Source organism: Phyllobates terribilis, unplaced genomic scaffold (genome assembly GCF_046119375.1).
Source record: "Phyllobates terribilis strain yellow unplaced genomic scaffold, ASM4611937v1 Scaffold_5__5_contigs__length_657084704, whole genome shotgun sequence".
Classification (NCBI taxonomy): Eukaryota; Metazoa; Chordata; class Amphibia; order Anura; family Dendrobatidae; genus Phyllobates; species Phyllobates terribilis.
Genome location: NW_027362765.1, coordinates 15,220,610 through 15,364,788, shown reverse-complemented (window position 1 = coordinate 15,364,788; position 144,179 = coordinate 15,220,610). Strand labels below are relative to the sequence as shown.

The 144,179-nt window shown below is 45.7% G+C and overlaps 2 protein-coding genes across 2 annotated transcripts; both read left to right on the top strand.

The window, feature by feature from the left end:
• The first annotated feature begins 61,411 nt into the window (after positions 1-61,411).
• LOC141270595 (uncharacterized) lies at positions 61,412-114,769 on the top strand. Its single transcript, XM_073680676.1, has 9 exons — positions 61,412-61,703; positions 65,988-66,137; positions 66,267-66,443; positions 66,526-66,649; positions 66,733-66,830; positions 67,026-67,116; positions 72,710-73,625; positions 73,818-73,820; positions 113,740-114,769. The coding sequence occupies exons 1-9, from the start codon at positions 61,680-61,682 to the stop codon at positions 114,677-114,679; spliced, it is 2,523 nt and encodes an 840-aa protein (XP_073536777.1). The 5' UTR covers positions 61,412-61,679; the 3' UTR covers positions 114,680-114,769.
• LOC141270582 (uncharacterized) lies at positions 100,295-113,114 on the top strand. Its single transcript, XM_073680658.1, has 7 exons — positions 100,295-100,380; positions 108,457-108,606; positions 108,732-108,911; positions 108,986-109,109; positions 109,190-109,287; positions 109,487-109,577; positions 112,799-113,114. The coding sequence occupies exons 2-7, from the start codon at positions 108,529-108,531 to the stop codon at positions 112,909-112,911; spliced, it is 684 nt and encodes a 227-aa protein (XP_073536759.1). The 5' UTR covers positions 100,295-100,380; positions 108,457-108,528; the 3' UTR covers positions 112,912-113,114.
• Positions 114,770-144,179: the final 29,410 nt, after the last annotated feature.

Here is a 144,179-nt window from a genome sequence, read left to right as displayed (position 1 = left end):
GTATATGTTTTTAACTCCGGGTTTTAATGTATATATTTAGTATATTGATAGTGTTTTTATTGCTCCTTAGTATAGTGATGTGGACGGATGTCGTTGGATGATCTATAGACGATCCATGGACGGGTTCTGAGGCTGTGATGCTACAGTACAGAAGGGGATTCCTATCTCCATTGGGACCAGACAAAGGTTGAATTAAAAAGGACGACAACTTTTGCTGAGACTAGTGTGCCACAGAATGGATGAAGTACATCTATATATGTTTTGGTGTGCATGGATATTTATACATGCTGGACTGTATTCCTATTATTGTATAAAAAATAAATGTATCCCTTCCCCCTTTTTTTTCTCTTTCTCCTCTCTTCCTTCCCTTTTCTCTTTCCCTTTTTTTCTTCCTTTTGTTCCCCTTTTCCCCTAGAATGGCTATCTTCCCCTTCTCTGCATGGGTCCCATGGATATAAGGGCGGTCCTCTATGCTTATGTGTATATGCATATGTATGCATATATGTGTATGTATATATGTATACATATGTAATCTTTTTCTATTTTTTCCATTTCTGATGGTGGATGGAATTTGGGACATCCTTGGTATTCCCCTGCTCTATCCATACCGTGTCAGCGTGTGCCGTATGTATTGGTCTGTCCCCATGTAGCCCTGCGGGGTGGGTGCGCATGCGCAGCTGTCAGCGCTCGTTGACTTCCGGATCGGCGCATAGTGGAAGGCGATGCGTTCCACGCTTGCGTTCCAGGCGCCGGAACCGGAAGTCACTTTTTCAATTACGTAGAGCTGAACGGCGCCTCATGCGCCCGCATCACCCTTTGACATGGCGGACGGGGATTCCATTGGCTACAGGCACTATTTAAAGGAGTAGCTTTACCTGAGTAGTGAACGCCCCCTGGAAGAAGCGTGGCGAAACGGCGTCGTCGGGGTGCAGCAGCAGGAACTGTGGGCTACATTTTCTCTCTCCACTTGGCGATAGGTAATGTCCCCTTGCTTTCTATGCCTTACTGTGGTCCCGGTGTTTTGCCGTTTTTGAATCCACATGATTGTGGGCTTTCTATCAATTAGGACCTTAATGTTGGCAGTATATTTACAAAGAGGGTGGACTATACCAATAGGTAGTTCTATTCATATTGACTGGTCAGCAGGCATATGTGGTAACTTTATGTGCAATACTGTAAGTTTTGATGAATAATACTGAGCACTAGCACTTTATGTATACTGGTCCATTACTTTGGGCTGTAGAATAATATCTTACAATATCTCTGAATATATATTTTTAGTCTGCCTGTTTTATATAATTAGCCTTTGACTTGAGATCCACATATATACTGAGTACTAGCACTTTATACATACTGGTCCATCATTTGGGCTGTAGAATAATATCTTACAATATCTTTGAATATATGTCTCTAGTCTGCCTAGCTTATATAGTTAGCCTTTGGTTTGAGACCCACATATCTGTCCCTGCTTTGCTGATAATAATATTTTCCTGCTTAATTTTTAATATATATGTGTGTGAGTACAAAATAATTTTAATGAATTTAATAATAAAAATATGTCTTTTTACTTTCAATTGTGTCGTGTCTCCAGTTAATCCCTGTTTTTGGCCTTAAGGGATTATGTGTGTTATTATATGAATTGTTTGGAGTGACTATATTCATTTTGTGACAGATGTTGGTTGTTATGGAAAAAATGTTGGGAGAGTACACTGTGAAACGACGAACATTACGTTGGCCTCTGGCATTTTTCTACAATATGATTGACGTCACTGGGTTAGCATCCTACATCATCTACAGAGAACACAATCCAAGCTTCAGGACAAAGGATCAACGAAGAAAGTTCCTGAAAGATCTCGCAAATCAGATGTGTATGCCTGCAATTGAAGATCGTAGTACAAACCGAATGATGATGAGAAACCATTTTCTTCGAGGTGCAGTAGAAATGGTGCTTGGACGATGCATTCTGGTAGCATCGCAAGCAGCAGCTGGCCCTCAAATACCTCATGGTAGTCGTGGACCCTCCCCTGTTGTTGGTAGTTGCTATGTCTGCCGAGACCTGAGGCGAAAACAACGTAAGACTAGAAAGTCTTGTGTGGTTTGTGTGAAACCCATTTGCGATGAACACTCGGTAGCAAAGACAACATGCATTACTTGCGAAGAAAATCAATAAAAAAAGTTTCTTACATTTTCTTTTATAATGTAAATGAACAGTTTTTTTACTTGTTTATAATAATAAAATAGCATTATCATTAAAAAAATATTATTCTTTTTTCCTTGCATTATCTTCATTCAAAATATATGAGGGTACATTTGTACCTATGCAGCTTGTTATGGATGCAAAAATATCTCGACCCCTTATATCGGAAGGGGGTGGAGATATTTTATTGAAATTTGGCCAATATATTCTGGACCAAAACTGCAGAGATGTCACGAAATTTCAGCCCTCTACGGCTTTTCGAAAAAAGTTATTGCAATTTTAAAACGGAATAGTTACAATTGTACCTACTCAGCCGGACGAAGGTTAAGAAAGAATTCGTGGTCCAGACAGATGCTTCCGAAGTTGGCCTGGGAGCCATACTCTCTCTCTCTCAAGATAAATGTGGAAGAACATCCCATTCTCTATCTGAGCCGTAAGCTCTCGTCTTGCGAGAAAAACTGCGCTATAGTAGAAAAAAAGTGCTTAGCCAAGAAATGGGCCGTAGATACACTGAGATATTACCTACTAGGCCGGAAGTTTAAACTGGTGTCACACCATGCCCCTTTGAAGTAGTTGAGGGAAAAGAGGGGTCAAAAAGCCTGGGTAACTAGATGGTTCTTAGGTCTCCAGGACTTTTCACGTGGAGCATAGGCCTGGGAAGTTACACGGGAATTCTGATGCTCTCTCTATAATTCCTTTTCTGGTGTCTGAAGGTGCCCAAATCCCTGGCTTTGGGCAGAGGAGGGGAATATGTGACAGAGTCACTGGTGTTATATGTGAGGTGAGGTATGTGTCACTAGGGCTGCTAGCCTGTGTGAACTGAACCTACAGTACAACTTTTCCCCAGCATGTTATGTGTTGAGGGTGTAGTCACCATTGTGAAGGGAGTAGTTTTGTGTGAATGGCACAGAGATATGGTAGGAAGTCATTCACCCTACCAGGGTGTGGCTGAGCAAGGTTAAATGCTCAGTCACTATTTTTTTTTGTCTAGTCTGGTCAGGAGAGTGAAGCCTCCAGGCTGTGTGTGGTGAAGCCAGAGAGCAACACCGAAGGACAAGTGCTTGGTGGGACTTCACTGTTTCACTGTGCTACCCGGAGCGTGTGAAGCCCCACTTGCTTATGGACTCTGCTATACTTTATCTTTTGTTTTACCATTATCCCAGAGAAGACTTGTTTATTTTTGTGGAACGGTGGTGGAGTTTATGCCATATAATAAACCAGCAGGGAGTTAACCCGAGACGTGTGTCCTGTGTCTGCTTCTGTGAGAGCCGAGCAAGTTTCTTTACCACAGTGAAAAAAAGTCTAGATGCGAATGTAAGGAATGAATCTTTAAGGACATGCTACAGCCAAGATCCTTATATGTTTTGATGAGAATTTCCACCAATTTTTCATCTGCTCTTGAGTTTCCCAAAAAATTAGTTACCACTAATGCAAATGCTACTCATGCAGCCTTTTCTTTGCCCTGCAACAAATGGAGAAACTGCTCATCTTGAAGAAGCTTACGATTCTGAGATCCAAAAAAGACTCCTTATTTTATCTTTGCTTCACTCAACCTTAGGAATGTATCAATGAGATACTTTTATGCTTTTGCATTTTTATCCATTGTCTTTACAAAGTTCTTCATTGGGCCCAACTTTATTAGTAATGGTGGCAACAAAATCTTATGAAGGTCTACAAGTGCTGGATGCAGGACATTTTTACTCCCTGGCTGAAGTGAATGTTGCAGAAGCCAGTCTATTTTATTGTAGGGATCTTCTCTTGCACGACTATCCCATTCAGAAAGCAGCAGTACTTTGTGCATCCACCCTGGAGACCAACTTAAAGGGCATCCACCTTTAAGTCACCACAGAGAGGCCACAAATGTTGGTCATAGTTCAGAAACCTCAACAGCTGTTTCATATTGTCATTGTTTTTTTTAATTTGGACTGCATAACCTAATGGAATTGAAGGTAACACATTGCCATTATGCAGCAAGCTTTTAGGCTTGTTTTGGATGATCGATGAAGAGCCTCCACTGCTCTGGATTATAACTTATCTTCAGAGCTTCCATTAAACTGTTGATGTTGTTGCATGCCACAAGATCACCCTCCATGAAAAAGTATTTGACACGATCACAGTTGCGAAACAAAGAAATCCGAACATCGTCCGCAAGGAGATTCCATTGCTATAAGAAGACCAAAAAGCCAAAGGCAAAAATAGATGAATGGGGTATATCAAAAAAAACAAACAAAGAAAGCACAAAAACAACCCCTTAAAATATAACTTTTAATTTGTGTATTTAAAAGCAATCATAATGGGCGTGTGTCTAACAGCCAAGGGAGAAGGACGTGGAGTTGAGAGCTCCCTGAATCAAACCATAAAACAAACGATAAAAGACATCTTTCCTGGGCTATCCGCCATATAAACAACTCAGGAGACCCCACAGGACCGAAAAACATCCAGTGAAGGAGTTACCGGAGCTGCGGTGACGGTCTAAAAAGCTGGGCATACCAGAGCCCCTAAAGCTGTGGCCTTTCCTGCAGGTCCGTAGCACAGTCCAGGAACGCCCTGCCGGGCCCAGGTATAAGGGACGTGAGGAGGCACTGGGACGGCCTCAAAGCTCACTTGCAGTGGAGTCCGAGAGACGAGGACCGGAGGGGTGCACTGCACCAGCAGAGCTAATGCCAACTGGGATCCCCGACTAGCACAAGAAATCTCTGGAGTGGAGGTAAGAGTAGATCCTGACTCCCAGCCTTCACAACGCAGTACAGAGCACTGAGCTCATACTTATACTGCCGGAGTCTGCAGATTTCCCGTCAGCACCTGGAGGACGCGGGCTAAGCGGGAAGAAACCGTCTGAGCTGTGGGGGAAGCTGAGCTTACAGCCATAAACTTATCCTGTGGGGGGTATCGGCAGCCTGAGGGAATTTCCTGCCGTGGGAGCACCTGCCATCTTGGGGAGAATAAGAGCTGAAGGGGAATTGAGTATCAGTAGCACAAGCTCAAGTAGGGGCCACTCTAAAACCTCTTTGTGCAACCTATAATAACTGGTCACCATACAAAAGACAACGACCCCCCTTAATGATCAGTAAAAGCAATACCAAATAATATAAATCGGCTGCCGCGGAATAGCGCATGTAGCGGAATAGCGGCATGCTATTCCATACGGTTTGCGTTTAATTGGACCAACATTTATTTTTCAACAGGACAATGACCCCAAACACACCTCCAGGCTGTGTAAGGGCTATTTGACCAAGAGGTAGAGTGATGGGGAGCTACGCCAGATGACCTGGCCTCCACAGTCACCAGACCTGAACCCAATCGAGATGGTTTGGGGTGAGCTGGACCGCAGAGTGAAGGCAAAAGGGCCAACAAGTGCTAAGCATCGCTTGGAACTCCTTCAAGATTGTTGGAAGACCATTTCCGGTGACTACCTCTTGAAGCTCATCAAGAGAATGCCAAGAATGTGCAAAGCAGTCATCAAAGCAAAAGGTGGCAACTTTGAAGAACCTAGAATATAAGACAAATTTTCAGTTGTTTCACACTTTTTTGTTAAGTATATAATTCCACATGTGTTAATTCATAGTTTTGATGCCTTTAGTGTGAATGTACAATTTTCATATTCATGAAAATACAGAAAAATCTTAAAATGAGAAGGTGCGTCCAAACTTTTGGTCTGTACTGTATATATACAACCCCTGGCAAAAATTATGGAATCATCGGGCTCGGAGGATGTTCATTCAGTTGTTTAATGTTGTTGAAAAAAAGCAGATCACAGACACAAATCTAAAGTCTCAAATGGCAACTTTATGGCTTTAAGAAACACTAAAAGAAAAATAAAAAAAATGTGGTACTCAGTAAGGGTAATTTTTTCAGACCAAGCAGTGGGAAAAAATTATGGAATCACTCAATTCTGAGGAAAAATTATGGAATCATGAAAAACTAACACACAAAAGAACACTCCAATACATCACTAGTATTTAGTTGCACCACCTCTGGCTTTAATAACAGCTTGCAGTCTCTGAGGCATGGACTTATTGAGTGACAAACAGTACTCTTCATCAATCTGGCTCCAACTTTCTCTGATTACTGTTGCCAGATCAGCTTTGCAGGTTGGAGCCTTGTCATAGACCATTTACTTCAACTTCCACCAACGATTTTCAATTGGATTGAGATCCAGACTATTTGCAGGCCATGACATTGACTTTACGTGTCTTCTTTCAAGGAATATTTTCACATTTTTTGCTCTATGGCAGGTTGCATTATCATCTTGAAAAATGATGTCATCATCCCCAAACATCCTTTCAATTGATGGGATTAGAAAACTGTCCAAAATATCAATGTAAACTTGGGCATTTATTGAAGATGTTATGACAGCCATCTCCCCAGTGCCTTTACCTGACATGCAGCCCCATATCATCAATGACTGTGGAAATTTGCATGTTCTCTTCATGCAGTCATCTTTATAAATCTCATTGGAACGGCACCAAACAAAAGTTCCAGCATCATCACCTTGCCCAATGCAGATTCGCGATTCACCACTGAATATGACTTTAATCCAGTCATCCACAGTCCACAATTGCTTTCCCTTAGCCCATTGTAACCCTGTTTTTTTCTGTTTAGGTGTTAATGATGGCTTTTGTTTAGCTTTTCTGTATGTAAATCCCATTTCCTTTAGGCGGTTTCTTACAGTTCGGTCACAGACATTGACTCCAGTTTCCTCCCATTCGTTCCTCATTTGTTTTGTTGTGCATTTCCTGTTTTGGAGACATATTGCTTTAAGTTTCCGGTCTTGACGCTTTGATATCTTCCTTGGTCTACCAGTATGTTTGCCTTTAACAACCTTCCCATGTTGTTTGTATTTGGTCCAGATTTTAGACACAGCTGACTGTGAACAACCAACATCTTTTGCAACATTGCGTGGTGATTTACCTTCTTTTAAGAGTTTGATAATCCTCTCCTTTGTTTCAATTGACATCTCTCATGTTTGGAGCCATGATTCATGTCAGTCCACTTGGTGCAACAGCTCTCCAAGGTGTGATCACTCCATTTTAGATGCAGACTAACGAGCAGATCTAATTTGATGCAGGTGTTAGTTTTGGAAATTAAAATTTACAGGGTGATTCCATAATTTTTTTCCTCTGCTTGGTCTGAAAAAAAATACCCTTACTGAGTACCACATTTTTTTTCTTGATTTCTTTTAGTGTTTCTTAAAGCTATAAAGTTACCATTTCAAATGACTTTAGTTTTGTGCCATGTCTGTGATCTGCTTTTTTTCAACAACATTAAACAACTGAATGAACATCCTCTGAGCCCGGTGATTTCATAATTTTTGCCAGGGGTTGTATATCCATCTGAACTAACAATCCTTCTGAGGACTAATCCAGCTGCATATAATCAATGGTGATAGCAGGAATTAGGCAGGCAGGCAGCGTATGTGGCAGACTTCAGTGCATATAGTGCAAGAGGGTCCATTGAACATTCCTGCTGCTGCTGCTGCTGGTCTTACAGATATTTGGAGACATAGCCCCAGATATCAGAGGCCAGGGAATTTTTTTTTTATCTTAATCCTGGTTATTTGCTTAAAAAGCAATCCAGAGTACACAATTTTTCTGCTCCATTTGCTTGTTCTCACTGCAGAATAAAGCCAGATCTGTTCCATATTTCCATTCTGTTGCATTATGTCAGTCAAGCTATTCACAGTAAGTGTCTGTGAAGACGGGAGACCAGGCAGGGGGATGAAGTGGGCCATTTTAGATAAGCGGTCAGCGACCACCCAAATGACAGTACAACCGGCAGAAACAGGGAGATCTGTAATAAAGTCCATAGAAATATGTTGCCACGGAGCGGAAGGTACGGGTAGAGGCAGGAGACGGCCGGCGGGAAGATGCCTGGGAACTTTGTTACAGGCACAGGAGGAACAAGCCATGACGAAATCCGCAACATCCTTGCGTAGAGAAGGCCACCAGTAATGCCGGGCGATGAGCTGGAAGGTCTTCCTCTGGCCTGCATGGCCTGCTAGTTTGGATGAATGACCCCAGAGAAGAACCTTCTTACGATCCGGAACAGCTACAAAAGTCTTACCGGGTGGAAGACGAGACAGGTCAAACGGGGCCACAGTCATTACACTGAAGGGGTCGATGATATGCAGAGGCTCCTCCTCTTGGTCAGAGGACAGGAATGAGCGGGATAGAGCGTCGGCTTTAACGTTCTTGTCTGCAGGTAATGTAGAGTAAAGCAGAATCGGGCAAAGAACAGAGACCATCGGGCGTGACGGGGATTGAGTCTCTGGGCGTTTTGTAAATAGGCCAGGTTTTTGTGATCTGTGTAGATGATCACTGGGTGCAGAGCCCCTTCCAGCAGGTAGCGCCACTCCTCCAGCGAGAATTTGATGGCAAGCAGCTCACGATCTCCTATGGAGTAGTTGTGCTCGGATGAGGAGAAGAGCTTGGAGAAGAAGCCACAGGTTACCATTCTCCCAGATGGAGATTTCTGGGTGAGCACTGCTCCGGCTCCAGAGGAGGAAGCATCAACCTCCAGGAAGAACTGCTTGTTGCAATCCGGATGGTGCAGCACAGAGGGGAGGAGAAAGCTTGTTTTAGGGAGATGAAGGCCTAGTCCGCTTCGGAAGTCCATTCCTTGGGATTTGCTCCCTTACGGGTGAGCGCGGAGATGGGAGCGGTCCGAGAGGAGAAATGAGGGATGAAGAGGCGGTAATAATTTGCGAAGCCCAGGAATCACTAAATCGCCTTCAACCCCTTCGGTCGGGGCCATTTTAAGACGACAGAGACCTTCTCGGGGTCCATCCGAAGACCAGTCTCGGAGATAATATGTCCCAGGAATGGAAGGGAAGTCTGCTTGAAGAGACATTTCTCATATTTTGCGTTGAGATGATTCTGCCGGAGCCTTAGCAGAACCTGATGAACATTCCTTCAGTGTGTGGGCAGATCCGGAGAGAAGACCAAGATATCGTCCAGGTACACCACTACGCAAGAATACAAAAGATCACAGAAGATGTCGTTAACCAGCTCCTGAAAGACGGCTGGGGCATTACACAGACCAAAGGGCATCACACGGTATTCATAGTGACCGTCCCGGGTGTTGAATGCTGTCTTCCACTCATCTCCCTGGCGGATCCGGACCAAATTGTACGCCCCACGAAGATCGAGCTTGGTGAAGACCCTTGCGCCTGTAAGGCGGTCGAACAGCTCCGAGATGAGAGGCAGGGGGTACTTATTCTTGATGGTAATCTGGTTAAGACCCCTGTAGTCGATATATGGCCGTTGCGAGCCGTCTTTCTTTCTAGCGAAGAAGAATCCTGCTCCAGCCGGGGAAGTAGATTTCTGGATGAATCCCCTAACAAGATTCTCCTCTATGTACTCAGACATGGCCCGGGTCTCAGCCAGCGACAAGGGGTAGATACGCCCGCGGGGAGTATAAGCATCGGGTACCAGGTCGATAGGGCAATCATACGGCCTATGAGGTGGTAGTGTCTCAGCTTCCTTCTTGTCGAAGACGTCCGCATAGGACCAGTAGGGTGCCGGCAGACCAGGTAGATTAGCTGGAGTAGACGGAGGTCGAGCCGGACGACCCGGAACCAAGCAAGTCTCATGGCAATCCTGCCCTCAACGGAGCACCTCACCAGATCGCCAATTCAGGACGGGTTCATGTCTCGGTAGCCAGGGTAGACCTAGCAAAAGGGAATGAGAGAGTCCGGATAGCACATGAAAGGAGATCCTCTCCGAGTGCAGCATTCCCACCCGAAGGGTTACAGGCTCTGTGACGAGCAACATGGTCTCTGTAAGGAGTCTCCCATTCACGGAAGCGACTGCCAATGGTTCGGCCAGACGTTTGATGGAAATCTGATACTGCTCCACAAGGGCCTGAGAAATGAGATTCTCAGCGGCTCTGGAATCCAGGTGGGCGGTCTCAAAGAAGCCGGTCTCACCACTGGAAATAGAAACGGATAGAGTCAGGGACGGAGAGGATTTACTCTTGACTAGGATGACCTCTCCGAGCGGTCCTAGACACTGGAGTTTCCTGGCTTCACCGGACAGGAACAGATCAGATGCTTCTTACTGCCACAGTAGTAAGTGTTTTTTTTTTGTAGGCAGCGTGATGGGGGTTCAGATGGTGCCATACATATCAGGATGGGGGCTCAGAGGGTGCCATACATACCAGGATGGGGGCTCAGAGGGTGCCATGCATACCAGGATGGGGGTTCAGAAGGTGCCATACATACCAGGATGGGGGCTCAGAGAGTGCCATCCATACCAGGATGGGGGCTCAGAGGGGTGCCATGCATACCAGGATGGGGGCTCAGAAGGTGCCATACATACAAGCATGGGGGCTCATAGGGTGCCATGCATACCAGGATGGGGGCTCAAGGGGTGCAATGCATACCAGGATGGGGGCTCAGAGGGTGCCATGCATACAAAGATGGGTTCTCAGAGGGGTGCCATGCATACTAGGATGGGGGCTCAGAGGGGTGCCATGCATACCAGGATGGGGGCTCAGAGGGTACCATACATACCAGGATGGGGGCTCAAGGGGTGCCATGCATATCAGGATGGGGTATCAAGGGGTCCATACATACATGGATGGGGGCTCAAGGGGTGCCATGCATACAAGGATGGGGTATCAAGGGGTCCATGCATACATGGATGGGGGCTCAAGGGGTGCCGTGCATACCAGGATGGGGGCTCAAGGGGTGCCATGCATACCAGGATGGGGGCTTAGAGGGTGCCATGCATACCAGGATGGGGGCTCAAGGGGTGCCATGCATACCAGGATGGGGGATAAAGGGGTGCCATGCATAACAAGATGGGGTATAAAGGGGTGCCATGCATACCAGGATGGGGGATAAAGGGGTGGCATGCATACCAGGATGGGGGATAAAGGGGTGCCATGCATACCAGGATGGGATGGGGGCCACTTATACCAGGAAGGAGGGGCCATACATACCAGGATGAAGGATATTAACAGAATTGGGGGACATTACCCCAATACCAGTGTCAGCAGCAGACCCCCTCTCCCATAACAGGGCATCATGACCACATTTTTTGCTTAAATTTTTTTTCCTATTTTCCTCCTTTAAAACCTAGGTGCGCCTTATGGTCCGGTGTGTCTTAAAGTCCGAAAAATATGGTAACACCTATAAGAGTGTTCCAAAATCAGCCATTTCTTACATTTTCTTTTCGTTGCAGTGTGTCGGTCAAGCTATTCACACTAGGTCTCTGTGTAGAATAGTATTAGCAAATTACAGGCCTGCTATTTTAAACCTTGGTTGTCTGTCAGACATAAGACCTATAAGAGTGTTCAAAAATCAGTCATTTCTTCCATTTTCATTCCGTTGCAGTGTGTCAGTCAAGCTATTGACACTAGGTGTCTCTGAAGTATAGTATTAGCAAATTACAGGTCTGTATTTAAAACCATGGTTCTCTGTCAGACATAACACCTATAAGAGTGTTCCAAAATCAGCCATTTCTTCCATTTTCATTTTGTTGCAGTGTGTCTGTCAAGCTATTCACACTAGGTCTCTGTGTAGAATAGTATTAGTAAATTACAGGCCTGCTATTTAAAACCGTGGTTCTCTGTCAGTCATAACACCTATAAGAGTGTTCCAAAATCAGACATTTCTTCCATTTTCATTTCGATGCAGTGTGTCGATCAAGCTATTCACACTAGGTGTCTGTGAAGAATAGCAAATTACAGGCCTGCTATTTAAAATTGTGGTTCTCTGTCAGACGTATCACATAAAACTGGGTTCCAAAATCAGCCATTTCTTGTGAACGTGGAAAATATTGTCCTCCATTAAAAATGGGCAAGGTGCATGGCAAGGGACGGAGAAGTGGACATGATGGTGCATGCAGAGGCCGAGGACATGGCCGTGGGCAAGCTGAAATTGTGCCACAACAAACACCCACATCTTGTCGCTTGACCTTCCTGTCTCAATTACTAGGGGACCGCAGAACACCACTATTGAACACAGAGCAGTGTCAAAAGTTTGTTGGTTGTATAGCAGATAATGCTTCCAGTCACTTTGCCACCACCACCACCACCACCCTGTCTTCCACATGGTCAAGTCTCAGTAGCCGTGAGTCTGGACCGCATATTCTTCACCCTGATCCTCCTTCCTCCCACCATGCCGAGTGCCCGGAGACAACTGATCCCACACTTGGACACTCAGAAGAGCTGTTCACTTTTCCATTTGTAGATTCGGGGTTCTCGCAAGCGAGTCAAGAGGAGAACGCGTGTAGCGATGCCCAAATATTGGAGCAGCCACGGTCACACGAAGGCGACGGCGGGAAAGTGCAATTACTGTCGCAAGTGGTGAATGATGATGATGAGACACAATTGCCAGAAAGTCAGGAGGAGGACCAGGGTGCAGAAGTGGAAGACGAGGTGGTGGATGATATAGTAACTGACCCAACCTGGCAGGGGGACATACAGAGCGAGGACAGCAGCACACAGGTGGAGGGAGGCGTAGCACCACAACAGGCAGGAAGAGGCAGTGTGGTGGCCGCAGACATAAGGCGGGAAAGCATTGCCAGTACAACTGTTAGATCTTCCCGAGTCTGAATATTTTTTAAAGACTCTGCAGATAACCCCAAAAAGGCCATTAGCACCATCTGCCATGCCAGCCTCAGCACGGGTAGCAAAAATAGCAGCCTGACCACCATCAGCATGATCAGGCACATGGCAGCAAAGCACCCAACTAAGTGGGCCGAACCTCAGGGTCCAGCAACAGTGTCTGTGGATGACACCACTGCTTCTTCCGCTGTTGTGCGTGCATGCCAATCCCCTGTCCATGGCGCATGCCAAGATGCCTCCCGCCTTGCACCTGTCGTTGAACACTCTCAACTAGCACCTTCAGCAAGCACGTCCACGTCCTTGTCCCAGTGCAGCTTTCAGTTGTCCCTACCCCAGTCCTTGGAATGCAAGCGCAAACGCCAACGCCCCACAGACCACACTACTAAATTCACACATTTTGCGAATGTTGCCTTTTAGGCTCGTGGAGATGGAAGCTTTCCGCAACCTGATGGCGGCGGCCATCCCTCGGTACTCGTTCCCCAGCTGCCACTATTTCTCCCGCTGTGCCGTCCCCGCATTACACAAGCACGTGTCCCACAACATTAGCCATGCTCTCGACAACGCAGTTACTGGGAAAGTCCACCTAACCATGGACACGTGGACATGTGCTTGTGGGCAGGGACGGTACATCTCGCTGACAGCACACTGGGTTAATATAGTGGAAGCCGGGACCCAGTCGGACCTTGGGACAGAGCACGTCCTCCCAACGCCGAGGATTGCGGGCCCTGGGTCAATCAGGGTTGCCCCCACATTCTACAGCTTCTGCACCTCCTTCTCCTATTCAGCCTTTATCTCCAAAATGACCACATCAGTTGCAAGCTGGGAGCACTGCAGCACTGCCTCGCCCAAGCGGCAACAGGCTTTGCTGAAGCTAATATGTTTAGGTGACAAACGGCACAATGCTGAAGAGTTGTGGACAGCTCTGAAAGAGCAGGCAGATCTGTGGCTGACACAGATGATCCTACAGCCAGGCATGGTCATGTGTGACAATGACCGGAACATGGTGGTGGCTGTGAGGTGAGGCAAGCTCACACACGTACCATGCCTGGCCCATGTGCTTAACCTCATGGTTCAGCGGTTTCTCAAAACCTACCCGGATCTGTCGGATCTGCTTGTCAAAGAACGCCGCCTGTGTGCCCATTTTAGAAAGTCAGCTACAGCTTCCGTCACTCTTGCCGTGCTTCAGTAGCATTTGCAGCTTCCAGCTCACCGACTGATCTGTGATGTCCCCACGCATTGGAACTCTACATTGCAGATGTTGGGAAAAATTTGTGAGCGGTAAAGGGCAGTTGTTCACTACCAACATCAACAAGGCCATCGGTATTCAGGTCATACTCCACACATAAAACCTCAGGAGTGCACATGGATGTCAGACATATGTATCATCCTCCAAAATTTTGAGGACGCCACCAAGATGGTGAGCGGTGATGACACCATAATTAGCGTCACCATCCCACTTCTCTGTCTTCTGAAATGCTCTCTGCTCACAATTAAAGAGGATGCATTGCAGGTGGAGCACGATGAGATGGAGCAAGGAACCATACAGGGTGATTCCACACAGCCCAGCCTCATCTTATCCCAACGTGGATTGGGTGACAATGAGGAAGAGAAGGAGGAGGAGGAAGAACAGGAGATAGTTTCCTGCACTATAGATGGTAATACCTGCACAACTGTCATACCGTCTGTTCAGCGTGGATGGCCTGAGGACAGGGAGATAGAGGAGGAGGAACATGAAGAGGAGATCATGGTCAGTCCTCCTCTTGGTGAGGACACAGAAGTCTTGCCTGTTAGCAGTCTGGCACACATGGCTGAGTTTATGTTATGCTGCCTTTCCCGTGACCCTCGCGTTGTCGAAATTTTGGGTGGCAGTCATTATTGGTTGGTGACACTTCTAGACCAAGGCTACAAGGAGAACTTTCTGTCTCTTATTCCCTTGCAGGACAGGCCTAATAAAATGGTGCAGTTGTGGAATTATTAAAAAAATTCCCATCTGAAAACGCTGGTGGCAGTGGTCACAGTTCGTTGGACAACTAAGGAGTACAGGCGAGAGAGACACAAATGTAATCGAGCAGGGGCAGAGGAACACTGTAAAAGTTCTGGGACAGTTTTTTCAGATCCTCCCATCGCACAAACCAATAGGCGCATCTGCCTGTCAACTCTGAAATTGCTGACAGGCTGACTCTTATAAAAATGAACAAGGGCTGGATTGGGCCAGACTTCTCAACACCACCGAATGATAGCAACGTAACATAAACTCAAATACAGTGTCTTTTTTTTTTGAGGCCTAACGCTATTCCCATGCACCTCTGTCTTCACACCCAGACATGGGTATACGCTATCTGATTTTGTCTATTTGCTCTTGTCCTCCTCCTTCTCCGCATCGTCACCCTCCATCACCATATCGCCACCTTAAGTACTATATCAACATATCTACGTCTCTTGGATGGAACATTGGAGTTCCTCAAAATTTTTGGCAGCCGTTGCTTCACTGCATAGGCAAATAGTATGGGAGACCCACTTCCTAATAATGGGAACATTGTTTTAAGGAGGCCCTCTGACCTATACCTCTCTTGCAAGGGGCATTGGAATTCCTCTAAATTTTTGGCAGCCGTTGCTTCACTGCATAGGAAAACAGTATGGGAGACACACTTCCTAATAATGGGAACATTGTTTTCAGGAGGCCCTTCGACCTCTACGTCTCTTGCAAGGGGCATTGGAGTGCCTCCAAATTTTTGGAAGCCGTTCCTTCACTGCATAGGCAAACAGTATGGGAGACACACTTCCAAATAATGGGAACATTGTTTTCAGGAGGCCCTCCGACCTCTACATCTCTTGCAAGGGGCATTGGAGTGCCTCCAAATTTTTGACAGCCATTGCAGTCACTGCATAGGCAAACAGTATGGGAGACCCTCTCCTTTTTAATGGGAATATGTTGTTACTGAGGCCCACCTCTATGTGTCTTTAAATTGTTAGTGGTGTTTTTCCTAAATTTTGGCAGCCGTTGGACTCACTGCATACCCTATAACTGTATAACTGAATAGCAGACCCTCTCCTTTCTAATGAGAACATGTCGTTACTGTGGCCCACCTCTATGTGTCTTTAAATTGTTAGTGGTGTTTTTCCTAAATTTTGGCAGCCGTTGGACTCACTGCATACCCTATAACTGAATAGCAGACCCTCTCCTTTCTAATGGGAACATGTCGTTACTGTGGCCCACTTCTGTGTGTCTTTAAATTGTTAGTGGTGTTTTCCTACATTTTGGCAGCCGTCGGACTCACTGCATACCATATAACTGTATAGCAGACCCTCTCCGTTTTAATGGGAACATGTCATTACTGTGGCCCAGCTCTAGGTGTCTTTACATTGTTAGTGGGGTTTTTCCCAAATTTTGACAGCCCTTGCAGTCACAGCATGGGCATTACCACTATAGGAGAACTGCTCCTTTATAATGGGAATATTTTTTTTACTGAGACTCTCCTCTATGTCTCTTCAAAGGGGTATTGGATTGCGTCCAAATTTTTGGCAGCCCTTGCAGTCACTGCATACGCAATAACAGTAAAGGAGACCCACTCGTTAATAATGGGAACAACAAAGCATAGCCGGCTGATGGCTCTTTAACCATAGCGAGGGCCGACTGCTGGCCCCTTAAGAATAGTAAGGCTGTAAAAATAGTGTTTGTGACTTTCCAAGTCCCTTCTTCATAAATTAAACAGGATGAGTCTGATGATATGACACACACCACATGGCCAGATAAGGTTGTAAAATGTTAAAATGACATTTCCCGGTGAATGCATTTGTCTTGGTTGAAAGCAATGCAAAAGTACAAAAACGCATCAAAAACTCTACGTGTGAACATAGCCCAAGGTGTGGAGGAGCATTTTTGTATTTGGTTATTTATTTTGCCTTATATACAAGTCATTACCCTGGAAAGGATGTTCCTTAACATTTTTCCCAGGAAAATTCACTTTGGTTTCGTTTTTGTATGTTTCATTGTGAGTCCGTAAAAGTGGAGTAGTTTCCCATAGACTTACATTGGGCTCGTTACTCGGACCGAGGACTGGAGCGTTCCAATTTGCTCGACCCGAACAATGAGTACCCGAGCATTTTAGTGCTCGCTCATCACTAATAAAGACTACTTCTTTCTAACTACAACAGTCTCTCAGATATCAGATTTATTCTGGGAATGCAGCCCTCTGTGACATTAACCTCTCACCACTGAATTAATAACGTTACAGCTGAGCTTCTCACTTATTTTTATGTGAACTAGTGTTTACCACACAGTTCAGCGAACAGAAGCAGTCTAACATAACTATCACGCAGACTCTGGCAGCATCTAGTGGCTGAATACAGAATAACATCAAAATTCTGATTTTGCAAATCCACATGACTCTGTCCTAACAGTATTCCAATTTAATGTAACTAATTCTAGACTATTTAAATGGTGATTAAATTAAGCACTAGTTACTGACCCGCTTCTGACCACTCAAATTAAGAAGGAGCTAGATAACTTATGTTTAGTGAATAATACGGAGGGGGTCAGCCCAGGCATGATCTGGATGGCACATAAGAAATGTATCACCGGTACCTTAATTAAGATGGCATCACAAAAAAAAAAAGAAAGGTCAGAACGCCAAACTAGTCTTGAGACCAAGCTAATAAAACTAGAGGTGGCAAATCAAGCATCCTCTTCTTTATACCTGTATTAACTTATACAAGAAGTAAAACTCCAATTAGACACGGTCCTAACAACTAAAACGGAGAAAGCCCTGAGGTGGACTCAAGCCACCTTTTATAAACAGGCTAACAAACCAAGCAAATTGCTGGCTAGAAAACTTAGACAAAGGAATTCCCTAAACACGGTCTTCTCAATTAAGGACATCAATGGCCATACCACATCCCACCCAGATAAAATGTATAACACCTTCCATACAGACTACCAGAAGCTTTATTCCGCCACAAATCCTCCCTCCCCGCAGCAGATGCAAGACTTCTTTTAACACATACGCCAACCAAAAATTACTAACTCAACTGCACGACAAATCCTTGCAGAAATAATCAAGGAAGACATAACTCAAAATAAAGAGTCTGAAAAACGGAAAAGCACCAGGCCTGACTGGCTTACAGCCATCTATTATAAAAAAAATGTCTAGAGAAACTACTTCCCCATATCAAAAAATGTTTCAACTTATTTCTGCAGGGAAATCAAATGCCCCCAGAATTCTACATAGCCCATGTCAGCGTAATACCGAGAGCCAAACGGGATCCCTTACTTCCAAAAAACTCCAGACCAATATCACTTCTGAACGTAGACGTCAAACTGTTCACATCAATAATAACTCAAAGAATAAATAACTTAATTACAGCATTAATTCATCACGACCAAGTGGGGTTTATTCCATCAAGAAAAGCCCCCGATAACCTCAGGCGAAATCTAAATATCATACATGAAGCTAAAATATACAAAAAGCCACTAATGATGCTAGCGTTAGATATTGAAAAAGCTTTCGATTCAGTTTCCTGGCCCTATCTCTTCAATACCCTAGCTTTATATGGATTTCCGCCTGACCTCATGGCATCATTAAAATTACTATATGACTCTCTCACTGCATACCTAAAACTCCTCTCTACTACCCCCGCACCTATTAAAATAAGGAGAGGCACACGACAAGGTTGTCCGTTATCGCCGGCACTATTTGCGCTAGCCATAGAACCCCTGGCTGAAGCCATTATTGGCACATCTGGATATCAAGGGACATCAAGGAACAGGTTCACCTCATGATTACAAAGTTAGCCTGTTTGCGGACGACTTGATGTTAACTATTACACAACCATTAACAACTTTTCCGAATCTCTACTCGCTCCTACACAAATTTGAAATGATTTCTGGACTAAAAATAAATATCGATAAGTCTGAAGCTATGTTTATTAATACCCCTAGGCCCATTCAAGATCATATAATAACCCAGTTCGGATTCATTAAAAGAGAACATTATCTCACCTACCTAGGAATAAATTTAACTATGAATAAATCGACACTTTTTAAATGGAACTATACCCCTTTACTTCAGCAATTCCAAACTGACCTCAAAAAATGGTCATCAACATATCTATCCTGGTTAGTCTGTGTCCATTCAATAAAAATGGTAACACTACCACGTTTTCTATACCTTTTTAGATCCCTACCTATAACGATACCCAGTAAAATCTTTGCGGACATACACTCACAAATTTCTAAATTTATATGGCATGGGAAACATCCTCGCTCCCCAATTTCGCCCATTACTATAAAGCCGCACAGCTTGTGCAGCTATCATTAGTCTCTTCGCCATCTGGGAAGCCTAGATGGATAGACTTTGAAAACTCAAATATTACACCATACTCTTTCCCAGGCCTAATGTGGGCAACAGATCAACTCCCTGCTAAACTGGCTGCCCTTTCTCCATATACCTATCACTCTCTCACACTCAGGAGAAAACTCAGATTTAAATTCAAATTGCAATCCATCCCATCCCCCTACTATCGATACTCAACAATTCCATGTTCTCTCCCGGACTTGAACCAAACTCTTTTAACTGGTGGAGATTAAGAGGAGTAACCTGTTTAAATCACCTTTGGACACCCAACAGATCCATGACCTCTAGGCAAGAATTCATACAGAAATATAACCCTTCAATAAGCGAAACGATGCGCTTTAACCAAGTCCTACACTTCGCCAAAAAAATCTCTAACAGTAAAGGAGCTTCCCTACCTACAACGTTTGAACGAAAATGCATCAAGAATCCTTTTAGTCGAGGAGTTATTTCACTACTGTACTCTATACTTAACCTTCCCCCAGCAGAGGAGAAGTTGCAATGTATAGAGCAATGGGAAAATGACCTTGGTATTAATTTGTCTTTAGAAAGATGGAGTCGCTGTTACGAGGTCTTATCAAAGGGTAGCCACCAGATTTCTGTTACTGAAACTTCACTAAAACTCCTACATAGAGCTTAATACGTCCCATTAAAACTACATAAAATATACCCCAACGTCTCGGATAGATGCTTTCGAGGATGTAATGCACCAGGAGACATGAAGCATATCTGGTGGCCCTGCCCTTTGGTGACAACCTTTTGGCAAGAGGTCAAATCCCTAATTAAAGGTGTATTAGGGGGGTCTATCCAGCTTGACCCGGCAATATTATTGTTTGGAGGCCACAAGGCATATCTAATAAAACATTTAAATTACTTAATTTTATCACAATGGCTGCTCGAATCCATATTGCTACCCAATGGAAAACATCATTACTTTCACTATCTATAGTTTAAAAAAAAATAGATAATATAATGATTTATGAACGGATTGAATCTACTAAAACTGACTCACTGGATTTATTTTTTGAAGTATGGACAAGCTGGATGGACTCCCACTTGGATCCCCTTTTATCTCGCTCTCTAAGAGTATCCCCATGAATGTATGGTATAGAGAGGAGAAGATAAGGAAGAAGGTCACTGGTCTTTGATTGACGATATCCTAATAACACTTTACGAGTTATGATATACTATGTTACTACATAACGTGTATTAGCCATCTACTAACTTTTAATGCAGGTTTAAATCAACCTCAATTGAGACAAATTAAACAGTAAACAGATACGATCTATAATGATGAAGTTCCCAACTGAGATCCCCCACCCACCCACCCTCCTTTCTTCAACCCTATCCCAAATCCCTAGTTTTACCTCCCCCTAAAATTTTGCAGATTTGTTATACTATAATACTATGCTATTCGTCATAATGTAAACTGTTATGACTAGTATTTTCTCTGCGTAGATAAAATTATATTGATGAAGAAAGTTTATGTTCTAAAATGTGAAGAAATTCGTTTAATAAAACAAGTTTTGAAAGTAAAAGCAATCATAACAATATATATATCGGGATGAAAATCCATAAAAATCACATAAAGAATCCATGGGGAGGGGGGGGGGGGATTGTTATAGACGGGGCCGGCTCCAGGTACATATACAGTACAGACCAAAAGTTTGGACACACCTTCTCATTTAAAGATTTTTCTGTATTTTCATGACTATGAAAATTGTACATTCACACTGAAGGCATCAAAAGTATGAATTAACACATGTGGAATTATATACTTAACAAAAAAGTGTGAAACAACTGAAAATATGTCTTATATTCTAGGTTCTTCAAAGTAGCCACCTTTTGCTTTGATGACTGCTTTGCACACTCTTGGCATTCTCTTGACCCAGTAAAGTTAAACTTAAATGTCTTTATTTCCCCAAAACTCACAAAGGTAAATGGTATCCTCTGGATCGCAGCCGGGCCGTAACACAGTCTGTCTCCAACCCCATTGCCGTGGGCAACTGCACCGCCGTGTCGCGCTGAGGTGCACCAGGAGTTTTGCTTTCCTTGGCTCTGTGTTTGTTTAACACAGACCTACAGTATGTTGCAGAGCCTCCTGCTCTGCAGCTTGCAGACAAAACACTAACACACCCAAACCTTTGCTGCAGGCTTTTAAAATGAATCTGTGGCCACGAGCCCAGCTGGAGGGAGTGAACCACCCCACTGCCATCCTGTAGTTCACTCAAAAAAAAGCTCATGCCAAGTTTTCTTAAATCCAATTACCCAAATAGCTTGACCAAGTTCAAACTTTACTTTTATTCTGCACTGCAACCACAGCTATGTGATCGCAATGCACTCCAGCTGGATCAATATGTCTCTATGCACATCCTAGGAGACACATACCGTCCCTTGCATATCGCAATGCTTAACATATGCCATTTTCATCACACACCCTTAGTCACAATTTCTTTTCAGACATTTGGGCAAATTATTTTTCCTGCACTCATTTCATTTATCCAAACAATAAGTATAATAATATTCTTCTCCCATGGGCTCTTTTTGTTTAAAATAGTTTTACTGTTAATTCTTTCCTATTTTACATATACTTCTTCATATTACTAATCTGACACTTACAATCTAATGGTCTGCATTTTTTTAGGTATCCTTGTTTTTTACATGATTTTATCGTAATTTTTATTATGTAATTTAATAAAGTTAGAATTTTATTATAATCCTAGAGCTCTTCTTTGTCTGTGATATTTTATGTCCCAGACTTATGAACTTGTCATTTAATTGCTTCCGAGAACTAATCAATACTGGGAAATCCTGACACCCCGCGCACCGACTGACTGGACAAATCCTTTACAGCAAGCCGTTTTCCATCTAGAAAACACAGATAATTTTCATCCCTGTTGTTTTTCAGTATTCCGTCCATGTGTCGTCAATATGTCCGGTTTTATGAAAAATGTGCAAAATCTAATACGGTTTCCTATGTAAATAATTTAGATCTCATGTAAATGTTAGTTAACTTACATTCACAATTTCTTCCTCTCTAATTCCCTTAAACTTCTGGCTCTTACAGAAACCTGGATCCAGCAGTCGGACCACCGCCGCTGCTGCTCTCTCGTTTGGTGGGCTGAAATTTTCACATACCGCTAGACCTGAGAACAGACAAGGTGGAGGTGTTGGTTTGCTTCATTCATCACAATGTGCTTTCCAGGTCATCCCCCCGGTTCCCTCACTTATGTTTCTTTCCTTTGAAGTCCACACCATCAGACTCTTTAAACCGTTCTCCCTGCGAGTCATGGTTGTGTATTGCCCTCCAGGCTCCCCCCGCCAGTTCCTGGATCACTTTGCCACCTGGCTTCCTCACTTTCCATCCTGTGACATCCCCACCCTCATCATGGGAGATTTTAATATCCCCATAGATGATCCCTTCTCCCAGTCTGCCTCTCATCTACTTTCTCTAACCCCTTCATTTGGCCTCTCAGTTTACTAACTATCCTACGCATGAAGACGGGAATACTCTGCACCTGGTCTTCTCCCGTCTCTGCTCACTGCATGACTTTACTAACTCCCCTCTCCCTCTTTTGGACCACAACCTTCTTTCCTTCTCTGTCAAGAACTGTCTCCTCACCCGGGACACCCCCACTTACCACACTTTTAGGAATACACATACCATTAATACCTAGCAGCGTATGGACAATCTACACACATCTTTAGCTCCCATCTCCTCCTTTTCCTGTCCAGACTTAGCATTGTCACACTACAATAATACACTGCAGAGTGCCTTAGATGAAGCAACATCTTCTACATGCAAAAAGACCAGACACAGACAACGGCAGCCCTGGCTCACACTACAAACAAGTTTTCTTCAGCGTTGCTCAAGGTGCACTGAGCGTCAGTGGAGAAAATCACTTTTAGCAGAGGATTTCATCCACTATAAGTTCATGATCAAAACCTATAAGGCTGAGTTCACACGATGTGTTTTTCATGCGTTTCCGCGGCGTTTTTGCAGTTGCGTAAACGCCGCGGAAACGCATGAAAAACGCATGGTAGAAGGGCAGCAATGTTCCCCAATTGAAATCTGCATGTGCTGTGCCCATGATGCGGATTTTTCCGCAGCGTAAACGCTGCGGTCAAAAATCCGCAGCATGTCAATTAATTTGGCGGAAACGCTGCTCTTTTGCCGCCATTGACTTGCATTAGACCGCATGGAATCCGCATCACTGTATATGTTGATGCGCTTTTCATGCGGTCTAATGTGCGGATGGTACCCGGGTGTGGAGGAGAGGAGAGTCTCATCCAGACCCAGGTACCATTAAAAAAAAAAGAATAAAATAAAAAATATATATATTCTCACCTTCTGACGGCCCGCGCAGCACTCCTGCTTGATTCCCCGCACTTCGCGGTTGAATGAAGAAGGACCTTCGCTGACGTCAGAGTCATGTGAAGGGTCACGTGACGCTGACGTCGGAAGGTCCTAAAGTCTTCACTGCCGGCAGCCAGGACCGAGCGAAGCCGGACACCGGGGGCCATCAGAGGGTAAAGTATATATTTATTTTTTATTTTTTGACATTCACACACTATATAAATCCATGCCGGTTGCATGGATTTATATAGTGTGAAGTTGACAAGCACTTTCCAAGTGATGCTAAAATCGCTTGGGAAGCGCTTGTCAACCCGCATGCGGAAATGAAAGTGAAGACCGCTTCATTTCCGCATGTCCCTGGCAGGAAACCGCATGTACAATCCGCATGCGTTTTTTCCTGCCAGAGAGATGCAGAAACGCTCAGGAAAAAATCCTGAGCATTTCTGCATCGTGTGCACATACCCTAACTCTGCCCTTCATCTGGCCAAACAATCCTACTTCACAACCCTCATCACTTCACAAGCTAACAATCCAAACGATTTTCTGAAACCTTACACTCCCTCCTGAGCCCTAAAGCACAGGCCCCCATCACCAACCTCAGTGGTGAGGATCTGGCCACTTATTTCCTAGAAAAAATCAACCACATCCATCAGGACATTTTAGTCCAATCTCCTCAGTGCCTGGATCCCCTTCCCTTCTGCACTTCAACCTCACTTGCCATCTTTGAGCCTGTTACAAAAGAAGTTACTAAGCTCCTCGCTTCTTCTCGGCCTACAACCTGCAACACCGTTGGTCACCACTCACCTAACTAAAATATTTAACCTCTCTCTTCCTTCGGGTATCTTTCCCTCCTCATTTAAACACGCTATCATATCCTCTTTACTTAAAAAAACATCCCTCGATCAGAACTGCATTGCTAACTACAGACCTGTCTCTACTCTTCCATTCATCTCTAAACTCCTGGAACGCTTGGTTCACTCCCGTCTGATCCGCTATCTCTCAGATAACTCTCTTCTCAACCCTTTACAATCTGGTTTCCGCTCTTTACACTCTACTGAAACTGCCCTTACTAAAGTCTTTAACGATCTATTAGCCGCTAAATTCAAAGGTCACTGCTCCCTGCTGATTCTTCTGGATCACTCTACTGCATTCGACACTGTGGATCACCAGGTCCTCCTCACTATGCTCCGCTCTATCGGCCTCAAGGACACCGTTCTCTCCTGGTTCTCCTCCTACCTCTCTGACCACTCCTTCACTGTATCTTTTGCCGACTCATACTCCTACACTTATTATTGGGGTTCCACGGGGCTCAATCCTAGGCCCCCTCCTCTGCTCTTTATACACAGCCCCTATTGGACAATCAGCAGATTTGGGTTCCTGTATCATCTCTATGCTGATGACACCGAATTATACACTTCTTCCCCTGACATCACCCCTACCCTAATACAAAATACCAAGGATTGTTTGTCTGCTGTCTCTAACATCATGTCCTCCCTTTATCTTAAACTGAATCTCTTCAAAACTGAATTTCTTGTGTTTTTCCCCTCTACTAACCTAACTCTACCTGACATTCAAATTACCTTGAAGGGTTCAACGATAACTCCCAAGCAGCACGCCCGCTATCTTAGGGTCTTATTTGACACTAAACTTTCCTTTGTTCCCTATATCCGAGCACTCACCCACTCTTGTTACCTGCATCTTAAAAACATCTCCAGAATCCGACTTTTTCTCACTTTTGAAACTGCTAAAACTCTAAGGCCGGCATCACACCAGCGTATGGCATTCGATGCAAGAGCATCAGATGTGATATGCTAATGACCCTTGGCTCCTGCTCTGCTGCGAGCTGAAGCCGAGTGTCATGCTACCGTGCTGCGATCCTCTCACATGAGAGGATCACAGCATAGCTGCGGAGGATAAGGAGAAAGTAATTTCTCCATCTCCTTCATGACCTGAGTTGGCGTATATCGGACTGCACTGGGCTGACATCCGTGTGTAGTACAATGTTTCACTAGTACCCATAGACTTGTATGGGTGCGAGTGAATCGAGTCTCGCTTCAAATCGCAGCATGCTGCATTTGTTCTCTCATGCCGAATCGTTGATCTGAGCTGCACGATAGAATAACACTGGGTCGAGTGATATGCGATGTTTTAGAACTGGGCCGTGTTATATGGTAGTGTGACTCTGGCCTTACTGTCGCTCTTATTCACTCTCATCTGGACTACTGCAACTCTCTCCTGATCGGTCTCCCTCTTACCAAACTTTCTCCTCTCCAATCCGTCCTGAATGTGGCAGGTAGGGTCGTATTTCTGTCCAGCTGCTTCACCAATGCCTCCATCTTGTGCCAGTCATTACACTAGTTACCCATTCGCTACATGATCCAATATAAACTCATCGCTCTCACCCACAAAGCGCTCCACAGTTCTGCACCACCTTATATCTCCTCTCTCATCTCTGTCTATCACCCTACACGTGCCCTCTGTTCTACAAATGACCTAAGACTAACATCCCCCATAATCCGAACCTCGCACCTCCATCTCCAAGACTTCTCTCATGCTGCGCCAATTCTCTGGAATGCACTACCCCAGACGATCCGACTGATGCCTAACCCCCACGTCTTCAAGGGTGCTTTAAAAACCCATCTCTTTAAACAAGCCTACCACCTCAACTCATTAAACACAATTCCAAAGGCATATATAATACATATTGGCTGGAGATTAACTCAGTCATATCTCCCCATTTAGTGATTATGGGCAAAACTATGCAGTGGCTCAATAATCATACAACCTAAACTTGGAATAAATCCAAATACCACTTGCAAGTATTATAATAACATTCTATATTGAAAAATATTTTTTTAAAAATTCATTTTACAAAACCACAAATGAATAAAAAATTCAAGAGGAAAAGATGAATCAAAAAAATGTGGGCACACATGGACCAGGATACATCCCCGATGTTGAAATCTCATACAAATAGATTAATAATCATAAGAAGGGGGATAGAATAAGCCCCACCTCTCCACCCAGTAAGGGACTGAGGGTGTAAGCAAATAAGAAAAGCCCTTAATAGGGCTCAGCTCAGTGTAAACCTTAATGTTGGATATACCAATATAACTCCTAAAATAATATAAGTCTATGCAGACGAATTATAAGCTAATGCCCTCCCAGATAAGAGCATCGGCTTGAGCTATCGAACTTACCCATCAGGAATATAATTGTGCCCGGTCCCGCACCACAAGTAATGACCTGACGCGCGTTTCGCACACTCAGTGCTTTCTCAAGGGAAGAGTCATGCCTCGCCTCATTTATACGCATCCCCGTCCAATATCCGCCAATTAGTGCACCGCATGTAAGCGCTGTCACAGTGTCTCCGGAAGCATGAGATCCGGCATGCATCCGGGGAAATCCCCATCAGACGTCATAGGTGCATACCGGAAATGACGGAGGCCTTTGCCCGTCCATGGACAAACTGTTTCAGGGCGCATGAGTCTGCCGGCGCCATTTTACCAGAATCTCGTCCCTTCATACATTCTACTGCGGACTCAGACCAATTGCATGGCCACAGACAGAAGGCACTCCAACAGGCATCCACTCCAGGAAACACCACCACAAAGTCAACCACACAGCACCCACACAAGGGAAGGTAAGGACATTCATTCCATAGGTGAAAGCCCACAGTGAGCGCACCGCAAAAGAAAATGCAACCCACACGGCGCCCCCCCAACACAGGCCATAATACAATCCAAAGGTATTACATAAAAAAGAAAAAGAAAATGGACCTGTCTCACAATTATATATATAAGTACACATATGCGCATGAGTCACAATGACGTTTGATAAATAGCACATAAAAAACATGCTTGCTGGATGTACTGAATGTGAACGTATATGGCCAAATATATACAGACAACAGTCTAAAACAATGCATAGCAGAACAAATATTGAAAAATGTACCACATATGAATTATACAGTTGTACAGGCCACATTTCCATTCTTTCTACAGATCGAGGAGATGACAGTCCCGGACAGGGACACCAAAAAGCTGTAACAATCACACCAAGAAATGGGATGCACATCTCCAATGAGCCGGTGGATCTGGATTTCAATGAGGTGACGGGGAAGCGAAAGAATATTCTTAATAGGGTGTAAAGGCAAAATGAAAAGAAAAATAAATTAAAACAACACAAAATATAAAATCAGGGTTAAAACAGTAGAGATCACAGGAAATGTGAGAAACTAAGTTTCTCGTTTAATCCAATTGGTGACATGGTTCCCAGACTGACAATCCATTTAAGCTCAAGTTGAGGCAGAGCTTTCTTAGTGTCACCTCCCCTGATTCCACAATGAACTCTGTCAATCCCTCTTATTTTAAAACAACGGGGATCAGAGTTGTGGAAGAGCTTAATGTGGTTAGGAATAGTTTTCAAAGACACCAACTCCTCCACCTCCCTTGCAGCAATAATATCCTTAGCATGCTCTCGGGTTCAAATGCGTAGATCCCTGGATGTGAGCCCAACGTAGATTTTGTCACATCGGCAAACCACATAGGATGTGCCACAGGATATGTAGCTGGTGACCGCGAAGGTCTGAGTCCCATCAGCTGAAGTAAAGGAGCTAGCTCTGATGATGTTACCTTTTGTGCAGGCGAGGCAGTCACCGCAGGGAAAGCATCCCCACCTCTGTTTGTTGTTCCCAAAGTAATTTTTGGATTTCGCCACATAGTGGCTCTTTACAAGGAGGTCATGGAGATTTTTACTGCATCTTGCGGTCATGAGTGGGACCTCCGGAATCTCCTTTCTAAGGACTGGATCAGTAAGTAAGGTGGGCCAATGCTTATTAAGAATATTTTACATTGAGTCCCACTCACAATTATAATAAAAAAATAAATCTCACCTTTGGATTATTTGTTGATTTCTTTTTTGCGGTGGTGAGTAGCTTCTCCCGCGGCACTGCCCTGGCTCTGCTAAATTCTTTTTTGATCATTCTGTGACTATACCCTCTATAAAGAAAACGGTCCCGTAAATCACGTGCCTGCTGTTCAAAAGTTGTTGTTGTAGAGCAAGTTCTCTTAGCCCTCAAGAATTGGCCAATGGGAATGGCTCTAATAGTTGAGGGTAAGTGAGCAGATGAAGCATGTAGCACAGAGTTTACAGATGTGGTCTTACGATGGATATCAGTCTGGATCAGGCCCATATGGTCAACTTACATGGCAATGTCCGAGAAATCGATCTCCTTTTTACTGTATTGGTGTGTAAGTTTGATGTTATATTCATTCATATTTAGATCTTCAATGAAGTTGTTTAATTAAATTTCAGTTCCCTGCCATATGATCAAACGATCATCTATGTATTTGAACCAGTGCTGCACATGGTCAGCAGCACATGCCCTCTCGCCACGAAAAATCTCCCTCTCCCAGAGGCCGAGGAAGAGAGTTGCGTAGGACGAGGCACATGCTACACCCATGGCAGTACCGCGCTTCTGCAGGTAAAATCGATCCTTAAAGACAAAAAAATTATGTTTTAAAATAAATTCCAACAGATCTAATATCAAGTTGACCATGGGCCTGTCCAGACTGCTCATCTCCAGGAAGTGAGTTGCTCTAATTCCATCCCCATGATCTATACATGTATAGAGAGACTCCACGTCCGCGGTCACCAGCCACATATCCTCATCCAGTGAGATACCATCCAACCTCCCCAGGACGTCCAAAGAGTCGCTGACATAGGAGGGCAGAGTCTCAACCAGCGGTTTAAGGTAATAATCAATAAATTTACATGCTGGTTCACACAGCCCCCCCATGCCAGAGACTATTGGACGCCCCGGGGGATCCACCGGATCCTTGTGGATCTTTGGAAGTAAGTACAGGGTAGGTAACTTAGGGAATTTGACTGTTAGACGTTCCAATACTTTTTTCGAAATTATTCCTGCCTCAAATGCTATCACTAGTATTTCCTGGAGTTCACAAAGAAATTGGGATACCGGATTGTTTGGAAGGATAGAATAATTTTCTTTATTCCTGAGCTGTTTGTATACCTCTTTTTCATATTTATTGGTGGGCCAGATCACGACATTTCCTCCCTTGTCGGCCGCTTTAATAACCACATCATCTAAGCCCTTAAGCTCTTTAAGAGCTTGACTGTGGGGACCCCCAACAAAACCCAGACGCTCACCCCCCCTACCGCCCCCCTTTTCTTGACAATACAATAATGTAAGTCTTACAACTGGATGGGTGAGGATCGGTCACGGAGGATCCTGCGTACTCGTAGGCAGGACTCCAACCCCCACCCATCATCATTAATGCTTGTTCCACTCCGTCCTGGAGTCCTGACAGGAATATGTCCAGTCCAATATCCGTTAAGTGAATCCCATCGGGCTTTAGCAGGCCTGCTTTATGTCCTTCCAGTTCTCGGTGTTGTATTACTACACTGCCTCTTTCATTAACAAATTTTGGCATCCGAATATTTATCAGCGTCCTTGTCCGTTCGATGGCCGCGCTGTCTCGTGCATCTCGCCATACCGCTCTAGGCACAATCTCTGACCAAACTATAGTTAGTTTTCTAAAAATTGCTCTGAAGCATTCAGTGTCTAGCTTCATTATTGCCATTAGTTCTTGTAATGACCGAGGTAATTTCCCCTGGCGTGTATAACTAATATGACCGGACCTGTTGCTTCTCTCCCTATGTCGATTACCTCCATTAGTATCTGTGGCCATCGCAGGCTTCTAATACCTCTCCAGTTGAAATATGTGTTATGAAACTCCATATTCCTCCCACCTGGGCGGACTTTCGCCCTTTTTTCTGCCCAGTATATGTACGAGTGGCCTATCACCCACACTGTTGGCTTAGCGTCACCTGTAAAATAAACAAACCACGCTAGGATAACAAGTCCGGTCTTATGTATCTCGCAAAACACGTGGATCACCATCTCCCTATCCTCTGCACTTCCGTTTCTGACAGTCCTGCTCTTGCTGCTTCCGTGGCTACACCTATGCGGAATGAGTGTGTCCCGTAATCTTTGGGGTGGTACCCTGCTGATGTTAGGCATTTATTAAATATAGATTGGAACTGGTATCTTGATAATGGAGTTCCGTCAATGTGTGATAGGAAGAAATTACTTTGTGGCCTGATGGCTGTAGATATTTTTAATATTCTTACCGGACACAGTGTACTGTTTGTGGGTTGTAAAAGCACCCAAGTGCCCCTGCCCGCTGGGTCCGTTTTCGATTTGCGTATGCGTATTGCATTATTGGCTATGACTACGTCCTGGTGTAATAAGTCTCCGCTGGTGGTAATTTTGGATTGAGGGACTAATTTGCTTATGCGTAGCGCCCCAAAGAAGGCGATCGCAAATGCAGTAGACAGTAGTGTCGCTTCAAATTGTGAGTGGCATGTTACTGGTGTTAGGGATATGATTTGGGAAAGCAGTCTTAAAGACACGGGACGTCTACACTTCTGACTTGGCTGAGCTCTTTTCCACCCTTTTAAGGCTTGTTTAATGATTAATCTTTTTGTCACATCTCCCAATTCATTAGTTGGAAGTGAAATGCCAGTCCGGTCAGCCACCGCTGTGCCAACGCCCGATATGCCCCTCATCATTAGCTGGAGGAGAAATTCTATGGTGAGTTGTAACCTGGCTTGTTCACATTGGTCAACTCGTCTGTCTGCCTATAGTCGTGTCCACTCTTCCCATGCCTTACCGTATGCTTGCCACGTCGAAGGGGCGACTGACACTCTGATTAATGGCATCAGCTGTTTGCCACTAGATCCCATAGGGAGGGTGGGCAACTGGTGCCCCACGGGTGGACGTTGGGGAGGAGCTCTCTGAAAACCTGCCAATTGAATTGTGATAAAACTTTAGCAGCAGCGTTTGACCCCTCAGCATCGTGGCTAGGGCAGACCCATATATTGTGTTTTAGGCACAGGAATGCTAGCCGACGTAGGAGGCCTAGTACTGGGAGAGCAGATGATGCCATCTTATTAATGCAGTGCCCTAGGCTAGTGTTTCTTGTTATGAAGCGTATATTTTTGTTTGCCATGTGCGTGCCCCATATTTCTATTGCTACCACTATTGAGAAGAGTTCCAGGAGTGTCTGTTTTTTGCCAGCCCTTGTTCAGACTAATACGAAGGCCACAAGCCCGTGCACCATTGGCTATCTAGTATCGCGGCATATCCGCCCGATTCTGCCACCCCGGTGAATAATCTTAGTTCAATGTTGGACTGCTCAGCTGACATAAATAACGTGTGACCGTTGAATGATTGTAAGAAGGTTTTCCACGCCTCTAAGTCCGCCCGTGGCTGCATGGTGATTCAGATTCTATGACTTGGCTTTGATGCCCCTTTTGTTGCGAGGGACAAACGTCGAGAAAAAACCCTTTCGACTGGCATCACCCGGCTCGCAAACACGAGGAGCCCTAGTAACACTTGCATCTGTTGTAGTGTTACTTTCCGTACAGCGCAAAATCCCTCGATCAGGTGTAATGTTTTTTGCATTTTTTCCGTTGGGAAGTGGAACAACCTTGTCGTGGTGTCAATTTCGATGCCTAAGAATGACAGCTTTGTTGTGGGGCTTATGGTTTTGTTGGGCAAAATGGGACTCCAAACCGATGGGAGATGTTTGTGAATTCGTTAAGTAATGATTGGCATTGCTTTGAATCTTTGGGTCCAACGAATAGGAAGTCATCTAAGTAATGTGTGATGGACCTATTTCATACCTCAGCATACGACGCGTAGGAGACCGAGGCGTCTTCAGACGAAATACCGTCATTCACAGAATCTCCTTTTGGGGATTATTCCCAGAGGGGAAACTCTTAGGTTACTGTTGGGAAAGGGCCCGCTATTATGCCTAGGGCTACTTCTTTTTGCCTAAGTATTTGTGTGACGGACCTATTGACAGTTTCATACCTCAGCACCCATTCTAGTTAAGAACTGAATAGTTCGAAGTAATAAGATATTGAACAACCCATTGGGAGGCAAGTGTCATAGAAGTATTCATTGTCCACTTGGCATCCCAACAGGTGGTAGCAATCTGGGTGTACCGGAAGTAGGCGAAAGGCGGATTCTATGTCAGATTTAGCGAGCAGCGCTCCTGGACCCGCATCGCGTACTAACATTACTGCTCTGTCGAACATCGCGTAGGAGACCGAGGCGTCTTTAGACGAAATAACGTCATTCACAGACTCTCCTTTCTGGGAAGATAAATGATGGAGAAGCCGGAATGAGCCTGGCTCTTTTTTGGGGATTATTCCCAGAGGGGAAACTCTTAGGTTACTGAAGGGTGGTGTTGGGAAAGGGCCCGCTATTCTGCCTAGGGCTACTTCTTTTTGTAGTTTTTGCCTAAGTATTTGGGGGTGATCTCTTGCAGATTTAAGGTTATTTGCAAAGGTAGGCGATTTATTAAGTTTGAAAGGGATAAAAAAAAAGTTTGTGAAACCAAAACGTATCTGTCTCGCCGCGTCTTTCTTAGGATATTGGTCTAGCCAGGGGCCCATCGCGTTTATGCTCACCGGGGTCCTTGGATTCTGACTGTGGGAGTTTAATTGATAATTTGCTTGTGGGACGAGAACGACTCGCTGTAGGGTGGGCTCCTCCGCAGGCTGAGCATTCATGCTTGTATCTGCATAAGGCGTAAAAACGACAGTGTCACTCGTTAAACTGCCAGCATGCCCCTGGTCTACGTACGACCACTGAATTTTGGCCTGCTGTTGCCGGTTGTCCAGTAGCCGTTGTTGGAAAGGGATGGTGGTTTTGTGACAGCATTAGTCGCAACCATACGTCTGTAGCTTTTACCCCCCCCCCAGCCTAGCTGTGGTTGCAGGGCCAACCGCCTCCGGAACTCTTCATCGTAGCGCCACCATGCTGAACCTCCGTGGGCTTTGTACGAGTTATAGACCGTATCCTGGTATATGAATAGCTCTGAACAGCGTTCCGGATGCTTTTGGCCCATAACGCAACCCAGCACCGAAAATGGCTGTAACCAGTTACTCATTGTCTTTGCAACCTTTTGTCTGTTTCTGTCGAATGGTCTGTCGGCTATCCTTCTCTCTTTGTCTATAGTATGTCGGTCCGTGGATACTAGGGACCAAATGTCGATGTAGTCATTATTCCATATTTTAATTCTGGTTTCCTCATGTGTGAACCCAATGGGCTAATCCCGCAAAAGAATGCGTCCTTGTGTATGCTGGCTAATGGTGGAGTTGTTTTCGTAGAATTGTGTACCGAGCCTGGTGGCGTGGATAGCTGTTCGACTGGGGCCTTAAGGGCCGCTATTAAGTTGGTGTTATTATTTCCCATTTCAGTTATACTTATATTGCACTCACCCATTCCTGCGGCTGGAGGAGGGACTCTGATGTGTGGAGGAACTCCGGCACCAGTCTCGATCGGGGTGAGTGGCGTGCCTCTGCTCGTAGACCTGCGTGAAATTGTTGCATCGTGCAGGCTGTAAGCTCTGGAGGGTGCCATTTTATCATTTCTGTCCCCCGGAGTACGGGATCGGTGCAAGCGGCTACTGGGGCTCGACGATGCGCTCGACATCTCTGAAGTGGAGGATGGCGAGCGCCACCTTGAGGACCTTGACCTGTGACCCTTCCTGTGGGATGCCGATCTCCGCTTTATTTGTGACGACCGCTTCCTTCGCCGCTCACTTGTGTGTGATGGTGTAGATCTGTCCTCGGAGGAACTACAGCGAGTTTGCCTGGAGCGAGTACGCCTGGTGTCTCTCTGTACGTGAGGGTGTATGGGGGGTTCTGCGCCATTTACATGCGTTCCGCCGGGACATGGTGCAATTTGTGGCCAGCTGGTGGGCTTCACGGGAACATTACCTAATAAATTTTCAATCTGGTGCTGCGATGCTATAGCGGTGTCAAGCGCGTGCGTCACTGCGCTATTATAGGGGTATATGGAGGAGGCGAGGATGGGCGCTCAAGCGTTTAAGGTCCGCTTAGTGTCCATCAAAGGGTTATTGTTACTGTGAATGGGCAATAGATGGGTTGCGGTGATTACAGGGGCCGCAATGTCCCCTGGTTGTGAATGTCATGTGTTCTGTTTTGGGAACTTTTTTTTTATTTTTATTACAGGGTTTTCTGCGGGGGGGGGGGGTGTTTGGGGGGGAGGTAGAGCACAGCCCCCGGCAGAGGATTCCCGCCCGGAGCTCTGCTCTGCCACAGCCCCTGCTGTGTGTTGAGGGGGCGGGGACTGATTACTAAGTGGCCGGCAGCTTCTTCTATGTGGCTGCGGCGTACTGTGCCTAAAGCGCTCTGGAAGGCGGGAGTGCCGGCTGGACCCCCACTCTCCAGGGCGCCCATCGGCGGGATGCAGGATGGGTGTATGCCGGGAGGTGTGGGACAACGAGCTAGGTGTTGTCTCCAGCACCGGCGGCGGGCACGAGCCCTGAATCCACTCTCCACCAACACTGAAGCCCCCAGTCATTTATTATCGCAGCGGAGCCCTGCGCCCACTGTGAGCGAGGCGCAGGGCCCGCCGCATCAGTCGCAGACTCCTGCTCTGCCCCACAGCCTCCTAGGCTAGGGGCGCGGCCTGCAGGGTCACGTGTAGCGGGCACATGCGCATTGAGCACTGCCGGCTCTCCTGCCATGCCACCTGCGTGCCACTCCAGCCCCGAGGAATTGCGCGCCTACTCCCCTGCACCGGCGCACGCCCACTCCCCACGCCGGCGCGTGCCCGGCGAACAGCCGCAGCTGCCCGCTCCCCTGCTCTGGTGTGCGCCCACCGAACCAGTGCAGCAGCCCGCTCTTCTGTGCTGGCGCGTGCCCGCCGAGTCGCCGCTGCTGCCCGCTCCCCTGCTGCTGTGAGCGTGGCCTTATAAGAATCCTGCAGCTGTGTGGCTGCGGCGGCCGGGCGAGAATGGAGGACAGGGCCGGGCAGCGGTGGGAGCACAGTTCCCTGTCCCAGAGGATCCGACCGCAGCACATGGAGTGGGGGAAACCGCGTTAACAGCGAAACTTGATCCTGATGGCGAGGTTGAGTGGGCCCAAGGGGTGAGGGGACTGTGTCTGGGGAATATGATGTTTCCATAAGGGGTTGAGGACCTGGGGCAGGGTGATCTGGGGATTTAGAACTGGGGCCAGGGGGATGAGCGCTGAGCCCAGACATTAGGGCCTGTAACCAGCGCTCGCCCCCCTGTGCAAACCCAGCCTGGAGGACCTCAGCAATCTGACCTGATCCAGAATTGTCCATAGCGACGTTCGACTCCAGGACCAACAGAGAAAGGAAGGAACGTGGGATGTCCCGTTGTTTATGTACCCATGGGATGGCTGATGGCAGCCGTCCCTTCCGCTTCATTGGACCCTTCCGGTGACTTCAGAATCACTGGTCAGTAAGTGGCAGCGAAGGGGGGTCACCAATCGCCACGGCCCGGGGAGGGGCCACCACAGTCAGTGACTCCTTCCTTATTTAGTATGGAGTCTACCATTCTCTGTTGTGGATGTAAATTGTCTCTCCTAATCCCACGTGAGATTTTCCCCAAATCCCCCATAACCAATTTAGCAAAGATCTCAATTGGTGAGCAGACCGATAAAGGAGGAAATGCAGTTGATCTAGGCATGATTGCATTAGGGAAATCGATCATAGATGTTGGGCCTTGCTCTAATAGAAGATCTTCAAGAGCGCCAAGGGCTTCCAACTCTACCTCACTCACGAGACCTAATTCTTGTTTAGGCCTATGATGTAGCTTTTTTAGGGTTAATTTGCAGCAAAAGAAGTGAAGATCCTTAACCGCCGAAAAATAATCAAAATCACTAGTTGGTGAGAAAGACAGACTCAGTTTCAGGGGCTCACAATGTGTGGAAGACAATTTATGTATAGAGAGATTAATTACCTCCATATTATTATTCCTGGTTTTCTTAGTATATTGGTATGGTGGAGTGATTTTTCTTTTAGAGTAGGCTTTAGTCCTGTTGTTTCTCAATTCCCTCATGTTCCCCACAGTGGCAATGTCCTCAGGCTGGGGTCACTAGTTGTAGGACGTGCCTCATCCATGGAAGTATATGATGAGACCGAACCGGAACGGCACCTAACCATAGATCCCTTCCTAGGTCCCCTATTTCTCCTCCGGTATACAGTATTATTCTGTAGGTCTGTCATATCCCTCTGAAACTTCTTAGATTTCACAGTACAAATTTCATTCTCCCAAAACTGAGCTCCAGCTCTTTATTGATTTCTTCAAGGGCCTTATCGGAGAGCTCCTTCTTTATACTACATTGGATCTCCTTAATATCTTTTTCAACCTCTTTGGGGATTTTATCATCCAACTGTATCAAAATCTCCATGAAACCTCGGGAACATTCCCCGGCAATTTTTTCCCATCTCATTTTCAATGGCTTATCACCCACCACAAAGGATAAAGATTTGTACGCGTAAGCCACGTGGTATTAGGCCCTTGGTCACATATCTCTCTAGCCTACTAACCTATCTTTCCCCTCCTTCTAAATATTATTCAGAATCTGCTCCCTCCTATACATCTGTCTCCACACCCTCCATGCACACGATAACTGCACTTTAACATACTGGCTGATGACCGGATCATGCAGCTTTATATGAAAATCTCTATTTATTATAATTGCTAGACCTGAAATAACAAGCACTTCTCACCTATTGTATCCCCTCATTTCCTTGTAGATTGTAAGCTTGTGAGCAGGACCCTCACTCCTAATGTGACTGTTTAAACTGTCTTACCTTGTATTGAATTTATTGTCTGTACATATCCCGCTTAATTGTATTGCTGCGGAATATGTTGGCGCTATATAAATAAAAATTATTATTATAGATGTAACCATAACAAATTATGTTGGTCTGTATATATTCTGCACTATATGTATACATTTATAAAGATAAGTGATATAGTGACATACGGCTCCGTACACGAGCGGCTCTGTACACCTCGTACACACGCGGCTCTGCTCGATACACCTCGTACAAACACGCGGCTTCGCTCCGTACACTTGTACATGCGCGACTCCGCTCCATACACCTCGTACACATACTGCTCCGCTCTGCACACCTCGTACACGCGTGGGTCCGCTCCGCACACCTCGTACACGCGCGGCTTCGCTCCGTACACCTGGCTCCGCTCCGTACAGCTCGTACACACACGGCTCCACCCTGTACACCTCATACACACACGGCACCGCTCCGTACACGCGCGGTTCCGCTCCGTACATCTCGTACACACACACGGCTCCACTCCGTACACCTCGTACACTCGCGGCTCCGCTCCGTACACCTCGTACACTCGCGGCTCCGCTCCGTACACCTCGTACACTCGCGGCTCCGCTTCGTACACCTCGTACACTGGCGGCTCCACTGCGTACACACACGGCTCCATTCCATACACCTCGCACACACGCGGCTCCGCTCCGTACACCTCGTACACACGCGGCTCCGCTCCGTACACCTTGTATATACACATGGCTCCTCTCCTTACGCCTCGTACACACGGGGCTCCGTTCCATACACCTCGTACACAAGCGGCTCCGTACCGTACACCTCGTACACACGCGGCTCCGCTCCGTACAACTCGTACACACGCGGCTCCGCTCCGTACACCTCGTACACACGCGGCTCCGCTCCGTACACACACGGCTCCGCTACGTACACCTCGTACACGCGCGGCTCTGCTCCGTACACCTCGTACACGCGCAGCTCTGCTCCGTACACCTCGTACACGCGCGGCTCTGCTCCGTACACCTCGTACACGCGCGGCTCTGCTCCGTACACCTCGTACACGCGCGGCTCTGCTCCGTACACCTCGTACACGCGCGGCTCTGCTCCGTACACCTCGTACACGCGCGGCTCTGCTCCGTACACCTCGTACACGCGCGGCTCTGCTCCGTACACCTCGTACACGCGCGGCTCTGCTCCGTACACCTCGTACACGCGCGGCTCTGCTCCGTACACCTCGTACACACGCGGCTCTGCTCCGTACACCTCGCACACACGTGGCTCTGCTCCGTACACCTCGTACACGCGCGGCTCCGTACCGTACACCTCGTACACACGTGGCTCCGCTCCGTACACCTCGTATACACACGGCTCCGCTCCGTACACCTCGTACACGCGCGGCTCTGCTCCGTACACCTCGTACACACGCGGCTCTGCTACATCCACACTGTAAACCCCTCCTGACCCCACACATAAACTTCAGCTCATCCAGCTCCATGACAACCAGCACAGCAGAGTCCTGCATCCACTGAGGCCCCTGATCATGTGACCCCTGACTCCTCCCCTCCTGTGACCTCATCTCGTACACACACACACGGCTCCACTCCGTACACCTCGTACACTCGCGGCTCTGCTCCGTACACCTCGTACACTCGCGGCTCCGCTCCGTACACCTCGTACACTCGCGTCTCCGCTTCGTACACCTCGTACACTGGCGGCTCCACTCCGTACACACACGGCTCCATTCCGTACACCTCGCACACACGCGGCTCCGCTCCGTACACCTTGTATATACACATGGCTCCTCTCCTTACGCCTCGTACACACGCGGCTCCGTTCCGTACACCTCGTACACACGCGGCTCCGTACCGTACACCTCGTACACACGCGGCTCCGCACCGTACACCTCGTACACACGCGGCTCCGCACCGTACACCTCGTACACACGCGGCTCCGCTCCGTACAACTCGTACACACGCGGCTCCGCTCCGTACACCTCGTACACACGCGGCTCCGCTCCGTACACACACGGCTCCGCTACGTACACCTCGTACACGCGCGGCTCTGCTCCGTACACCTCGTACACGCGCGGCTCTGCTCCGTACACCTCGTACACGCGCGGCTCTGCTCCGTACACCTCGTACACGCGCGGCTCTGCTCCGTACACCTCGTACACGCGCGGCTCTGCTCCGTACACCTCGTACACGCGCGGCTCTGCTCCGTACACCTCGTACACGCGCGGCTCTGCTCCGTACACCTCGTACACGCGCGGCTCTGCTCCGTACACCTCGTACACGCGCGGCTCTGCTCCGTACACCTCGTACACGCGCGGCTCTGCTCCGTACACCTCGTACACACGCGGCTCCGCTCCGTACACCTCGTACACACGCGGCTCTGCTCCGTACACACGCGGCTCTGCTCCGTACACACGCGGCTCTGCTCCGTACACCTCGCACACACGTGGCTCTGCTCCGTACACCTCGTACACGCGCAGCTCCGCTCCGTACACCTCGTACACACGCGGCTCCGCTCCATACACCTCGTATACACACGGCTCCGCTCCGTACACCTCGTATACACACGGCTCTGCTCCGTACACCTCGTACACGCGCAGCTCCGCTCCGTACACCTAGTACACACACGGCTCTGCTCCGTACACCGCGTACACGCGCGGCTCTGCTCCGTACACCTCGTACACACGCGGCTCCGCTACATCCACACTGTAAACCCCTCCTGACCCCACACATAAACTTCAGCTCATCCAGCACCATGACAACCAGCACAGCAGAGTCCTGCATCCACTGAGGCCCCTGATCATGTGACCCCTGACTCCTCCCCTCCTGTGACCTCATCACAGGTCCTGTGCGCACAGAACAGCCATATATGTGGTGACGGCTCTGCAGGTGGAGGTAGGTGGAGATCCCCCATTACTGGGCGCAGGGGGCATTAACCCCTTCAGCACGGAGACTCTTTTGGGGTCTCTGTGTGGTGTGAACAGTGAGGTAACAGCTGTGGACAGAATGCGGCTTAGCTGGTTCCCGTACACATTAGATCCAGTCAGACGGCTGCAGGATGAGAGGACAGTGGAGAATCCGTCATCCGCAGCCTATAAACCATGGAGACGTAGGGCTGTACCTGAGGCCGGAGTGAATGCACCTCACACAGAGGAGGCGGGGGTTTCTCTATAAATGTCCGGTGTCAGTGCCCCCCGCGCCCCTCATAGCCCGGGAGTCAGAGCTTGGTGCTGAATGAATAATGATACAGCAGCTTATTGACTTATGAGTAACAACATAAACCTCCTGATGTGACCATGGATGAAACGCGGTGAGGTAACTGAGCACAGTTCAGGGAGCTCAGTAACAAAGAACCCTGGATAACTCCATGTGAATTCTGTAGTATAATATGGGGGGACACACTGATCACCTGGAGCTCAGCAGGAGATATCTGCATCTCAGTAATAAAGACCCCCGGATATCTCAATATGAATACTGTAGTACAATATGGGGTGACACACTGATCACCTGGAGCACAGCAGGAGATATCTGCATTAGTGATAGGTGAGCACTAAAATGCTCGGGTACTCGTTGCTCGAATGCTTGCTTGGTCCAAGTAACGAGCTCAATGTAAGTCTATGGGAAACTCGAGCAATTTTCCTGCCCCCCCCCCCCCCCTTCCCCAGGCGGTCTCCAGAGGGCCTAAAAATGGCTAAATCGATGGGAACAGTGCTCAAATTACATGGGAACAGCATGGAGAAGGCCCCTGGAAGCATTTCTGACTCCCAGGTCACTGCTGTCGACAACATTGTCAGAGGTATTACGCCACTTTTACGGACTCACAATAAAACATGCAAAAACGAAACCAAAATGGATTTTCCTGAGAAATAAGGAACATTCTTTCCAGGGTAATGACTTGTATATAGAGCAAAATAAATAACCAAAACCAAAAATGCTCCTCCACACCATGGGCTATGTTCACACGTAGCGTTTTTGATGCGTTTTGATGTCATTTTAACATTTTACAACCTTATCTGGCCATGCGGTGTGTGAGACATCATCAGACACATCTTGTTTCATTTATGAAGGAGGGACTCTGAAAGTCACAATCATTATTTTTATAGGGCCATCGGGCAGCCCTTACCATTCTTAAAAGGCCAGCAGTTAGCTATGCTTTGTTGTGCCCATTATTAAAGAGTGGGTCTCCTATACGGTTATTGAGTATCCAGTGACTGCAAGGGCTGCCAAAAATTTGTACGCACCCCAATACCCCTTTGAAGAGACATAGAGGAGGGTCTCAGTAAAAAAATGTTCCCATTATAAAGGAGCGGGTCTCCTATAGTGGTAATGCCAGTTCAGTGACTGCTGGGCCACAGTAACGACATGTTCCCATTAGAAATGAGCAGGTCTACTATACAGTTATAGGGTATGCAGTGAGTCCAACGGCTGCCAAAATTTAGGAAATACCCCAATAACAATTTAAAGACACATAGAGCTGGGCCACAGTAATGACATGTTCCCATTTTTAGGAAGTGGGTCTCCCATACTGTTTGCCTATGCAGTGAATGCAACGGCTGCCAAAAATTTGGAGGAATTCCAATGCTCCTTGCAAGAGGCATAGATATGGTGATATGGTAGATATTGTGGTGATATGGTAGTTGAGGATGAGGACAAGAGCAAATCAGGAAGCTTATACCCACGTCTAGGTGTGCAGACAGAGGTGCATGCGAATAGAGTTAGACCTCTCAAAAAAAGACACTGGATTTGAGTTTATGTTACGCTGCTATCATTCAGTGGTGTTAAGAAGTCTGGCCCAATCCAGCCCTTGTTCATTTTTATAAGGGTCAGCCTGTCAGCATTTTCAGTTGACAGGCGGATGCGCCTATCAGTTATAATTCCACCAGTGTCACTAATAACCCACCCTGACAAAACGCTAGCAGCAGGGCAGGCCAGGACCTCCAATTTGTAGAGAGCCAGTTCATGCCACGTGTCCAGCTTGGATACTCAATAATTATAAGACACAAAAGAATCACGGAGGAGGTTGGTACGATCGGCAAGGTACTCCCTCACCATCTTCCCAAACTTTTCCCTCCTTGTGAGAGTACCCCCGGCCTCAGGGCCTGTGCGATGTAAGGGTCTGAGAAAACTGTCCCAGACCTTTGACAGTGTTCCCCTGCCTCTGCTGAATTGCATTTGTGTCTCTCTTGCCTGTACTCCTTGGTTTTCCAATGAACTGTGACCTCTGCCACCAGCGTTTTCAGATGTAAATTTTTAAACTAATTCCACAACAAGGTCCTTCTGGTACGAACCCATTTTATTAGGCCTGTCCTGCGCGTGAATAAGAGACAGAAAGTTCTCTTTGTAGAGTGGGTCTAGAAGTGTCACGAACGAGTAATGACTGTCACCCAAAATTTGATTTGGACAACGCAAGGGTCACGGGAAAGGCAGCGTAACATAAACTCAGCCATGTGTGCCAGGCTGCAAAGAGGCAAGACTTCTGTGTACTCACCAAGAGGATGACTGACCATGCTCTCCTCCTCATCCTCTTCCTCCACCCTGTCCTCAGGCCATCCATGCTGAACAGACGATATGACAGTTGTGCAGTTAGTACCATCTATAGCGCAGGAAACTAGCTCCTGTTCCTCCTCCTCCTCCTCATTGTCACCTAATCCACGTTGGGATAAGATGAGGCTGGGCTGTGTGGAATCACCCTGTATGGTTCCTTGCTCCATCTCATCGTGATCGGCCTGCAATGCATCCTCTATAATTGTGAGTAGAGAGCGTTTCAGAAGACAGAGAAGCCGGATGGTGACGCTAATTATGGCATCATCGCCTCTCACCATCTTGGTGGACTCCTCAAAGTTTTGGAGTATGGTAAAGATGTCTGACATCCATGTCCACTCTTGAGGTCTTATGTGTGGAGTCTGAGCTGAATACCGACGGCCGTGTTGATGTTGGTAGTCAACAGCTGCCCTCTTCTGCTCACAAATCCTTCCCAACATCTGCAATGTAGAGTTTCAAAGTGTGGGGACGTTGCATACCAGTTGGTGAGCTAGAAGCTGCAAACGCTGCTGAACCCTCGCAAGTGCGGCGGAAGCTGTAGCTGACTTTCTAAATTGGGCACAGACGCGGCATACTTAGACAAGCAGATGCGACAGATCTGGGTAGGTTTTGAGAAACCGCTGAACCATAAGGTTAAGCACATGGGCCAGGCATAGTATGTGTGTGAGCTCTCCTTGCTTCAGAGCCCCCACCAGGTTCCAGCCATTGTCACACACGACCATGACACGAGAGCCTGTGGCCGCTTGGCTGAGGCAGTGCTGCAGTGACTCCAGCTTGTGACTTGATGTGGTCATTTTGGAGATGGAGGAAGCGGAGGAGAAGGTGCAGGAGCTGTAAAATGTGGGGTCAACGCTGATTGACCCAGGGCCCGCAATCCTCGGCGTCGGGAGGATGTGTTCCGTCCCAAGGTCCGACTGGGTCCTGGCTTCCACTATATTAACCCAGTGTGCTGTCAGCGAGATGTACCGTCTCTGCCCACAAGCACTTGTCCATGTGTCTGTGTTTAGGTGGACTTTCCCAGTAACTGCTTTGTTGAGAGCATGGCTAATGTTGTGGGGCACATGCTCGAGTAATGTGGGGACGGCACACCATGAGAAATAGTGGCAGCTGGGGACCGAGTAACAAGAGACGGCCTCCACCATCAGGTTGCGGAAAGCTTCCCTCTCCATGAGCCTAAAAGGCAACATTTCGATTGTAAGCAGTTGCAAAATGTGTGAATTTAGTAGTGTGGCCTGTGGGGCGTTGGCTGCGTATTTGCGCTTGCGTTCCAAGGACTGGGGTAGGCAAAACTAAACGCTGCGCTGGGACAAGGATGTGCTTGCTGATGGTACTAGTTGAGAGTGTGCAACGACACGTGCAGGGTGGGAGGCATCTTTGCATGCGCCATGGACGGGATTGGCATGCACGCACAACAGTGGAAGAAGCAGTGGTGTCAACCACAGACATTGTTTCTGCACCCTGAGGTTCAGCCCACTTAGTCGGGTGCTTTGCTGCCATGTGCCTGATGATTCTGGTGGTGGTAAGGCTGCTAGTTTTGCTACCCCTGCTGATGCTGGCCTGGCAGGTGGTGCAAATGGCCCTTTTGGGGTTATCTGCAGAGTCTTTAAAAAACAACCAGACTCGGGAAGACCATCATCATCATCCACCTCTTTCGACAGTAATTGCACTTTCCAACCATTGCCTTCATGTGACTGTGGCTGCTCAAATATTTGGGCATCACTACACGCGTTCTCCTCTTGACTTGCTTAAAGCTGGCCGGGCGAGAGGCCAGAATCTACAAATGGGAAAGTGAACAGCTCTTCTGAGTGTCCAAGTGTGGGATCAGTTGTCTCTGGGCACTCAGCATGGTGGGAGGAAGAAGGATCAGGGTGAGGAATATGCGGTCCAGACTCATGGCTACTGAGACTTGACCATGTGGAAGACAGGGTGGTAGTGGTGGTGACTAAGTGACTGGAAGCATTATCTGCTATCCAACCAACAACCTTTTGACTTTGCGCTGGGTTCAATAGTGGTGTGCTACGGTCCCCTAGCAATTGGGACAGGAAGGGTTTTTTTTTCATGCCATACCGTGTAGCAGGAGCTGCAGAGTCGTCAGGAGTGCAGGCGCGGGGTAGGCAGGATCGGACTCTGTTGTTCCCGGCACCTAAGGCTGTGGCCCTCGGCGGGAGATAATTTTTCCGGTATTGGCAGCGCCATGCTGCGGCTGGCATCCGCCGGGTGTCCTGGGCTGCGCACGCACCTGGTCAGGCCAGGCGACGAGTGCGCCGGACTTCCAGGGGCGGGCCTTCCGGGTCACACTGAGGACGGCACCTACCATGTGTTCTGTAGGGGGCGGCCCCGGTATCCAGTCACATAACTCGCTCCGACTTCTGGGTTTGGCTGGGGACAATCTGGAGGCATAGTTTATAAGGCAGTCACCGGAGCAGGAGCATTGCCTCAGTTGCTCCATCCAGCTTTTACCAGTGTTATCACTTCAGCAGCAGCATGAGTGGGACAGAGGCTCCCATGGAAACACAGCCTCAGAAGAGGACACACCGCAGTAGCAGCCATTCCTCCCACAAGACCTCCAGAGGAGAATTGTCTCAGGACAGAGGTCTTTCCCCGGCTCCGGTACCTCTTCACGTCTGATGGGTGAGAGAGTTCTGTGAATGTGATTTTTTTTTTTCTTACTGAATGGTGTGTCCTGTCTATTTTTTTGTTTTTTCTTCTCTTTAGACTCAGAAAAAATCAGGGAAATCCACTGCTAAAACTAAACATTTATTGTGTAGGCTTTGTGAGGATAGGCTTCTGGACTCTTGGCCTAAAAAAATATGTAAAGCCTGTATAGAGCAGACTATCACAGAAGAATCACCGGCGTTTTCCTTCTCCCTGCAGTCCTTAATTTTATCGGAAGTGGAAAACTCCCTTAGGGTTTTTTCTCAGGGAAATCAAATGGTGCCCCGATCCTCTAATATGTTTTCCCTACCTGCTGAGGACTTGGATAAATCAGAAGGAGAATGTGAGTCCTCAGGGGCTTCCTTGGTGTCTTCATTGGATAACAATTCTGCCAGTTGAGGAAGTGGGCAATTTGATTAAAGTCATCCGATCTACAATGGGGATTGAGGAGGAGAAGGCCAAGCCGTCTAGGCTAGATCTAATATTTGGGGGATTAGGGCAGAAGAAGCGTAGCCCCTTTCCTCTTGATGAAAGGATCCAGGCCCTAATAACAAGAGAATGGAGTAGGCCGGATAAGAAAGGCGCCCCCACGTCTTTCTTGAAACATAAATATCCCTTTGAAGAGGCCTTCTGCTCTTCTTGGGATAAAGCTAGATGTGGCAGTAGCAAAAGCTTCAGATAAGTATTCCCTTCCCTTTGAAGATCTGGGTTCTCTAAAAGATCTCTTGGATAAGAAAGCCGACCAGTTCCTTAAAAATACCTGGGAGTCGTCAGCAGGAGGCCTGAGACCAGGGATTGCTGCCATCTGTACGGCCAGGTCCCTTATGGTCTGGCTAGACCAACTCTCCAGTTAATTAAAAAACAGAGTCCCTATAGCCAAGATCTTAGCCTTTGTCCCAGTAATCCAGGGGGCTGCAGCATTTTTGTCAGACGCGGCTGCAGATTCCACCATTTTGACAGCAAGGTCCACAGCATCTTCCAATGCCGCCAGGAGGGTGTTATGGCTAAAAAGTTGGCCAGGGGACCTTCAAACAAAGAACAGGCTAAATTTACTCCGTTGTGAAGGGGAATTTTTATTTGGGGCCGCATTTGATGACATCTTCGAGAAGGCTGGGGATAAAAAGAAAAAGTTTCCAGATTTTTCCCTCAAAAAGCCCTTTCGGACCAGAAGATACTCAAGGAAGTATTCCCCTAAAAAAGACCAGTCAGGTTGGTCAGAGCGTAGGAAAGGAGGGAAAGGTTTTATGTTTAAAGGGTCTGCTTGAGACCCCAAAAAGACCTCCAAGTGACTCCTTCCCCCAGGTGGAAGGTCGACTTTCTCACTTCCTCCCTGCCTGGACACAAATTTCTTCAAGCAGCTGGATCCTAAGCCTCATAAGAACAGGGCTGAGACTATGGTTTCCAAGCTTTCCTCCAACCAGGTTTTTTGTCACCCCTCCTCGGTCCTCACCGTATAAACAGCAAGCTCTGGAGAACGAAATTCAGACTCTCTTAAACAAGGCTGTCTTAGTTCAGGTTCCGGCTCAGGAGGAGAGAAGAGGTTATTACTCCCCCCTCTTCCTGGTAAAAAAAAACAGACGGTTCTTTCAGAACCATTTTACACCTAAGAGACTTGAACAATTTCTTAGAGGTCCCGACTTTCAAGATGGAGTCAATTGGATCTGCTATAAAACTTCTCTTCCCAGGCTGCCACATGGCAGTTCTGGATTTAAGACGCGTATTACCATATTCCCATATACAATCAATCTCAACAATTTCTCCAGGTCACGGTTCAGATGAACTCTTAGATCAAGCACTTCCAGTACCAGGCCCTTCCGTTTGGCATAGCAATTGCTCCTCGTGTTTTCATCAAGGTTATCACAGAGGTTTCAGCGCATCTTCGAGAAAAGAAGGTGCTAATTGTGCCATATTTAGACGACTTCTTTAATAGTTGGAAAGACAGCTCAGCATTGTTTGGACCAGGTCCAACAGGTCCTCAAGATGTTACAGAACCTGGGGTGGCTCATCAATTGGGAGAAATCAAGGCTAACGCCATTAACGTCCAGGCCTTCTTAGGTCTTATTCTGGATTCAGGCAAACAGGACTGTCACCTTCCTTGGGACAAGATAATGAGGATCCAGAGCCTAGTGTCGAATGCCATAGAGTCACAAACCATGACGCTAAGGAGAGCTATGTCTCTCCTAGGATCTCTTACAGCTTGCATCCCGGGGGTATGGTGGGCAGTCTCTCCACTGGTGGCTAGACATGTCTGTTCTATCCACAGGGGTTCTCTGGTGGTCTCCAGCTACAAGGGTGGTTACAACCGATGCCAGCCCTTCAGGATGGGGGCCCTACTAGATCATCCCAAGCTTCAGGGGGGTTGGTCGGACGCTCTAAAAAACAGTTCTTCCAACGTAAAGGAACTGGTAGCAGTAGAAAAGGCTATAAAAGGGTTTCTGCCAATATTAGAAGGCCAGCATATCAAGATCCTGACCTACAATCAGGTGTCAGTAGCATATATAAACCACCAGGGAGAGACCCGGTCTAGAACCCTGATGGAGGTAGCAGAACGGATCCTTCATGTGGCAGAGGCTCATTTAGCCTCCATCTCGGCAGTTCATATAAAGGGAAAGGACAACAGCAGGGCAGATTTTCTCAGCCGAGTACATCTTCACCAGGGAGAATGGGTCCTAAATCAGGCAATATTCCACCAGATCCTTGGGTCCTTCCGGACCTCCTCTCCCAGGGGCCAGTTCATCACCCGCAGGCAGACAAATTACATCTGACTGCTTGGAATTTGAGAGGTGGCTTCTGAGAAGTAGGGGGTTCTCTGCTGAAGTGTCTTCAACACTCCTTAAATCTAGAAAGCCTGTAACTTCTCGAATGTATCATAGGACTTGGAAAAAATTCCTGTCAATGTCCGCAGCAGATCCAAAAGGGGAGGCTCCAGTTAATCTAATTTTAGAGTTTCTGCAAAAAGGGGTGCAGCTAGGACTCTCAGTAAGCACTCTCAAGGTCCAGGTATCAGCCCTTGGAGCACTTTATAACTTTAACCTAGCAGGGGATCCTTGGGTTTCTCTGTTTATAAAAGCATGTGCCAGATCTAAACCCATCCCATTTATCGGCTCAGCCCCTTGGGATCTTAACCTGGTGCACGCAGCAATAACGGAACCCCCCTTTGAACCCTTACAGGATGTCCCTATCAAGTTCCTCTCCCTTTAAAACGGTTCTCCTGGATGCATTGACCTTCGCTCGGCGAATAGGAGACATTCAGGCTCTCTCAGTAGATCCTCCTTTTATCCTGTTTCAGGAGGACAGAGTAATCTTGAGACCTGACCCGGCATACCTCCCAAAAGTAGCTTTTACGTTTCACCGCTCTCAGGAGATAGTCCTGCCCACTTTCTGCAGTAATCCCTCTAATGCTAAAGAACAGGAATTACACTCCCTAGATGTTAAACGTTGTCTAGAAAAATACCTAGAATTCACCAGTTCCTGGAGAAGGGATAGGTCCTTCTTTGTCTGCTTCCAGGGACAGATGAAGGGACGTAGAGCCTCCAAAGCCACACTAGCTAGGTGGGTTAGGGAAGCAATTAGTTTGGCCTATTCTGCTAGCGGCAAAGAAGTGGAGAAGAATCTCAAAGCCCATTCCATAAGAGCCATGGCTACTACCTGGGCTGAAAGGTCAGAAGTTTCTATTGATCAAATCTGTAGAGCGGCCACCTGGTCCTCACCCTCAACCTTCTATAAGCACTATAGGCTTGAACTTTCCGGTACTGACGTCACCTTTGGGAGTAGGGTTCTGCAGGGGGTGGACCCTCCCTAAAGTTTTCACTTCTCTGTAATTCTCTTGTTTGGGGTGCTGTCATGGACGATCCATAAACACGTAATTACTTACCGGTAATGTGTTTTTTCGGAGTCCATGGCAGCACCCTCATATTCCCTCCCATTGTTGAAGGTTCGTATCTTCACCCTCTCCTCTTGGTGTCTTGTGTATTATACACGTGGTGTTTCGGTTGTGGTGGACTAATGGTGTTCCTAAGAATAGTTCTTCCAGTCTCTGTAACCAACTGACAGGGGGAGAGGAACCGCCCCTTTTAAAGCCTGATGGTTCCCTGTCCTTGGAGGGCGGATCCCTCTCTCGTTTGGGGTGCTGTCATGGACTCTGAAAAAACACATTACCAGTAAGTAATTACGTGTATCTCAGTAATAAAGACCCCCGACTACCTCAATGTGAATATTGTAGTACAATATAGAGTGACACAGTGATCACCTGGAGCTCAGCAGGAAATATCTGTATCTCAGCAACATAAACCACCGGATACTATGGGGTGATGTAGTGATCACCTGGAGCTCAGGAGGATATATCTGCATCTCAGTAACAAAGACCCCCAGATACATCAATATGAATACTGTAGTACAATATGTGGTAACACAGTGATCACCTGGAGCTCAGCAGGAGATATCTGCATCTCCATAACATAGACCCCCGGATACCTCAATGTGAATACTGTAGTACATTATGAGGTGACGCAGTGATCACCTGGAGCTCAGTAGGAGATATCTGCATCTCAGTAACATAAACCCCCGGATACCTCAATGTGAATACTGTAGTACAATATGGAGTGATGCAGTGATCACCTGGAGCTCAGCAGGAGATATTTGCATCTCAGTAACATAGACCCCCGGATACCTCAATGTGAATACTGTAGTACAATATGGAGTGACGCAGTGATCACCTGGAGCTCAGCAGGAGATATCTGCATCTCAGTAACATAAACCCCCGGATACCTCAATGTGAATACTGTAGTACAATATGGAGTGACGCAGTGATCACCTGGAGATCAGCAGGAGATATCTGCATCTCAGTAACATAAACCCCCGGATACCTCAATGTGAATACTGTAGTACAATATGGAGTGACGCAGTGATCACCTGGAGCTCAGCAGGATATATCTGCATCTCAGTAACATAAACCCCCGGATACCTCAATGTGAATACTGTAGTACAATATGGAGTGACGCCGTGATCACCTGGAGCTCAGCAGGAGATATCTGCATCTCAGTAACATAGACCCCCGGATACCTCAATATGAATACTGTAGTACAATATGGGGTGGCGCAGTGATCACCTGGATCTCAGCAAGAGATATCTGCATCTCAGTAATAAATACCCCTGGATACCTCAATATGAATACTGTAGTCCAATTTGTGGTGATGCAGTGATCACTTGGATCTCTGCAGGAGATGTCTGTATCTCATCTCAGTAACAAAGACCCCCGGATACCTCAATGTGAATAATATAGCACAATATGGGGTGACACAGTGATCATCTGGAGCTCAGCGGGAGATATCTACATCTCATCTCAGTAACAAAGACCCCCGGATACCTTCATGTGAATACTGTAGTACAATATGGGGTGACGCAGTGATCACCTGGAGCTCAGCAGGAGATATCTGCATCTCAGTAACATAGCCCCCCTGATACCTCAATGTGAATACTGTAGTACAATATGGGGTGACGCAGTGATCACCTGGAGCTCAGCAGGAGATATCTGCATCTCAGTAACATAGCCCCCCTGATACCTCAATGTGAATACTGTAGTACAATATGGGGTGACGCAGTGATCACCAGCAGCTCAGCAGGAGATATCAGCATCTCCGTAACATAGACCCCCTGATAACTTCATGTGAATACTGTAGTACAATATGGGGGGACACACAGTGATCACCTGGAGCTCAGCAGGAGATATCTGCATCTCCGTAACATAGACCCCTGTATACCTCAATGTGAATACTGTAGTACAATATAGGGTGACGCAGTGATCACCTGGAGCTCAGCAGTAGATATCTGCATCTCAGTAATAAAGACCCCCGTATACCTCAGTGTGAATACTGTATTACAATATAGTATGTACTGTATTATGTAGTACAAAGCGACTGAGCGGGAGCTACAAGGAGAGCAGCACAACGTATCAGCCGTGTGAGGAATTGCTGTCTTAGGGCTCATACCCATATGTGTGAAAAAAAAGTTCCGATATCTGGACCGAAAAAACGGACAAATGCCACGCGATTACTATGTGATTTTTTCACCTAGCATCCATATGTATGACATCCGTATGCAATGCGATTTTAACATGGGCTTTTACATAGGAGAATTGTCTAGGGCTTTTACTCATAGTTTTCTATGGAAACTTTCTTCACTACATATATAAATATGTACTGGTGCATCTCAGGAGGAAGTTCAGAAACGCCTAAATAATATCAAAATAGACAAGTCACCAGGCCCAGATGGCATACACCCCCGGGTACTAAAAGAATTAAGTAATGTGATAGACAGACCGCTGTATCTTATATTCAAGCACTCTTTATGGACAGGGACTGTCCCACTAGACTGGCGCCAAGCAAATGTGGTACCAATATTCAAAAAGGGGTCTAAAAGTGACCCTGTGAACTATAGACCAGTAAGCTTAACGTCTGTTGTGGGTAAATTGTTTGAAGGATTTCTTAGAGATGCTATTGTAGAATATCTTAATGATAATAACTGTCTAACTCCATATCAACATGGATTCATAAGGGATCGCTCCTGCCAAACAAACCTGATCGCCTTCTACAAGGAGGTGAGCTCATAGCTGGACCGGGGAGAGTCAGTGGATGTTGTATACCTTGACTTCTCCAAAGCGTTTGATACCGTGCCACACAAAAAGTTGGTATATAAAATGAGAATGCTTGGTCTGGGGGATAATGTGTGCAAGTGGGTAAATAGCTGGCTGAGTGATAGAAAGCAGAGGGTGGTTATCAATGGAGTAAGCTCAGGGTGTGTCAGGGTTACTAGCGGGGTGCCTCAAGGGTCTGTCTTGGGCCCTATATTATTTAATATATTTATTAATGATCTAGTGGAAGGGTTGCATAGTAAAATAGCAATATTTGCAGATGATACTAAACTTTGTAAAGTAGTTAATACAGATGAGGATAGGGCACAGCTACAGGAGGATTTAGATAAATTGGGGAGTTGGGCCAAAAAATGGCAAATGGGGTTCAATGCCGATAAATGTAAGGTCATGCACATGGGAAAGAAAAACAGCAGTCACCCATACATATTAAATGGGAAACCGTTGGGGAAATCTGACATGGAAAAGGACCTGGGCGTCTTGGTTAACAGCAAATTAAATTGGAGTGCCCAGTGTCAGGCAGCAGCTGCGAAGGCAAATAGAGTCATGGCATGCATCAGAAGAGGAATAGGGGCATATGATGAGAACATTGTTCTTCCTCTGTATAAAGCGCTGGTAAGGCCGCACTTAGAATATTGTGCACAGTTCTGGGCTCCGGTGCTCAGGAAAGACATATTGGAGCTAGAGAGGGTACAAAGGAGGGCGACTAAGGTAATAAAGGGAATGGAGGGACTAGAATACCCAGAGAGGTTGTCAAAATTAGGCCTATTTACATTGGAAAAGAGAAGGCTTAGGGGAGACCTCATAAACATGTATAAATACATCAGGGGGCAGTACAGAGATCTCTCCCATGACCTGTTTATACCAAGGATGCTGACAAAGACGAGGGGGCACACTATGCGTCTGGAGGAAAGGAGGTTTCTGCACCAGCATAGAAGGGGATTCTTTACGGTCAGAGCCGTGAGACTCTGGAACTCTCTGGGAGAGGAAGTGGTGATGTCCAACTCAATGAGTTCAAGAGAGGCCTGGACGCCTTTCTTGAGAACAATACAATTACATCTTATGCTTAGTGATAGTTAATTAATCCAGGGATTTAATCTGACTGCCAGATTGGTGTAGGGAAGTGAATTTTTCCTCAATGATGTAAATTGGCCTATACCGCATGGTTTTTTTTTTTTGCCTTCCCCTGGATCAACGCTGCAGAATAGCTGCAGTGCACAAGAAATAGGCTGAACTGGATGGACGCTTGTCTTTTTTCGGCCTTATAAACTATGTAACTATCTCACTTTATTAGAATATTATCAAAAAGTTAATTTATTTCAGTTCTTCAATACAAAAAGTGAAACTCGTGTATTATATAGAGTCATTACAAACCGAGTGATCTATTTTAAGTGTTTATTTCTGTTAAAGGGGTTTTCCCACGAACAAAAGTTCATTTTAAAAATTGACTGTGCCGGACCATGTATGGAACATACCACAGCTTCTGGGCAGGGGAGGAAACAAAAGACAATACAAACATTACAGGAGGGGATCACAGAGGATTCATTTTGTGAGGAAAAATATTTCACTGCCTCTTTTTAACCCCTTTCCGACCAGGTCAGATTCCCTTTAACCCCATAGTGAATCTATGGGGTATTGTCAAGAGGAAGATGAGAGACACCAGACCCAACAATGCAGACGAGCTAAAGGCTGCTATTAAACTAACCTGGGCTTCCATACCACCTCAGCGGTGCCACAGGCTGATCGCCTCCATGCCACATTGCCGCACTGATGCAGCAATTGATGCAAAAGGAGCCCCGACCAAGTATTGAGGGCATTTACTGAACATACATTTCAGTAGGCCAACATTTCGAATTGTAAAAACATTTTTCAAGCTGTTGTTATACAGTATTCTAATTTACTTTCACATTTTGATGATATTCTAATTTAGTGAGATGCACCTGTATATAGATATGTGTGTGTGTGTGTGTGTGTGTGTGTGTGTGTGTATAATACTAGCTATTGAACCCGTTCTACGCCTGGGTGGCGAGCATTTTTATTGGTACATTTTTAGTTTTATTAATGGCGCTGGAGTCAGCACGTGTGCATACCGCGCTATCCTGCACCATTTTGTTTAATGACGTCTGTGAATTCGCATATACAGTGTCTTCAATAAAATGGCGCTGCAGTGTGGTATGCACACTTGCTGACTCCGGCGCCACCCATTCCGGCTTCGGACAGAAGGACACGTCCAGCATATATAAGATATACTGAGAATACAGGGGGTGTACTCACTTATGCTGAGCGCTGTATATATAATGTACTGAGAATACAGAGGGTGTACTCACTTACGCTGAGCGCTGTGTATATAATGTACTGAGAAAACATGGGGGTGTACTCACTTATGCTGAGCGCTGTATATATAACATACTGAGAATACAGGGGTGTAAACACGCTGAGCGCTGTCTATATAATGTACTGAGAATACAGAGGGTGTACTCACTTATGCTGAGCGCTGTGTATATAATGTACTGAGAAAACATGGGGGTGTACTCACTTATGCTGAGCGCTGTATATATAATGTCCTTAGAATACAGGGGGGTGTACTCACGCCGAACGCTGTATATATAACGTAGTGAGAATACAGGGGGGTGTACTCGCGCTGAATGCTGTATATATAATGTACTGAGAATAATGCCAGCTGACATCAAGTCCAGGTTAGTAATGGAGAGACATCTATAAGACGCCCCCAATACTATCCCCATAGTGCAAGTGAAATGTGAAATAAATACACCCACACCTTGAATAAAATATTTTACTTGCAATAAAGACACTGAATCCTTTAATATTCTACATTAAACCCTACTTACTATTACGCCCATTCCATCTGAATCCATTGTCACCTGTAATTAAAGTAAAATAATAAACCAACCTCATCCTTACCTTTCTGACGTGAAGAACATAGTCCATGTGTCATGCGACGGCTCCATCTCTGCTGGCATTATAAGCTGACGTGAACCCCAGCCCTATAACCCCACTTGCCACCACCACTGGGCAATGGGCAGAGCGAGGCTAAGTGCCAGAAATGGCAATTGGCATAGCTAGCTGTTAAAGGGAACTTGTCACATTCTAGTTGCTATGTACACTGCCCCCATAGCGTTGTTATCGATGCAATGTGCATCACTAACAAGCTGTTTTCATGAAAACTGGTGGTAGTATAATGATGTTATAACGTTTTAAGTACTTTGTCTTATCTGCTCGTATTCAGTCATAGGGGTGTGATTCTCAGATTCAGTCATGGGCGGGCGCAGCATTCAGTTAGTGCTGTCTTCGCCCATAAAATTTGAATACTGCTCCTGGCAAGCGCTAGGTTTGAGGGTCGCATGCGCATTTGCACACGTCGGACCGCTGGTCCGGCGCGTGCTCACTGAGGCTGTGTGATTATCAGCTTCAGTGCACATGCGCTGTCACGGTGGCTCCCGGAGCGTGTGCAGTCAATGTATCTTGCGGTCACCGCATTCGCAGTGATACTTCAGCAGTGACCACACGATACAATGACCGCACACGCGCCGGGAGCCACAATAAGGGATCATTGTCTGTGGTGTTTATACATGGGGAATGTTTCCATGTGACGTGAAGATGAATGTGCACGTCGGGATCGTTTCTATTTGATTAATGATTGAAGGAAGAATTGGCGTGCACTCTGCAGAGTGAGCGAGGTGCTGGTGAGGTGGGGTGCAACCACATGTTTGAACAAGTAGAGATTCACCGAACAGTCAATTTGTAGATTTCCAAAAATATGCTTTTTCACAGAGCATTTCTTTGAGAAGGTCTGGTGCAGGGGCTCTCTCGCGTCTGTATGGTGTGCATAGGTGCTCTCCTAGAGCACCATACAGGCGCAGGAGCGCCCCTGCACCAGAACTGCTCAAAGAAATGCTCTGTGAAAAAACGTATCCTGTTCTGCACCTATACAGTTCTGAAGCGATTGCACCGTTGTAGCCATAAAAGCGACTCTTTATGAATAAGACCCTGGTGGGTCGAAACATTAGAGTGTATTATAGTCGCAAGTCCTGCACCTTTTCCCACATGTGCAATCACTATTTGTGTCTAGTAAACTTTACTGCATTTGAAATCTACAAATTGAGTGTGCGGTGAATCTCTACTTCTTCTATTTGATTAGTGTGCACAAGTTGGAACGATCTCTGACTACCAATGCTCTGGGAAGGAGCTAATAAAGTGCCCCAATAAAGTACAGCAATACTCACCTATAGAATATTAATATACGGTTTATTATTTATATTATTGGTATCCAAATCTGACCCATGTATAAGGTTCAGATTGGATACACTGCATGTTAGAAACGGTGGATATATATATACACTGCTCAAAAAAATAAAGGGAACACTCAAATAACACATCCTAGATCTGAATGAATGAAATATTCTCATTGAATGCTTTGTTCTGTACCAAGTTGAATGTGCTGACAACAAAATCACACAAAAATCATCAATGGAAATCAAATTTATTAACCAATGGAGGCCTGGATTTGGAGTCACCCCCAAAATTAAAGTGGAAAAACACGCTACAGGCTGATACAACTTTGATGTAATGTCCTTAAAACAAGTCAGAATGAGGCTCAGTATTGTGTGTGGCCTCAACGTGCCTGTATGACCTCACTACAACGCATGGGCATGCTCCTGATGAGGTTGCCTATGGTCTCCTGTGGGATCTCCTCCCAGACCTGGACTAAAGCATCCGCCAACTCCTGGACAGTCTGTGGTGTTGGTGGATGGAGCGAGACATGATGTCCCAGATGTGCTCAATCGGATTCAGGTCTGTGGAACGGGCGGGCCAGTCCATAGCTTCAATGCCTTCATCTTGCAGGAACTGCTGACACACTCCAGCCACATGAGGTCTGGCATTGTCTTGCATTAGGAGGAACCCAGGGCCAACCACACCAGCATATGGTCTCACAAGGGATCTGAGGATCTCATCTCGGTACCTAATGGCTGTCAGGCTACCTCTGGCGAGCACATGGAGGGCTGTGCGGCCCTCCAAAGACATGCCACCCCACACCATTACTGACCCACTGCCAAATCGGTCATGCTGAAGGATGTTGCAGGCAGCAGATCGCTCTCCATGGCGTCTCCAGACTCTGTCACGTCTGTCACATGTACTCAGTGTGAACCTGCTTTCATCTGTGAAGAGAACAGGGTGCCACTGGCGACTTTGCCAATCCTTGTGTTCTGTGGCAAATGCAAAGCGTCCTGCACGGTGTTGGGCTGTGAGCACAACCCCCATCTGTGGACGTCGGGCCCTCATACCACCCTCATGGAGTCGGTTTCTAACCGTTTGTGCAGAGCAAATGTGGTGCCAGTATTCAAAAAGGGGACACAAACTGAACTTGGAAATTATAGGCCAGTAAGCTTAACCTCTACTGTGGGTAAAATCCTGGAGGGTTTCCTAAGAGATGCTATACTAGAGTATCTGAAGAAGAAAAACCTCATGACCCAATATCAACATGCGTTTACGAGGGACCGTTCTTGTTAAACTAATCTGATCCGTTTTTATGAGGAGGCAAATTCTGGACTGGACCAAGGAAATTCAGTGTATGTTGTGTATATGGACTTTTCAAAAGCTTTTGATACGGTTCCACACAAAAGGTTGATACATAAAATGAGAACAATGGGGATAGGGGAAAATATATGTATGTGGGTTAAGAATTGGCTCAGTGATAGGAAACAAAGGGCGGTTATTAATGGAAAACACTCAGACTGGGTCTCAGTTAACAGTGGGGTACCACAGGGGTCAGTATTGGGCCCCCTTCTTGTTAACATATTTATTAATGACCTTGTAGGGGGCATACAGAGTAATATTTCAATATTTGCAGATGACACTAAACTCTGCAGGGTAATCAATACAGAGGAGGACAATTTTATATTACAGGAGGATCTATGTAAACTAGAAGCTTGGGCTGATAAATGGCAAATGAGCTTTAATGGGGATAAATGTAAGGTAATGCACTTGGGCAGAGGAAATAAAATGTATAATTATATGCTTAATTGTAAAACACTGGGCAAAACTGTAACTGAAAAAGACCTGGGTGTATTGGTGGACGACAAGCTCACGTTTAGTAACCAGTGTCAGGCAGCTGCTGCAAAGGCAAATAAAATACTGGGATGCATTAAAAGAGGCATAGATGCTCATGAGGAGAACATAATTTTACCTCTATACAAGTCATTAGTGCGACCACACTTAGAATACTGTGTACAGTTCTGGTCTCCGGTGTATAAGAAAGACATAGCTGAACTAGAGAGGGTGCAGAGAAGAGCGACCAAAGTTATTAGAGGACAAGACAGGTTATTACACTTGGGGTTATTTACTGTGGAAAAAAGAAGGCTTAAGGCCCCGTCACACTTAGCGACGCTGCAACGATCCTGACAATGATACGACCTGTCAGGGATCGTTGCTGCGTCGCTATGTGGTCGCTGGTGAGCTGTCAAACAGGCAGGCTCACCAACGATCAGGGGAGCAGCGAAATCGTGGAAAGAATCTTTCCACGATGTCCTGCTCCTGGTTACCAGCCTGCTGAAGCAGGAGCAGGCTGGTAACCATGATAAACATCGGGTTACTAGGGGCACACGCGCACCTAGTAACCCTTTGTTTATCATGGTTACCACTCTGCTATGGTGAGCGGGAGGTTACCACTCACTTTAGCAGGCTCGTAACCATGATAAACAGCGGGTTACTAAGTGCGCGTGTGCCCCTAGTAACCCGATGTTTATCATGGTTACCAGCCTGATAGCGATGTGTGCTGACCAGCCAGAGGGCAACGACCAAAAAATGGTCCAGGACACTTTGCAGCGATCAGCGACCTCACAGCAGGGGCCTGATCGCTGCAAAGTGTCACACATAGCGACATCGCTGGTGAGGTTGCTGTTGCGTCACCAAAACCCTGACACAGCGGCGATCTTGCTATGTGAGATGGGGGCTTTAGGGGTGATCTTATTACTATGTACAAGTATATGAGGGGACAGTACAAAGACCTGTCTACTGATCTTTTTACTCTGAGGCCAGAGATGGGGACAAGGGGCATCTTCTTCGTCTGGAGGAAAGAAGGTTTAATCATAATCACAGACGGGGATTCTTTACTGTAAGAGCAGTGAGACTATGGAACTCTCTGCCGCATGATGTTGTAATGAGTGATTCACTATTAAAATGTAAGAAGGGCATGGATGCCTTTCTTGAAAAGTATAATATTACAGGTTATATATACTAGATTCCTTGATAGGGCGTTGATCCAGGGAACTAGTCTGATTGTCTTATGGAGTCGGGAAGGAATTTTTCTCCCCAATGTGGAGCTTAGTGTTTGCCACATGTTTTTTTTGCCTTCCTCTGGATCAACATGTTAGGCTATGGGTTGAACTAGATGGACTTAGTTTTTAAGGTTGAGAAAGGCTATGTTACGTGCACATTTGTGGCCTGCTGGAGGTCATTTTGCAGGGCTCTGGCAGTGCTCTTCCTGTTCCTCCTTGTACAAAGACGGAGGTAGCGGTCCTGCTGCTAGGTTGTTGCCCTCCTACGGCCCCCTCCACATCTCCTGGAGTACTGGCCTGTCTCCTGGTAGCGCCTCCAGCCTCTGGACACTACGCTGACAGACACAGCAAACCTTCTTGCCACAGCTCGCATTGATGTGCCATCCTGGATGATCTGTGCTACCTGAGCAACTTCTGTGGGTTGTAGAGTCCTTCTCATGCTACCACGAGTGTGAAAGCACAACTAACATTCAAAAGTGACCAAAACATCAGCCAGAAAGCATTGGTACTGAGATGTGGTCTGTGGTCCCCACCTGCAGAACCACTCCTTTATTGAGGGTGTCTTGATAATTGCCAATAATTTCCATCTATTGCCTATTCCATTTGCACAACAGCATGTGAAATTGATTGTCAATCAGTGTTGCTTCCTAAGTGGACAGTTTGATTTCACAGAAGTTTGATTTACTCGGAGTTATATTCTGTTGTTTAAGTGTTCCCTTTATTTTTTGAGCAGTGTGTGTGTGTGTGTGTGTGTATATTTTTTGGAGTATAGAGGTCCTCAATCAGTGAATTGTTTGATCCACCCATCAGCCTTTGTCTATGAATCTGAGATTCCATGTACAGCATGAACAATGACATCTCTACATCACACCTGTAGTACGGAGCCTCAGTACTCACACTGCGCAGACCGGAGCAGCGCACCTCGGGAATGGGGTTGGGTGAGTGGGAGACTGTGATGGACTCTAAGGGCTACCATACTGAGTGGGGGTACTAATTTTGTGCCATCATACTGCGTGGGCGGCTGGTGGAGGCCATTATACTGAGTAGGGGGCTGTGATGGACTGTAAGGGCTTCCATACTGAGTGGGGTTCCTCATTTTGTGTAGCAGGCTGTGGTGGCCATAATACTGTGTGAGGGGCTGTGGGGGCCATCATACTGTGAGGGTCATCCTGCTGTGGTGGGTCTGTGGGGGCCATCATTCTGTGTGACAGCTCTCATACTGAGCTATATTGGCACACAGGAGAACAATTTCCTGGTGATGAGTCGGATAGGAATAAATAGGTGAGAAATACAGACCTTTGATCTATCTGAAAGAAAGACCTCCAAGAAAAAGGGACGACAATGCCCAATTGAATAAAATGTGTAAACCTTTATTAATTTCAACAAAGAACAAATAGACACACTCAAATATTAAAAAGAGAAACAGATGCAGAGTATGCTAAGTTACTCATAAAAGTGATAAAGACCTTTCCTAGATGTACTCCAAGTAAAGTGCTCTGGGTAAATAAGACATTTCGATAAAAACGAGAAGGCACCATGCTGAAATACTAAAAAGTGCTTTTCAAATAATGGCCAAAAATAAATACCATAGGTAAAGTGTAGTGCAAAAAATATATATTAATAATACATGTTAACATACCATAATCAATTTATCACACAAAATCATCAGTATAGAAGGTATGGAATAAATAATACTGATCGTAAATAACGTGTCAGTAAGGCTTGGCCACGTGTGGAAACATAAGACCAAGTGGTCTGTAAGGAATATAGGAGGCACGATGTCCTTCAAGTATTAGTAGGTCACAACTATTTGCTCATATAAATAAAGTGCAATGTGGAAGCTAAAGTACAATGCAGGGAGTAGTAAATGTAAACAGTCAGAATCTAATATAACAAGTATAGTTAGAAAAAATAACCATCATAAAGTCCAGTTCAGTAATTCATAGAGCCAAATCTATCAAATGAATAAACACAACACCAAATAATGAAGTATAATAAACATAAATGAGGGAGAATCAGAGCATATAGAACCTGAGTGACGATAGCAGGGACCCCAATGTGCGTTTTGCAATAGCTTCTTTCAGGGGGATTATATGACTGTAAAGGCCCCCATACTGAGTAGGGGTCCTCTTTTGTGTAGCAGACTGTGGTGGCCATAATACTGTGTGATGGGCAGTGGGGGCCACTGTACTGTGTAGGAGCTCTAATTCTGAGCTACATGTGTACAGAGGAGAACAAATTCCTGGTGATGAGTCAGAGATAAGTAAGTGAGAAATACAGACCTTTGCTCTATCTGGTTGCAGACTTGAATTGATATAGTGCTGTGTGCCAGGAGGGAGACCTCAGATAGTACGTTCTGAAGGAAAGCAAAGATATAATGGCAGTGGGAATCCGGATTCAGGTAGGAAGCATAGCGGAGGCAAAGAGCAGGGTAAGGTACTTAGCTCAGGCCAGGAGGCCTACTTAAACGGACAGAACTTTGCCAAGGGGGAGCAGGAGGCCTAATTAATGGGATAAAAGTTCACTAAGATGAGCAGCAAGATGAGGTCCTTAGCTCAGGCCAGGAGGCCTACTTAAACTGTACAGAACTTAGCACTGGGGAGAGCAGAAGGCCTAATTAAAGGGGATTAAGTTAAGAAAGGATTCCTTATCTAAGACAAATAGAATTTAAGAAAACAATTGTTTATACTAGACAGGAAGCTACAGTGTCACCAAACTGGGACATGAGTTCTCCTATGGAGAGCTGAAGATGCAGTGCCTCAGCAAGGAGTGTGTGGCCAGGGGCGGGCTGTGCCAGGTGGCAGAGGGGCAAATGCCCCCCAGGCCAGTCCTCCAGCAGCCGTTTTGGGCTGCCCAGGCGTCAGCCATTGCCTCAATATACTGCCGCTGCCACTCTCCTCTGCATGCACCCTCACATCAGGGCGCACAGCCTGACGGGAGGGCGTGCCGCCTGACGGGAGGGTGCGCGCAGAGGAGAGTGGCCGCAGCACTAGTGAAAGGAGAATGGCCCGTGGGCCCACAAGTAAGTAGGGATCAGCCTTGGAATTGCAGAGGTGAGTATTTCTTTTTTTAATCTGGGGCCAGTATACTGTGAGGAGCACCATATGGGGCCATGTATACTGCGTACAGCACTATGCGGGGTCATGTATACTGTGTGCAGCATTATGCGGGGTCATATATATACTGTGTGCAGCACTATGCAGGGCCATGTATACTGCGTGCAGCACTATGTAGGGTCATGAATACTGTGTGCAGCACTATACGGGGTCATGTGTACTGGGTGCAGCACTTTGTGGGGTCATGTGTACTGGGTGCAGCACTTTGTGGGGTCATGTGTACTGGGTGCAGCACTTTGTGGGGTCATGTATACTGGGTGCAGCACTTTGTGGGGTCATGTATACTGCGTGCAGCACTATGCGGGGTCATGTATACTGTGTGCAGCACTATACGGGGTCATGTGTACTATGTGCAGCACGATGCGGGGTCATATATACTGTGTGCAGCACTATGCAGGGCCATGTATACTGCGTGCAGCACTATATGGGGTCATGTGTACTGTGTGCAGCACTATACGGGGTCATGTGTACTGGGTGCAGCACTTTGTGGGGTCATGTATACTGTGTGCAGCACTATGCGGGGTCATGTATACTGTGTGCAGCACTATGCGGGGTCATGTATACTGTGTGCAGCACTATGCGGGATCATGTATACTGTGTGCAGCACTATGCGGGGTCATGTATACTGCGTGCAGCACTATATGGGGTCATGTGTACTGTGTGCAGCACTATACGGGGTCATGTGTACTGGGTGCAGCACTTTGTGGGGTCATGTATACTGTGTGCAGCACTATGCGGGGTCATGTATACTGTGTGCAGCACTATGCGGGGTCATGTATACTGTGTGCAGCACTATGCGGGGTCATGTATACTGTGTGCAGCACTATGCGGGATCATGTATACTGTGTGCAGCACTATGCGGGGTCATGTATACTGTGTGGAGCACTACGCGGGGTCATGCATACTGTGTGCAGCACTACGCGGGGTCATGCATACTGTGTGAAGCACTACGCGGGGTCATGCATACTGTGTGCAGCACTATGCGGGGTCATGCATACTGTGTGCAGCACTACTCGGGGTCATGTATACTGTGTGCATCACTTTGCTGGGTCATGTATACTGTGTGCAGCACTATGCGGGGCCGTGTGTACTGTGTTCACCACTATGCAGGGCCGTGTATACAGTACGGAGCACTATGCGGGGCCGTGTATACAGTACGGAGCACTATGCGGGGCCATGTATACAGTATGGAGCACTATGCGGGGCTGTGTATACAGTACAGAGCACTATAAAAAAACAAATACTAACCCATGAATTAATGTCATAACATAATAATGTTATAATTGATGAATCACAAGACATTTTACGGACTCACTCCATTAGTTCAAAACGTCATAACTAATCATCACCAATAAGAAAAATGGCGTGTCAGGAACAGTAAAAAATATATATTTTATTGGACAAATAGTAAAAAGCACATAAAATACAAAGTAGCACAGATAATCAATAGCGAACACCATAAAAACACCACCAGGAGGCACACACAAAGCAAAAAAGGACCACTAATACATACTCTAAGTGTGAAGAAGGCACACTCCCGGAAGAAGGCATGTACGCCGAAACGCGCGTAGGGGCAGTGGCATCATCAGCTGGTGCACACATGTAAGTTGTTTTGGTACTGTATGTTTGGGAGATCCTCCATTATCTAGATGGCTGTATATATGATGGGTATTGTCTATGACATCATTATATGCAAGATGCACTTTAGGATATGTTATAGTCACTGACTACTTTACTCTGCTGATATTAGCCATTTCATATTTATTTATGATTTACATCCTGGTTACAGGTGGACCCCTTAGAGTATGCATTAGTGGTCCTTTTTTGCATTGTGTGTGCCTCCTGGTGGTGCTTTTTATGGTGTTCACTATTGATTATCTGTGCTACTTTGTATTTTATGTGCTTTTTACTATTTGGCCAATAAAATATATATTTTTTACTGTTCTTGACACTTCTTTTTTCTTATTGGTGATGAGTATGGAGCACTATGCCGGGCCGTGCATACAGTACGCAGCACTATGCGGGGCCCATTGTTCTGTACGGAGGACTTTGCGGGGCCCATTATTCTGTACGGAGCACTATGCGGGGCCCATTATTCTGTACGGAGCACTATGCGGTGTCCATTATATTGTATGGAGGACTATGCCTGGCCCATTATTCTGTATGGAGGACTGCGGAGCCCATTATACTGTATGGAGCACTGTGTGGGGCCCATTATACTGTATGGAACACTATGTGGGGCCATAATACTGTATGGAGACTATGTGGCTGAATAGCAGGATCACACTCTATGACTGAAAACGAGCAGGTGGGACAAAGTGTATATAATGTTATAAAATCATTTTACTACCACCAATTTTAATGAAAAAAGCTTGTTAGCGATGCTCAATGCATCACTAACAAAGCAATGGGGGCAGTGTAGATAGTAGATACGACATGACAGGTTCCCTTTAAAGCCAGGGATGTCAAACTCAAATACTCAGAGGCCAAAGTTCAAAGCTTGGACAAAGTCGCGGACCAATCTTGATATTTATTAAAAAAGTATCTACAATTGATGAAGGTTTTCTTTATCAAATATAACGATTAATTTAAAAATTATAGTTGAATACTATAATATGTTATGTAAAAGCAGTAAAAAGCATATGGCCCAATGGCCTAATTTAAATATGTAATTTAACAGAGGATAAAAATCCTTGAATGAAACAGATATGTATGATGCAAGCATTATATATATATATATATATATATATATATATATATATATATATATATATATATATATATATATATATATAAAATATATATATATATATATATATATATATATATATATATATATATATATATATATATATAAATTTACCTTTTGCAGTTAGGGGTTGGGGGGCCTAATTACTATCTACACCACTGTGTAGAGGATAATAGAGTATAATAAAGTTGTTATGGACGTGACTTAACTAACATTGTGCAGTGAGTAATACCATCTGGTCTGGGCCTGTCAAGTACATCGGCAGCATGCAGTCTGCAGAGTTGGGAGATATGACTCCAAAATGGCGAAACTGTGATTTTTTTTTTTTTTTCACATTAAACCATTTTTTTAAAACTTTTTTTAAACAACTCTCATCAGTACGATCATATAACATACAAGCCTCTGATTGCTCAGGTGATGCACTGTACTACTAAACTGCCTGTTAGTGTAATACTAACAGCCCCATACACATGAGATAAGTGATGGCTGAGCGGTCGTTTGCCAGACGACTATCTCTCCCGACTCCCCCATACACCTGCAGTATTGTTAATGCCGATTCCAGTGTTGGTAAATAAGATGAGAATTAGCGTTATGGAAGATGAGTCTATGAGAAATGTATTCACCTGCAGACTCTGAGGAAGAAACTGCTTGTTGTCTGTGGCCTAAAATATCTAGGTTTTATTAGTAGACATAAAGAAGAAAACTAAATACTGTAAAGTAAGAAATCTCCTCATATCTTTCCCTTATTATCTCCAGTAATTGTATTATTATTACACAGGATTTTTATGATGTCACATCTGCTCATCATCTTCTCATTCAGGTCTCTATAATATCGGATCCTCTCAGTAAGGATCTTCTATATAAGAGAATTTTCCTGATTTACCCATCGAAGATGGATATGGACAGAGACAAGATGGCGGAGAGGATATTACACCTCACCCTAGAGATCCTCTTCCAGCTTACTGGAGAGGTGAGAGATTCTGATGACGTCACATTACATCATTCTTATCTATGGGAATAACAGATGGACAGAACTGGAGAGGTGAGGACTCTGGAAATGTCTGTAGTGAGATTTATTAATGTGTCTCTCCATAACCAGGATTACACAGTAGTGAAGAAGACCTCTAGTGAGCGCTGTCAGGACCCTGTGTCTGAGGGATGGGGAAAACCCCTGAGCCCAATCACGGGGCCTCCACCTCACCCCTTTCTACATGAGGACATCAATGACCAGATCCTAGAACTCACCTACAAGATGGTTGAGCTGCTGACTGGAGAGGTGACACTGCTGGGAATGCTGGGACATTATACAGTAAAGCTATGAAGGGATCGGGAGATGACGGTATCAATATATGTGTCAGGTTCCTATAAGGTGTCATGATGTCGCCCTATATTTCTCCATGGAGGAGTGGGAGTATTTAGAAGGACACAAAGATCTATACAAGGACGTCATGATGGAGGTTCCCCAGCCCCTCACATCACCAGGTAATAAACAGGACTAAAGACACACTGCCTATGATTATCTGTATGTAAAGAATGAATTCAGTCCCTCTTTTTGTTTCCTCCAGATCTATCCAGTAAGAGGACAACACCAGAGAGATGTCACCATCCTCTTCTTCCACAGGACTGTAAACAAGAAGATCTCAATGTTCCTGATTATCATCAGGTAGGTGGATAGAAGGTGTCATGAAATCTCCCCTATGATGTCTAGACTCCTGTGATGGTCTTCTGCTCAGTCTTGTTTTATCCAGTATTATATGTTTTATACCTGTGTAATGAGAATGGTGGAGATGGCAGGATCAGAGCTGATCATAGATGTGACTTCTCCATCTGTCTGTGACTTATACAATATTTGTTTCAGGGTGAAGATCTGACCCATATTAATACTACAGAGACATATGTGAGGGGTGATGAGTGGTGTAAAGAGGAAATTCCTACAGATGACTGCCCAGGTGAGTAGTAATCACTAAATACAGAGTCACAGATTCTTCTCAGTCACCTCCTGTGGCTGCTTTATCCATGGTGTAGTCCGGCCGTATCACATTCGTGTGATCACCATTTTGCCTCTAGACCACAACATTCTCCTCCATCTAAAACTGTTCAAATGACATTGGGCATTGAAAGCCCTTTTCTATAAAACATACAACCTGGAGGACCCACCTACCCCCCCCCCGGGATTAGAAGATGTTGACCGTTACCTGCCCAGGTCTGTAAACTACAAAGCCAAGTTACAGCGTACGTAGAATTTGCTGACAAGTTAGAAAATCACTTGAAGAAAAATATTATGATGAGCCTGTAAGAGAAAGCGGAGGGTAATGATGCTGTTGGTTTCCTAGAACCCGGATACATTATTGGAAGAATATACTTTCTCTCCCTTCTGTGCTGCTGAATGTCCTCATATGGTCCCTACAAGACCAAGTCCAGTCTTTCTGACCAAACTTCACTTTTTTGATCGACAACATTAAATGTGCAGTGAGGGCCAAGTGTGAATTTCTGTACAATAACAACAGAGTTTCCCTTTATTCTGACTTTTCAATTTCTTTTAAAACCAGCAAACAGGATCGCAATAAACTACATAAAAAACCTTACATCAGTGCCATGATATATCTCTAAGCTGTGCGTGGCGGATGGCTGTAATATAGATTTATTCATGCCTACAGGAGATATTTTAGCATGGTTCCATGGTCTCATGGATTCACTCCACGTCATAAATTTAATTTTGTTTTCAATCCTAAGGAATTCAGATTACTGCTTAATCTCTCCTAAAATGGGAAAGCACTAATACTTTCTCTACTCTTTTCGTCAGGACTCATAATAGCTCCAATGGTCCACAATAAATGAGTGCAAGTCCGGTTTAATGTTGGAGTTCTCCCCTCATACATATGTTGTTGGGGATGTAACATGTTTTATTTTGTATGATTTGTAGTGTGATTTCCCTGCCTCACTTACCGTGGGTACGGAAAGTATTCAGACCCCTTTAAATTTTTCACTCTTTGTTTCATTGCAGCCATTTGGTAAATTCTAAAAAGTTAATTTTTTTTTCTCATTAAAGTACACTCTACACCTCATCTTGACTGAAAAAAATGTGATATTTCAGTTTTTCTTTTTTAATAAATTTGCAAAAATTTCTACGTTTCTGTTTTTTTTCTGTCAAGTTGGGGTGCACAACGTACTTTAACCCCTTAACCCCCGAGGGTGGTTTGCACGTTAATGACTGGGCCAATTTTTACAAATCTGACCACTGTCCCTTTATGAGGTAATAACTCTGGAACGCTTCAACGGATCCCGCTGATTCTGAGATTGTTTTTTCGTGGCATATTGTACTTCATGATAGTGGTAAAATTTCTTCGATATAACTTGCGTTTATTTGTGAAAAATTGGAAATTCTGCAAAAATTTTGAAAATTTTGCAATTTTCAAAATTTGAATTTTTATGCCCTTAAATCAGAGAGATATATCTCATAAAATAGTTAATAAATAAAATTTCCCACATGTCTACTTTACATCAGCACAATTTTGGAACCAACATTTTTTTTTATTAGGGAGATATAAGGGTTAAAAGTTGACCAGCGATTTCTCATTTTTACAACAAAATTTACAAAACCATTTTTTTAATGACCACATCACATTTGAAGTGACTTTGAGGGGCCTTTATAACAGATAATACCCAAAAGTGACACCATTCTAAAAACTGCACCCCTCAAGGTGCTCAAAACCACATTCAAGAAGTTTATTAACCCTTCAGGTGCTTCTCAGGAATTTTTGGAATAGGGAAGAAAAAAATGAACATTTAACTTTTTTCACAAAAGTGTTTAGACCCCAATTTTTTTATTTTAGTAGTGGTAACAGGAAAAAATGGACCCCAAAATTTGTTGTGCAATTTCCCCTGAGCATGCAGATACCCCATACGTGGGGAAAAACCACAGTTTGAGCGCCCGGCAGGGCTCAGAAGGGAAGGAGCGCCATTTGACTTTTTGAATGTAAAATTAGCTTGAATAATTAGCGGACGCCATGTTGCGTTTGGATAGCCCCTGATGTTTCTAAACAGTGAAAAGCCCCCACAAGTGACACCATTTTGGAAACTAGACCCCTCAGGGAACTTATCTCGATGTGTGGTGAGCACCTTGAACCCCCAGGTGCTTCACAGAAATTTATAACATGGAGCCGTGAAAATTAAATTTTCATATTTTTCCCACAAAAATGTTTTTCAGCCCCCAGTTTTGCATTTTCATAAGGGTAACAGGATAAATTGAACCATGCAACTTGTTGTGCAATCTCTCCTGAGTAAGCCGATACCCCATATGTGGGGAAAACCACTGTTTGGGCGCACGGCATGGTTCGGAAGGGAAGGAGCGCCATTTGACTGTTTGAATGTAAAATTTGCTTGAATAATTAGCGGACGCCATGTTGCGTTTGGAGAGCCCCTGATGTGCCTAAACAGTGGAAACCCCCCATAAGTGACACCATTTTGGAAACTAGACCCCTCAGGGAACTTATCTAGATGTGTGGTAAGCACCCTTAACCCCCAGGTACTTCACAGAAGTTTATAACATGGAGCCATGAAAATAAAAAAATCAAACTTTTTCCACAAAAATTATCTTTTAGCCCCAAATTTTTTTATTTTCACAAGGGTAAGAGGAGAAAATGGAACCTAAAAACTATTGTGCAATTTCTCCTGAGTACGCCAATACCCCATATGTGGGGAAAATACACTGTTTGGGTGCACGTCAGGGTTCAGAAGGGAAGGAGCACTGTGTGACTTTTTGAATGCAAAATTGGCTGGAATCAAGAGCAGACGCCATGTCGCATTTCGGGAGCCCCTGATGTGCCTAAATAGTGGAAACCCCCACAATTGACTCCATTTTGGAAACTAGACCCCTCAAAGATTTTATCAAGGGTTATAGTGTACATCTTGAACCCAGAGGTACGACAGAATTTGATAACATTAGATCAGCATATTGAATAAGTTGTCATTTGTCTTGAGCGCAAGTGCTCGCTACTTGAGTTTGCATCGGGTAGTCAAGTATGCACCATGTATCTCGGGTTAATGAGTGACAGGTTCGAAGCCCCACCATGCATGGCAGCCGATCCCAGCAACGTTTTTTTTGGCCGCGAAGCAAATGCGGCAGAGGCTCGAGCATGTCACTCGAACACCCGCGATACTCAGTGCATACCCGAGCACCCGATGCAAACTCAAGTAGCGAGCACTTGCGCTCAACACTGGTCGCCATATTGTCGTCATTTTTTTTTCTTTACTTTAAAAAAAATCCCAACCCAAACCCTAGCCCCAACCCTAACCCCAATCCTAACCCCAACCCTAACCCCAACCCTAACCCTAGCCCAAACCTAACCCTAGCCCAACCCTAAACCCAACCCTAATACACCCCTAGCCCAACCCTAACCCCAACCCTACCCTTACCCTAGCACAACCCTAACCCTAGCACAACCCTAACCCTAGCCCAACCCTAACCCTAGCCCAACCCTAATACAACCCTAACCGTAAAGTTTATTTTTTTACGCCGTTCCTCGTGTGGTGTTAGTGATTAGACGACTTTATTCTTCGGGTCGGTGCGATTACAGCGATGCCAGATTCATATTGGGTTTTTATGATTGACAGCTGTCACACACTAACAGACGCTTTTTTCTGCAAAGACCTTTGCATCGCCATATTTTGAGAGCTATAATTTTTCCATAGTTTGGCCGACAGAGTCATGTGATGGCTTGATTTTTGTGGGACAAGATGACGTTTTCAGTGGTACCATTTTTATTTACATTCGTCTTTTTGATCCATTTTTTGTTTGTCGGTATGATGGAAAAAGTATTGTTTTTTGCTTCGTTTTTTATTTTTATTTTTTTACCGTGTTCACTAAAGGGGTTAACTAGTGGGACAGTTTTATAGGTCAGGTCGTTCCGAACGCACCGATACAAAATATGTGTACTTTTATTGGTTTATTTTTATTTTTTGCATAATAAATAATAATAAATATTATGGGTACAATATATTTTTATTTGTTGGGGATTATTTTTTTCATTTTTCTTTTATATTTTTACTATAATTTTTTTTTTCACTTTCCTACCCTTTTTATTACTTTTTACACATTGTCCCACTATGGGACTTTCACTTTTTGCAGCCTAGTCGGCTGATTAGCATAGAGAGCAGCAGCTCCCTATGCAATGCAGCCTGTCAGCGCTGCACACAGTGGAGACATTACTTTGTTCATGCACTGCGCATGACCAAAGTAATTTCCTGCCTCCTGGTGACCTGGATGTTGTCATGATGACATGGGCCACGGTGTTACCTGCTGTTCTGTGGAGTGAGATAGGAAGAAGAATAGTCCGATAGCCGGGTCAGAACCAGGAGGGCAGAGAAAATACAAAATCAGAAGACACAAGAGTAGTCAGTAAATGGGCCAGGGTCACAACAGGAAACAAATACACAAGCCGGGAGATGAGCACAGAGGACTGAACCAGAGGAGAACGAGGCTGTATCTGGCAGCTTCCGGCAATATGCTTTCAGCTTTAGAAGGGTGTGGTGCTTTCCAACTGGCTGAAGTAAGGAGCAGATTACTCCAACTGGACAGCACACACACCCATACTGCCAGACTGGATGGTACTACTGGTCCCAGGCACCCTAATCTTAGTGGCTGAACAGAGCCTGCACCGCCCAGAGTTTCTGGTTCTGACATCTCTATCACCAGTGCCACCTGCAGAATGAATAAGGCAGCTACTGGTGACAGAAGCAGATGACGTAGGAGCAGATCCCAGAGAAAATGGGACACACCATCTTCAGAACCCCTAATATAACAAAATGGCAGAAAACCACAGCAGTAGAAATCCCCATAAAGTAACTCCATTTTGGAAATTATAACCCTCAGCGAATTAATCTATAGGAGTAGTGACTATTTTAACTGCACAGCCACTATTTTGACTGCACAGAAATTAGCACACAGTGGATGTTGGAGAGTGAAAAGTGGAAATATACTATTTTATTACCCAACACATAGTGCCCAGATTGTGCTCCAGGAGACACACACCATAAATTAAGTGGGTTCTTCTCACTATAGTAATGCCAAATACATGGATGCTAAATGTGGTTTGAACACACTGCAAGGCTCAGAAGCGAGGAGGAGATTTGACTTTGGGAGAGCGGATATTGCTGGATTGGTTTATGGAAGCCATGTTGCTTTTCAAGAGCCTTTGTGCCACTAATAATGTGGAAACCTCTGTTTTTCCATTGACAGATGATAAACCTGAGGGGGACTTGTTTTTTGTGAGAAAAGTAGAAGTTTTTATTGGCATTATTTTCACCTACATAACATTGTTTGGTGGCTTTTTATTCCATATTTGGGAGGCAGAATGAACAAACAGTTGAACACCACGCTCTACTGGTTCATCCTATGAGGTTTACTACTAGACTGTGAATTGTCATTGTCTTGGATTTTTACATAACTTACCATTTTTATGGACTGTAAAAGTAGAAATGTTAAAAAATATAAAATTCAAGGATATTTTATTCTAAAATAATAATTGTTTTTATTCTTGGCAGATGACTGTACCAGGAGATCAGAAGGACAGCTGACATCTTCAATTTTTAAATTCGATCTTGAGATCCCACAGGATACAATTGAAGTGAATGACATTACTCCAGATATACCATCATCCCTTTACAGCAAAAATCTGTTATGTGATAATTTGAAACAGGTTGTGTCTTCCGATTCATTACTGACTACTGAGGAAAATCAAAGTAAAAAAATAAGCATTAAAAAACTAACTGTTCCTAAAGAAAAGAAGCCATTTTCAAGTTCAGAATATGGAAATAGTTTTCCCCTCGAAAAGTCTTTTCTTCAACATGAAAAATTTCACACAGCAGAGAATAGATTTTCTTGTTCCAAGTGTGAGAAATGTTTTAACCGAAAAGTGAATTTTGATAGCCACCAGAGAATCCACACAGGGGTGAAGCCTTTTTCCTGTTCAGAATGTGGGAAATGTTTTAGCCATAAATCGAATCTTAATTGCCACCAGAGAACCCACACAGGGGAGAAGCCTTTTTCATGTTCAGAATGTGGGAAATGTTTTAACCATAAATCAGATTTGGTTAAGCACCAGAGAACCCACACAGGGGAGAAGCCTTTTTCATGTTCAGAATGTGGGAAATGTTTTAACCAGAAATCAAATTTGGTTAAGCATCAGAGAACCCACACTGGGGAGAAGCCTTTTTCATGTTCAGAATGTGGGAAATCTTTTAACGATAACTCAGATTTTGTTAAGCACCAAAGAACTCACTCAGGGGAGAAGCCTTTTTCCTGTTCAGAATGTGGAAAATGTTTTAACCAGAAATCATATTTTATTAAGCACCAGAAAACTCACACAGGGGAGAAGCCATTTTCATGTTCTCAATGTGGGAAATGTTTTGTGAATAAATCATCTTTTCTTACTCACCAGAGAAGTCACACAGGGGAGAAGCCTTTTTCATGATCAGAATGTTGGAAATTTTTGAACTTAAAATTGTATCTTCTTAAAGGGGTTGTCCACTACTAGGACAACCTTTTGTCATTCCTCATGTTTGGCCTCATTAAAATAAAAACACTCATTCTCGCTTTCTTTGCCAGCGCTGTTGCAGCGGTGTCGGGACTCGCGTTCCCGGGGCTTTTGAGATTGTTACATCACACAATTTCCTCTTAATGTTCGATTTGTCTGAAGATGGGGACAGTGATGTAATCTTTTACCTTTTAAAAATTACAAAAAGAAAAATTGGCAGATGCAAAAGTTTGAAAGTATCACAGCTTGTAAACACTTTTTGTAGCCAGCCAAGAGTCTTTCCGGGGCTCATGAGGTTGTTTTATCACACAAGCCCTGCACCCAATCAGCGCCAGCTTCACTGTCCTCGCCTTCGGACGTGTTGAACATCAACAGGAAGCCAGGGGTTTGGCTGCTCTCCAATTTCCTCTTAATACTAGATTTGTCCAAAGTTGGGGACAGTGACGTCTTTTACTTTTTAAAAATCATAAAAAGGAAAATGGACTGATGCAAAAGTTTGGGCACCCTGCATGGTTAGTACCTAGTAGCCAGCCAAGAGTTTTTCAATTCTTGTTTGAGGGATTTTCATCCATTCTTCCTTGGAAAATTCTACAAGTTCTGTGAGATTCTTGGGTCGTCTTGCGTGCACTGCTATTTTGAGGTCTAGCCACAGACTTTCAATGATTTTCACATAAGGGGATAGTGAGGGCCATTGTAAAACATTCAATTTGTGCCTTTTGAGGTAGTGTATTGTGGATTTTGACGTGTGTTTAGGATCATTATCATTTTGTAGAAGCCACCCTCTTCTCAATGTCAGCTTTTTTTTACCGATGGTGTTATGTTTCTATCAAGAATTTGTTGAAATTTCATTGAATCCATTTTTTCCTCTACCTGTGAAATGTTCCCCGTGCCATTGGCAGCAACACAACCACAAAGCATGATTGATCCACCCCCATGTTTAATGGTTGGTGAGATGTTCTTTTCCTGAAATTCTGTGCCCTTTTTTCTCCATATACACCTTTTGATTATAGTGGCCAAAGAGTTCTATTTTAGCCTCATCTGTCCACAGGACTTGTTTCCAGAATGTATCCGTCATGCAAGGTGTTTAAAAGACTTAGTGCAACACAAAGGGAAGAGGGAAAGGGAGCCCAGACTCTAGAGAAAGCGGGGAAAATGGAGACCTCCTAGGTTGATCTAGTGTCACCCTGTCTCCCCTAACGTCCCTGTATTGGCTCTTCACCAATCGCCGCACGTGTGCCTCGCCCTGTCTTTCTGTGGCATATGGCTAAGGCTAGGGAAGGGAGGAGATGAGCACTAGTCGATCTCCACTAAACAATATAGACAACAAGGGTACACAATCGGGGAAATTGCTTAGCTTTAGACAACTCCAGACAAATGTGAACATGTCCTCAAGCTCTAGAGAGGACGAAGTACTTCTCTTGCTAAAGCCTTCACAAGTGGGGGGCGGAGCCTGGCAGGAGATGTGAGCGGTCGTGCGTCCCATGGTCTCCCGCTGCTACCTGATTTTTGAGAAGATACGCAGCCACCACCGTCTGTCTCAGCCGACCGGAGGGGGAGGGATGAGCTGTGGAAAGCAGGAGCAACAGCTGTGAAGCACGGAGCGGAGCAGAAATGACCCGCCGAAGACAGAAGGACGCAGGATGGGGGGATGGAAACCAAGCTGGACAGAGGAGAGGAGTCAGAGGAGGAGGAGATGGTGGGGCAGACAATTGAAGGGGAGGAAGGCAGACCACCAGAGTGTAATTGTAATGATAGTGAAACGTTATCTCCCACAGCACAGGAGGAGGGAGAGATAGAGGAGAATCCCACTATTAAGGACGTATTTGCTGTGGTGTCCTTTTGTAAACAGGCACTTACTACACTAAGGCTGCGTTCACACATTGCGTATTTGCTGCTTTTTTTTACGCGCGCCTGTTTTCCTGCAGTTTTTACCTGCGTTTTTTTACGCAGGTAAAAAAAGCATCTCCATTCATACACTGCGTTTTTTGCTGCGTTTTTTTACGCATGCGTTTTTTCTGCAGTGTACACTCATACTGTATTATGTAGTTTCTCCTGCACCTCCGTAAAAAAGCGCTGGAATTTTGCAGTGTGTGAACACCGCTGCGTAAGTCCATCGCTTATAATTGGCACAATATGTGAGAAAGTGCAGGCCGCGGTGCGTAAAGAATTGACATGTCAATTCTTTACGCAGCTGCGCTTTCGCGCTGCGTAAAATCACACAGTGTCTGAACGGCAAAGTGAATTTCCCATTCACTTTGCTGGCAGACACAAGGCACATTGCGTATTTTGAAAAAGCGCGCGCAAAAATACGCAATGTGTGAACGCAGCCTTACTCAGCAATTTCTGGGAGTGCAATCTGAAGTGACCACCTTAAAAAAAGATATGCACAAAGCTAACATCAGAGCTACTGAGGTGGAAACCAGAGTGGGAGAAACAGAGGATCAGATTAATAAACTTACAAAATCTGAAAAACAATTTAAACAACAAATATCAGACATTATGACCAAAAATTATGACCTGGAGAATCGCTCCAGAAGAAATAATATTAGAATAGTCGGACTCCCGGAAAAGTCTGAGGGAAAAGATCCCACTGATTTCATTGAAAAATGGCTAAAAGAAAAAATTGGGGCAGATTCCCTTACTAAATTTTATGCGGTGGAGCGTGCACACAGAGTACCAATGCAGCCTCAACCCCCGGGAAAAGGGCCGCGTGTTATGATTGCAAAGTTACTCCACTATAGAGACAGAGATATCATTATCCGCAAAGCAAGAGAAGATGGTGAGATCACAATAAATGGCCAGCGGATCGGCATATATCCTGATTACTCGGTAGCTGTCCAAAAGCAGCGAATGCAATTTGGAGGAGTTAAAAGACGTCTGAGAGAGCTGGGTGCAAAGTACTCAATGTTGTTCCCCGCTAAGCTGCGAGTGCTATGGATAAAGTTTTCTTTTTTGCAAAACCAGAGGAAGCCGCAGAATGGATTGATGTTAATGCTAAGTCTCTGCAAGTAAAGAAATGAGAACTTGCCAAGACACTCAGAAATTTCCCTTAAGGGAAGGGTCGGCTGAGAGCACTTATCAAACTGACGTTTTGATGTCTCGCGGCAACAATCCAATAACTGGATTTGCGTATTTGGTTACTTGTTTTCTCACAGAACACAATAGGCAATCCTATAATATTGTCCCGGCCAAATGAATAGGAGGGGGGGGGGGGGTTATTTTTTACCCCTTACCTTCCATCTATATTTTGGTCCCTTTTCGTATTGGTCCGGGACTATGTTGGTTTCACAATGTTGATGTATTGTATTTTGTTTTGTTTTTCTCTCATCCTCCAAGGTAGGGGGAGGGGTGATTTAAGAAGAAAGGAGGAGTTGCGAGACATGGGGATGTTAACTTGGAGCCCGTGTTGGTGGGCCAGACGGTGGTGAGAGTAGAATGTTAATCTTAAATATAACAATAATAGCTGATACCAAAGACAAATTATATTGATGTTAAATTATAGAAAGTACCTTTGGGAGTGGCGGGAGGGGGGGAAACTTAAAATGAGAAACCTAAATAGGGTATTCTGTAATTGGGAGTTCCAAACAGGAATGGAAAACCCACAGCTCCTAGAGAGCATACAAAGAGGGCAGGAGGGGAGGGAGGGGGGAGGAGGGTGGAGAGAAGGAGGGAGGGTTCCGACAGCAATAAAGAGAAATAAGATAAGAGAAACATTGTTAATTGTATATCATGGGCAGTTTTAAGGTTATAAGCTGGAATGTTAGGGGTTTATCGGAAAAAAATAGAAGGGCAACAATATTTAAAAGTATGCAGGATCAAGGGGCCTCGGTAATATGTCTTTTAGAGACCCATTTACAAAAAGAAACAACGCAGGTTACAAATAGAAGATGGCTACAGAAGGCGTATCATTCCACTTTCTCTAATTATGCTAGAGGTGTTTCAATTCTAATTAATAAATCCACTCCTTTTGAAGAATTGGATGTGTACATTGATCCAGAAGGGCAGGGGATAGCAGTTAAGGGGACTTTCTTTGGAATCCCGATGTGTATAGCGGCACTATATATTCCACCCCCTTACTCCAGCACCAAAATTAGATTAATGCGAGAATATGCAGAAAGGGGAAAAACTCTACCGCTTTTGATGATGTGGGACTTCGATAATGTAATAGACAATTTTTTGGACAGGAGTAGGAGACAAGCAAACATACAGGAAAATACCAATACAGTTTTCAGCTACTTCATAAAAGAAATAGGACTGATTGACACATGGAGGGTCAGAAATACAGGGAAACGGTGTTACTCGTGTCACTCAACGTCATATGGTACATTATCACGTATAGATCTAGCATTGGCGGACGGAATAGTAGACTCTATGATAAAGGATGTACATTATCTCCCTAGAATAATTTCAGACCATAGCCCAAGTATGGTAACCATTGGATATGGACCCCAAAGAGGAATAGTCAGGGAGGGGTGGAAAATGCATCCCGTCTGGCTACAATATATTAATGTTCAGAGAATGGAAGAAGAATTGAAAGAATTTTTTGTTCATAATGAGGGTAGCACAAACAAATTAATAGAATGGGATGCGATGAAAGCCTATCTTAGGGGACTATTGTTTAGAGACATTTGTAGGCGCAAATCACAAACTAAAAAAGAAGAAAGAGAAGGTTTAGAAGCATTGAGAAGGGCGGAGGAAGAAGCTATAAACAGTAACACTCCTGAGGTACAGCGTGATCTTAGAAATGCGCACGATAAGATAAATGAGATTCTGATAGACAAAATGGCAAAGATCCAAGCGTTCAGGAAGGCTAGCTTTTATGCTGATGGGGAGAAGGTTGGACATCTGTTATCGGTTATAGCATCGGCACAAAGAAACAACTCCTTTATCCATGAAATGATTGATGACAAAGGGAAGATTATTACTAAGCTGGAGGGTATATTGAACATCTTTGGTGATTTCTATAAGAAACTTTATTCCTCGGAGGGGGTGGCGACATCGGCAGAGATAGATAGCTTTATTGACTCGGTCTCACTTCCTAAACTAAATAATGAGAATAGGGAAAAATTAGACTCCCCTATTACTATTGAGGAAATGGAGGCGGCTCTGCATGGAATGGCCAATGAGAAGGCCCCAGGAGTAGATGGGCTACCGTCAGAAGTATATAAACAATTTGCTGAACTCCTGCTGCCTAAATTACTGAAAGTATTTGATGAGTCCAGGGAGGGGGGGGACACTGCCAGCTTCCATGAGAGAGGCGATGATTGTGGTGATCCTAAAGGAAGGGAAGGACCCGAGAACGCCTGAGTCATATAGACCAATTTCTCTACTGACAGCTGATATTAAAATATTGGCCAAAGTCTTGGCTAATAGGTTAACAGGGGTAATCTCTTCATTAATACCTCCAGACCAGTCTGGGTTTATGCCCAACAGATCCACTGCGGCTAACATAAGAAGATTATATCTTAATCTCCAATTAAAACCCGATAATCCTGGCCGTAGAATAATCACCTCACTGGACGCCCAAAAGGCGTTTGATAGTGTACAATGGGAATATCTGTGGATAGTTATGCAAAAATTTGGCCTCGGACCAAGGTTTATTGAATGGGTACAACTATTATATTCCCAACCTGTTGCCAGGATAAGAGTTAACGGAGCAGTATCGCCTACATTTCATTTGGATAGAGGAACCAGACAGGGGTGTCCACTGTCGCCGCTTCTTTTTGCCATGGCAATTGAACCTTTGGCTGCACTTATCAGGGAGACAGGGGAAGTCCGGGGATTCAAGTATGGAGTGCTGGAGGAAAAAATTGCTCTGTATGCAGATGATATTTTGCTATTTTTGAGCGACTCAGATGATTCATTGAGCCATGCCATGCAAATAATTGAAAGGTTTGGGAAGATATTGGGGCTGAAGATTAACTGGTCCAAATCAGTATTGTTTAAAGTAGACCAAGAGGCGGATCGGATAAATGGGGAAAGGGAAGTTGATAATTTTCAGGTTAAAAAAGAGTTTAAATACTTAGGCATACAAATATCTATACCGATATCAGATTATCTCAACATTAACTTATCGCCACTGCTTCCAAAATTGAAATCCAAAATAGATATATGGAATAAATTACATTTAACGGTGGTGGGGAGAATAAATTTATTTAAGATGATTTTGATGCCTAAGTTATTATATATCCTGCATAATGCCCCCGTCTGGATATCTAAAAAGAGATTTAAATCCCTAAATGTAATGATTAGAGCTCTGGTATGGGGAAAGAAGCAGGCAAGAATAAAATTGGAAACTCTCCAACGACCTAAGGAGGAGGGCAGACTGGCACTGCCGAACCCAGAAATGTATTATCTAGCAGCACAGAGTCAACACTTTAGGGGATGGTCATGTCTAGGGACTGGCGGATCTATAAAAAGAATCTTGGAATATTCCATGGGAGAAAGACAAATATTAGAGGGTTTGGAGGGAGGAGACATGAATAGATTGGGGGGGGGGGGCCTACAGTGGAACTTATATATAAAATCTGGAATATGGTAAAGAGAGTGAGAGGAATAAAGGGCCTAACTAAATTTACTCCTATATGGAATAATAATAACCTCCCAGAAATGCAAAAGATTGATGTCATGAGAGAATGGATAGATAAAGGAATTAAATACATGTGTCAAATCCTTCTGGCAGCTACAGAGTGAGTTTTTGCTGCCAAACTCAGAATGGTATCATTATAGACAGATTAATCATGCAATCAAGTCCCAAGGAACTAAAAAACGTATGATAGTGGAAACAGATCTAGTTTTGGAATATATTTGTCAGGAGGGAACAACTAGGGGAGTAATATCGAACACGTATAGGGACTTGATGCATACGTATTCACTGGAGTTTCCAATAAGATCTAAAAGTAGATGGGAAGAAGAGATTGGTCTAATAAGGGACGACATTTGGGAAAACATACTGGAATACATACCTATACTCTCAATGAGCGAACCTGCAAGATTGTCTCATATTTATGTAATCCACAGAGTCTATAGATCTTCGCTAATTATGCATAAAATGGGACTAAGGGGCGACTCAAAATGCCCAAGATGTGGGGGAGGGGAGGCGGGTATATTCCACATGATGTGGGAATGCCCTAGACTATTAAGGTTTTGGTCTGGGGTCCTTGCTGCAATTGATGGGGCGTATAGTTGCGAAGTCCCAGGAGACCCTATAACATGCTTGCTCGGTTATGTAGATAAAATATTAGCTGACAAAAATATAAAAATAGCTATTGCTAGAATACTTTATTGTGCTAGGAAAGTTATAGCGAGAAACTGGATTGGGGCTGATCCTCCCTCCGAGGAAGAATTTTTTAGACAAATAGAATTCACTATACAAATGGAAAGAAGAATATATGGGAAAAGAGGAAAGCAAAAAACATTTGAAAAAGTATGGGAACCTTGGATACAATATAAAGGAATCTAAGAATACAGAGTTCAAACATGAATAAGGAAGTATAAACTGACATTTCAGGAATGTACCTTTGGGTTTTGTCTTGTCTTTTTTTTATTTTTTTTATCATAACGGTCTAATAGGAGAGTTCTTTAGCGGCATGGGAATTTTTTTACATTTCTCTTTACCTTTCAATATAATACAATATAAGGGAAGGGTTGCTGTTGAAAAAGGGTGGGGGGGGAGGGATTATAAAGGGGTTTGTGTTTTCTTATTGTTCTAAAAAATGCGATGCTTTTGAAGTTATTGTATACTTGAAATATGTTCAATAAAAACCTATTTGATTTAAAAAAAAGAAGCCTTCACAAGTAGTAATGAATATCGCCGGCACCTCTCTCTGAAACACAGCAGGTATTTATACCCCCAGGCAGGGTGTTAATTAGCCAGAGGAAAGTAGCCGCTGGGTCCTAGAGACAGCCTCAAAGAAGATGTCTGTAATGCCAAACGTAGAGATCTCCTGCAACCAACTGCAGGCCGACTGTCTGTCACTTCTGACACACCCGTAACAGTACCCCCCCCCTCTACCAGTGGCCTCAGGACCGGGTTTCTCAGGATAAGAGGTGTGGAATGAGTGTTCACCTCTGACGCTGAAACCCACTTCCTCTCCTCTGGACCATAGCCTGTCTAGTGCACCAAGTATTGTAGAGAACGACGTTGGAGACGAGAATCTACAATCCTCAAAATTTGGAACTCCAGATTACCAACCACTACTGGGGGCGGTGGCAGAGGCAAAGGTTCAAGAGGTTACACATACTTTTTGAGTAAGGACCTGTGGAACACGTTGTGGACCTTAAGGGCCTGAAGAAGTTCAAGACAAAACGCTACTGGGTTAATGACGGCAGTTATTTTATAGGGACCAATAAACCAAGGTCCCAGCCTCCAAGAAGGAACATTCAATCTTCCTGGTAGACAACCACACAGTCATTCACATTCAGGTCCGGACCTGGCAAGCATTTTCTGTCAGCCATATGTATATACCTGTCTCCCATGATCTTTAAATTACTCAGAACACCCTGCCATACCGAGGAGAACGACGAAGCAAACCGTTCCTCCTCAGGAACTCCTGAAGTTCCTCCCTCACTAAAGGTACCAAACTGTGGGTGATAACCGTATGCACTGAAGAACGGTGACCTGCCAGTGGATTCTTGATGATGATTATTAATGGCAAATTCTGCCAGAGGTAAGTAGGCTGCCCAATCCTTCTGATTTTCGAAGATGAAACACATATGGTAGGTCTCCAAATTCTGATTGACCCGCTCGGTCTGACCATTCAACTGAGGGTGAAGGCAGAGGAAAAGCTGTACCCCCGTCGAAAACAGAATGCCTTCCAGAACTTGGAAACAAACTGGGTCCCCCGATCTGACACCACATTGAAGGGAAACCCGTGAAGCTTCACGATCTCATTTATGAACACCTGAGCAAGTGTTTTGGCATTTGGAAGTGCAGGCAATGCGACGAAGTGAAACATTTTACTGAACCTATCTACTACCACCAAAACCACCATTTTGCCTGCAGAAACCAGTAGGTCAGTAATAAAATCCATGGACAAGTGTGTCCATGGCCTACTAGGGATAGGTAGTGGAACAAGAGTACCAGACTGACACGTATGCAAAACCTTAGAATGCGCGCAAATAATACAAGCAGCTAAGTGTTCAATCACATCCCGATGCAACCCAGGCCACCAAAAACGACGAGAGAGGAGGTCCGCGGTTGCCTTACCACTTGGATGCCCAGCAAACACAGAGTTATGATGTTCCTTAATTACTTTGTGGCGCAGATTAGATGGTACAAATAACCTTACTGAAGGGCAGGAGGCAGGGGTGTCCCCCTGAGCCTCCAACACCTCACCCTCCAGTTCAAGATACAGTGCCGAAATGACTACCCCTTTCTGTAATATCGGGGCTGGGTTCTCATGGTCACCACCACCAGGGAAGCTCCGGTACAAAGCATCAGACTTGACGTTTTTGAGCCCTGGATGAAAAGTGACAACAAAATTGAAACTCGTAAAAAAACAGGGACCATCTGGCTTGCCTAGGGTTGAGATGTTTACCTGACTGGAGAAATGACTGGTTCTTATGGTCAGTAATAACAGTAATGCGATGGACAGCCCCCTCCAACTAATGTTGCCATTCCTCGAACGCCAATTTGATGGCCAAAAGTTCCGTATTACCCACATCATAATTTCTCTCAGCCAAAGACAATTTTTTAGAAAAGAAGGCACATGGACGCCATTTACCAGGGGGCGAACCCTGAGACAACACAGCTCCAACCCGACATCTGAAGCATCAACTTCTACAATGAAGGGTTGGGAAACATCGGGTTGACTGAGTATAGGTGCAGTGGCAAAATGATTCTTTAAGGAAGAAAAAGCCTGGAGGGAAGCATCTGACCATTTGGAAAAATAAGACCCCTTCTTAGTCATGTCAGTAAGGGGTTTCACAATAACAGAGTAATTTTGGATGAATTTCCAGTAAAAATTAGTAAAGCCCAGAAAACGTTGTAGGGCCTTCAGGCTCTCGGGACGTTCCCAGTCAAGGACTGCACAGATCTTCTTCGGATCCATCCAAAAACACGAAAATGACAACAAATACCCCAAAAACTGAATCTCCTGAACAGCGAAAAAACATTTTTCCAGTTTGGTATAAAGTTTATCCCTTAATATCTGGAGCACCTGCCTAACGTGCCCGCGATGAGTCTCAAAATCAGATGAGTAAACCAAAATATCGTCCAGATAGACCACCACAAACCTCCCTACCAAATGATGGAAAATATAATTTATGAAATGCTGGAATACCGCAGGTGCATTGGTCAAGCCAAAAGGCATATGTAACATCCCTGGCGGTGTACTGGCATGGCTTACCATCTCCCACCATGCAAGACCGCCAACTTACCTATCAGTCCAGGCTGTGCACTATACTCCTTTACTTGCTGTGTGCTTGTCTCTTGTCTGCTGGCTTAGGGCGGTGGCGCTGTTACTTCCTGATTCTTAAAGCTACAGTGTGCGCAGTCCTAATGCATCCCCAGCCTATTGCTGTGAGTCACTGGATACTTAAACCTCCCCCACCCTGTGGGAGGTGCCTGAGCAACACTTTCTTTCAGTGTGTTCTGTGCAACTGAGTTGCCAGGTCCTGTCCTGTATCTTGTCTGTTTCTGCCACCCTGGGGGCTGAGTACCCAGGCCCGTTACCTGTATCTGTGACTTCTAGTCTATTCCTGCACCCTGGGGGCAGAGTACCCAGGCTCGTTCCTGTATCTCATTCCAGTGTCAGTTCCTGTCTGAACTGTGTCCTAGTCCATTACCTGTTTGTCTCTATGTCCGATCTTTCCCTTTTCCTCCTGTGTCTGAACTAGTACCTAACTCCAACTCGTTGTCTCTGTACTTCTGTTTGTGAGTTTTGTGTCCACTCGCTACTTCATTGCAAGTACCTTGTGTGTATCTGGTTCTGCTTGTCCCGTTTTCCTGCCTCCGTATCTACCTCCTGCATTCTAGCTATCTTCCTGTGTTTCCCAGTCTGTTCCATGTGAACAGAGCCCTGTCCTGTCTGCCTGCACCTGCTGTTCTGCTCTGCTCCGCTTGTCCTCTGCGCCTGCAGTTCCGCTCTGCTCCGCTTGTCCTCCGCGCCTGCGGTTCCACTCTGCTCCGCTTGTCCCCCGCGCCTGCGGTTCCGCTCTGCTCCGCTTGTCCTCCGTGCCTGCAGTTCTGTTCTGCTACGCTTGTCCTCCACACCTGCGGTTCTGCTCTGCTCCGCTTGTCCTCTGCGGTTCTGCTCTGCTCCGCTTGTCCTCGGCGCCTGTGGTTCTGCTCTGCTCTGCTTGTCCACCGCACCTGCGGCTCTGTTCCTGTATCCCAATCTGTACTGGTCCCTATCCAGCCTGTTTTCCTACCTGCCAGTATCGGCCTGTCAGTATACCAGTCGTGCCTGCCAGTACCCGCCGGTCTGCATACCAGCCGTGCCTGCCAGTACCCACCTGTCTGCATACCAGCCGTGCCTGCCAGTACCCACCTGTCTGCATACCAGCCGTGCCTGTCAGTACCCACCTGTCTGCATACCAGCCTAACCTACCCGTTCCTGCATTCCCCGGTGTGGGCCAACAGCTGTGACTGGGGTCTGACCTGGAGTAGCACCTGGGCCACCTCCCACGTCCCTCCTCGGACCACGGAGTCGATTAAGCCGCCGTGTGTTCGTGGTCGGATCTGGCGAGGCCCCTAGTCACGTCCCTCCAGGCACTCATCGGTTCGTGGCCCAGAGGGACCACTAACCACGCTCACGCCAGTCAGTCCGGGCGTGAGCGTAACAGCATAACCAAACTCTCGAAATGTCCTTTCGGGGTACTGAACGATGTTTTCCATTTGTCCCCTTCTCTGATTCTAACCAGGTTGTACGTTCCCCTTAAATCCAAATTGGAGAATACCTTAGCTCCTACAACTTGCCTGAACAAATCAGAGGAAGAGGGTATGGATCACGGATGGTAATTTGATTTAATTCCCGGAAATCTAAACAGGGACGTAGACCGCCATCTTTTTTCTTCACAAAGAAGAACCCTGCCACCACGGGCGAAGATGCGGGTCTGATATGTCCTTTCTCCAGACTTTCCGCAATGAAATGCTTCATGGCTTGTCTCTCAGGGCCAGAAAGATTATACAGTCTGGATTTCAGTAGTTTAGCTCCTTGGGTTAGGTTAATAGGACAGTCATAAGCACGATGAGGAGGCAAATCCTGACACCCCCCCCTCAGAAAAAACATCCTTAAAACCAGACAGAAAAGCAGGTAATATTTCCGTAGAGTCAGTAGCAAGGGAAATATCTAAACAGTTCTCATGGCAGTAATCTCTCCATTCAATAATCTCCCCGGCTTGCCAATCCACCAACAGATTATGTTTAACAAGCCAGGGAATACCCAAAACAATCGGTGTGGAAATAGCAAGAGATTATTTCACAATGAACTGACCCCACAATCAGTTTTACATTATTTACAATCTAAGTAAATGCTTTCTGTGCAAGTGTCGCCAAGTCAATGGCAAAGATGGAAATAGGTTCAGCTAAAGCACAGAAAGCAAGACCATGAGTTTTCACAAACTCAGCATCAACCATGCTGACTCCGGCTCAACTGTCAACAAACACAGAAATTTTCTCTCTTTTGCTCTCTAGCACCACCTCTGCTGACAGGACAAAGCGGGAATTGCAGGTTGATAACAAATGCATTCCTTGTTTATCCAATTCCAGACTACCAAGAGTTAATCGAGACTCATTTTGTTTAGGAATTGTAGGACAGGTCCCAACAAAATGTCCCTTTTTCCCACAAAAAAAATACGCCTTTTTTCCTGCAAATCTCTGGGGAGATGTATGATGTAGAGACACCCCCTACCTGCATGGGTTTCCCCACCTCCCCCGAAGGCGTCTATCAAGACGTATGGCCAATGACATGGCAGCCTCCAAGGCCTGGGTGGTTTCATATACTGCTAAGGCATTTTTCAACCTTTCAGTAAGCCCTCACAAAATTTGCTTCAAAGCGCTGAGTCATTCCATTTGGAATCTGTTGCCCATCTACGGAATTCCGCACTGACCGATTCCCCTGCTGAAGGCGACGTAGCCTAGACTCAGCCAAGGCGACTCGATCAGGGTCATCATAGATGAAGGCCAGAGCCCCGAAAAACCCATCCACAGACTGGAGACAAACCGAGTCCTGCGGTAAAGAAAACGCCCACGAGTGAGGATCTCCCTGCAGTAGAGAGATCACAATACCAACCCGTTGCTCTTCATTTCCGGAGGAGTAAGGACGAAGTTTAAAATACAGTTTGCAGGCCTCCTTGAATACAAAAAACTTGTCCCTACCTCCTGAAAACCTGTCCGGGGGGGCAACCTTGGGTTCAGGCTGGGCAGGCCTACCTGCAGAGACCCCCACATTAGCAACATGTAGCTGCTGATGCTGCTGCTGAACCTCACAGCGTAGGTCATTCACCTCCAGTGACAGACAGCGGAACTGCTCTGCTCTGCAACAGTGCCCATACCAAGGGAGAAAGGCAAAAAAAGTCCACGCCGAAAAACACAGAGGGGAGAAAAAACAAAAACAAAGTGTCAGTCTTTTTTTTTTTTCCCCCTTTTCAAAATGTGCTTGATCAGCGATAATGTCACGCAAGTTGTGGAAAAGATTTAGTGCAGCACAAAGGGAAGAGGGAAAGGGAGCCCAGACTCTACGGAAAGGGGGGAAGTGGAGACCTCTTAGGTTGATCTAGTGTCACCCTGTCTCCCCTAACGTCCCTGTATTGGCTCTTCACCAATCGCCGCATACATGCCTCGCCCTGTCTTTCTCTGGTGTATGGCTTAGGCTTGGGAAGGGATGCGATGAGCACTAGTCGATCTCCACTAAACACTATGGACAACAAGGGTACGCAAACAGGGGAAATTGGTTAGCTTTAGACAACTCCATACAAATGCGCACATGTCCTCAAGCTCCAGAGAGGACGAAGTATCTCTCTTGCCAAAGCCTTCACAAGTAGTAATATTGAATATTGCCGGCACCTCCCTCTGAAACACAGCAGGTATTTATATACCCAGGCAGGGTGTTAATTAGCCAGAGGAAGGTAGCCGCTGGGGCCTAGAGATAGCCTCTAGGAAGATGTCTGTAATGCCAAAAGTAGAGATCTCCTGCAACCAACTGCAGGGCGACTGTCACTTCTGACACACCCGTGACAGTATCAGGCTTGTTTTGCATATTTCTGATGCTGAATTTTATGGTGAGGATGCAGGACAGGTTTTCTTCTGATGACTCTTTCATGAAGGCCATATTTGTGCAGGTGTCACTGAACACTAGAACAATGTACCTCAATTCCTGAGTCTGATAAATCTTTCTGAAAGTCTTTTACAGTCAAACGGGGGTTCTGATTTGCCTCTCTAGCACTCCTACTAGCAGTTCTCACTGAAATTTTGCTTGGTCTTCCAGACCTTATCTTGACCTCCATTGTTCCTGTTAACTACCATTTCTTAATTACATTTCGAACTGAGGAAAGGGCAACTGGAAATTGCTTTGCTATCTTCTTATAGCTGTCTTCTGCTTTGTGGGCCTCCACCATTTTAGGTGCTAGGTAGCTGCATAGATAAACCCATGGCTGTAATTTTTTGGCACAAGGTTAGAGGAGGCAGGGTTTTTATAAAGCTGGGAAATTTGCATCTCCTGGCATTTCCTAATGACGATAGTGAACAAACTATAACCGTTACAGTCGAATGAAGGTCTGAAACCTTGGTCAAAGTTATCTGAGCATACAAATCTTCAAGGGTGCCTAAAATACATAGGAAAAGTGTCATCTTTCAATTTAGCCCCTTTTTTATTTAAATCAAATATTTTTATTGAATTGTAAAGATTGTAAACAATACAAACATTAGAGGGATACAACCCTCAACCCCTCAACATAAACATACATTTCTCATATACTGGTAATATTTCTTGGTTTCACAAAATAAGGATATTCTTTTCCATGGATAGGAAACTGTAGGCTGGATCATGTTAACAATTATCATCCAAGTTTATTACAATTTGTAGTAATATTAGGAAAGTTCAGTCTGGGACACCATATATAAAATAGAATCAGACCAAACCTAAACAAAATTTCTGTAGTTCTCTAGAAGCCAAACCAGAACTATCAATCCACAAACTCCACAATTTATCAAATAGTGCCTCTTTTAAGATGTATACCCTTTTCCATGTTTATTAACCAATTAATTTTGTCTATGAATTATGACATTGTGGGCTTTTTATCCATTATCCATTACTGAGCTATCTCTTTCCTTGCCATATATTACATGCGTGCCACTACCGTTTTACCATGTTCATCAGTACTGAGGTCTTCAACATATCCTAATACACATACCATTGGTGAAAGTTCTACATTACTTGATTAGATCCTATTAATAATTGCTACTACTCCTCCCCAAAAGGATATGAAATTAGGGCAAGTACACAACATATGGATCGTATCAGCTAAAATGTATTTTGCATCTAGGACAATTAGGGCTTGATCGAAATCCAATATCATACAAGAATTGTGGCCTCCTATATACCTGATGCAGCTTATATATTTGGGTAATCTATGAGATTCGCTTAAGAACAGTTGGGGAATTCTTTCCAGTATATCCAGCCAATGATTGTCTTCAATAGAACATATCACTCCTTCCCATTTTTCTTTTGAGCGCATAGGGTGCTTGTCAGAACAAAATCTAACACTATATTTTAAAGTAGTGAAATAAGTCCACGCGAATTATGTGATTTAGCTATTCTCTGTATTATTGTGTTTTGAGGCATATGGTATGCATGACGAAATTGGAGGTATTAATAAAATTCTGAGTGTGATAGTCCAAATTAGTTTTGCAGTTGTGAAAAATCGAATCTCATATTAATACATGATTAAATCTATTTAGACCTCTTAAACTCCAAGTTTTAAATCCTTCCAGTTGGTGTAAATTTAGAAGCCATGGAGTGTTCCACAATGAAGTAAATTGCAAAATTCCAGAGATACCCTGTAATTTTTTCACCATCCACCAAAGTTTATGAATTAGTAACAAAGTTGGGATTTTACCTATGGGTGTCTTAAATTGATATGCCTCCAGTGCTTCATAAACCTTATCTGATTGAAGATGTGCTGAAGTAAGAGACGCTGAGCACCTCCACCCTTAGGATCATCCCACCCATGGATATGTTGAAGCTGCGATGCCATATAACAGACCCAAGGATTTGGCAATGCAAGGCTGCCCGTTGTTTTATTGCTTTGCAGTATTTCCAATTTTATTCTCTGAGTTTGTCTTCCCCATATTAAATTTCTAAACTCCCGATTAACCTTAAAAAAGTATCTCTGGGTTATACAGTTTGGGGAATTGTGTAACACGTATAGTAACTGTGGCATCCAAATCATTGTTATCAGGTTAGTACGGCCCACAACTGACAGCAGCAGTTTAGACCAGGCTTCCGATTTACACTTTAACTTCAATAGTATTGGATTAAGATTTAGATTCTCATAATCATTTACATTGGCCGTAATGTTAATTCCTAAGTACTTAAATTCAAAGACCACTTGCAAGCCTGAGTTAGTATAGTGAGGGGCATTCTTATCTATATTATCTATTGGGAGTATGACTGGTAATAAACTGGAACAAATCAGACGTAAATATTTTCCAAATGTTTCAATTGTCTCCATGGCTATAGAAAGGGACTCGGAGGCTCTGGACAAGAACAGCAATGTGTCATCAGTGCAAAATGCAACTTTCTCCTCTCTATTTCCTCTTTGGAACCTAATTATACCTGGATGCCCTCTAATAATTGCAGCTAAGGGCTCAATGGCTAATGCAAAGAGCAGGGGAGACAGAGGGCACCCCTGCTGTGTGCCCCTACTGAACCCAAATGATGGAGCGAGGTGACCGTTTACTCTTATTCTGGATATCGGTCCTCCATATAATAATTTGACCCATGATATAAACCCAGAACCCATACCAAATTTTTCCATCACCGCCCATAAAAATTCCCACTCGATGGAGTCGCACGCCTTAGCGGCATCAAGTGTGCATATCACCCTATCTCCGTCATTATTCACCAGTAATTGAAGATTAAGAAATAGTCTACGAATATTAATAGCTGTGGATCTAACGGGCATGAAGCGTCACGGGTCGGTATGAATTACTGCATTTAGTTCAATGTAGCTTAGAGTCAACCAACTTCTGGCGCCTGTCAACTGTTGTTCCAGCCCAGGATGCTTTGACTACATCCCACAATTTTTTGGCATTTGTTGGCTTTGCCTCAGAAATGGCATTTTTGATGCCACCCCACAAGTGTTATATCAGATTAAAGAGGTTGTCCACTACTTCACCCCCCCCCCCCCCAATGTATCCCCCTGGAGCCCCTAAGACTTCTTGTAAATACCTTCTATTGTTGATAATGCCTGTGAGCGGCGCTATCGGTGGCCGCTCACAGGCATCACGTGACCCCGCGCTGACGCCACGACAAGAGAGGCGTGACTCAGCACTGGGGTCCCCGCAGTGGCTGCTGGGTTGTGGGCGGGGTCACCCCCCGCATCACACACAGCATCCACTGCGCACTTTCACAATGAATGGGGAGAGGCAGAGCATGTGGTGGATGCCGGGTGTAATGCGGAGGGTAACCCCGCCCACAGCCTGGCATCCACCGTGAAACCAGGAAGATCGTGACCCCCGGCTGCTGCCAGCACTTGCTGTGGCATCAGGGGATGTCTGAGCCGGCAGCAGCCGGGGGTCACATGATACCTGTGAGCGGCCAGGCATTATCAACAACAGAAGGTATTTACAAGAAGTTTTAGGGGCCACGGGGGGAATACATGGAGGGGGAGAATATAAAGTAGTGGACAACCCCTTTAAGGTCCGGGGATTGGGCTGGCCACTCCATAACCTCAATTTTGTTGGACTGGAACTAAACATTTTGCTTGTTTACTGGTCGTTGTCTTGTTGAAACACCCATTTCAAGGGCATATCCTCTTCAGCGTAAGGCAACATGACCTCTTCAAATATTTTAATATATGCAAACTGGACCATGATCCCTGGTATGCAGTAAATAGGTCTGGCACCATAGTAAGAGAAACATGCCCATATCATGATGGTTGCACCACCATGCTTCACTGTCTTCAGAGCCTCCTGTGGCTTGAATGCAGAGTTTGGGGGTCATCTGATGAACTGTCTGCGGCCCTTGTATGCCAAAAATAACAATTTTACTTTTATCAGTCCACAAAATGTTTCTCCATTTCTCTTTAGGCCAGTTGATGTGTTCTTTCGCAATTGTATCCGCTTCAGAACATGTCTTTTTTTAAACAGTGGAACTTTGCGGGGACCTCTTGCTAAGAGATTAACTTCACACAGTCGTCTTCTAACTGTCACAGTATTCACAGGTAGCTTGAGACTGTCTTTGATCATCCTGGAGCTGATCATTGGCTGAGCTTTTGGCATTGTGTCTATTCTTCCATCCATTCGAATGGTAGTCTTCCATTTTCGTCTACATCCCTCTGGTTTTGCTTTCCATTTTAAAGCATGGTAGATCATTGTCTGCACTTCTTTATAAGTTTTACCCTTTCCAATCAACTTTTTAATCAAAGCACGCTGTTTTTCTGAACAGTGTCTCGAACGACCCATATTTCTCAGGCTTTCAAGGAGAAATACATGTACAACATGTGTTGGCTTCACCCTTAAATAAGGGCCACCTGATTCACACCTGTTTCCTCACAGAATGATTGACCTCACTAATTGAACTTCACACTATTATTTTGAACACACCACCTTTCAATTAATTATTCAAATACACAGACTCAAAACCATGCAGGTCATGAATGCATACTCAGTTGGTTTTCTTAGAATCTACTGCACCAACTGGTAAATTGTTTGACATGTGGTAATATAATTTATACAAAAAAACAGTGATTAATCTGGTCATATTGGACTGCTATTATTTTGAACACTACTGTATATGGCTGTTCTGTGCTTACAGAACCTGTGATGAGGTCACAGTGGGGAGGAATAGAAACCAACACTAATTAAAAGCACCGTTGGGCTGATGGGTGGAGTGCAGAGTCAGAAAAGGAAGCAGTCAAAACCTCCAAGGTAATCTGCAAGAAAACAAAAAACCTGACCAGCACCTCCATATTGTGTGAACTGGTACACATTGCAATGACTGCATGTCAGGGATGGCACCGGCAGGATCACACAATATCCCACCGCTGCCACCAAGTTGTCAGGAATCCTACTGCTGCCACCAATTTGTCAGGACGACACCGGCAGGATCATACAATATCCCACTGTTTCCACCAATTTGTCAGGGATTCCACCCACACACAGTCAGGTCGACACCGGGGAGATCACACAATATCTCACCGTGCCGTCACGCAGTCCGTATTTCGTCCGGAGTCGCGAGCACGCGATCCACACTACTCTCTACGTAGGTATCAGTAAGCGACCAGTGAGTGTATGGCTCAACACCCTGGGTTCCACAGCCTGGAAACCGTGTTTAACACCCTCCGTACGGTCACTGTCAGCTTCACGATAGCCCAATTATTAATACTCTCTGCCACCACCGGCCGAGTTTGAAATATAATACAGGCCTGGCCGGACGCCTGCGTTTTGGTAGCATATATGGCTTAGGGGAAGGGAACGATTACAGAACAAAAGAAACAGAACTATTAAATTTTATATTTAATCCAAAAGGGAGGCAGTGTTTAGGAAAAACATATACAAGGATGTTACAAGGGAAACATTAAAATACATACGCAGTTACATAAAATAAACAGGGTAAAAAAGAAGATAACTTACACTATACGATCGTGGAGACAATGCAATATAGGTGGAGGAGGGGCTCTCCAGATTATGCTGTTATTGAACAGGACCCGTTGCTTATAATCCTTATACCCCCCTGGCAATGAGTGCTCCTGTCTTATCCATAGATTCTCTTATACCTAATGGGAGATCTGGCCACACGCCCCTTGTGGTGACATCATCCAGCCTGTACCTTTTTTATTAAAAACGCTAACTTCTGCGATTACTCATCGCTCATTGATCGCAGAAGCTTGCAAGCTACGCCATTTTTTCCCTTATGATTTTATCTTTATTTGGATATCACACATCCCATAGCTGCAGTCTGCCATTCTGGTGTTTTTGCGCTGCAGCTCCCTGATTTTGGTTACAGCCCTGGAAGACTACCTATACATTCCTGGGCTGATTTGGTCACTACACATATGGGTCCCGTTACTGTCGGACCTATGGAACTCATAATATTTCATAATTTATATCGGAGTCAGTTCGTCTCCAAATTTTCCTTTGAGGCTTGGGAAGCAGCTTCAACAGTTACACACAAATTAGTGCCAGCCTGCGTTTTAATTACCTCCTGCGTCTTTCAGAGACAAGATGCTTGCTTCCTAACGAAGTTATAACACTCCTTGGCTGGCCCTGTTTGCATAAACTATTTCCCAGGCGTGGGTTAATTGGGGCTTTTGTGCTGAGCAGAAGGGGAATAAGGGAGGGGGTGAACATCTATGTCAGGAAGATATGGACAAACATTTCCCTGATATCAATATTTAATAATATTCCTGACACTGCATAACATACAAAAAGAAAGCACCCATCAGCCCAAAGGTTCTTTTAACCCCTTCGCGAACTTAGAATTTTCCGTTTTTGCATTTTCGTTTTTTGCTCCCCTTGTTCCCAGAGCCATAGCGTTTTTATTTTTTGGGCAATATGGCTATGTGAGGGCTTATTTGTTTTGCAGGACGAGTTGTACTTTTAAACGCCATTACTAGTTTTACCATATCATGTACTGGGAAAAGGGAAAAAAATTCCAAGTGCGGTGAAATTGCAAAAAAATATCCACAGTTGTTTTTTTTTTTTTTTTTTTTCCACGTTCACTGGATGCTAAAACTGACCTGCCATCATTATTCTCCAGCCCATTATGAGTTTGTAGACACCAAACATGTATAGGTTCTTTTTTATTTAAGTGGTGAAAAAAAAATCACCTCGTACCTCGTACACGCGCGGCTCCGCTCCGTACACCTCATACACACGCGACTCCGCTCCGTACACCTCGTACACACGCGACTCCGCTCCGTACACCTCGTACACGCGCGGCTCCGCTACGCACACCTCGTACACGCGCGGCTCCGCTACGCACACCTCGTACACACGCGGATCCGCTCTCTACACCTCGTACACACGCGGATCCGCTCTCTACACCTCGTACACACGCGGCTCCGCTCCGTACACCTCGTACACACGCGGCTCAGCTCCGTACGCCTCGTACACACGCGGCTCAGCTCCGTACGCCTCGTACACACGCGGCTCAGCTCCGTACGCCTCGTACACACGCGGCTCCGCTCCGTACGCCTCGTACACGCGCGGCTCCGTTCCGTACACCTCGTACACACGCGACTCCGCTCTCTACAACTCGTACACACGCGGCTCCGCTCTCTACACCTCGTACACACGCGGCTCCGCTCCGTACGCCTCGTACACGCGCGGCTCCGCTCCGTACGCCTCGTACACGCGCGGCTCCGCTCCGTACGCCTCGCACACGCGCGGCTCCGCTCCGTACGCCTCGCACACGCGCGGCTCCGCTCCGTACGCCTCGCACACGCGCGGCTCCGCTCCGTACGCCTCGCACACGCGCGGCTCCGCTCCGTACGCCTCGTACACACGCGGATCCGCTCTCTACACCTCGTACACACGCGGATCCGCTCTCTACACCGCGTACACACGCGGCTCCGCTCCGTACACCTCATACACACGTGGCTCCGCTCCGTACGCCTCGTACACGTGCGGCTCCGCTCCGTACGCCTCGTACACGCGCGGCTCCGTTCCGTACACCTCGTACACAGGCGACTCTGCTCCGTACACCTCGTACACACGCGGCTCCGCTCTCTACACCTCGTACACACGCGGCTCCGCTCCGTACGCCTCGTACACGCGCGGCTCCGCTCCGTACGCCTCGTACACGCGCGGCTCCGCTCCGTACGCCTCGTACACGCGCGGCTCCGCTCCGTACGCCTCGCACACGCGCGGCTCCGCTCCGTACGCCTCGCACACGCGCGGCTCCGCTCCGTACGCCACGCACACGCGCGGCTCCGCTCCGTACGCCTCGTACACGCGCGGCTCCGCTCCGTACGCCTCGTACACGCGCGGCTCCGCTCCGTACGCCTCGTACACACACGGCTCCGCTCCGTACACCTCGTACACGCGCGGCTCCGCTCCGTACACCTCGTACACGCGCGGCTCTGCTCCGTACACCTCGTACACGCGCGGCTCTGCTCCGTACACCTCGTACACACACGGCTCTGCTCCGTACACCTCGTACACACACGGCTCCGCTCCATACGCCTCGTACACACGCGGCTCCGCTCCGTACGCCTCGTACACACGCGGCTCCGCTCCGTACGCCTCGTACACACGCGGCTCCGCTCTCTACAACTCGTATACACGCGGCTCCGCTCTCTACACCTCGTACACACGCGGCTCCGCTCTCTACACCTCGTACACACGCGGCTCCGCTCCGTACGCCTCGTACACACGCGGCTCCGCTCCGTACGCCTCGTACACACGCGGCTCCGTTCCGTACGCCTCGTACACACGCGGCTCCGCTCCGTACACCTCGTACACACGCGGCTCCGCTCTCTACACCTCGTACACACGCGGCTCCGCTCTCTACACCTCGTACACACGCGGCTCCGCTCCGTACGCCTCGTACACGCGCGGCTCCGCTCCGTACGCCTCGTACATGCGCGGCTCTGCTCCGTACGCCTCGTACACGCGCGGCTCCGCTCCGTACGCCTCGTACACGCGCGGCTCCGCTCCGTACGCCTCGTACACGCGCGGCTCCGCTCCGTACGCCTCGCACACACGCGGCTCCGCTCTCTACAACTCGTATACACGCGGCTCCGCTCTCTACACCTCGTACACACGCGGCTCCGCTCCGTACGCCTCGTACACACGCGGCTCCGCTCCGTACGCCTCGTACACGCGCGGCTCCGCTCCGTACGCCTCGTACACGCGCGGCTCCGCTCCGTACGCCTCGTACACGCGCGGCTCCGCTCCGTACGCCTCGTACACGCGCGGCTCCGCTCCGTACGCCTCGCACACACGCGGCTCCGCTCCGTACGCCTCGTACACTCGCGGCTCCGCTCCGTACGCCTCGTACACACGCGGATCCGCTCTCTACACCTCGTACACACGCGGCTCCGCTCCGTACACCTCGTACACGCGCGGCTCAGCTCCGTACGCCTCGTACACGCGCGGCTCCGCTCCGTACGCCTCGTACACGCGCGGCTCCGTTCCGTACGCCTCGTACACACGCGGCTCTGCTCCGTACACCTCGTACACACGCGGCTCTGCTCCGTACACCTCGTACACACGCGGCTCCGCTCTCTACAACTCGTACACACGCGGCTCCGCTCTCTACAACTGTAAACACACGCGGCTCCGCTCTCTACGCCTCGTACACGCGCGGCTCCGCTCCGTACGCCTCGTACACGCGCGGCTCCGCTCCGTACGCCTCGTACACGTGCGGCTCCGCTCCGTACGCCTCGTACACGCGCGGCTCCGCTCCGTACGCCTCGTACACGCGCGGCTCCGCTCCGTACGCCTCGTACACGCGCGGCTCCGCTCCGTACGCCTCGTACACGCGCGGCTCCGCTCCGTACGCCTCGCACACGCGCGGCTCCGCTCCGTACGCCTCGCACACGCGCGGCTCCGCTCCGTACGCCTCGTACACTCGCGGCTCCGCTCTGTACGCCTCGTACACACGCGGATCCGCTCTCTACGCCTCATACACACGCGGATCCGCTCTCTACACCGCGTACACACGCGGCTCCGCTCCGTACACCTCATACACGCGCGGCTCCGCTCCGTACGCCTCGTACACGCGCGGCTCCGTTCCGTACACCTCGTACACACGCGGCTCCGCTCTCTACACCTCGTACACACGCGGCTCCGCTCCGTACACACGCGGCTCCGCTCCGTACGCCTCGTACACGCGCGGCTCCGCTCCGTACGCCTCGTACACGCGCGGCTCCGCTCCGTACGCCTCGTACACGCGCGGCTCCGTTCCGTACACCTCGTACACGCGCGGCTCTGCTCCGTACACCTCGTACACGCGCGGCTCCGCTCCGTACACCTCGTACACGCGCGGCTCCGCTCCGTACACACGCGGCTCCGCTCTCTACAACTCGTACACGCGAGGCTCCGCTCTCTACGCCTCGTACACGCGCGGCTCCGCTCCCTACGCCTCGTACACGCGCGGCTCCGCTCCCTACGCATCGTACACGCGCGGCTCCGCTCCCTACGCATCGTACACGCGCGGCTCCGCTCCGTACGCCTCGTACACGCGCGGCTCCGCTCCGTACGCCTCGTACACGCGCGGCTCCGCTCCGTACGCCTCGTACACGCGCGGCTCCGCTCCGTACGCCTCGTACACGCGCGGCTCCACTCCGTACGCCTCGTACACACGCGGCTCCGCTCCGTACGCCTCGTACACACACGGCTCCGCTCCGTACGCCTCGTACACACACGGCTCCGCTCCGTACGCCTCGTACACACACGGCTCCGCTCCGTACGCCTCGTACACACACGGCTCCGCACGCCTCGTACACACACGGCTCCGCTCCGTACGCATCGTACACGCGCGGCTCCGCTCCGTACACCTCGTACACGCGCGGCTTCGCTCCGTACACCTCGTACACGCGCGGCTCCGCTCCGTACGCCTCGTACACACACGGCTCCGCTCCGTACGCCTCGTACACACACGGCTCCGCTCCGTACGCCTCGTACACACACGGCTCCGCTCCGTACGCCTCGTACACACACGGCTCCGCACGCCTCGTACACACACGGCTCCGCTCCGTACGCATCGTACACGCGCGGCTCCGCTCCGTACACCTCGTACACGCGCGGCTTCGCTCCGTACACCTCGTACACGCGCGGCTCTGCTCCGTACACCTCGTACACACACGGCTCCGCTCCGTACGCCTCGTACACACGCGGCTCCGCTCCGTACGCCTCGTACACACGCGGCTCCACTCCGTACGCCTCGTACACGCGCGGCTCCGCTCTCTACAACTCGTACACGCGAGGCTCCGCTCTCTACGCCTCGTACACGCGCGGCGCGGCTCCGCTCCCTACGCATCGTACACGCGCGGCTCCGCTCCGTACGCCTCGTACACGCGCGGCTCCGCTCCGTACGCCTCGTACACGCGCGGCTCCGCTCCGTACGCCTCGTACACGCGCGGCTCCGCTCCGTACGCCTCGTACACGCGCGGCTCCGCTCCGTACGCCTCGTACACACGCGGCTCCGCTCCGTACGCCTCGTACACACACGGCTCCGCTCCGTACGCCTCGTACACACACGGCTCCGCACGCCTCGTACACACACGGCTCCGCTCCGTACGCATCGTACACGCGCGGCTCCGCTCCGTACACCTCGTACACGCGCGGCTCTGCTCCGTACACCTCGTACACACACGGCTCTGCTCCGTACACCTCGTACACACACGGCTCCGCTCCGTACGCCTCGTACACACGCGGCTCCGCTCCGTACGCCTCGTACACACGCGGCTCCGCTCCGTACGCCTCGTACACACGCGGCTCTGCTCCGTACACCTCGTACACACACGGCTCCGCTCCGTACACCTCGTACACACACGGCTCCGCTCCGTACGCCTCGTACACACGCGGCTCCGCTCCGTACGCCTCGTACACACGCGGCTCCGCTCCGTACGCCTCGTACACACGCGGCTCCGCTCCGTACACCTCGTACACACGCGGCTCTGCTCCGTACACCTCGTACACACACGGCTCCGCTCCGTACACCTCGTACACACACGGCTCCGCTCCGTACACCTCGTACACACGCGGTTCTGCTCCGTACACCTCGTACACACACGGCTCCGCACGCCTCGTACACACACGGCTCCGCTCCGTACGCATCGTACACGCGCGGCTCCGCTCCGTACACCTCGTACACGCGCGGCTCTGCTCCGTACACCTCGTACACACACGGCTCTGCTCCGTACACCTCGTACACACACGGCTCCGCTCCGTACGCCTCGTACACACGCGGCTCCGCTCCGTACGCCTCGTACACACGCGGCTCCGCTCCGTACGCCTCGTACACACGCGGCTCTGCTCCGTACACCTCGTACACACACGGCTCCGCTCCGTACACCTCGTACACACACGGCTCCGCTCCGTACGCCTCGTACACACGCGGCTCCGCTCCGTACGCCTCGTACACACGCGGCTCCGCTCCGTACACCTCGTACACACGCGGCTCTGCTCCGTACACCTCGTACACACGCGGCTCTGCTCCGTACACCTCGTACACACGCGGCTCTGCTCCGTACACCTCGTACACGCGCGGCTCCGCTCCGTACGCCTCGTACACACACGGCTCTGCTCCGTACACCTCGTACACACACGGCTCTGCTCCGTACACCTCGTACACACGCGGTTCTGCTACATCCACACTGTAAACCCCTCCTGACCCCACACATAAACTTCAGCTCATCCAGCACCATGACAACCAGCACAGCAGAGTCCTGCATCCACTGAGGCCCCTGATCATGTGACCCCTGACTCCTCCCCTCCTGTGACCTCATCACAGCTCCTGTGCGCACAGAACAGCCATATATGTGGTGGCGGCTCTGCAGGTGGAGGTATGTGGAGACCCCATTACTGGGCGCAGGGGGCATTAACCCCTTCAGCACGGAGACTCTTTTGGGGTCTTGTGTTGCCCCTTTATAAGAATCATAAGGTTTTTGTTCTGTTTCCTGTAATAGATACATACGACCCAACTATGGAGACAGGAAGGGAGGAAACATATTGTTCTCATAGTACAGGACCCCTTTACTGGCCCCACAGTGTAATGCCCCCGTTATGCCCCTTATGCAGGATGTATGATGCCCCCACACAGTGTAATGCCCCCATTATGCCCCTTATGCAGGATGTATGATGCCCCCACACAGTGTAATGCCCCCATTATGCCCCTTATGCAGGATGTATGATGCCCCCACACAGTGTAATGCCCCCATTATGCCCCTTATGCAGTATGTATGATGCCCCACAGTGTAATGCCCCCATTATGCCCCTTATGCAGTATGTATGATGCCCCCACACAGTGTAATGCCCCCATTATGCCCCTTATGCAGTATGTATGATGCCCCACAGTGTAATGCCCCCATTATGCCCCTTATGCAGTATGTATGATGCCCCCACACAGTGTAATGCCCCCATTATGCCCCTTATGCAGTATGTATGATGCCCCACAGTGTAATGCACCCATTATGCCCCTTATGCAGTATGTATGATGCCCCCATACTGTGGAATGCCCCCATTATGCCCCTTATACAGTATGTATGATGCCCCCACACAGTGTAATGCCTCCATTATGCCCCTTATGCAGGATGTATGATGCCCCCACACAGTGTAATGCCCCCATTATGCCCCTTATGCAGGATGTATGATGCCCCCACACAGTGTAATGCCCCCATTATGCCCCTTATACAGGATGTATGATGCCCCCACACAGTGTAATGCCCCCATTATGCCCCTTATGCAGGATGTATGATGCCCCCACACAGTGTAATGCCCCCATTATGCCCCTTATACAGGATGTATGATGCCCCCACACAGTGTAATGCCCCCATTATGCAGGATGTATGATGCCCCCCACAGTGTAATGCCCCCATTATGCCCCTTTCTGGACCCACAGTGTAAGGCTATGTGCCCACGATGCAGAAATGCTCCGGATTTTTCCTGAGCGTTTCTGCATCTCCCTGGCAGAAAAAACGCATGTACATGCGGATTGTACATGCGGATTGTACATGCATTTTTCCTGCCAGTGACATGCGGATGTGAAGCGTTCTTCACATGCATTTCCACATGCGGGTTGTCAAGAACTTTCCAAGCGATTTTAGCATCACTTGGAAAGTGCTTGACAACTTGGTCACACTATATAAATCCATGCAACCGGCATGGATTTATATAGTGTGACCGTAAAGAATGGTAAAAAATAAATCTATACTTGCCTTCCGATATCCCCCGGTGTCTTGGTTCGCTCCGTCCCGGCTGCCGGCAGATCGCGGTACACTGCACTAGGACCTGCCGTCACATGACGGTGATGTCAGCGCAGGTCCTTCAGTCCACCGCGATCTGCCGGCAAGCACAGAGAAGGAGTCGGAAGGTGAGTATAATATTTATTTTTTATTTTATTATTTTCTTTTACAGGTTATATGGTACCCGGGTCCGGAGGAGAGTCTCCTCTTCTCCAAACCCGGGTACCATCCGCACATTGAAACGCATGGATTCTGCATGTACGGATGCAGTGATGCGGAATCCAAGCGTTCCAATGCAAGTCAATGGCGGCGATTACGCTGCGTGTCCGCAAAATTAATGGACATGCTGCGGATTTTTGAGCGCAGCATAAACGCTGCGGAAAAGTCCTCAGCATGGGCATTGACCTTGCGGCTTGTCATTGGGGTACGGATTACCAAGCGTTTCCCAAGCATTTACGCTGCGGAAATTCCGCAGCATAAACACTTGGAAAACGCTAAGTGGACACACAGCCTAATGCCCCCATTATGCAGGATGTATGATGCCCCCACACAGTGTAATGCCCCCATTATGCCCCTTATGCTGGATAATGGGCACTGCAAGATTTTAAACCTTTTAAGGCGTAATGTGTTACCAATGGTTTTCTTGGTGACTGTGGTCCCAGCTGCCTTGAGATCATTAACAAGTTCCCCCGTGTAGTTTTAGGCTGATCTCTCACCTTCCTCATGATCAAGGATACCCCACAAGGTGAGATTTTGTATGGTGCCCCAGATCAATGTCGATTGACAGTCATTTTGTACTTCTTCCATTTTCTTACTATTGCACCAACAGTTGTTTCCTTCTCACCCAGCGTCTTACTTATGGTTTTGTAGCCCATTCCAGCTTTGTGCAGGTCTATGATCTTATCCCTGACATCCTTAGAAAGCTCTTTGGTCTTGCCCATGTTGTAGAGGTTAGAGTCTGACTGATTAATTGAGTCTGTGGACAGGAGTCTTTTATACAGGTGACTATGTAAGACCGTTGTATTTAATGCAGATAACGAGTTGATTAGGAGCATCTACATGGTCTCTAGGAGCCTGAACTCATAATGGTTTGTAGGGGATCAAATACTTTTTTCTCACTGCAAAATGCAATAAATTTATCTAATTTATACAATGTGATTTTCTTGATTTTTTTTTTTTTTGGGGGGGGGGGCATATTCTATCTCTCAATGTTAAAATTAACCAACCATTAAAATTATAGACTGTTCATGTCCTTGTCACTGGGCAAACTTACAAAAAACAGCAAGGGATTAAATACTTATTTCCTTCACTGCATGTGTATATATATGTGTGTGTGTGTGTGTATATATATATATATATATATATATATATATATATATATATACATACAGTACAGACCAAAAGTTTGGACACACCTTCTCATTTAAAGATTTTTCTGTATTTTCATGACTATGAAAATTGTACATTCACACTGAAGGCATCAAAACTATGAATTAACACATATGGAATTATATACTTAACAAAAAAGTCTATACTGTATATATACACACACAGCTCAAAAAGATAAAGGGAACACTCAAATAACACATCCTAGATCTGAATGAATGAAATATTCTCATTGAATACTTTGTTCTGTTCAAATTTGAATGTGCTGACAACAAAATCACACAAAAATCATCAATGGAAATCAAATTTATTAACCAATGGAGGCCTGGATTTGGAGTCACCCCCAAAATTAAAGTGGAAAAACACACTACAGGCTGATACAACTTTGATGTAATGTCCTTAAAACAAGTCAAAATGAGGCTCAGTATTGTGTGTGTGGCCCCCACGTGCCTGTATGACCTCCCTACAACGCCTGGGCATGCTCCTGATGAGGTTGCGGATGGTCTCCTGTGGGATCTAAAGCGTCCGCCAACTCCTGGACAGTCTGTGGTGCAACGTGACGGATGGAGCGAGACATGATGTCCCAGATGTGCTCAATCGGATTCAGGTCTGGGGAACGGGCGGGCCAGTCCATAGCTTCAATGCCTTCATCTTGCAGGAACTGCTGACACACTCCAGCCACATGAGGTCTGGCATTGTCCTGCATTAGGAGGAACCCAGGACCAACCGCACCAGCATATGGTCTCACAAGGGGTCTGAGGATCTCATCTCTGTACCTAATGGCAGTCAGGCTACCTCTGGCGAGCACATGGAGGGCTGTGCGGCCCTCCAAAGAAATGCCACCCCACACCATTACTGACCCACTGCCAAACCGGTAATGCTGAAGGATGTTGCAGACTCTCACAGCTGTCACATGTGCTCAGTGTGAACCTGCTTTCATCTGTGAAGAGCACAGGGTGCCAGTGGAGACTTTGCCAATCCTGGTGTTCTGTGGCAAATGCCAAGCGTCCTGCACTGTGTTGGGCTCAGAGCACAAACCCCATCTGTGGACGTCGGGCCCTCATACCACCCTCATGGAGTCGGTTGCTAACCGTTTGTGCAGACACATGCACATTTGTGGCCTGCTGGAGGTCATTTTGCAGGGCTATGGCAGCGCTCCTCCTGTTCCTCCTTGCACAAAGGCGGAGGTAGCCCTCCTGCTGCTGGGTTCTTGCCCTCCTACGGCCCCCTCCATGTCTCCTGGTGTACTGGCCTGTCTCCTGGTAGCAACTCCAGCCTCTGGACACTATGCTGAAAGACACAGCAAACCTTCTTGCCACAGCTCGCATTGATGTGCCATCCTGGATGAGTTGCACTACCTGAGCAACTTCTGTGGGTTGTAGAGTCCGTGTCATGCTACCACGAGTGTGAAAGCACAACGAACATTCAAAAGTGACCAAAACAAGAAAGCATTGGTACTGAGATGTGGTCTGTGGTCCCCACCTGCAGAAACACTCCCTTATTGAGTGTGTCTTGATAATTGCCAATAATTTCCATCTATTTTCTATTCCATTTGCACAACAGCATGTGAAATTGATTGTCAATCAGTGTTGCTTCCTAAGTGGGCAGTTTGATTTCACAGAAGTTTGATTTACTTGGAGTTATATTCTGTTGTTTAAGTGTTCCCTTTATTTTTTTGAGCAGTGTATATACCTATATACACATATACACACACACACACACAGGGGCGGACACTGACACTGGAGGGCCCATGTGCAAGAAGTGTGCTTGGGCCACCTCCTTTCCATACCAAACCTACAAAAAAAAAAAAAAATATATATATATATATATATATATATATATATATATATATATATATATATATATATATATATATATATATTTTCCATTGATGATTTTCGTGTGATTTTGTTGTCAGCACATTCAACTTTGTACAGAACAAAGTATTCAATGAGAATATTTCATTCATTCAGATCTAGGATGTGTTATTTGAGTGTTCCCTTTATTTTTTTGAGCAGTGTGTATATATGTAATATATTATGGGACCTGTAATTTCTATCTATATTACTGTGTATAGGATAATAGAGTATAATAAGGTTGTTATGGACGTGACTTAACTAACATTGTGCAGTGAGTCTGTTTTCTCTATAGTGATGGATATTTCTTGTTGCGAAAACAGTGATATTTTTTTTTCACGTTAAATCTTTTTTTTAAACTTTTTTGAACAACTCTCATTAGTGCGATCATACGACATACAAGCCTCTGATTGCTCAGGTGCTGCACTGTACTACTGTAGTGCCGTGTATCATCCCTGCCTGTCATACATGAGATAAGTGTTGGCTGAATGATCATTTGGCAGACGGCTATATCTCCCGACTCCCCTATACACACAAATATTCCAGCTTTCCTGTGGTCTTTATCAGAGAGTCGCCTCCAGACTCCTCCAGCGGAGGATTATCTACAGGAAAAACAAACTGATTAGCCTCTGAAATTCAGGATGCCAGATCCTTCTCTGCCCTGCCATCATCTGTTGGGAAGCCCCCAAATACATTATATAGTCCACCAAACCCCCCGAAATCAGTGCTTTCATGCAACTTTAGTCTAATGTGTATGATGTGTTTAAAGGTAACTTATTGGATACTGCCCCTGGCCCTGCCTAATAGACCTTCGTACTTTGCAGACCCAGACACCATTATTAGGCATTTAAGAACTGTAGTAACTAGGCAGCCCCTTACTATCAAGTACTTTGGGGAGAAGGGGAATTCATCCGAACTCTGTCAAACCTTAGATGCCATGTTTGCTTTTGACAGCAGCAAGTGGTTAAACTGCCAGGGTTTTTGTTGCAGCCGCACCTGTGCCATCCCTGCGGTGTACATCTATGTTCTGGTGCCCAAAAGAGTTAATTTTTTTAAAACAAATGTTTAATGTGTTAGAAAATTACAAAATGTGTCTTATGTTTTTCACATTTTTTTTTCTTTTTACAAGAATTGTTGGTGCCAATTTTATTTTGAAACATTTTAATATCTGCTTTTTTATGGAGTTTTTCTTGTAATATAGGAAAGCCTAAGACCAGAAATAAACCCCATAAAACACTGAACATGAAGACTTTGGTGTCAAGTAATTTCTATTTGCGGTGTTTGTGCAAACAAAAAAGCTTTTATAAATTCCTCAAACTTTTGTGTGTGAATCAGACATGAGATCTAACGTTATAGAAGATTACAGTCCAGGGAAGACAGGAAACATTCATATAGACGGCAGGTGGTGATGTAGTCAGTGACGAATCTGGCCAAATATGTTTCTAGAGCCGTAGTAGAAGATGAAGAAGTCGTCCTCATTATGAAGTAGTTATTTTTCATGTCACATGTAATGAATATCTCCTGCAGTATTGCTAATGCCGATTCCAGTGTCGGTAAATGAGATGAGAATTAGCGTTATGGAAGATGAGTCTATGAGAAATGTATTCAGCTGAAGACTCCGAACTGCTTGTTGTCTGTGGCCTAAAATATATACCGTATTTTTCGAACTAGAAGACGCACTTATTTCCTCCAAAATTTTGGAGGAAAGTGAGAGCAGCAGTGGAGGAGCTGGGCACAGGAGGCAGCAGCCGCCTGCTGCAGCCTACACTGTGCCCTCTACTAAAGAAAATGTATATTCACTGCTCCCCATACCCTTGGGCGTGGGGAGCAGTGAATATTCATTTCCCTTCATATTCATTTCCTTCATAGCGCGCACACTGTACCTGCAGCTTAACTCATGGTATGTATGGCACCCTTCATCCCTCATCCTGGTATGTATGGCACCCCTCATCCCTCATCCTGGTATATATGGTCCACCTCATCCCTCTTCCTGGTATGCTTGGCACCCCCTGATCCCCATCACGCTGCACACAAAACAATATACAATCATACTCGCCTCCTCTCTCCTCCAGCGCTGCGTCCTGCTCTGCTGCTGACAGGGATCTCACTGTGTGAGCCGCTCATGGTGTAACTGCCATGCTCCCTCACACTGTGAGATGCTGTTCCGGAAGAGTCACTGCTCCCCACTCCGGGAATGTGTGCGTGGGGAGCAGTGACCATTCACTCACTTTAATCGGCTCCTGCTGCCGCACTGCGGTCTGTGTGCCTGCTATTAAAGACCACGAATATTCTTCACAATCCACTCCCTTGGGTGGTAGTGAATATTCATGGTCTTTAATAGCGTGCACACAGACCGGAGCGCGGCAGCAGGAGCCGTGCTGCGGGTACAATGTGCGCGCTATTAAGGTGAGTGAATGGTCACTGCTCCCAACGCACACAGTCCCAGCGTGGGGAGCAGTGACTATTCTGACATAGCATCTCACAGTGTGAGGGCGCATGGCAGTTACGCCATGCACGGCTCACACAGTGAGATCCCTGTCGGCAGCAGAGCGGGATGCATCGCTGGAGGAGAGAGGAGGGGAGTATAATTTGTTTATTTTTTGTGTGCAGTGTGATGGGGATCAGGGGGTGTCAAGCATACCAGGATGAGGGGTGCCAAGCATACCAGGATGAGGGATGAGGGGTGCCAAGCATACCAGGGTGAGGGGTGCCAAGCATACTAGGAAGAGGGATGAGGGGTGCCATGCATACCAGGAAGAGGGATGAGGGGTGCCATGCATACCAGGAAGAGGGATGAGGGGTGCCATGCATACAAGGGATGAGGGGTGCCATGCATACCAGGAAGAGGGATGATGGGTGCCATGCATACCAGGAAGAGGGATGAGGTGAGCCATACATACCAGAAAGAGGGGCTGAGGGGATCCCTACATACCAGAAGGAGGGGCTGAGGGGAGCCATACATACCAGAAGAAGGGGCTGAGGGGAGCCATACATACCAGAAGGAGGGGCTGAGGGGAGCCATACATACCAGAAGGAGGGGCTGAGGGGAGCCATACATACCAGAAGGAGGGGCTGAGGGGAGCCATACATACCAGAAGGAGGGGCTGAGGGGAGCCATACTGTATATAGCAGGATGGGGGATATTAACAGAATTGGGAGACATTACCCCTATAACAGTGTCAGCAGCAGACCCCCTCCCCCTTAACAGGACTTTATGACCACATTTTTTGCTTACATGTTTTTTCTATTTTCCTCCCCTAAAACCTAGGTGCGTCTTATAGTCCGAAAAATACGGTAGGTTTTATTAGTAGATGTAAAGAAGAAAACTAAATACTATAAAATAATAAATCTCATCATATTCCCCCTTATTATCTCCAGTAATTGTATTATTACACAGGATTTTTATGATGTTACATCAGCTCATTTTCTCACTCAGGTCTCTACAATTTCAGATCCTCTAAGTGAAGATCTTCTGTATTAGGGAATTTTCCTGATTTACCCATCAAAGATGGATATGGACAGAGACAAGATGGCGGAGGAGATATTACACCTCACCCTAGAGATCCTCTTCCGGCTTACTGGAGAGGTGAGAGATTCTGATGACATCACATTACATCATTCTTATCTATGGGAATAACAGACAGAACTGGGGAAGTGAGGACTCTGGAAATGTTTTTAGTGAGATTTATTAATGTGTCTCTCCATAACCAGGATTACACAGTAGTGAAGAAGACCTCTAGGGAGCGCTGTCCGGACCCTGTGTTTGGGCTCAGGAGTCTTCCCCATCCCTCAATCACGGGGCCTCCATTTCATCCTTTGATGCATGAGGACATCAATGACCTGAAGATCCTAGAACTCGCCTACAAGATGATGGAGCTGCTGAATGGAGAGGTGACACTGCTGGGACATTATACTGTAACGTTATGAAGGGATCGGTGGGATGACGGTATCATTGTATGTGTCAGGTTTCTATAAGGTGGCAGGATGTCGCTGTATATTTCTCCATGGAGGAGTGGGAATATATAGAAAAACACACAAATGTTTACAAGGACGTCATGATGGAGGTTCCCCAGCCCCTCACATCACCAGGTAATAGACGGGACTAAATACTCACGGCCTATAATCTGTATGTAAAGAATGAATTCAGTCTCTGTATGTATTTCCTCCAGATCTATCCAGTAAGAGGACGACACCAGAGAGATGTCCCCATCCTCTTCTTCCACAGGACTGTAAACAAGAAGATTCCTATGTTCCTCAGGATCATCAGGTAGATGGAGAGAAGGTGTCATAAAATTTCTCCTATCATGTGTAGACGGTTGTGAAGGTCTTTTGCACAGTCTTGTTTTATCCACCAGTATTATATGTTTTATACTTGTGTAATGAGAAATGTGGAGATGGCAGGATTAGAGCTGATCATAGATGTGACTTCTCCATCTGTCTTAGCCTTTTTACAATATTTGCTTCAGGGTGAAGATCTGACCCATATTAATACTACAGAGACATATGTGAGGGTTGATGAGTGGTGTAAAGAAGAGATTCCTACATATGACTACCCGGGTGAGTAGTAACCACTAAATGCAGAGAAGTCACATAATCTTTTCAGCCGCCACCAGTGGCGGCTTTATCGTGTTATCACCATTTTGCCTATAGACGACAACATTCTCCCCCACCCAAAAATGTTCAAATGACTTTGGATATTGAAAACCCTTTTCTATAGAACTTACAACCTGGAGGATCCACCTACCCCCTGAATTTAGAAGACTTTGACTCTTACCTGTCAAGGTCTGTAAACTACAAAGTCAAATGGCAGCGTATGTAGAATGTGCTCACAAGCTCACAGATCACTTGAAGAAAAATATGATGGGTCTCTAAGAGAAAGCGAAGGGTAATGATGCTGTTGGCTTCCTAGATCCCTGATATCTTATTGAATGAATCTACCTTCTCTCCCTTCTGTGCTTCTGAATGTGCTTTTATGGTCCCTACAAGACCAGGTCCAGTCTCTCTGACCAAACTTTACTTTTATGATCAACATGTCAGCAGGATTGTGCTTAGTAAACCACATACACTGTCAGGTGGGCACCGTTACACTGAGTAAAATTATACCTTTGTCTATGAAATCCATCCGGTGGTTCTTTCATAATCTTTATTTTCATTTCTGCCATAATAAGATGTTCGTGCTTCGGAGCAGCCTTTGGGGAAGGGTTGTAACTGGTGCTCTCATTATGTATGTATGTACAGTACAGACCAAAAGTTTGGACACACCTTCTCATTTAAAGATTTTTCCGTATTTTCTTGACTATGGAAATTGTACATTCACACTGAAGGCATCAAAACTATGAATTAACACATGTGGAATTATATACTTAACAAAAAAGTGTGAAGCAACTGAAAATATGTCTTATATTCTAGGTTCTTCAAAGTAGCCACCTTTTGCTTTGATGACTGCTTTGCACACTCTTGGCATTCTCTTGATGAGCTTCAAGAGGTAATCGCTGGAAATGGTCTTCCAACAATCTTGAAGGAGTTCCCAGAGATGATTAGCACTTGTTGGCCCTTTTGTCTTCACTCTGCGGTCCAGCTTACCCCAAACCATCTCGATTGGGTTCAGGTCTGGTGACTGTAGAGGCCAGGTCATCTGGCGTAGCAACCCATCACTCCCCCTCTTGGTCAAATAGCCCTTACACAGCCTGGAGGTGTGTTTGGGGTCATTGTCCTGTTGAAAAATAAATGATGGTCCAACTAAATGCAAACCGGATGGAATAGCATGCCGCTGCAAGATGCTGTGGTAGCCATGCTGGTTCAGTATGCCTTCAATTTTGAATAAATCCCCAACAGTGTCACCAGCAAAGCACCCCCACACAATCACACCTCCTCCTCCATGCTTCATGGTGGGAACCAGGCATGTAGAGTCCATCCGTTCACCTTTTCTGCGTCGCACAAAGACACGGTGGGTGGAACCAAAGATCTCAAATTTGGACTCATCAGACCAAAGCACAGATTTCCACTGGTCTAATGTCCATTTCTTGTGTTCTTTAGCCCAAACAAGTCTCTTCTGCTTGTTGAATGTCCTTAGCAGTGGTTTCCTAGCAGCTATTTTACCATGAAGGCCAGCTGCACAAAGTCTCCTCTTAACAGTTGTTATAGAGATGTGTCTGCTGCTAGAACTCTGTGTGGCATTGACCTGGTCTCTAATCTGAGCTGCTGTTAACCTGCGATTTCTGAGGCTGGTGACTCGGATAAACTTATCCTCAGAAGGAGATGTAACTCTTGGTCTTGCTTCCTGGGGCGGTCCTCATGTGAGCCAGTTTCTTTGTAGCGATTGATGGTTTTTGCAACTGCACTTGGGGACACTTTCAAAGTTTTCCCAATTTTTCGGACTGACTGACCTTCATTTCTTAAAGTAATGATGGCCACTCGTTTTTCTTTACTTAGCTGCTTTTTTCTTGCCATAATACAAATTTTAACAGCCTATTCAGTAGGACTATCAGCTGTGTATCCACCAGAGTTCTGCACAACACAACTGATGGGCCCAACCCCATTTATAAGGCAAGAAATCCCACTTATTAAACCTGACAGGGCACACCTGTGAAGTGAAAACCATTTCCGGTGACTACCTCTTGAAGCTCATCAAGAGAATGCCAAGAGTGTGCAAAGCAGTCATCAAAGCAAAAGGTGGCTACTTTGAAGAACCTAGAATATAAGACATATTTTCAGTTGTTTCACACTTTTTTGTTAAGTATATAATTCCACATGTGTTAATTCATAGTTTTGATGCCTTCAGTGTGAATGTACAATTTTCATAGTCATGAAAATACAGAAAAATCTTTAAATGAGAAGGTGTGTACAAACTTTTGGTCTGTACTGTATCTCTGGCTTCTGAAAGCTCACTGTGCTTTCAGTGACCTGTCTATTATTTTAAATACTGCCTTTGCAATTTCTGTGGCAAACATAAAATTTAGATACAACAAAATGGCCCCTGCCGGCAGCTAAACAGGAAAGGGTTCTTTACAGTCAGAGCAGTCAGGCTGTGGAATGCCCTACCAAAATAGGCAATAATGGCAGGCACTATAACGGCTTTCAAAAAAGGGCTAGATGATTTCCTTGAAGCATATAACATTGTGGGTTACAATTACATTAGACAAAATGTAGAATTGGGGAGGAAGGTTGAACTTGATCGACCTAGGTCTTTATTCATTCTACGTAACCATGTAACTACTATGAATGTTTAATATTTGTTCTTGAAATTCATCTGACATAAAATATTGGCCATTACGATTGTTTAGATTGCTAAGAGCCACCGAGCCCCATATGCTCATTGACCACTAGTTAATAATTTGTTTCTCTGATGTAGACTGCGGTCAGAACTAGGAGGGCATAGAAAATACAAAATCAGAAGAGACCAGAGTAGTCAGTAAACAAGCAGGGAGCAGACTACTCCAGCTGGACAGCACACACACCCATACTGCCAGACTAGATGGTACTGCTGGTCCCAGGCTCTTTAATCTTAATGGCTGGACAGAACCTGCACCGCCTAAAGCTTTTGGTTCCGACATCTCCTCCATCACCAGCGCCGCCTGCAGAATAAATAAGGCGGCACCTGGTGACAGAAGCAGATGGCGCAGGAGCAGATCCCAGAGGAGATGGGACACACCATTTGCAGAAGTCCTAAAATGTCAGAAAACCAGAGCAGTAGAAATCCCCATAAAGTGACTCAGTTTTAGAAATTATAACCCTGAATGAATTAATCTTTACAAGTAGTGACTATTTTGATTCCACAGGCACTTTCCGGAAATTAGCACGCAGTGGATGTTGGAGAGTGAAAATTAAACATTTGCAATTTTTTGTTCAGCACATCTTGCCCAGATTTTGCTCCAGGAGACACACACAGTAAATTAAGTGGGTTCTTCTCACTATAATAATGCCAGATACATGGATGCTAAATGTGGTTTGAGCACACTGCAAGACTCAGAACGAGGGGGAGATTTGACTTTGGCTGAGCGGATATTGCTGGATTGGTTTATGGAAGCCATGTTGCTTTTCAAGATCCATTGAGCCACTAATAATGTGAAAACCTGTTTTTCCACTGATAGATGATGGACCTGAGTGGGGACTTGTTTTTTGTGAAATGAGTTGCAGTTTTTATAGGTATAATTTTCTACTACATAACATTGTTTGGTGGCATTTTATTCCATATTTGGGTGGCAGAATAAACAAACTGTTGAACACCACGCTCTACTAGTTTATCCTATGGTTTTCTATTAAACTGTGAACTGTCTTTCAATATTTTTACGTAACTTGCCATTTTTACCAATATTTTGAGTGGAAATGTTCAAAAATATAAAATTGAAGGATTATTTTTTCATTAATAATAATTGGTTTTATTCTTGACAGAACACTATGCCAGGAGATCAGAGGGACAGCTGACAATTTTTAAATCAGATGATCTTGAAATCCCACAGAATACAATTGAAGTGAATGCCATTACTCCAGATATACCATCATCCATTCACAGCAAAGATCTGTCTCCTGAACCTTTGAAACAGGTCCTGTCTTCTGATTCAATACCGACTACTAAGGAAAATCAAAGTCACAAAAGAGGCATTAAAAAACGAATTGCTCCTAAAGCAAAGAAACCATTTTCACGTTCAGAATATGGAAATAGTTTACCCATCGAAAAGGATTTTCTTAAACATCAAAAAATTCATACAGCAGAGAATAGATTTTCTTGTTCCAAGTGTGGGAAATGTTTTAACCAGAAATCGGATCTTGTTAGTCACCAGGGAACTCATACAGTAGAGAAGCCATTTTCATGTTCAGAATGTGGGAAATGTTTTTTATGGAAATCATTTCTTGTTAGACACCAGAGAAGTCATACAGGGGAGAAGCCATTTTCATGTTCAGAATGTGGGAAATGTTTTGTAGCTAAATCATATCTTGTTAAACATCAGAGAAGTCACACAGGAGAGACCCCTTTTTCATGTTCAGAATGTGGGAAATGTTTTGTAGATAAATCATATCTTGCTAAACATCAGAGAAGTCACACAGGAGAGAAGCCTTTTTCCTGTTCAGAATGTGGGAAATGTTTTACCCAGAAATGGAATCTTGTTATGCACCAAAGAACTCACACAGGGGAGAAGCCTTTTTCATGTACTGAATGTGGGAAATGTTTTAATAATAAATCAGATTTTGTTAAGCACCAGAGAATCCACACAGGTGAAAAGCTTTTTTCTTGTTCAGAATGTGGCAAATGTTTTAACCGGAAAGCGCATTTCAATAGCCACCAGAGAACCCACACAGGGGAGAAGCCTTTTTCATGTTCAGAATGTGGGAAATGTTTTACCCAGAAAGCACATCTTGATAGACACCATGGAAACCACACAGGGGAGAAGCCTTTTTCATGTTCAGAATGTGGAAAATGTTTTATCCATAAATCAGATTTAGTTACTCACCAGAGAATACACTCAGGGGTGAAGCCTTTTTCCTGTTCAGAATGTGGAAAATGTTTTATCCATAAAGCAGATTTAGTTAAGCACCAGAGAACCCACACAGGCGAGAAGCCTTTTTCCTGTTCAGAATGTGGAAAATGTTTTGTGAAGAAATCATCTCTTCTTAATCACCAGAGCAGTCACACTGGGGCGAAGCCTTTTTCATGTTATTAATGTGGGAAATGTTTTACATGGAAATCACCTCTTAATAAACATCAGAGAAGTCACACAGGGGAGAGGCCTTTTGAATGTTAGAAATATTTTGACCAAAACTTGTATCTTCTTAAAAGGTTGTCCACTGCTAGGACAACACCTTGTCATTCCTCATGTTTGACCTCTTTAAAATAAAATTACTCATATTCACCTCCTGTGCTGGCGCAGTTCCAGCCGTGTTGAAACTTGATTATCAGGGGCTCACATGAGGTTAATACATCACACAAGCCCTGCACCCAATCAGTGCCGACTTCACTGTCCCCACCTTTGGATGTACAGTGATTAGTAAAAGGGTAAAAATGTATTGAACTTTTGACTTTCAGGCTCCATATCTCACCATCCACTACTGCTTCATTTTATAGATAATCCTCTTGGCTATCTCATACATACATTTGACTTGCAACTATTTAGCATATCATTGTTATGATCTGCTACAAGCACTAAGGAAAGACAGGAGATCTGTCCCTACAATAGAACTAAGCTGGATCTCTACGATGTAACGGGGAACCTGATCCTGCGATCAGACCCGCTAAAGTCCTCGGCTAGTCTGAACGAAGACCTATAGATATGAGGAAGGGATCCCTACAAGAACTAGGGACTGGGAGAAAGATGGACACTACCTAGCAGAAATTGTAGCAGAAATAAGACAAACAAACAACATAGAACATAGAGGTCCGAAGACCCAGCAAAACTGACTGCGAAAGGCAACAGAGCACCAAGCTAGCTCAAGAGTAGAAATTACAATGAAATCCAGCAAGGCCAGGAGGGCGGAGCAGGATTAAATAGGCAAAAAAGGTCATGTGACCAGCAAAATAGAAAAAACCTAACAGGAGAGTTCTAACAGTACCCCCTCTTCTAAGAGGATCCTCCGGATCCCCTAGGCCCGGGCTTATCAGGAAACCTCCTGTGAAACGCTCTGACAAGTCTGGAAGCAGAAACATCATCCGCCCTCACCCATGAGTTATCCTCGGGTCCGAAACCCTTCCAAGCGACGAGATACTGCAAATTCCCTCTATACCGTCTAGAATTTAGGATGCGGGAAATTTCATATTCCCCGTCCTCCACCACCGGAGGAACAGTGGCAGAGGCGTCACCATCCGACACATCAGCTCTTTTCAACGGAGAAACATGAAACACCGGATTAATCTTCCAGGAGGTAGGAACCTCCAACCTAACAGCAGATTGGTTAACTATCTGAAGCACCTTAAAGGGCCCTACAAACTTGGGACCCAATTTTTTAGAAGGAATCCTCAATCGCAGATTCTTAGAGGACAACCAAACCATGTCACCAATAGCAAACAAAACCTCTTGCCGTTTCCTATCAAAGTACCTCTTAGATTTTTTGTTAGCCTCCTGAATATTACCATGCACATCCGTCCAAACTCTCCAAATCACCGGAGAAACTCTCCTCCTCAGGCACAGCCGATACCAATTTGGAGAATGACCCAAAAGACGGATGTCTCCCAGAACAACAAAAAAAAGGCGAACACCCAGCATAAGAGGATGTATGGTTGTTAAGAGCAAATTCAGCAAGTGGCAGAAACTCAGACCACCCCTCTTGATTGTCTGCCACAAAACAACGCAAGAACTGCTCAGCATCCTGGTTCTTTCTTTCTGTCTGGCCATTAGACTCAGGATGATATCCGGATGAAAACGACAAATGAACTCCCAACCTGTCACAAAAGGCATGCCAAAAACAAGCCACGAACTGAGGTCCCCTATCAGAAACAATGTCAGTAGGAACACCATGTAGTCCTGACAATTTCCTTGACAAAGGCCTTAGCGATTGTCTTAGCGCAGGGCCGTTTGATGAAGGGAACCAAGTGACACATCTTGCTAAAACGGTCCACGACCACCCAGATGACCGTGAAACCCTCAGAGGGGGGAAGGTCAGTAATAAAGTCCATAGCCAGATGTGTCCAAGGAGCACTAGGAACCTCCAGAGGGCAAAGCAACCCCGCAGCAGGAGCATGCGAAGACTTAGATCTAGCACACACAGTACATTGACGCACCCACTTAATGACTTCCTTCTGCCATCCAGGCCACCAAAAACTGCGACCCACAAGTCTCTTGGTCTCAGAAATTCCGGGATGACCTGCCAACCGAGACTCATGACACTCAACAAACAAATCTCTCCTAAAGGTCCTAGGCACAAACAACCTCCCATGGGGAGTGTTAGATGGGGCATTCTCCTGAACTTTTAGAATCTCATCCTCCAAAACGGAGTCCAAAGCAGTAATCACAACACTTTCTTGCAAAATGCTCTCCTCCTCCTCAGCACCGACCATGGGAGAAAAGCTGCGAGACAAAGCACCAGCTTTAACATTCTTGGTACCCGGGATGTAAGTAACGGAAAAATTAAACCGCGAGAAAAAAAGTGCCCACCTAGCCTGACGGGCATTCAAGCGCTTGGCAGCATCAAGATAGATCAAATTTTTATGATCAGTGAAAACCTGAATGGGAAATTCAGCACCTTCCAAGAGATGACACCAGTGTTCAAATGCGAGTTTAATAGCCAGCAATTCCCGATTACCAATATCGTAATTAAGTTCAGTCTCAGAAATTTTTTTTGAAAAAAAGGCACAGGGATGTACTCCATCCTTGTTTTCCTGAGACAACACCGCACCGACCCCCACAGAAGAAGCATCAACCTCAACCAAAAACGGCTTAGTCACATCAGGCTGCATAAGGATGGGGGCAGAGCTGAACCTTTCTTTTAGAAACACAAAAGCTTCCATGGCCTCAGAAGTCCACTGAACTGCATTAGCACCTTTCCTGGTGAGATCGGTCAGTGGTTTGACAATAATAGAAAAATTTTTAATGAATTTTCTGTAATAATTGGCGAAACCAATAGGCCTAGGCCATTCCTGCACAGCTTGAACTTTCACCGGATCCATCTCAAAACCTTCACTGGAGATAATGTAGCCCAAAAAACTAATCCTCTGTACAGCGAACTCACATTTCTCTAGCTTAGCAAAAAGCGAATTGTCAATTAATAACTGTAAAACCTCACGTACGCTCCGCCAATGAGACTCCAGATCCGGCGAATAAATCAATATGTCATCCAAATACACAACCACATTTTTGCCGATCAAAGGTCTAAGGATGTCATTAATAAGATTCTGAAAAAATGCTGGAGCATTGGTAAGACCAAAAGGCATAACCAGATTCTCAAAATGACCCACAGGAGTGTTAAAAGCAGTCTTCCATTCATCACCCTCCTTCATGCGCAACAAATTGTATGCCCCCCGGAGATCAATTTTAGAGAACCACTTGGCCCCCAATAACTGGTTAAACAAATCAGGAATCAATGGCAGTGGGTAAGGATTGCGTATAGTAATTTTATTAATCTCACGAAAGTCCAGACAAGGACGTAAACCGCCGTCCTTTTTTTTAACAAAAAAAATCCAACAGCCACAGGAGACTTGGAAGGCCTAATGTGACCGGCGGCCAAGCTTGTCTGTATGTAATCCTCCAAAGCTTTTCTCTCAGGAATAGTAAGATTAAATAAACGACTTTTAGGAAGAGTCGCTCCAGGGACAAATTCAATGGTACAATCATAGTCTCTATGGGGAGGCAAAATTTGCGATTCCTTCTCAGAAAAAACTTTCCAAAAATCCTGAATAGGTACAGGTAATTCCTCTTTATCCACAGCAGCAATGCGCCCGTTACAACACTTGTCATAACACTTAGGGCTCCAGGACTTAATTTCATTGGTAGACCAATCCAGTACAGTATTGTGCAATTTTAACCAGGGTAACCCCAACACTACTGGAGAAGGCAAATTATTTAATACTACCAAATCCAAATTCTCTTGGTGAATACCATTAATAGTGAGGGGAAATTCACAGACCTTGTGAATAACACTCTTTAAGGGAGAGCCATCGACAGAAACCACGGCAATAGGGGATGACAAAGGTTTGGGTTTTAATTTAAGTTTTTCCAAGAATCCCCCATCAATCACATTCAGAGTAGAACCACAATCCACAAATACCCGAAATTAATTCTTCCTGAGCAGTGGTAGTAGCAGAAAGAAGTACACCCTTAGTATTTAAACAGGCTATACGGGCGTAACTGACCTTTTTTTTTTCTTTGTTAATACGAAGCACACAGTTCTTAATGAAATGGTCAGATCCAGCGCAATGAAAGCACAAACCTTCAGAAAATCTGCGGTCTTTTTCCTGAGAGCGGGATGACATCGCCGCAATCTCCATCGGCTCTCCAATGTCAGTACAGACCCTCTCAAGACTCGGAGCTGACATGGCAGAGGATTTACTCTCATTAACCCTTGCACGCAGTCTCCTGTCCACCCGTATAGCTAATTGCATTGCCTCCTGCAAGTTTCCAGGTGAAGGATAAGCAATCAGCAGATCCTTAACCCTTTCACCTAGCCCCGCAAGAAACAAACTTTTCAAAGTTGAATCGTTCCACCCCACCTGTGCAGACCACCGACGGAAGTGAGTACAATAATTTTCCACATTACCTGATCCCTGCCTCAAACGTCTTAATTCAGACTCAGCAGATGAGACACGATCAGGATCATCATACAACAACCCCAAAGCAGAAAAAAAACTATCCCCTGATCTAAAGCACGGATCACTAGGTTGGAGAGAAAAGGCCCATCCCTGAGGTTCTTTGCGCAAAAGTGACATTATGAACCCTATGCGCTGTGATTCATCACCAGAGGATCCGGGTCTTAAACGAAAATACAATAAACAAGCATTTTTAAAGGAAAAAAAATCTTGTTGTTCAGAAAAAAATAGATCAGGCAGACGTTCCTTTGGCTCTACCAAAAGTGCTCCAGAACAGCTACTCACGTGTTGTTGGAGCTTGGCCACCTCCAGAGAGAGTCCCAGCAAGCGTTGAGCCAAATCCTGAACCGACACCATGATGGAAACTGGATGTCTTTCCTTAGAGAAATTTTTGGGCTGGACTTACTGTTATGATCTGCTACAAGCACTAAGGAAAGACAGGATATCTGTCCCTACAATAGAACTAAGCTGGATCCCTACGATGTAACGGGGAACCTGATCCTGCGATCAGACCCGCTAAAGTCCTCGGCTAGTCTGAACGAAGACTTATAGATGTGAGGAAGGGATCCCTACAAGAACTAGGGACTGGGAGAAAGATGGACACCTCCTAGCAGAAATTGTAGCAGAAATAAGACAAACAAACAACATAGAACATAGAGGTTCGAAGACCCAGCAAAACTGACTGCGAAAGGCAACAGCACCAAGCTAGCTCAAGAGTAGAAATTACAATGAAGTCCAGCAAGGCCAGGAGGGCGGAGCAGGATTAAATAGGCAAAAAAGGTCATGTGACCAGCAAACTAGAAAAAACCTAACAGGAGAGTTCTAACAATCATTAGTTATGCATATTCTTGTCAGGTCACTTCATTGTTATTGTTTTGCTCCTGGTGGTGGAAACATTTTTTTCTTCCTGTATACTACAAAATACAACCTATTCTCATATTCCTTAATAGCTCAGTGTGTTATTAGATTGACTCCCAAGCGAAAAGTCACTGGTTTGAATCGAGGAGCTGCCATGAAGAAGTGAGTGTGAGTGCCATGACAGTTGGAAGAATACAAAATGAAATCCGTCAATCCATTCAAAACCCAAGACGTAAACGTCCAGGCAAAATATCGGAATTAACTAGTCGGTTCATCACAAGGTCTATCAGTTCTGGCGCGACAAACACTGCAATAGAGGTAGTTCGTATGCTTCGTAATACTGAGATCACAGACGTCCGTGCAAGCATCGTATGGCGTACGTTACACAAGTCTGGATGGCAGGTCGAAAAAACATTAAAAACTTCAACTTCAAAGCGTCGTCTCGAGTTTACGAAAAGTATGAAAAGTGGACAGTAGAAGATTGAAAATGGGTGATTTGGAGCAATGAGATGAAAGGCAATAGACTCTGATGGGTGCAAATGGGTCTGGTAGAAACAAGGGAAAAAGGGGCTGACTGATCAAGAAATTGAAGAAACTGTTAGGTTTGATGGAGGGAGGCTTATGATATGGGATTGTTTCACAGCCAAAGGCTTTGGATACTTGAAAAGGATCGATGTCTCAATATTGAGCTATAAATGAGTATCCTACAAGATGAGTTACTTCGTAGTACACTCGAGTACTATGTGTATGAAAAGGAAGACCTAGTGTTCCAGCAAGACAACGACCCGTAGCATAAGTTGAGATTGGCGAAGAAATGGTTCAATAACAATGAAGTAGATGTGCTTGATTGGCCCCTACCGTCCCCTGACCTCAACCCAATTGGACACTTGTGGGTAGAGTTGAATAAAAAACTGTATACATACCAAGTGAGTTAATCAGTATGCATCAATTTTGGGAATGTGTAGAAGAGCCCTGGGATCAGTGTTACGCTGAGGTGGCGCACGTGGTCCGTGGACCCACTGTGCCACAGACTGGCGTGACTAAGCAGATACCTTGGTGTTCGCTAGAGCCTCTAATGGTGAGGTCAGGCTTGTGCGGCAGGTAGCTGCCAGGTGCCATTCCAGGTCAGCGTCCGGCAGTAGCTGCTGACCCCAAAGGGCAGAGACATTAATTTGGATTCTCAACAGGGCAGGATGGCCACTTAGGACAAATTCAGACTGTGCAGACAGGACGGCCACTGGGACAGGTCCAGACTGTGCAGACAGGAAGGCCACTGGGACATGTTCAGAACATAGGCCTGGGTATTCAGCCCCCAGGGTGGCAGGCAGGTACCGCAGATTCGGTTTCAGGATACAGACTCTGCCGAAGTGGTCACAAGAACAAGGACAACTATAATGGACTAAAGGGACAGGACTCTGGATATGGGAAACTAACAGACTAGGGACAGGGGACCTGGCAACGTACAGTTGCACACCAAACCACCTAACATAACTATAGGATTTGCTCAGGCACCTCCCTAACAGGGAGGGTGCCTTATATACAAGATGGCTCCCATCTATAGGATTGGAGACACCTTGCAGGTAAAACATATTACTAAATGCCTCTAAGCTATTGCCTGGGTGCATTTACTATGTGTGCGCTCTGCACCTGTAAGAGCAGGGGAGCACGCAGTAGGCGCTGCCGAGACACAGTTTGACGTGCATACAGAAAGTGATAGGTGGCAGGAGCGCACCAAGGACCGAGGCACTGAGTAAACCGGTGTCCCTGCATAGAGGGAGAAGGGGAAACCATGCAGGGATGCTGGCCATGGCGCTACATTACCCCTTCCTTTACGCTCCTCTTCTTCAAGCTCCCTATGACTCAACGTAGACCAGATGGAGCCAGATTCTTCCTGGACTCCCACAAGATCTCATCAGGACCATGTTCGCTCCGAGCCACTGGTCACTTCTCCCACCTTCTTGACCAGCATGCCTCTCACCAGTTGGAGATCATCGTGGCAGAACTGCGCGGATTTGGGAACAGGGACCTTAATTTCCTGATTCTTAGTCCTACAGGAATAACTGTTCCTTTAGAAGAAACAAAGATGGACTGGGACTCCTCCTCCTGGTTGGTGGACAGTAGGTTTGAAGGATGCCTCTGCTTTGACATTGTCATCCTGCGACCACCTAGAACTAGAATATACCTTCACAGGGTCGATCTTCACATTGGTCTCACCCAGGATACGTCCCTCAGGCAGTAGGTCTTTAGGAAACCAGCCATTGGAATTATTGCCTGCCTGAGAGGATGGCAACACTGGCGGTCTAGCAGGAAGCACAAGAACCAGACACTTCTTGTGACATGACTCTCCCCATTGAAGTACCTCATCAGACTTCCAATCTAGCACAGACTCATGACCTCTCAACCATGGAAGACCTAAGAGAAGGGGGTGAAAAATGGCAGTAAGCCCAAAGAAAGCAATCTTCTCCGAATGGAGTGCTCCAATCTGGAGCTCTACTGGGTCTGTGATGACTTGAACAACTTCAGGGAGGTCCTTCCCTTCAACAGATGACACTCTCAGCGGATTCCAGAGGTGTTGAATGGGTATAGGAAACCGATACACCATGACTTGCTTTAAAAAATTTCCCTGCTGAACCAGAGTCTGAAGTGGACTCCTTCACAGGACATGGAAATGTTCAAAGTCAGTGGTGAAGAATCTCCTCTCTCCCCTAGGGAATCTTCACCCTAGGTTTAGGAGTTTAGACCTCTTAGGACAGTCACAAATAAAGTGCACCGCTATACCACAGCTGAAGCACACTGTCTTGGCACGACCACTTTCTGGCTGCCACTCTGCCAGCCTAACATGATGGACCTGCATGGGTTCAGCCAGGACAACTGTTTCAGGAGACTAAGAAAAGAACGGTCTTTGGAAAGATGGAGCCAGACATGCCAGTCTCCTTTCACGGGTCACCGCTTTGGTTCGCTCTTGAAACCGGGGGTCGATTCAGATTGGCAAGGAGATAAATTTGTCTAGATTAGTCAGAATGTCACTTCCCGCCAACTCGTCCGTGATCCTTCCAGATAATCCTTCCCAAAATGCAGCTACCAAAGCTTCACCATTCCATCCTAGTTCGGAAGACATGGTGCAGTACCGGACCACATACTGGCTGACGGACAGTTCTCCCTGACATAGTCTGAGCAGGGAGGATGCAGTGAAGGAAGCATGACCAGGTTCATTGAAGACCTTCCAGAACATCACCAGGAAGGCCTGCAGGTCCATGGTCACAGGATCCTGTCTCTCCCACAAAGGGTTAATCCATGCTAATGCTTCTCCTGCAAGGTGGGACATCAAGGATCCCACCTTAACGCGATCATTCAGGAACTGATGGGCCAAAAGTTCATAGTGCAGGGTGCACTGGTTCAGGAATCCATGGCACTACTTAGGGTCCCCACTGTATCGTATTGCAAGCTGATAACCGGATTTTTAGCTCCAGAAGTATAAGTCACGGGCAGGGTAGACCCATCCGTAGCTACTGCATCTTGAGCTGGAGCCGAGGAGGCAGCCGTGGTCAGAGAATCCAACCGGGTAGTTACAGTCCTCAAATATGAAGAAAAAAAAATCTTGCTGATAACACTGACGGGAAAGTTCTTGGTACAGGTCCGCGACCTGGATAATGTTGAGATCAGCGGGATCCGGACTTACCCGGCAACTACCTTGGTATTCACTGAAGCCTCTAGTGGTGCGGTCAGGCTCGTGCGGAAGGTAGCTGCCAGGTGTCACTCCAGGGCTGCGTCGGGCAGTATCTGCTGACCCCTAAGGGCAGAGACATTACTTCGGATTCTTAACAAGGCAGGACTTCCACTTAGGACAAGTTCAGACTGTCCAGACAGGATGGCCACTGGGACAGGTTCAGAGTTCAGGCCAGGGTATTAATTCCCCAGGGTAGCAGACAGGTACCACAGATGCAGTTTCAGAATCCTGACTGTGCTCAAGTGGTCACAGGAACAAGGACAACAATATTGAACTAAAGGGACAGGACACTGGATATGGGAAACTATAACCGACTAGGGATGGGTGACCTGACAACATATAGTTGCACACTGATGTGGAAACCTACAGTACAGACCAAAAGTTTGGACACACCTCCTGATTTAATTTTTTTTTCTGTATTTTCATGACTATGAAAATTGTACATTCACACTGAAGGCATCAAAACTATGAATTAACACATGTGGAATTATATACTTAACAAAAAAGTGTGAAACAACTGAAAATATGTCTTATATTCTAGGTTCTTCAAAGTAGCCACCTTTTGCTTTGATGACTGCTTTGCACACTATTGGCATTCTCTTGATGAGCTTCAAGAGGTAGTCACCGTAAATGGTTTTCACTTCACAGGTGTGCCCTGTCAGGTTTAATAAGTGGGATTTCTTGCCTTATAAATGGGGTTGGGACTATCAGCTGTGTTGTGCAGAAGTCAGGTGGATACACAGCTGATAGTCCTACTGAATAGACTGTTAGCTGCTTTTTTCTTGCCATAATGCAAATTCTAAGTAAAGAAAAATGAGTGGCCATCATTACTTTAAGAAATGAAGGTCAGTCAGTCCAAAAAATTGGGCAAACCTTTGAATGTGTCCCCAAATGCAGTTGCAAAAACCATCAAGCGCTACAAAGAGACTGGCTCACATGAGGACCGCCCCAGGAAAGGAAGACCAAGAGTCACCTCTGCTTCTGAGGATAAGTTTATCTGAGTCACCAGCCTCAGAAATCGCAGGTTAACAGCAGCTCAGATTAGAGACCAGGTCAATGCCACACAGAGTTCTAGCAGCAGACACAGCTCTACAACAACTGTTAAGAGAAGACATATTTTCAGTTGTTTCACACTTTTTTGTTAAGTATATAATTCCACATGTGTTAATTCATAGTTTTGATGCCTTCAGTGTGAATGTACAATTTTCAAAGTCATGAAAATACCGAAAAATCTTTAAGTGAGAAGGTGTGTCCAAACTTTTGGTCTGTGCTGTATATCTTATGTTTTAGGAGAAACTCAAAAGGTTTCACACGTTTGCCAGTTTTGATCAAATCAGAGAGTCGATCGATCAGAGATAAGAGCACACAAGACCGAGTCAGTGTACGGGCTTGTCTGGCTCTCAAATTCCCAGTTAGAAATCTTTATTGCAACTATTGATATATGAAAAGGGAGGGGGTAGTTTTACAGGTTTTACGTTACGTAACGGAGCAGATATTTTAATTGGGGAAAGAAGATATTTTAATTGGGAATAACAAGGTCGTCTTTGAATACTTGCTGTAGAATTTTCCTATACCTTCTATACCTTCTTGCTCTATATTAGAGACAATTTCCAAGTGTTATTGCTTTTTATGAATAACACTTATAAAGCTAATCATTTTATATTTTAGTATCAAATATATATGAATTGTCTAAATAATAATCAAACCAAAGTATAAATATTTACCATAACAATTCCTCCCTTTTTATTATTTACAGACAATTTATCCATCAGCTACTCCCCATGCTATGGGAGCCTGGAGGGGACAAATCCTGTTCACTGACTGACATCTTGTTTGTAAATCTCGTCATATATGTTTACTTGAGGAGCACTGTGATATTTTGCAGATGTGTTAACTGTCTATGATGTCTGATCTTTCACGTCTCTTTACATAGTGTTGTCATAACAAATATACCAGTTCTAGCGGTTACATACACTAGTAACACCAACATTTATGTAATGAAAGGGTAAATGAATATACTCTTATTACCTACCCCCATTCCCACTGTATGAGGTCTACCATACGGTATAAGGTGATTGTCTGCAGCTCATTTATATTGGGAATGTTTGGGGAAAGTATTTATATCTAGGTCATCATGCGGAAGTATGAAGGTAAAACCTACAAAAGACAAAAAATATCTCATACCCTACCATCATTATATATAAATGTAAAGCAAAGTTGCATATTAAATATGTTGGTCTGGAGTTGGGACCCAGTCCTATTTGTCTACCCTTTTATATGCATTACTTCAACTTTGATATACAGTAAGGTTTTTAATATAGACAGTGTAGGTACCGTCCCAATTTAGGGTCACCTTGTCGCTGGTGGGACGGCTTGTATACTTTTTTTGATCAAAAATAGTTCACTAAGTACCCTATATTTAATATGCAACTTTGCTTTACATTTATATATAATGATGGTAGGGTATGAGATATTTTTTGTCTTTTGTAGGTTTTGCTTCTTTTTGCTAGTGTGAACATGCTCCTATTTCTTGCATGTGTACCATCTTAGACCTCAGTTCACATTGCTTGTTTTTTTGTCTTGTTTGCATTCTGTGCAAATTAAGGGTGTGGCATCCCCTTTATTGAGCTGGTTAGTATATATGTAGCTTACCACGGGCCTAGGTGGTCTGGAGTTGGGACCCGGTCCTATTTGTCTACCCTTTTATATGCATTACTTCAACTTTGATATACACTAAGGTTTTTAATATAGACAGTGTAGGTACCGTCCCAATTTAGGGTCACCTTGTCGCTGGTGGGACGGCTTGTATACTTTTTTTGATCAAAAATAGTTCACTAAGTACCCTATATTTAATATGCAACTTTGCTTTACATTTATATATAATGATGGTAGGGTATGAGATATTTTTTGTCTTTTGTAGGTTTTGCTTCTTTTTGCTAGTGTGAACATGCTCCTATTTCTTGCATGTGTACCATCTTAGACCTCAGTTCACATTGCTTGTTTTTTTGTCTTGTTTGCATTCTGTGCAAATTAAGGGTGTGGCATCCCCTTTATTGAGCTGGTTAGTATATATGTAGCTTACCACGGGCCTAGGTGGTCTGGAGTTGGGACCCGGTCCTATTTGTCTACCCTTTTATATGCATTACTTCAACTTTGATATACACTAAGGTTTTTAATATAGACAGTGTAGGTACCGTCCCAATTTAGGGTCACCTTGTCGCTGGTGGGACGGCTTGTATACTTTTTTTGATCAAAAATAGTTCACTAAGTACCCTATATTTAATATGCAACTTTGCTTTACATTTATATATAATGATGGTAGGGTATGAGATATTTTTTGTCTTTTGTAGGTTTTGCTTCTTTTTGCTAGTGTGAACATGCTCCTATTTCTTGCATGTGTACCATCTTAGACCTCAGTTCTCATTGCTTGGAAGTATGAAGGTAGCAGGCGTAAGGCATACCTGGTTGAAGCCATTTATAGGCCTGGTGAACACATACTAGTATGCAGGGTATGAGGTCAGTGGGTCTCCCAAGACAACATACAGTACAGACCAAAAGTTTGGACACACCTCATTTAAAGATTTTTCTGTATTTTCATGACTATGAAAATTGTACATTCACACTGAAGGCATCAAAACTATGAATTAACACATGTGGAATTATATACTTAACAAAAAAGTGTGAAACGACTGAAAATATGTCTTATATTCTTGGTTCTTCAAAGTAGCCACCTTTTGCTTTGATGACTGCTTTGCACACTCTTGGCATTTTCTTGATGAGCTTCAAGAGGTAGTCACCGGAAATGGTCTTCCAACAATCTTGAAGGAGTTCCCAGAGATGCTTAGCACTTGTTGGCCCTTTTGCCTTCACTCTGCGGTCCAGCTCACCCCAAATCATCTCGATTGGGTTCAGGTCTGGTGACTGTGGAGGCCAGGTCATCTGGCGTAACACCCCATCACTCTCCTTCTTGGTCAAATAGCCCTTACACAGCCTGGAGGTGTGTTTGGGGTCATTGTCCTGTTGAAAAATAAATGATGGTCCAACTAAACGCAAACCGGATGGAATATCATGCCGCTGCAAGATGCTGTTGTAGCCATGGTGGTTCAGTATGCCTTCAATTTTGAATAAATCCCCAACAGTGTCACCAGCAAAGCACCCCCACACCATCTCACATCCTCCTCCGTTCACCTTTTCTGCGTCGCACAAAGACACGGTAGTTGGAACCAAAGATCTCAAATTTGGACTCATCAGACCAAAGCACAGATTTCCACTGGTGTAATGTCCATTCCTTATGTTCTTTAGCCCAAATTAGTCTCTTCTGCTTGTTGCTTGTCCTTAGCAGTGGTTTCCTAGCAGCTATTTTACAATGAAGGCCTGCTGCACAAAGTGTCCTCTTAACAGTTGTTGTAGAGATGTGTCTGCTGCTAGAACTCTGTGTGGCATTGACCTGGTCTCTAATCTGAGCTGCTGTTAACCTGCGATTTCTGAGGCTGGTGACTTTGTAGCGCTTGATAGTTTTTGCAACTGCACTTGGGGACACTTTCAAAGTTTGCCCAATTTTTTGGACTGACTGACCTTCATTTCTTAAAGTAATGGTGGCCACTCGTTTTTCTTAACTTAGCTGCTTTTTTCTTGCCATAATACAAATTTGAACAGTCTATTCAGTAGGACTATCAGCTGTGTATCCACCTGACTTGTGCACAACACAACTGATGGTCCCAATCCCATCTATAAGGCAAGAAATCCCACTTATTAAACCTGACAGGGCACACCTGTGAAGTGAAAACCATTTCTGGTGACTACCTCTTGAAGCTCATCAAGAGAATGCCAAGAGTGTGCAAAGCAGTCATCAAAGCAAAAGGTGGCTACTTTGAAGAACCAAGAATATAAGACATATTTTCAGTTGTTTCACACATTTTTGTTAAGTATATAATTCCACATGTGTTAATTCATAGTTTTGATGCCTTCAGTGTGAATGTACAATTTTCAAAGTCATGAAAATACAGAAAAATCTTTAAATGAGAAGGTGTGTCCAAACTTTTGGTCTGTGCTGTATATAAGTTAAAAGTCCTAATATCGGAGGTTTAGCACACCAAGTTCGGTTGTTTTGGAAACCAACCTCATTCCTTCGGCATATCTTAGACTCAGAAGGGTAATTAAATGGGTCAAGTTGTTCACAAGTATGGGCAGAATCTGCAAACCACAACTCGCTATTGTCCAAAAATCCATAGTTATTTTTCTGAAAACGTCTATCATCACAAATCATAGAAGTGCTATCACACCTTTCCTAGTCCTCAGAGTGTGGGCATCGCAGGCTTTACTGGAAACTTCTTAGCCCTGTGTGTGTTTATAAATTTACCTAGGTCCAGCTCATACCAACATTTTAAGCCTTCTGTATGATTTATCTGTAACCATGGACTCTCCACCCACCCCACAATCTGGAGCGGAATCACGTGGCTGATGGTGAGGTTTCCTCTATCATAATGGGCAGAATTAAAAGTCTCTTTGTGGAAACGGCTATAGTTGGGGGCCTCATATGGGGGTTAGGAGCACTGTGAGACGTGGCATAGTATCAGAGGATAGTGGGCTATGGGTGCATATCCAGCAGCTTTTAGGAATGTCTTTAGAAACTAAGTCTCCCAGCAGGACATGCTGATGCTTATCAGTTTGTTGTCCCAGTCCTCTCCTCTTTTAGTACATCATTGAGAGTTAGGGCGAACGATGCAATTGCCATCAGTATGGTCCAAAAGGGGCAGGGTTATCATCTTTGCTGCTGCTGGGGATCAGGACCTTTTTCAGTTGCTGGCTTGAATCCAATTCTCTTTGCCTTGGAGCTTGACAGAAGTGATAGTAGTCAGTAGCACTTGATATGGCTCACTGTATCTGGGATCCAGTGATCTCCTCATATCTTCCTTGACCATGACCCAGTCTGCCGCTTATACAGTTGGGGTCTGGGATGGAGGAAAGAACACGGTTATCAGTAACAGTCAAATGTCTGTGCAACTCCAAGACATATTCAGTGAGGGGACTGTAGGAGGCCTGCAGATGCCCCGGGGAAATGCAACCCTGTCTTAGGGACACTACAAAACAGTATTTCATTAGGGACAGCTTCTCTCTACCCCTTGGGGCAGTCCTCACTGAATGCAATGCAATGGGCAAGCAATCTACCCAGGACAAGTGTGTTTCCTCCATGCACTTCTGTTTTTTTAATTTCAGAGTACCACTAAGGCATTCCACCTTCCCACTACTTTGTGAGTGATAGGCTTTCCATGTTCTCTGTCTTATCCTCAAAGTGGCCATGATCTGTTTCATCAGTTCTCCAGTGAAGTGTATGTATCTGTCACTCTCTATGGTTTGGGCACCCCATATCTACAAACCACCTCATCATTTTTTCTTGTGTTCGTTTTGGTCACGGGCTTCCGGCAACCAAAGGAAGAGATTGATGCATACTGTACCAGGACGTATTCATAAGTACCCACCTTACGTAGCTGTATGTAGTCCCCCTGCAGTCTCTGAAATGGGTAAACTGGTTTTGGTGTGCATTTTTGTGGCACTTGAATAGGTCTACCGGGGTTATGTTTCACACAAACTAAACATACTGTAACATCCCTGGTGGCATGCTGGCATGGCTTACCACCTCCCACCATGCAAGACCACCATCTTACCTATCAATCCAGGCTGCACACTTTGTCCCAGTATCTGCTGTGTCTCTTGTCTGATTACTTAGGGCAGCGGCGTGGCTACTGCCTGATTCTTATAGTTACTGTGTGCGCACTCTTAATGCCTCCCCAGCCTATTGCTATGGGTAACTGGATACTTAAACCCCCTCCACCCAGTAGGGGGTGCCTGAGCAACACTTTCATTCAGTGTGTTCTGTTCAACTGAGTTGCCAGGTCCTGTCCTGTATCTTGTCTGTTTCCGCCACTGGGGGCTGTATACCCAGGCCTGTTACCTTTATCTGTGACTTCTAGTCTGTCTCCGCCACCCTGGGGGCTGAGTTCCCAGGCTCGTTCCTGTATCTTATTCCTGGTTCAGTTCCTGTCTGAACTCTGTCCTAGCCCGTTACCTGTTTCTCTCTATGTCCGAACCTTCCCTTTTCCTGCAGTGTCTGAACCTGCACCTAACTCCAACTCGTTGTCTCTGAACTTCTGTTTGTGAGTTTTGTGTACATTCGCTACTTCATTGTAAGTACCTTGTGTGTATCTGGTTCTGCTTGTTCACCGCACCTGCGGTTTTGCTACGCTCTGCTTGTCCACCGCACCGGCGGTTTCGCTCTGCTTGTTCACCGCACCGGCGGTTTCGCTCTGCTCTGCTTGTTCACCGCACCTGCGGTTTCGCTCTGCTCAGCTTGTTCACCGCACCTGCGGGTTTTGCTCTGTTCTGCTTGTTTACCGCACCTGCGGGCTTTGCTCTGCTCTGCTTGTCTACTGCAACTGCGGGTTTTGCTCTGCTCTGCTTGTCTACCGCATCTGCGGGTTTTGCTCTGCTCTGTTTGTCTACTGCACCCATTCTGTACTGGTCCCTATCCTGCCTGTGTTCCTACCTGCCAGTACCCGCCTGTCTGCATGCCAGCCGTGCCTGCCAGTGCCCACCTGTCTGCATGCCAGCCGTGCCTGCCAGTGTCCACCTGTCTGCATACCAGCCGTGCCTGCCAATACCCACCTGTCTGCATACCGGCCGTGCCTGCCAGTACCCACCTGTCTGTATGCCAGCCTAACCTGCCTGTTCCTGCATTACCCGGTGTGGGTCAACAGCTGTGACTGGGGTCTGACCTGGAGTAGCACCTGGTCCCTCTGCTCGGTTCCTCCCTGGTTCACGGAGTCGACTGATCCACCGTGTGACCTTGGTCGGACCGAGTTGATACTTAGTTCCGCCCCTCCAGGCACTCCTCGGTTCATGGTCCAGTGGCATCACTAATCATGCTCACGCCAGTCAGTCCGGGTGTGTGCGTAACACATACTTTGTAGCGAGTGCCTTCAGCTCAGCCTCTGGCGTAGAGCAGCTGGAGGAGAGTGGTGCTTGTTTTACTGCCTTACCATTGTGGACTACTGCATACCCGGTGATGAATCGTTCTTGATCGCTGTAACAAGCTCTGGAACCATCTACAAATTACGCAGTAGAGGGGTTAGTGAGGGGGACATCAGTGATATCTAACAAGCCCTATGTTTCCACCTCCATCAATGCCTGACAGTCATGTTCATGTGTCAATGTCGAACTGAGCTTCCTCATCCGCTAGTTTGAAAAACAGGGGCAGATTGTAGCTCACAGTCCCTTCCTCTATCCCATTCTAATATTCTCCTCCCTTTTCTAAATCCACTGATAGTAGTGTAGCTGGATTTAGAACATTACAGCGTTTGATAATTATATGGGGGGATATTAAACAGGGGGGTTATAGGGACAATAAGACCTCCTCTCTGGAGGTCTCGGACGCTATCATACATCACCACATTCTGGACGGCTCATATAGGGTACTACTTTCTACAGGGGGATGGATACCTGGTTTAAGTTTTACTGTCACCGGGGAATGGGAAGTTCTCCCAAATCAAGTTTATAACATGCCCACAGTTCTCTGGGTATGTTCTTCAGCAAGGTATGTAGGGAATGGGGTTCAGAGTGTGTACTGTCCAGGGCTGTAGGAAGTGTCAGGGGCAAGAGACTACACAGGATGCCTTCGTATTAGGGGGTAGTAATCTTGGGGCCATTTGGAGCAAATTCTATGTAGGCTCCAATTTTCTGCAACACGTCTGTCCCTAAAAATTAGAAGATATATCAGAGAAACTAAAACCTGTGACACAATTGAAATTGACATACAACAGAGTAATTGCTCGCACCTTCAGTGCGGAGCTCTGAAGTCAGAGACAGCTGAAGTAGCTACCCTCGTTAGCAGGTGCAGCACCTCCAAAGGTGAAGTCCATAGAATTACAGCTAAGTAGAAATGCATGGGGTGGCATACTGCATGAGGTAAAATCTTCTTTTATTCATATAAGGATTAAAGCATGGATGCGGGGGAGCAGGTCCACAGTCCGAGCGTGCTTCTACGCGTCCAGATGACCAGGTAACAATCCTTCAATTCCTGAAATATTACACTCGTCACTTCATCTATTTTCATTCAACAGTTGTCAGTTATTCATCTAAAGACACATTGTAACATATAAACCACAAATTATACATACAAAATTCAACCACCGGCAAAGGTTCAACAGCGATTGTCTTGTTCAGACCACCAATTACCCATCCTTTAGTCCTCTAGATAATACTGAATTTTTAGCAACACAATGGGCTATTCACCGCGGCTTATTCAGTGTTTCCGAGAGAGATATCCTTGCAGTCGGTCCAAATGGGGTACAGTTCTGACAATCCCACGTTTCGGCACCATGAGGTTCCACACGTTTGCAAGTTTTGATCAAATCAGGGAGTCGATCGATCTGAGACAAGAGCACACAAAACAGAGTCAGTGTGCGGGCTTGTCTGGCTCTCAGATGCCCAGTTAGAAATCTTTATTACAACTACAGAGATATGAAAAGTGGGGGTGGCTTTACAGGTTTTACGTTACCTAACGGAGCAGATATTTTAATTGGGAATAACAAGGTCGTCCTTGAATACTGGCTGTATCCAGAATTTTCCTATGACTTCTTGCTGTATATGAGAGACAATTCCCAAGTGTCATTGCTTTTTATGAATAACACTTATAAAGCTAATACTAACATACAAAATTATCAAAGATATATGAATTGTCTAAATAATAATCAAAGCAAAGTATAAATATTTACCATAACAACACCAAACCACCTAACATAACTATAGGGGTTGTTCAGGCACCTCCCTACTGGGGAGAGTGCCTTTTATACAAGATGCCTCCCAGCTATAGGCTGGGAGACAATTTGCAGGTGAACACACATTACTAAATGCCTCTCAGCTGTTAGCTGGGTGCATTTACCATATGTGCACGCTGCCTCTATAAGAGCAGGGTAGCGCGCGCACTAGGTGCAACCGAGACACATACAGGAGGCAGGAGCATGACAGGAAACGGCGCCAAGGACCGGGGCAGTGAGTAAGCAGGCGTCCCTGCATAGAGGGATAAGGAGACACCATGCAGGGACGCTGACCATGGCGATACCATCAGATTTTGGTCGAGACATGTTTGAATCTGATTTAGAGCAGGCCCAGAAAGATTCAGGCAGTGTTGAAAACCAAAGGTGGATTTACAAAATACTAAGAAATTCATAAAAATAAAAATTTAGATTTTTAGGAGCAAAACACTAACAATGCAGTCACATAACAAGAATCTGCATAACTAATCATATGTTAAATAATTGTAAGTCAAATTTATATGTGAGATAGCCAAGACGATTGTCTATAAAATTGTGGTAGTTTAACATTGGAAACTGTAGTAGATGGTGAGATATGAAGCCTGAAAGCCAAAAGTTCAAAACACAGTTACCCTTTTGTTCGGCCCTGTTCGGCACTTTTTCGGCATTGCATCAACAGGAAGTCAGGGCTGCGGCTGCTCTCTGACTTCCTCTTGATGTTTGATTTTTCCGAAGGTGGGTACAGTGATGCCAGTACTGATTGGGTGCAGTGCTCATATGATTTAACAACCTCACATGCGCCCTGAGAACACAAGTGCTTACACTGCTGGAACGGCATCGGCATGGGAGGATTGTTTGAGTGCTTTTATTTTAACAGGACCAAACATGAGGAACGGGAAGGGGTTGACCAAGTAGTTGACAACTATTTAAACATCAAAAATCCCACACAGGGAGAAGCCATTATCATACCTAGAGTGTGAAAAAATGAATTACTGGAAAAATCGTATTTTGTTGACCATCAAAAATAACTCAGACGGGAAGAAACTACAGTCATGGCCGAAAGTGTTGGCACCCTTGAAATTGTTCCAGAAAATGATGAATTTCTCCCTGAAAATTATTGCAATTACACATGTTTTGTTAAACAAAGAGGAAATAAACATGTATATTGAAACAACACAAAACGACAGGCAAATTGGACATCATTTCACACAAAACCCCAAAAATGGGAAGGACAAAATTTTGGCACCCTCAACTTAATATTTGGTTGCACACCCTTTGGAATAAATAACTGCAATCAAGTATGTTTGGGATCAGGGTGTGGCCTGGCCATGAAGCAGAGCAGACGCACTAAGAGAAAGCTCGTGCTTTCCAGAGCCCTTACAGCAAAGCATTAGCCAGCACAAGGAGATCCCAGCCTCTACATGAGAAGAAAATCCGGTCTCCGCTCCCAGGCACCACGGGAGCTCATCTCTGGATCCACTGACCACTGGATCCACTGGATCCATCACCCGGTATTTATCAGTCTCAGGCAGCGCGGGAAAACAGACCACACGTGCAGATATGGCTGCTGCTGTGGGAGGACCCAGTGTGCAGAGCTGGAGGGGAGCAAACTTACCTGCTGCTGAAGCCAGATTATCACATGGAGGCCACACTCCGGGGAGACAAACATAGGGAAAGTGGGAGGCAGTCCAAGTGGGATCTGGTGTTAGAGACAGTAGCAATACAGGCATGCAGAGAAGGGAGAGCTCTGGGTGCCACCCCTCCCCCTCCAAGTGAGCTTCAGCAGCTACTCAGTTAACCCATTCCTCTACCCCAACTGAATCTCTGAGGAGTGCAGGAGCTACAAGCAGCACTGTTCTGGGACCCCTTGCTTCTGAAGCTGATGTAACTGAGAATAGCAGTATGATTACCCAGGATGGCCCTGGGACCCTTTTTAACTTTGCAAACCTCAGTGATCCCTTGCTCCTGACTATGAATGCTGGGGAATTACGGGCCCATTTAAGTGTCATCCCCACTAAGACCGATATGGAGGGTTATATCCAGCGATTGGAGGCTGTATGCAAGGGGGAAATTTGCTCCCTCAAAGAGGATGTTTCTAATATAAACTCTGCCGTCACTGCACTTGAAGCTAAAGTGGATGAACTATCTACCCAGCTCCACACCCAGCAGCATCTTTTGGATCAGCACTCCCAGAATTTTGATCTAGTTCTGGATATGCTAGAAGACTCCGAAAACAGAAATCGGAGAAACAGCATTAGACTCTGAGGTCTCCCGGAGTTGGTGGCTCCACAGGACCTGAATTCAGTCCTACAGCACCTTTTCAACTCATTGCTGAGTAGATCCATGGAAGAACATCTCGAGCTGGACAGAGCTCACCGATCCTTGGGCCCCAAACACCCTGACTCATCTAGACCTACAGACGTCATTTGCAGGATCCACTTCTTCCAAATTTAAGGAAGACATTATGCATAAAGCTAGAGAGAACGATGCCATAGACCTTAATGGCACAAATATTCAACTTCTAGCGGACCTCTCCCCTATAACCCAGGCTAAAAGAAGGGCTCTGCGACCTCTTTTGGAGGCTCTGCGTGCGAAGAACATTACTTACAAGTGGGGATACCCCTTTCAGCTTCATGCTTGTGGGGACACTGGCACGGTGACCCTGAGATCGCCACTGGATCTTCTGGATTTCTCATCGTCTCTGGGGTTGCCACCAGTCACCCTGGGAGAGTGGCCCCATTTATCCTCTTTTGGGTTCGGAGGAGCAAGGAGAGGTGGGAGAGAGACAATAGGAACTGTGAGGAAGAGGAGAAGATACCCACGCAGTGACTCCACTGGTCCCTCTGGTGACTCCTGAGCCGTAGGAGTCTGTCCTATCGTAGTCACTCGCTCTCTCCACTGTCTCTTTCCTCATGTCGGAGTTTATTAATTTTAATATTAGTAGATTTCTTATGGGGGGCTTTGCAGTCCTTGGGTGGAACCTCACTATGCATTGCATTGGCTTATTAAGTCTAATAAATAGTCCACAGGGATTTCCACCACCTTTTAGTAGTTGCCTCTGGTTTTATGTAGTGTTAAGGGGAATTTTGATGTCTGGGGCACTGGATTTGTTTAGTTGCATAAATTAACATGTATAACTAATTTGCTGTGGGGGCCTGGCTGATTGCTCGTGTTTTAGAGTACAGTCACCTCCCAAGTTAGGGTGTGTCTTTGACACTACTTACAGAGATTTCTCTGTTTAATCTTAGTCCATAGGTGTAGCTACCTGTGGTCTAATAAGACGGAATTTCTTTCTCCATCTGAACCTTTTATACATATTCTGTCCTTTCTAATCTTCCTACTGAATTTTCTTCCATATCTTCTTTATTAAGGGCTTACTCTTCTACACCCAATACCTCTTCCCCTCATACCACCACTCGGCCCCACCACTGATTCTTGTATTAATCTACGATGTCCACTTTGAAACTTTGTTCTCTGAACATTAGAGGGTTTAATAACCCAGAAAAACGCTCACAGGTACTTTACCATATGCATAAGAAACGGGTTCATATATTACTTCTTCAGGAGGCACACTTTAGGTCAGATCAGATACTGTCACTCAACCATAAATTTTAATCACATTGGTTCCACAGCGGCAACCCAGACTCAAAATCTAAAGGGGTCAGTATTGCCCTACACAAGTCGCTACAGGCTCAAGTACTTGCCTCTAAACCTAATACGCAAGGAAGGTATTTGTTTCTAAAGATTAAAATTATCAGAGATGTATTTACCATCGCTAACTTTTATCTCCCTAACCAGGATCAAATTAGAACTTGTAAAGCATACTTACGCGACCTTACAGCATTCGCCGAGGGTGCGGTAATAGTTTGAGGAGACCTCAATATCACGCTGGATCGGGTCCTGGACTCATCTACGGGTAGGTTGGCGGTCCCCCCCCTCCCAGTTGGAGAGCATGAGAGCTAAACTAACGGAATCTAGATTGGTCGATGTCTGGAAACTGACCCACCCCTCCACACGTGACTATACTTTTTACTCCGCGGTACATGATTCATATAGCAGAATAGATTATTTTTTAATTAGTCACAGACTGCTCTCTTTTCACCCGTTGACACAAATTGACCCGATGATTTGGTCAGACCATGCCCCAGTCTTACTATCCTTGACATTACCAGAACTCTCATCGAGCGAGTGGACTTGGTCCTTGCAAGAGACAATCAGGACAGCAATCTCGGATTTCTCCAATATTCATAAAGATGACCCCACAGCTTTGCCATTTCAGTGGGAGTCCTTAAAGGGAGTCATACGGGGTGTACTCATCCAACAAGGGGCACGATTGAAGAAGGATAGGGCTTTTGCCATTACTAATCTGCTGACGCGTATTCAGGCTTTAGAGTTGGATCACAAAAGATCACATAATCCACAGGTCATGATTGATCTGCTGAAAGCTAGAACTGACTTGAGCTCATTGCTAGATACAGCAACAGCGAGACAGAGAGACCGCTTCCGTAGATATCTACTGTATATGAATACTCAGACAAGCCTGGTAGAGCTTTAGCACGATTTTTGCATCCTCGAATTCCTACTACCTATATACCTATCATTAAATCTAAATCAGGTAAATCTCTTTATTCCCCTCTGGAGATTATAGACTCATTTACTGATTATTACAACTCCCTTTACAACCTTAGGGGACCTTTGGCAGACATGGCGGTGTCCGACTTCTAGGAAAGAGTGGATGATTATGTAAATTGCACTCCGATTCCCCCTCTGCCATCTGAGGATGTGGTGGCCCTTGAGTCCCCGTTCTCAGAACAGGAGGTACTGGATACGGTCAAGTCTTTGGCAAATGGCAGAAGCCCCGGCCCGGATGGATTCCCGGCTAATTTTTATAAGTTATTTGCACCAAATTTAATATAATTTATGATGAAGCTCTTCAATTCCATCTCTGAGAATTGCTATTTTGCCCCTCAAACTTTAGCTGCCATGATTGTCGTTATTCCCAAACCAGGAAAAGGACCCCTTGGTATGCGCATATTATCGGCCTATCTCCCTAATTAACGTAGATGTAAAAGTATATGCCAAAACTATTGCAAACAGATTAAGCTCTCTACTTCCTAGCACTATTCATGGAGATCAGGCTGGATTTGTACACCGCAGAGAGGCTAGAGATAATACTATAAAAACATTGCTCTTTACCTCCCATATGCGTAAACATAAGATCCCAGCATGTCTATTATCTATTGACGCAGAAAAGGCGTTTGATCGCTTGGGGTGGAGCTTTCCGAGATCTGCCTTGACACAACTTGGGTTGGGTCCGGACATACTAGGTAGGATTATGGCACTATATCGGGGGTCCCACAGCCCGACTTAAAGTTAATGGTATTTTCTCATCCCCTTTTCATATAGCTAATGGCACAAGACAGGAGTGCTCTCTTTCTCCCTTACTCTACATCATTGCAATGGAGCATCTAGCTGTAGCACTGAGGAATGCATCAGATATCAGAGGCGTCAATGTTGGTCAGAATCATTTTAAATTGTCCATCTATGCAGATGACCTTTTGATTTATATCACTAATCCGATCATTGCCTTCCCAGTGCTGATGAGAGAGTTCCAACGGTTTGGAGAAGTATCAAATTTTAAAGTTAACTCTTCCAAGACAAAGGCCCTAAATATATCTCTCCCTGACGATTTAGTTCGGAGACTTCAAACTTCCTTCCCAATTAAATGGGAGGATAAAGCAATAAAGTACCTGGGAGTTTGGATCCCCAGAGATGGGGTAGACCTGTTTTCATTGAACTATGTCCCACTTTTACACAAAACTTTTTTGGATCTTAAAAAATACAGTAGACCTCAGCTTTCATGGTTCGGCCGTATAAACGTTATTAAAATGGATATTCTCCCTCTTTTCCTTTATCTTTTTCAAACTGCCGCAATAGCAATACCTGATTATTTTTTTAATCGTTTACAATCTGCTATCAATAGTTTTGTTTGGGGCGCTTGTAGACCCCGAATTAGGCTCTCGGTTTTGACTAGATCCAAGACACAGGGGGGCACAGATTTCCCTAATTTCAAACGATACTATCAAGCTATTCTCTTGTCTAGATTGGTTGACTGGAGATATAATGACCTGGACAAACAATGGGTGACTATAGAAAAACTTCTCTCCCCTGGCTCTCTATATTGGGCACCATGGTGTGGTGCCAATTCTAGGCCCCCGATCTCAGACTTTCCACCACTTACGCAGATAGTGCTGAGATTTTGGGATAGAAATCGGGGGAAACTGAAACTTAGTAATACACCGTGCAGATTAAGCCCCCTCTTCGACAAAATTGATTTCCCCCCAGCGGTGGATAGGACTACTTTTTTATGTTGGAGGTCTGTTGACCGGGTGAGATTGGGACAGGTGGCGGACAGGCTCTCTGGGCTCTCCGATGTGGGGGAGTTAGGGGACATATGCCATGGCAGGCCACGGTCTTGGTTTGAATTCACCCAGTTGAAGGACTTCCTCTCATGTATTTCTTTTAACAGACCGACCCGATTTGAGTCCTTGATGCTGTCTACAGAGGGCCCTACCCACACAGTCTCCTTGCTTTATAATTTGTTCCTGGAAACGGTATCTATTGACACCCCTAGCTTTATTACAGCATGGGAGGGAGACTTGCAGACTACCATCTCTGAAGCTGACTGCCTGAAGATCTTTACCCTTACTCACAAGATCTCTGTCTCTTGCAGATCACAAGAGAAAAATTATAAAATTTTAACTCGCTGGTATAGGTGTCCTGTGCTTCTCCATAAATTCAATCCTGCAATCCCGAATACATGTTGGAGATGAGACAATGAGGAGGGGTCTATGCTTCATATATGGTGGTCTTGTAGGCTTCTGCGTCCATTTTGGGGTGCAGTTTTTAATGCCTTTCGCTTGATGATGGGTGTCCACTGTGAACCATCCCCTCAAATTGCCCTCCTTTCATTGATTCCTGGGTCTATAACAACCATAAAGAAGGGAATTCTGAGGTTCTGCTTAGTGGCGGCCAGAACAATTATCCCCCGATACTGGAGATCGGTGAGGGTTCCATCTGCGGTTGAGTGGGTGTCCGAAATGGATAGATTGGGCCGCATGGAGTCGATGATGGCTCAAGATAGCGACTCTGTGACCGTTCAAGGCCAAACATGGTTCCTTTGGGAGACATTCAAGGTGAGCTTAGAGTTTCGGGACTGGTTAAGTAAGTCCTCATAACCTCCATGTAAGGTAATCGGGACCGAGGCTGGTTTTGCCCCTCCCCCTTTTCCCCACTTCCAATCTTTTGTCTCTATTTCTTTTCCTTTCTCTTTTCCTCACTTTGTTTCTTCTTCACTGTCCTTTTCCTACACAATTTAAGAATGTTTAGTTTAAAATTTACTAAGTGGTGTTTGGACAAGATAAGTCCAACCCGAGATATCTAGGATTACAAGTTTGATTTGTTTCTTCATAAAGTTGCATTATACCTGAATGTGAATTCACATGTATTCATATGTATACTATTTTTCTTGATTGTTGTATCTTATCTTTGACAAAATTTTAATAAATATATTTACGGAAAAAAAAAAAAATATATGTTTGGGATCATTGTCCTGCTGGAAGACCCATGAACTAGGATGCAAACCCAGCTTTCTGACACTGGGCACTAATTTGCGACCCAAAATCCACTGGCAATCTTCAGATTTCATGATGCCTTGCACACAGTCAAGACACCCAAAGCCAGAGGCAGCAAAACAACCCCAAAACATCTTTGAACCCCCACCATATTTGACTGTAGGTACTGTATTATTTTCTTTGTAGGCCTCATTTTGTTTTCAGTAAACAGTAGAATGATGTGCGTTCCCAAAAACCTGTATCTGCGTCTCATCTGTCCACAGGACGCCTTCCCCAAAGGATTTTGCATTACTCACATCATTTTGGCAAATTGCAGTCTAGCTTTTTATGTCTGTTTGTCAGCAGTGGGGTCCTCCTGAGTCTCCTGCAGTAGCATTTAATTTAATTCAAATGTCGACGGATAGTTTGCACTGACCCTGATGCACCCTGAGCCTGCAGGATAGCTTGAATTTCTTTGATATTTGATTGGGGCTTCTTATCCACCATCCGAACTATCCTGCGTTGCAACATATCAACAACACGTCCAGGGAGATTAGCTACAGTGCCATGGGTTGTAATCTTATTGATTATATTGCACACTGTGGACAAAGGAAAATCAAGTTCTCTGGAGAGGGACTTGTAACCTTGAGATTGTTGATATTTTTCAACAATTTTGGTTCTCAAGCTGTGTATGTGAATGTCCATATGTAGCAGAGCTGTGTGTATATAAATGTGCATATGTAGCAGAGCTGAGTGCGCGTGCACTGTCCGTGCAGCAGTGTTGTGTGTATATATGTGCTCTGTAGAGTGTTCATTAATGTTCATGCTGTGAAGCACACTAACAATAGATTTATTTCTTCCATATTCTACACTAGTGCATTAAAATTTGTAAAATTTATTGTCATAGAAAATGAAAATCCATAAAATCTCCAGAAGGAGAAAGAGCTTACAATTCATTAAAGTAGAACCACATTGAACATATGGTGTAGTGAGAAAAACAAATAAAAACATAGGAAGCTCCAGCTTCAAACTTCTCGGAGCAAGGGTGCCAAGAACTCCCTCCTCATCGTCCTTATGACTGCGCCATAAATCTCGTTCCGGGGGCCAAGCTGCCAAAGAGCAGACTCTATAATATATCAGGTCCGGAGAGGCAGGCCATGAAGGACTACATCACGGAAAGCCTGGCTGAGGGTCATATCAGACCATCCTCTTCCCCTATTGCTGCTGGGTTTTTTTTTGTAAAGAAGAAAGATGGGGGGTTACGCCCTTGCCTAGATTTCCGTGAACTCCATGCAATCACGGTCTGTGATCCGCATCCGCATCCTCTCATCCCTGACCTCTTCAATCAAATTGTAGGACCAAAACGGTTCTCTAAGATGGACCTTAGGGGGGCATATAATCTCGTCCGCATTAAAGAGGGGGATGAGTGGAAAACTGTGTTCAACACGCCTGATGGACACTATAAGAATCTGGTGATGCCCTTTGGGTTGACGCGCCCACCGTCTTTCAACACTTCATAAATGACATCTTTAGTCACCTGTTAGGCAGATTCGTGGTTATCTATCTGGATGACATACTAAATTATTCTCCTGACCCTGAGTCGCACCAGGTACACGTCAGGCAGGTTTTACAGATTCTTTGAGACAATAAATTATATGTTAAGCCTGAGAAATGTATGTTCTCGGTCGAGGAGATCCCTTTCTTAGGATATGTGATGTCCTCCACTGGTTTTCTCATGGATCTGGCGAAAGTCCGGGCGGTATTGGAATGGGATCGTCCAGAGTATTTGAAGGCATTACAAAGGTTTTTAGGTTTCGCCAACTGCTACCGTAAGTTCATGCAGAACTTTTCGGTAGTAGCCAAACCTCTTACGGATATGACCAGGAAGGGGATTGACTTCTCTAGGTGGGCAGGTCCTGCCAGGGAGGCATTTGATATGTTGAAATGGTGTTTTGTTTCTGCGCCGATTCTTATTCAGCCTGATGTCTCTCAGCCTTTTATTGTTGAGGTCGATGCGTCTGAGGTGGGAGTGGGGGCGGTATTGTCGCAGGGTGCGTCTCCTGGTAAATGGCAACCTTGTACTTATTTCTCTAAAGAATTATCACCTGCTGAAAGAAATTATGACATTGGTAACAGGGAACTCTTAGCAATCAAATGGGCGTTTGAAGAATGGCGTCATTTGTTGGAGGAAGCGGTCCACCCTGTTATGGTAATCATGGATCAAAAGAATCTGGTGTACTTAGAGTAGGCAAAACGTCTAACACGTCATCAGGCAAGATGGGCATTGTTCTTTACCAGGTTTAACTTTTTTGTCACTTATAGGCCGGGGAACTTAGTGTGATTAGTGTGGCTGTCCTCTAGGAACATTAAGTTGAAGGTTTTGTCTTGGAAGCTTGGTCCCAGGTTTATTGGACCTTACAAGATTGTAGCCATCGTCAATCCCGTAGCATTACGCCTTGCGTTACCACCTACCTTTAAGATCCATAATGTTTTACATCGTTCGTTTTAAAAAAATATGTTGAATCTTCTGTACCATTGTCTCTTCCTCCTTATTTATTTATTTTATTAATTTTTACTAACTTATATAGCGCCATTAGTTCCACAGCGCTTTTCAGACATTAAGAGCACTGTCCCTATTGGGGCTCACAATCTAAATTCCCTATCAGTATGTCTGTGGAGTCCTTCACCTGTCGTTGTCAATGGGGACTTTCAGATTGCGAAGATCTTGGATTCCCATCTTGTTCATCGATCACTTCAATACCTGGTACATTGGAGGGGGTATGGTCCCGAGGAGAGGATGTGGGTACCAGCATCGGATATTCATGCGGCCAGACTGATCCGGGCTCTTCATGTGGCTTGCCCCGATAGGCCAGGTTCTGAGGTTCCTGAGGTCCCTCATAGAAGGGGGACTACTGTCAGGGG

Bases quoted from the DNA above. Each gene is read 5' to 3' on its own strand.
- LOC141270582 (XM_073680658.1), top strand. From the start codon at position 108,529: ATGGATATGGACAGAGACAAGATGGCGGAGGAGATATTACACCTCACC. The intron at 108,912-108,985 runs GTGACACTGCTG...TGTATGTGTCAG, and splicing joins TGGAGCTGCTGAATGGAGAG to GTTTCTATAAGGTGGCAGGA. The intron at 109,288-109,486 runs GTAGATGGAGAG...TATTTGCTTCAG, and splicing joins ATGTTCCTCAGGATCATCAG to GGTGAAGATCTGACCCATAT.
- LOC141270595 (XM_073680676.1), top strand. From the start codon at position 61,680: ATGGCAGTGGGAATCCGGATTCAG. The intron at 66,444-66,525 runs GTGACACTGCTG...TATATGTGTCAG, and splicing joins TTGAGCTGCTGACTGGAGAG to GTTCCTATAAGGTGTCATGA. The intron at 66,831-67,025 runs GTAGGTGGATAG...TATTTGTTTCAG, and splicing joins ATGTTCCTGATTATCATCAG to GGTGAAGATCTGACCCATAT.